This window comes from Gossypium hirsutum, chromosome A13, assembly GCF_007990345.1.
Source record: "Gossypium hirsutum isolate 1008001.06 chromosome A13, Gossypium_hirsutum_v2.1, whole genome shotgun sequence".
NCBI lineage: Eukaryota > Viridiplantae > Streptophyta > Magnoliopsida > Malvales > Malvaceae > Gossypium > Gossypium hirsutum.
In genome coordinates, this window is record NC_053436.1 from 109,318,367 (window position 1) to 109,459,758 (window position 141,392).

Below are 141,392 nucleotides of genomic sequence, written 5' to 3' on the forward strand. Positions count from 1 at the left end.
TTTTCTGTTCTTATTGTGTTTTCAGCCTTTTTCTATCTTAAGGAATCAGCCCAAAAATCCCCAATTTCTAGGGTTTTTCCATACTCTTTTTGGGTGAAATTAGATTGTCAAAATTTGGGGAAAACTATCTTGGTGTTCAATTGGGCAGAATCACAATCTCCTTGAGGGTTTCAAGAACCCTAACACTTATTTCTATTCTCAATTTGATTCTTTGCTGATTTGGGGATTTTATTTCAGATCTGAAAATTCAAAAATCTAATCTTTTAATTTTCTGTTTCGTTTCAGATCTAATTGTTTAGGGTTTTCGTAGGAGTTTCTCGTGACTTGGCAACTCGATCTTGGTCCGCGCGCAACCCCGTATCAATTAGTCTTGTTGGAAATATTAATTATGTATGTTGTGCCTGTGGATTATTGAACCTTTTAACTAATGAGTTATATGCTTTACCTTAGCATACCTGGTATTTGGCTATCACTTGGTTAGGATTCAAATCCCATGATGTTCATAGATTAATGATGTTCAAAGTTGTTTTCTAAAAAAAAAACTATAGAAAAGAAAATGAATTAAAGCTTTCGATTGGTGTAGGCGATGAGAATAGAAAAGACCATGTAACAATGATTTCAACAGCTCAGCGACTTAAATAAAAAATTTTGAATAATTAAATAATATTTTGTAACTTTTTAAAGTTGAATAATCGACACGTAATTTTACTTATAGTTTAATGACTTTGAATGTAATTTAAATTATTTAAAATAAATAGTATTGTTAAATATAAATATCATAAATCTAAAAGGTAAATAGTAAAATTTGAAAATCAATAAACTAGTGTAAAATGTTTTGTAACGCCCCCTACCCGTATTCGTTGCCGGAATAGGGTACGAGGTATTACTGGAGTTTACGAATTAATTTTTAATTTTTTAACTCAATATAATCCCTTTATAGACATCTGACTTTCCCTGCAATTTTAAACTGAAACCACTTCACATCAATCAATCCAATTCAACATATTTTCAAGATAGATTCATGCATTTTTTTAAGATAACTTCATCACATAACGAAACCAAGATTTGTTAGTCATACCAATGGCTGACTTACATTCATTTCACATTAACATTTACTTTATTGGCTTATAAATGTCATTGATTTCCAAAATAAAATTTTTTTATATACCGAAATCTTGAGGTTGATAGTGTGATTTGTCTCTAAACGAATCTAACTTCTGAGCTCTTAACACTACAGAACAGGGGAAAAAGAAACAAGGGAAGCACTTTGTGCTTAGTAAGCTCATGTAACAAGAATTATACTTAACTAATAGTTTCAATATAATGAAATAAACATTTATGTATCCATTTAATGCGTTATTACCCTAACATACACAAACTCAACATTCAAGTTAGTTCAATAATTTTCATGTATCAATAATATATACTATGATTGATATTCCCTTATTATTTTTCTATATTTATTCCGTTAAATTTTTCGAAATTTTTTATGGATTTTCAGAGGTACATTTTTAGTGTGTAATTTTCGGGTTCGTCAATTCATATTCATTTGAGCACATTTTCATTTCAAAGAGCAAACTCCCGCAAACCTCATTCTTACAACGGGATTACTAATTTAGGCTAAATCTCCTGTAATATAAACTCATAGAGTATTGTCGGGTTTACCAGTACAGGCTAAATCCCTTGCAACGACAATTACTCTAATGAGTTTAGATCTAAATTAACAGTCCAGGCTAAATTCAGACTCTAATTTGGATTACTCGTCCGGGTTAAATCCATTTTACACATTCTTCAGGAAGGCTATATTAAGATAGGATCACCCATCCGAGCTAGATCCTTTTTACAATTAATTCCTTTTCAGAGATATATTTTACCGGGATTTCTTCCCCATTTTTATCAAATATATTAATGTTTCATCAATTTTCATATAATGAACATTCAAATCATATTTACATCAATAACATACATTTCAAGTATTTAATAATATAATTCAAATTATACGAACCTACCTCGATACTTGTTTGTATACAAAAATATACTAATCTCGAACTTTTTCCTTTCCTCGATCTAGCTTCGTATTTGAATTTTCTGGATCTAAATAAATAAATTTAATTATCAATTTAATACATTTTATGTTCATATGCAACATTCTTTATAATTCTACTATTATTTATAGTTCATTTAAAGCTGTCTACTTGAGTCATAATAACTAAATTATTTTTATCTTGAGTTACAAAACTTCAAATTAGGATCCGTTAATTTTTCCTGAAACTATAATCACATATCTTCTTACCATAAAAATTTCAGAAATTTCAGAATTTTTTATTTAGCCAATCAGTACAGTTTCTTCTTTAAATTCACCCCTGTCCTGCTGTTTGACCGTTCTAACATTTCTTCCCTAAAAATTAATCATCTCTTCATACAGGATTTGTATGATATTCCCGTTTGTTTCTATTGAAAATAGACTGATTCAGGATTCTAAACATATAATTTTAAGCCCATAATTTTTTTATTTATTTTTTATAATTTTTTAAAGTCAGAACAGGGAAACTTGAATTTACTCTGACATTGTCTCACAAATTTTATTATATCTCATGATTTACAATTCTATTGCTTACATCATTTCTTCTATGAGAAACTAGACTCAATAAGCTTTAATTCTATATTTTGTTCATCTTCTAATTCAATTTCCACAATTTATGGTGATTTTTCAAAGTTAGCCTTCTGTTGCTGTCCAAAACTGTTTTAGTGCAAGATGTTTATTGTCATTTTTTCCCTAAGCTTTTAATAAATGATAATTTCGTCCCTACTAAATTAGTCTCTCAATTGAGCTGATTTTTATTAATTAGCACTTAATTATATCACCTTAGACTACTTTATAACCTTTGGGAATTAGAATTTTAGCACTAGATTTTAATTACAAACATTTTCATAATTAGGTCCTAAAAATCAAATTCTATTGAAATTACCTAATAAAATCATCTCATAAACAAATTAAAGCTTTAATTTCATGCTATTTCATCATAAACTTACAGCACTCAACCATGGTGACTTTCAATTTCATCCATAAAATCAAAAACTAATGAATTTAATAGTAGGCCCTAGTTGTAAAAGTCTTAGAAATACAAAAATTACAAGAAATAGGTAAGGATTAACTTACTTGGTGCAAAAATTATGAAATACCAACTTAAAGAACTCCTCCTATGGTGTTTTGGCCGATGAGAATGAAGAAAAATGAAGAGAAATCAAGATTTTTCCTATTTAGTCCTATCTTTATTTAGTTGATTATGCAATAGTCAAATTTTGTCCTTAAATCATCAATTTTCTAGCTGATTTCATGCCCTTACCGTCCAGCCCAAATAAATTTTGGGTCTAATTGCTTTTTAAATCTTTTCTCATTAGACACATAAGCTATTTAATCATTCTAGCAACTTTTGCACCTTTTGCAATTTAGTTCTTTTCATTTAATTAACTACCCAAACATTAAAATTTCCTAACGAAATTTAAAAAAAAAATAATACCACATCACTAACATTTCATAAATATTTATAAAAAATATTTTCGACTCTCGATACCTTGTTTTTACCCGATTTATTCAATAAATTTTTTTTCTAACTAACCACTAAATCGGTTAAATTTTTTTATCGATATTTTCATACGATTTTCCTATCATATCAATATTCATGCAAAAATATTAAAATAAAATTATCTTTAAATCAGATTTGTGGTTATGAAACCACTGTTTCGATAACCTTGAATTTAGGCCATTACATGTTTAACGGATGATATAATTTTAAAAAAGAAATAAATTTATCAAGTGATAAATATATTTTATTAAAAATATTAGATCACGATAAAACAATTGTTTAAAAGTATATATTTATTTAAAAATTATGTCAAATGATAAAGTTGGATATTTTTTTTTTTGAGTTTAGATAAAAATATAAGAAGAAAAAAACATATTTGTATAATATAATTTATTTTGTAAAAAGTATGATTTTTAATTTTTTTTTAAATTGAATGATAGTATAGATATATTATTGGTTTAATATATTATTCGGTACCCGAGTTTGATACATTTTTTTAATGTGGTACCTATATTATTTTTTTAATTTAATTTAATATATGTGGTACCTATATTATTTTTTTGATTCAATTTAATATATGGATTTAATAAAAATTATATATTTTAATAGTCTAATATAATGATTTTAACTTTTTAGAAAGATATTGTGCTAAATATGAATAAAGATAAGATATGATACGAAATTTATGTTTTTGTAACAATAAACCGGTTATACTTTAATTTCTAATAAAATTACATCCTATATTTTTATAATTATACTCATGGTATCAACGAACCACATATATCACCACACATATATATACACACACAATATTTTTGAGACTCGAGATAAATATTAGATACAAGTATGTGTTTGATATAATGATACTCACCCTTTTAAAAACAAATATTTTTCATATATTCAAAGATACAAATATTTTGAAAAAATAATACGAGTTAAAAGTAACACAGTATATATATACATATATAACAGTAGTAGCTTAACTGAGTTGAGTGAAGTGGCAACAAGTCATCTTTGGCTCAAACTTGCTCTTAATATCTTCATGAAAGACACTTCCACGACCAAAAATGACATATATATATAATCATGTGATGTGCTGCGGTAGTTGCTGGTAAATGTTTATAGGTAGAGGTGGGAATGGAGGTTGACTTTTTTGGAAATGGAGGAATAACATAACACCATGTTTTTTTAATGTTGAGAATAATGAATACATACCAAATAGAATATATATAGTACAAAATACAATCTTCATTTTTTCTCCCTTTTTCTGTTCTCAATTTGACCCTTGTGGAAATTCAAACAACACCAATCCACTCCTTCTAATACAATCGAATCGAGAACTGGTTAAGGTATTTATTCAAAGAAGTGGATTGAACTAGTATGGACCGATTGAATTTGAATCAGATTTTTAAGTTTTGTTAAATGATTTTTTTAATAATTTATTTGATCGAATTGAATGGACCGATTGAAGTAATCAAATCGGTTAAATTGATGAACTGATAATTTGACCAATTCATCATCAGTTCAATTCTAAAAACTTTAGTCATAGCATCCATAGGGTTTAAATGAAAGGTGATTGGGCATTGTGGGAATATAATTTTTTGAGAGGATATGGAGATGAATAGTTACATGCATTGGTCTTTCATATGTTGAGATATGTTGTTCAAAATCAAAAAGAATTAAAAAAGCAAAAAAAGAAAAAGAGTCATGGGTCAAAACCCTATTTTCTTTTTGGGTTGAATTATCTTTTTAATTATCTCTTAATTTGGCAACACACTCTCAAACACTTACCTAATTAAGAAAAAAATCTAACTGATTTGCATGATATTGTGCTTAGTGATGCTTCTTCCATTTGATTAATGAATTGCCCTAATAGAGTGGGGTAGGGTGATTTTGTTAAATCTATCATCATTCCATAGCGGGTATGTTTTACTCCACCACTAATTTTGTTTCATTATTAATGTATGATTTTGATAATCATTATCACTTTCATTACCACTTTCATGATTTTTTTTAATACATTAGTACGTTTTACTGTCTTAATAATTATATATATAAAGATAAAAATGTAATTTTATATAATGAAACGAGATGGGACAAACAATTATTATAATCGTTCTATATCCACCGTCCAAAACAAAATTCAATGAAAAATTCACTCCATTCAAAATGAATCAGATCAAAATCAATATAGCTATTTTGAATTTGTCATCCCTAAATTGTTTGTATCCTAATTAATGTAGTTCCATGTTTTACCATTAGCTGGTACTTCCGTATGATTATGAGCCTTAAGCCGAAAAAGGACTTAATTTTGGACATAAAATGGATCATCAAAAGATTGTTAGATGGGCCTTGAGTATGGTTGCTGAATAAAATTTAACTTATTCATCAATAAGGTCCATTATATTTCTATTAATATATTTATTTATGGTGTCTAGATTTAGTATCTATTAGATTTTGATTCGATTAGCATCGACATTATTATTAGTGTAAGAGGGCATAGATTCAAGTGCGCTGAAACGTATTATCCTTCTATTTAAGGGTTAGGGAGGGGCTATGAGTAGTTATGATAAAAACTTATAATGAAGTTTGTAATCTCTATCACAGTCGCGAAAAGAGTCGTCCCTTCATTGTGGAAGTTCTTCTCATGAAGATACTGAATGACCGAGGCGTAACTTTCGAGGTCATTTACAAATCCCACCCGGGTTACATAATGAACAACCTCAAAGAGTTTTCATGCTTCATTAAATGAATGCATCAAAACCAGATATTCAATAGGACTAGGATGCATAGCTAACTTGATATTCTTGCCAAAAACAGTTAATACATTTTGAAGTTGTTTCATTTGACAATATTCAAAAATCTCGATGGTACATTTATACGAAATGAGATATTTAGGTGTTGGTTTACTTTCCGGCTTAACACATTTATCTGGCTTACTTTCCAAAATGAGATCTTTAGGTGGTGGGTTAGAATATAGAGCAAAATAGAATAGTTTAGTAATAGGAGAAGCAGAGCTACTTGGGGGTTTTAGTGACTTAACACATTTTGTTTGGAATTGAAGTTCAATTGAAAAAAAAATTCAAAATATTTTGTATATAGTAAATGTTAACTTTGCAACAAATTTAGACTTTTTAATATAGTGATTAAATTGATCCATTTAATAATAGAGGCACTAATTTGAAAAAGAAGAAAACTGGCCTGGGCCTTCCCAATGAAAACCTGAAATTGGTCTATTATAACAGCCATAACCAATGGTGGGTTCTAAGAGCCAGTTCTTCATTGCTTTTGAAAAGTGCTGTGGAAAAGTACTTTTGAGAAGTACTTTTGAAAAGTGTTTTAGAAAAATTTAAGTGCTTGATATTACTGTCAAAAAGTACTTTTAAAAAGTAAAATGTCTATTTTAGACATGATATTATAAAGTAACAAATATGTATTTAAATAATGTTCAAATTAGTTAATATTATGATATTTTAGTAAAAATATAAAAAAATAATTTATTATAACTTATTTTTAATATTTTAATATATAATTTTTATTTTTAATTAATACTTTTAACACATTTGTAAAACTCATATTAAATAATCAAGAAAGAGAACATAAAATAATAACATCAAACACAATTTAAGTCAAAAAGTAAAGTTAAAAAAGTAAAATAACAGCCAAAAGTACTTTTTAAGTGAAAAAGCTAAAATTTACTACTTTTTCATCCCTAAAAAAACTAATCCCAAAAGTTAAAAAAATTATGCCAATGATATGTGTGTGATTTCTTGCTTTTAAGAGATTTTTTACAAAAAGTTCATCCAACACACTAAGTCTTCAATAACAACCCAAAGCCAACAAACATTTGTCCTCGGCAGGTAAGAAACCCTAAATCTATGCCCCCAAATGAAATCAAAGAAACACTGAACAACTTTGAACGGGGAGACACTCGGATACTAAACCTTCTTTTTTTTGGGAAGCCATGAAAAGGGTTTTGTTTAGAGGCATTTCACTCACCACTCACAATTTTCTTCACTCTTGTACCAAAACCAGCCAAAACCCAGTTCACTCGTTCACCCCACTCGCCGCTTCAACTCGGTCTCGACTCAGGCTGCACTCATCCGAATCGGATTCTCCCGTTGAAAAGAAGCCTGACCCTGTTACAGAATCTGCTTCAGTAGCGGAAGGCCATGTCGAGGATGTTGCTTTGCCTGTTGTGCATATGAGTGATAAAGGTAAAAAATGGGTTAAAAAAATATTGGATTCGGGCTTCTATTTGGCAATTTGTTTCTTGTGTTTTTTATTTAGATGATGAGAAAGGAAAGTCAAGATGAATGAACAAGTTTGATTTTTATTTTATTGGTTTGTTATGTTCATGTTAGTCTGGTAAAAAGTCTTAAACTGGGTCTGAGGATTTAATCTGTACTTCTCCTTTGCTGGAATTTACTTTTTTTTATTTGGAAATTATTTGTTTGGTTGTTGAGAAAGGAAGGGAAACTAAATCATGATATATATATTTGTTTGGATAATGAGCAAAGCAAGTGATAGTTTGTTTCTTACTTATATTGTTTGACTTTGTTAGTTGTTTGGTGCCAGAGCTGGAAGCCCGAATCAAGAAGTACTCAGAAGGGAATCTAGAGGCAATCCTTCCAGTTCTTCACGCCATTTTGCAGAGAATGTTAGCTGGGAAGCATGACGAGGCAGATGAATTGCGGAGAAAGCTGAAAACCCATGGTTTTTGCAGAAAATAAGTCTCATTTAGAACCTCGGGTAAGATTTTTTAGTTCGAGCTCGATACGAATTTTCAATGTTTTTATATAAAGAATGAGTTCCTGGTAAAAGGTTTGCATTTCTTGTTATTAGTAAAATTCAATTTTCATTTATTTAATCTCCAATTTCATTTGTGATTCGTTTTGATTTTGTTGATTTAAATTTATTAAATATTATTTTCTTCATTTATGTTATTCATCTTTTAATGGAAAATTTTCAATTTTGATTTATTTAATATCCAATTGCAGTTTAGAATGTCATTTGTTTTGGTTTGGTTATTTTAGATTTGTCAAATGTTTTGTATATATTTGGGTACTATTACAAGTTTAGAAATTAAGTGAGTTGATATAATAATTAGGACTCAAACCTACTAACATAAATTTTCAAGTTCGGACCTAACAATCGGGTCTTTGATACATCGACAATTCTACTTTGAATTAAGAAAGCCAATAATTAAAAATTTCAGGAATTCAATCTTTATATAGATTCGAATTTTAAAATTGGATACACAAATAAGAAATTAAATCAGAAGAAGGAAGTATATGATATGATATGACACAAAATTTCTGTTTTTTAAACAATAAATCGGTGAACTTGTGGTCTTTTTTACAATCTCAATCTAGTAGTGTCGAAGAAACAAAGCTTATTATGAGATAGAACCAGCGTTGCCGGAAAATGGCTTTCGTCGATGCCCGATGATCTCTATCAACCCTTTTAAGCCGTGCCCTCACTTCTTCTTCTTCTTCTTCCTTTCCTTCTCGTTCTCGCCTTACAGTTGCTCTCCTCAACAAAACCCCAGTTTTATCCCCGAAGCAACGAAAATCCTGACCCGAACCAAGACATCCGGGTTCGGCTACTTGCCTTTATATTTGAAAGCCTTATGAAGTCTACCTTGATTTATATTCGAAATGTTACTGAATTAATATTTATCCACTATACAGATAGGAAGGAAGCCTTATGAAGTTATGGTGGTAGACAGGTAGTTCGTATACAAGCAAACTGGGAAGCCTGTCCATACTCTCGAAGAAACTGGTGGTGCTAAATGGTTTTTTGTCCTCAGTACATCGAAGATCTTGTATTGGTGTGAAGAAAAAGGGTACATTTCAAAATTCGAGTTTCTTGGCAGGTGGTGCTACCATTGCTGCTGGAAGATTAGTTGTTGACAATGGCGTCCTTAAGGCAGTTTGGCCACACAGTGGACATTACCGTTCGTTAGAAGAAAACTTTAACGAAAGCTTTAACAACTTCATTTCATTTCTAAGGGAGAACAATGTAGATCTTAACAATGTCAAGGTTAAAAAAGGTACTATTCTTTTTGCAAATGAAAAGAATGTGCTGATTATTGTTGCTGATAATGCTTGTTTTTGTTATATTCAAATGACTCTGGTGGATGAGGAAGGAAACTTGGCTGGCAAGCAAAGAAGCAGTAACCATCTTAGATGTAACTCGTCTGAAGATGACTTTAACTTTGAGGCTGAGGAGATGAATGTCAAAGACTAGATCGATCAAATACTATAGTTGATTCATGGGGAACATGAAGCCGAGTCAAGGAGGTTCCACAGCCTTAGCTGAAAACAATGTAGCTTTTGTGCCTAGTTGTAATAAAGATAATTCGAAGGATTCCTCTTTGGTGGATGGTTATGCAATAGAGGAGAAACCGTTAGTTCAGAACTGGATTGGTATGAAAATCATGCAGATAATGAGGTGGAAGACCCTTCCTGATGAATTGATTCTTCAAAGGGTTAACTCTAAAAGAGGATCCACATGCAAGTGGACTACAGGAGCAGCCTAACAGATCCCAGATTGGTTGTACGAAGAAAAACCCTCGAAACTCCAATTCTGTGCTTGGGAGTAACTGAAGAATTGAGAACCTTGAATTCATCTGTGCTCAAGACGAACATTTTGTGAAAGAGAAGCATCCATTCCTAGAGTGCAGTATTATAAAGGAACACTTGCAGCACAAGTACATTCTCTGTTAGTTCATTCTTTGGGGTGAATAGAAAAGATGATATAGGACTTGCTGTATCATTCTTTTAAAAAACCAGATCTCTGTACACATATTTAAAAAAAATCATCTTGTACCATACTCTTCTACAAAATTTGCTTAACTATTTGAATACAATTGGTCAGGCATTGAAATGCAACATTATGGTACATGTAAAAGGAATTCATAAAGAGAACTTTGGGTTGCTTTTTGACATGCTATATAAATTATGTACAGTGTGGGAGCTTACGATAGCCTTTGCAAAGGAACATTGTGATATATCTATAATGGATAAAGGAGCAGCAACAAAAGCTCCACCGTCTGTTCAAATGGTTGTGGAAGCATTAGCCGGAGATTTAGAATGGCGAGACACGAATGATTCTACTAGTGGATTCACAAGATGTGGAGCTTCATCCTGCATGCACATCAGTAATACAGCAATGAATTATCATATTTGTTAACAGAAAAACCTGCCGAACCATAATTTCATGAGAGAGCAAACCTGAGGGCAGTGGCCAACATTGGGGAGGACGACAAAGTCTTCTACGGTATCAAAATCCCCGTAGGCTCTTCCGAGTTCGATGCTTTCCCATGGATCCTTGTCACCCCATGCTATCAAGACAGGACACTGCAAAAAGAGAGAAACAAGCAACATAAACTAACATGGAAACTGAAGGGAAAAGAAGACGGCATACGAGAAATCTGTTTAAGAAACTTACTTCAACCTGCGGAAGTAATTCCTCAGGCAGGGGACCACCTGAGTAGCATATGAACTCAAGAAAAACATCAACAGCGCCAGTTTCAAGTCCTGGATGTAGGATAATCTGAACTAGTTCTTCGGTCACTTGAGAGGTGTCATGGTAACACTGAAATGAAACACCAGAAGCAATCAAGCAAAGATTTATTCATTTCTTACAAAAGTCATCATAGGATACTACCTGACAAAGAATACTTCTAACAGACTCCGGTGTGGCAACGGATCTGAAGAAAAGTTTGCCGACTGCAGTGTTCCTGCCAAGATATCATTACTACCTGAAAAATCGATATGGCTAGTGCAACATTTCTAAACATGAATGGAAAAATAAAAATGGTTCCATATCGTTTTTTTACCTAAGCAAACTCTGAAATGACGCTATGAAAGGTCTTCCAAACCATGGTTGCTTTTTGACATGAAGCATGCGCAGAGAGATATTTAATAGGAATAAACCCCTACAGATCTCCGGCTTTGCGACTGCAGCTTGAAGGCCAACCAGTCCTACATGATGACACCCATTATTATACCGACATAACTTAAGCATCAAGCATAAAATGTATTAAAACACCAACAAGGGAAATTACCTCCAATAGAGTTACAAATAAAGAAAGCTTTGTCTTTAACCACACTGCTACAAAAATCATTCAATTGGGAACCCCAAGTCTCAAATGTATAGAATGAGTCCCCAACTTCACGAGGATTCGGTTTGTCCGAGTATCCATAGCCAATAAGATCAATTGCATATACCCTATGTGATTTTGCTAGAACAGGAATATTTTTCCTCCAATGATTACTGTAGTAAGCAAGACATTAGAAGAACTGACAATTAAGCATAAACACATGGAATCAAGTTATTTAAAGGAAACCTTTGAAACAAGCAATAATTGATGCACATCTGAAACATGCATAAACAAACTGCACATGCATGCAATGGACAATATGAAAATACAAAAAGCAGAACTATATTGAGCAATGTTGCAATTCACAGAAACCAATCACTTGTTTGCTAATGAGAAGAAAAATTCAATTATGCAGACCTGTTTGCTCCAAAACCATGTACTAAAACCAAGGCAGGACCGCTACTTCCAGAACACTGATAGCGAATAGAATAGCCCTTCCAGTTCCATGTACTACAGAAACAATAGATACAATGCAACAACATCAAAAAATTAAAGAAAAATTTAGGGTTTTTTAAATCATAATTTACCATCCTTAGAAGGCAACAGCAAAATTCCCTCTAGAAAGCTAAAAAGTTAAAAACAGCTCAAGTAGAAAGAGAAAGAAAAAAGATACAAAAGAGTACCAAGAATGAATTGAGGCTGAGGGTCGGTGCTATTGGTGTTGGCCTTATGGTGAAGTTGGCCACCCGTGGCGGTGGTGGGGTGATCACTTGAAAGGGAGCATAGAAGGAAGCCATTAGGCCTGAACCAAGAAAGGTTGAGAGTGGGGGTGGGAACATGGGTTCTTGCAATGGAGGAGAATGGGAATTCTGGTTTGGAGAAGGGGAGGGTGAGAGAGTTGAACGTTGCTGCTGCCATTAGCATTTAGCCGAGAGAAACAAGGGGAGTGGGTGTTGGCAGTTGCTTCTGCATTGGGAGGACCCTGAGGACTAGTGGTTAACAAAGGGAAAGGGGGTGTTATTATTAACCAATGTTGGGTGTTGGTCCACGTAGCTGATATGAAATTCTCATATATTAGAATGTGCATGCCATCTGCAATTTTTTTACTTATTTTTATATTAAATTTGTTTAATATATTATTTGATTTTACATTTTAATATGATATTTATTTTTTATTTAATTTGATACACATATTTAATAAAAATTATATATTTTAGTTTAGATCTATATAAATTTAATTTTTTAAATATATTGTTCATGTTTTGTTATAGATAAATAATTATCAAACATATTTTCATGTTTTTATTATTAAAAACATTTTTTTCTATTTATGATATGCACCTTCTATTTTTTAAAATAAGAAACTAAAACTTATTTTTTTAATAACAAAATTTTCAAAAATAAAATAAAATATTAATTTTAAATTAATTTAATCTATTCAACAGTTTAACAAACAAACCTTACTTATTTTTGAATATTGTACTAATTTTTTTGCATGTTAAAAAAACAGTAATCTCTTTTAATCAATAATTATTTTTCTTTGAATGCCAGAATTGAGTAAAACAATTAATTCATAAAATAGAAAATATATATTTGCAAAATTACATTTGTAATTTCATTTAAAAATAAAAATAATTTTATCTAGTTTCCTTTAAAAATATTATTTCATATATCGTCACTAAAGTACAACAAATTGCTAGTTAAAATTACAATTGTCGAGAGAGGTTAAATCTCGAACCTTCAACGAAAGGTATTATTCTACTAAAAGAATTTGTCTCTTTTAAGGAATGCCTCGGTTGATGTAAATGTTGTATATAATATATAGATAATGTATTATATATTATATAAAATATTTTTCAAATAAAATATATACTATTAAAGTTTTATAATATTTATAAAATAGAAAACAATCATGTATATGCATATAATTTATGTTATTATTATTTGAATTATTAATTGGTGTTATTTAGGGGAATAGAAACTCTAATCACCATTTCTTATTTATTTTTATTATTATATAAAATATATAATTTTAATTTTGATAACAATCTAATAAATACATAATAAATAATAGAAATAGATACTGATATAATTAATAAATTTCTAATTTTATTAATGTGATTATTGCTTAAAATATAATTTTTAATTATTTATAAATTTATTTTAATATCTTTAATGATAATTTTAAATTTTTTTAATTATCATCTCATTGTCTCCATTTAAACTCAAACACATGCAACATTAGGTTAAATTATATTTAAGGTAACTAAACTTAGTAAATTTATGTTGTAGTCATTTAGGCCATTTGAATATTTTAAAATTTTAAATAGGAAAGGTAAAATTATATTTTAGCCCTCCTAAAAATGATAAATTTTTATTTAATCCTTTAAAATTTATAAAAATATAGGCCATTTAAATGGTGAAATTGTATTTTTACTATCGTAAAAATTGAAATTAAAACTTGGCCCCCTAATTTCTTTTTGTCTTCGCCCAGGATTGGATTATTCAAAAGTTTTTATTGAAGTTACTAGGTTATTGAGTTTTTTCTTTTTCAAAGTTTGGTTAACGAATTTCAAGCGATGATTCGGCGATCAGTACCCATCAACTAGTAGAAAAACATACATTAGTTTCAAGTCGATTTGATGACTAGTGTGAGTGATCGAATAAGAAATCTGTTTGAATTTTGGTTCATAAATTCATGATGTTTAAAGTTGTTTTTATGAAAATAAAAAGAACTATAGAAAAGAAAATGAATTAGAGCTTTTGATTGGTTTAGACTATAAGAGCATAAAATGTTATACAACAATAATTTTAACGGTCCAATGACTTAAATAAAAATTTCTGAATAGTTGAACGAACATTATAAATTTTTAAAATTGAATAACTAAAACTTTTTTAAATACCATAAATCTAAAAAGTAAATAGTGAAATTTGAAAATAAATAAATAAGTGTAAAATATTTAACCGATGATATAATTTTAAAAAACAAATAAAATAAAATAAATGTGAATTCTATCAAGTGATAAATAGATATTATTAAAAAGATTTTATAAGAGAATTATCTAAATTACTAAACACATTTTAAAAATAAAATTACTAAAAATATTAAATTTTAATTAATTAAAAAAAATTCAAATGGCTAAAAAGACGCGCAATAAATTGATAAAATTAATCAAAAGAAAATAAATAATATAAAATAATGAAAGGTGGCCAATACTGGTCCTTGTCATTTTTAGCGGGAAGATTGTAAAGTGATAAAGCAAAAAAGGAGCAGCTAAAGCTACGGGCCGTTCACGCATCACCTGATCTGTCAAAAATTAATACTTTATTCACTCATAAGTAAATAATTATTAGATTATTTTAAAAATAAATATATTTATTAAAAAATTATGTAAAATGATAAAGTTTAAGTAATTTTTTTTGGATTTTTATTAAGTTTAGATAAAAATATAAAAATATAAAAATATAAAAACATATTTATAATAATATAATTTATTTTGTAAAAAGTATGCTTTTTAATTTTTTTTAAATGAATGATAATATAGATATATTATTGGTTTAATATGTCATTTGATACTTGAGTTTGATATATTTTTTAATGTAATAGTTATGTTATTTTTTTATTCAATTTTGGTACCAAAGATAATGATCTTAACTTTTTAGTGTTTAATTTGAGCTCTAGGATGGATTTAATGAAAGTTAATTACTAATATTATTAGATTTAAATATTTCATGAATTTATTAATAGAATAAATTTAGTTTTAATTATGAGTTTATTTAATTTGTTAAGCACAATCCGATAAATCATGGCTTAATTCAGTTTTTAGAGTTGATTTGTAATCAACTCTAAAAACCGAATTGAACATTAAAAAAAATTAACACATTGGGTCAAAAAAAACATAGGTATCACATTAAAAAAAGATGTTAAATTGAAATACCAAATTTTGCATTAAGCTTATATTATTTGCAATTTATCTATACAATATATTAAATGTCGGATTAAGTTAATTTTACTTATTAATCGAGTTTCAATTAAAAAATTACCAAATATTCTATATTTTATAAAATAATTTTTTATACACCATAGTTTTTTTATTTATATATTTGACATTAATTGTATTTTATAAGAATTAAAGTGTGTGATGAATAAAAAATAGAAGCAAATAAGGACACTGTACTGTAATCATGATGACACGTAAGGATACCAGCTAAGCTAAGCTTCCAAACTTCTTTTATTTTTATTTGGTATTATAACTTATTTGATCCTCTACTTTTTAAAAATATCATTTTAACCCTTTATTTTTTTATTTCTTTAAATATTTAAACTTGTGTTTTTATTAAATCATCCTAAAATAAATGAAAAGTTAACTTTTTTTTAATTTTCCTAATGTTATATATACGTGGATTGTCATGTAAATAACACATTAGCATTTAACAAATTTTTTTAAAATTTAGAACTTCATAAAAATTATAAAAATATTTTTAAAAATTAAAAATTATTTTAAAAATTATAAAATATTAAAAAATGTTTTTTAATAATCTAAATTTTAAAAAATTAATTAAATTCTGAAATGTTATTAACATGATATACCATATTAGCAAAGTTAACAAATATTAAATGTCTCATTCATTTTAAGGTAAATTGATTAAAATACAAATTTAAAGACTAAAAAGAGAAAACAAAAATAAATAAAGGACTAAATGTTTTATTTTTATTTTCATTTTTGTTGTCAACCCTAATTGGCGCGCTCTCTTAAAATCCCTCATTTCTCTCTTTCCCACACTCCTCCTAAAACCCTCTCAGCCACCCCCCCTCTCTCTCTGTCACACACAGCAGCCAAGCAAACGCAGAATACACGCATAAAAAGGGAGAGAGGAATCAATTTAACCATCCTCTTCTTCATCTTCATCTTCATCTTCATCGCTGTTATCGATCATCTTCTTCGCCGCCGCCGTCGCCACCATGGACCAGCAATCTCAGCTCGCTGTCATCTTAGGATCCGACCCGGTCCCATTCGAAACCTTAATCTCTCACTTGATGTCATCTTCCAACGAGCAACGTTCACACGCCGAGGCTTTATTCAATGTTTGCAAGCAATCTGATCCTGATGCTCTCTGCCTCCGCCTTGCTCACCTTCTTCAGGTCTGTGCTCAACCGGATACTCGTGCCATGGCTGCTATTCTCCTTCGTAAGCTGTTGACTCGTGATGATTCCTATATCTGGCCTCGTCTCAACGTTTCCACTCATTCCTCTATCAAATCTGTGCTCTTGAATCAAATCCAAGTCGAAACTGCTCAATCTTTGTCTAAAAAGTTATGCGATACTGTTTCGGAGCTTGCTTCTAGTATTTTGCCGGAGAACGGATGGCCAGAGCTGTTGCCGTTTATGTTTCAATGTGTTTCTTCCGATTCCCCTAGATTACAGGAGTCTGCTTTTTTGATATTTGCGCAGTTGAGTCAGTATATTGGTGATGTGTTGACTCCTTTCATAAAGGATCTGCACACTGTTTTCTTGAAGTGTTTGAGTGGAAATTCTAATGCGGATGTCAAAATCGCGGCCTTGAATGCGGTTATCAATTTTATTCAGTGCTTGACCAGCTCATCTGATCGGGATAGGTTTCAGGATCTTTTACCAGCAATGATGAAGACCTTGACGGAGGCTTTGAATAACGGGAATGAGGCTACGGCTCAGGAGGCGCTAGAGTTGTTGATTGAGTTGGCAGAGATGGAGCCTCGGTTTCTTAGGAGGCAGATTGTTGATGTGGTGGGTTCTATGCTGCAGATTGCGGAGGCAGAATCACTTGAGGAAGGAACTCGTCACTTGGCAATTGAATTTGTAGTTACCTTGGCAGAGGCCAGGGAACGGGCTCCCGGAATGATGAGGAAGCTGCCTCAGTTTATTAGTAGATTATTTGCAATATTGATGAGATTGTTGCTTGATATTGAGGATGACGCAGCGTGGCACACTGCAGAAGTTGAGGATGAGGATGCTGGAGAAACTAGCAATTACGCTGTGGGACAGGAATGTTTGGATCGTCTAGCAATTTCCTTAGGTGGAAATACTATTGTTCCTGTTGCATCTGAGCAATTTTCAACTTATTTAGCTGCTCCTGAGTGGCAAAAGCATCATGCTGCGTTGATTGCCCTTGCACAGATTGCCGAGGGTTGTTCCAAGGTATAGATGTAGCACTTTTAAGCACTAGCACTGTTATTTACGAATGACATTATTGTTATGTCCAACACCGGAAATGGACCAATAAAATTTGCTTCCAACTATGGCTGTAAATGCATGTATTTTCCATTTATTACTTATGGCTGTAAATGCATGTATTTTCCATTTATTACTTGAACAATGAGCTATAATTTGTTTAGTATCTCTTGATTCTGGTGGTTTTAACCATAACTTTTCTTGAGGATTCAGTTCATGTTTTGAAAGGGAAATAAAAAAAAGATCACATTGTGTAGAGTTTGGACATGTTCCCTGTTTTTGTTGAATTTTAATTTGCTGCTGTACTTGCAGGTTATGGTTAAAAATCTGGAACAAGTGGTTTCTATGGTTTTGAACTCCTTTAACCATTCTCATCCCCGTGTGAGGTGGGCAGCTATTAATGCAATCGGGCAATTGTCTACCGACTTGGGTCCTGATTTGCAGAACCAATATCACCAAAGAGTATTGCCTGCCTTAGCAGCGGCTATGGATGACTTCCAAAATCCTAGAGTACAGGTTAGTTACAAATGTATAAAATTTACCTCAGGGCTATAGATTATGCTTTTAACCGTTGCTAACTATTATTCCTCTGCCCTTTACATAGAGATAATGTGTCTACCTGATCTTTCCCTTTCTTTCTGTGTTTGCATGGTATAATTGATACCTCTCTCCCCCCACCCATAAACATCATTTATCCAGCTTGTTTCTGTAATTTCCTCCTTCTAAAGTTGTCAATGCATGCACATGGTGTCTCTATGGTGCATCGCTTGCTTTAGTTAATGCTTAATTAAGTGGATGTCTCCTTATTTGTTTATATAATTTACTTTAGTCATCAATAAAAACTTGCTAAATTTCCAGTTTGGAACATTTCAACTTGTTACTAGCAGATTATTTTCATCACTCTTTAGAATCCATTTATGGTCATTATGCCAAATTTCTAAATGGTCAAAAGATATGTTATGTTATCAAATAATGGCCACAAAGTTGTTAGATTTCGTTGTACAATTCTCTATCTTGCTTCTTCTTGAAAGACAAAAGGGAACTTCTATTTTTGCTAGCATTTATACAGATTAATTTCTAAAATGGTGGATGCATTTGCAAGAGCCTGAGAATGGATTGTGAAGGGAATTAATTGATTGGAGAGTGGATGCTGCATCATGATTTCCTGATTATTTTATGAATTTTCTTGTGGCGGGGGGGGGGTGGGAATCCTTGTTTATGTGTTCATGTGGATATTGAGTTGATGAATGATGCTTAGTTACCTTTTATTGAGGAAACTGAAGTAGCTAGCTTGTGCTCCTTTTTGTATGAACGTTTAACAGTCTTATTATGTTGTAAAGAGTTTTTTCCCTACCTTATTTCATGCTGGTTAGGTATTTGCATGTTCAAGATTTTTCTGTTTATTTTGTATAACAGTTGATTTTGCTATATATAATTGTCTTAACAGGCCCATGCTGCTTCAGCTGTGCTCAACTTCAGTGAGAATTGCACTCCAGAAATTTTAACACCTTACTTAGATGGAATTGTTAGCAAATTGCTTGTACTTTTACAGGTATGAGTTATGACAGTTGGAGTTATAAATATCACATCAAGAATGATGAATCAATTTTATTAAAGGAGTTTTTTGTTTGTTTTTTGGGTTTTTAACATAAGATATAACATGCAGAATGGGAAACAAATGGTGCAAGAAGGGGCCTTGACTGCATTGGCATCAGTTGCTGACTCATCTCAGGTATAGATTTTGCCCTAAAGAAAGCTATATTAATCATGAATTTATATATATTTTTCTAGATGACTCAGTTTGACAGTATGGGGGTTTGCAGGAGCACTTCCAAAAATACTATGATGCGGTTATGCCTTACCTGAAAGCTATCTTGGTGAATGCAACTGACAAATCTAATCGTATGCTTCGTGCCAAATCCATGGAGTGTATTAGTCTTGTTGGAATGGCTGTTGGAAAGGAGAAGTTCAGAGATGATGCTAAGCAGGTTGGTACAAGTGTAAAAGCGCCATTCCTGTGTCAAATTGTTTTCTTTTCCTCTTCTAGTTATTTTCTTATATCTCAGAAGTCATGGATGGTTAAGATATTTGAGTTTAGTGATACCATTAGTTAGGGAGTGTAATGGTGCAATTTGGAGCAAGTATCTGCCTTCCCCCTGTGACTTTTGTAATTTGTAGCATATATTTTTCTTTTTCTTTCATCTCATTACTGTTTAATTTCATTATACTGTAAAATTTATTAATTATATTGATATTTCCACCAAGTGTTTACATCTTGTTTTGTTCTTTCATCAAATATAAGCTTACCTTTTATTGTATCCTTCTTCCTTATTGCAAGGTTATGGAAGTGCTAATGTCATTGCAAGGATCCCAAATGGAAACAGATGACCCGACAACAAGTTACATGCTGCAAGTATGCCCATAGCACAGGAACTGCTTAGACAATATCTTTCACATTTTATTTGTCCTTGCTTATGATTATATGACCTTATTACAGGCATGGGCCAGACTTTGCAAGTGTTTGGGACAAGACTTCCTCCCTTACATGAGTGTTGTCATGCCTCCCCTTCTCCAGTCTGCTCAACTGAAGCCAGATGTGACTATTACATCTGCAGATTCAGATAATGATATCGAGGACTCTGATGATGAAAGGTTATACTTTGTTACTGTTTTAAATAAATTTGCCAGTAACGACATAAATGTCAATACATGCATGTATATTTTTTTTATCCTCATTTGTAGTAAAAAACTCTTTTCTCATGTCTTCTACTTCTCTATATTTTCATTCAAAAACATAAACAATCTTAGAAACACACACCCATGCTTGCATGTGCACAGACACTGCATGTACACGTAAAGAATCCTAGCCTTAGCTGTGTTCATCCATGGATGGTTGGCTGGCTTATAGCAATTTCATTCTGAGCAGTATTATTTGGTACAATTTGTTACTATTTTAGAATTACGCCAATAAGTAACTTGAATGTTGATACATTCATCTGTATCTTGTTTATCCTTCCATCATTTGTATAGGCCAAGGCTCAATCTCCTCTCCTCCCCCTTCTCTTTTCTACTTCTCTCTATGCTACACAAAAATACATACAAAGATGATCTAAGAAATTCCTGCTCATGCTCATGTCTGCAAACACCACATTGACACACAGACTTCTGGCGGGACTGTGTTGGCTTAGAGAAATAGAATGTTATTTTGTAATATGTTTTGTGTTATAGTAAGGTATGTCTGGTATTGTATGTTCAGTATGGAAACCATTACCCTCGGGGATAAAAGAATTGGGATCAAGACTAGCGTCCTGGAGGAAAAGGCAACAGCATGTAACATGCTTTGTTGCTATGCTGATGAGTTGAAGGAAGGATTTTTTCCTTGGATTGATCAGGTGTGTTTCAATTCAATGTATTGGGTTATTATTCTCGACTTTCTAGCAATGTGATACTAGCAAAATGGTGGACATATGGTACAGGTTGCCCCGACTCTAGTTCCTCTTCTTAAATTTTATTTCCACGAAGAAGTTAGAAAAGCTGCTGTTTCAGGTAGAATGGTTATGATATACTGTTTCTCTTTTACTTAAAATGTTTTCCTTTTCAAGTTTGTTAGGCTTCTATTAATTGTCTTGGCCATTTCTTTTATTTTGTTTGTAGCTATGCCAGAGTTATTGCGTTCTGCAAAATTAGCTGTGGAGAAGGGAATGGCTCAAGGGCGTAATGAGACCTATGTAAAGCAATTGTCTGATTACGTTATTCCGGCTCTAGTGGAGGCATTGCATAAGGTTATTGTTGTTTGTTCTTAGGAGTATTCATGTATCGAAACTTGCATTATTGATATGTTGTTTGTCATAGATGAAAACTTAAATTACCACATTCTTGCAGGAACCTGATACGGAAATATGTGCAAGCATGTTAGATGCATTGAATGAATGTGTACAGGTTTGTGCTGTTATTAAATGAAGTTAATTATGAAGTGTCTCTTTTTTTCACTGTTTTCTGTTTGAAATTATTCTGCTTTTGAATGAATTTTATTGAGCAAGAGATGGTTAGAATTTATTTAAATAAATAAAAACAAGGATGGTTACTTGAACTTAATATGGTATTTTAACATTCGCTAATAAGTTGAACTGATTCCTCAATTAAACCTGTCGTGTCTGTTAAAACTAATATTTCCTGGCTGTCTACGAGCTCTTGTTTCTCTCTCCTTTAGTCAATATATGTGACTTAAGTATTTGAGAAAACATTTCAGAGCTCCATTCCTGGCCTTTTTCTTTCATTCATTTTGGTTCACATGTATCAGTACCTTTGATAAGAGATTGTTTATAATATATGAAGTACTAAGTCTTCATGCCCAATGTCTGAGAACTTTTTTTGTACTAACTACTAAGTGTTTAGCCCCAATGTCTGAGAACAATTTTTCTCTTTCAGATCTCTGGTCCTCTGCTAGATGAAAGTCAAGTTAGGTCTATTGTGGATGAGATAAAGCAAGTAATCACAGCTAGTGCTAGCAGAAAAAGTGAGAGAGCTGAAAGAGCCAAAGCTGAAGACTTTGATGCTGAGGAGGGAGAGTTGATTAAAGAGGAAAATGAACAAGAGGAAGAAGTTTTTGACCAAGTACGAAAATAAAAGCCATGATATAAAGCACAAAAATGACAAGCTAATATTTATTTATCTGTTATTATCCTTTTCGGATCCATTAAAGCATCCTTTTCTGCTTCCAGGTGGGTGAAATCTTGGGAACTTTGATCAAAACATTTAAAGCCTCTTTCCTGCCTTTCTTTGATGAGCTATCTTCTTATCTTACTCCTATGTGGGTGAGTTCCAAGAAAGTTGTCTCTTGTTTCCAAAATCAGTTCTTGAGGAACGTCCAGAGTAAAAAAGTTCTTTCCTGAAGTATGCTCATATATTTCTCTATCTTTGTATGTTGTATAATACAGGGCAAAGATAAGACACCTGAAGAAAGAAGAATTGCAATATGTATTTTTGATGATGTTGCCGAACAGTGTCGTGAGGCAGCTTTAAAGTAAGCTGCCTAATTTTCTTATACTTGTTATTATCATAGAAGAATCATTTGATGCAATTGCTTATTGCTGTAATTTGGTTGAACAGATATTATGACACATATCTTCCTTTCATATTGGAGGCTTGCAATGATGAGAACCCAGATGTGCGACAGGTATGTATTTTCTTAGTTCTGGCAACCAAAGTGCTATGGATTGTTGAGACTTGAGATTGAATTAAATATTATGATTTTATGTTCCAGGCTGCAGTATATGGGCTTGGTGTTTGTGCAGAATTTGGTGGACCTGTATTTAAGCCACTTGTTGGAGGTAAACTTTGCTTTATGGTCTATAACGTGGTTATTTCTTGTATAGAATAACATATTTGTGTCTTTTTCCAGAGGCTTTATCAAGGTTAAATGCTGTAATTCGACATCCTAATGCTTCGCAACCTGAAAATGTTATGGCATATGATAATGCTGTTTCTGCTTTGGGAAAAATATGTCTGTTCCACCGAGACAGTATTGATGCAACTCAGGTATGGCAGGCCATAAAATCATCTTTCCAAGTTATTTTTCCCTTTTGATATGAAAGGAAAAATCTGTGGTTTGCATTAAAAAAAAGCACATTTCTGAGCTGTTGTTTGAAGTCCCCAAATGTATCTACCTGTTAAAGCCAGTGCCATGTCTTATGTACAATGGGCCATACTGTTCTCTATGTTTGTGCTTGAAACTATTGCACATTTTAATATTCTAATCAACTCTTAGGGTAGAGGAGAGCCTTGGTGGAATTGAAGAGCACATTTTTTCTCCCCTCTTCATTTTTTGTTAGTGGCTGCAAAAGTAAATTAAAGCGTTTTTTGACATGTTCATGGATGCACAGTGTTACGTATAATATAGTTTTGTGTATACATAGCTGAGCATCAAATTAAGAACCATTGTCTCTAAAAGGTAAGTTGATGGCCTTCTCGATGGTTTTTCCAAGGTTTTCAATAATCCTAACAAACATTTTTCTTTTCTATGTTGTAAAAATGGTCATACCAGTAAATTTTAACTCTTATCAGTTTGGATTTAGTGCTGTTTTCTAAGAGATGTAAATATTTGAACAAGATGAACATCTTCATAGAAAGTTTAAACAATTGAAACATTCTAGTACCACTGGTGCATGATGATGCAGTTTGATATAGTCACTAAACAACTCTCCTTCCTCTCAGATAAATATATGCTTTTCTAATAGACATTACCCTGAATTGGTATATTCCTAGGGCATCCATATCTTATGTTACATTAGATATAATGCTTTATTGTGGATCATTTTATATTGCTGGGGAGTGTTGCTTGTGGATCTTCTCTATGTATTAATACACAGAGATATTTTACAACTTCAGATAGAGTCAGTTCTGTATACACTTCTTTTGATCTGCATTGCATTTTTCACATAAGTAATACTGGTTGCTTATGTCTTAAAAGCTTATTTGATGTTTTATTTTTGTTTTCTTAATGTTTGCTTTGCCTTGCGCACAACCTTTTGTGTTTGGTAGGTTGTTCCTGCATGGTTAAACTGCCTGCCAATAAAAGGTGATCTGATTGAAGCCAAAGTTGTTCATGAACAACTTTGTTCAATGGTTGAGAGGTTAGATCAGCTTTTTTTTAGCTAACCTTGTCTCATTTCAGGTTTTTTTTTTGGCTTCAATATTTTGTTAATGCCCATTATTAACAATGTCTCTAATATGTGTTCAGGTCCGACAATGAAGTTTTGGGTCCCAACCATAATTTCCTTCCTAAGATTGTTTCAGTTTTTGCTGAGGTAAAATTTCAACTTACCTTATCAAACTCTTCTTAACATAAAGGTTAATTCTTATTTGAATTGCTTGTTCTGAACAAACAATTCAAATAAGAATTGTGGCTATCTGTTCTGTTTATGCGGTTTGGTTTTTATGGTGCATTTGATGAAATCTACTGCTGTTGTGTAGGTTTTATGTGGTAAGGATTTAGCCACAGAACAAACCGCAAGTAGGATGGTGAATCTACTGAGGCAACTTCAACAGACTTTACCACCAGCAGCATTGGCTTCAACTTTATCATCTTTGCAGCCGCAACAACAGCTTGCTTTACAATCCATCCTCTCCTCCTAGTTAATATTGGCTCAATACTCATCCGTCTTGTGCATCAATATGCATATATTTATTTTATATACCAAATTCTTTTCACGGAGAAGGTTCCCTTTGTTTTTGCATCATGTTCTTTTTACTCCCTCGGTGATTGAAATGAACTTTCCTCCCCAGATATATAAATTTTATAGAATGTGTATATCATGAAAGTATCTATTTATGGAACAAGAAGCGAGAGTGGTGATTCGTGTGGTTGGTGAGCATATTTTTTGTGTTAAAAAAGTGCATTTAGGTTTGAGAAGTCGATGTTCTTGTAGCAGTTTTGGTCTCATGTGTGTCTCTTCGTTTCAAATTTTACAGAGAATTTGGATTGTAATTCTTTCATTATGCTTGCAATTTGGATCATAAAAAAGAACAATAATATTATGTGTTGTCGGTTTTCTAATATGTTTATATTTGCATTTTCTTTTTGGTCAATTCTCATCAATTAGTCCTTGAATTATTTTTATATTCTAATTTGGTCATTTTAGTATACTTTTTTAAGGAATGTGGTGTGTACGAACTGGTTGTTTACTTTGCTTTTATGTCTACCTTTAGTATTGAAAGATGATTATCACAAATTTCATATAGCAAATAAAATTTAAATCCCAAGATTCTTTGTTTAAAATTTCCAACTTTTTTGTTTTTATAAAAATAGGTTTCTTTGGACATCATATTTATAAAGGCTACTAAGGATTAAACCATACTGAAAAGTTGTCTACGATTACGTAATTGTTGTATTAGATTTACTGTCCTAAATAGTAAATTAATGTTACCCGTCATTCAATTATTTTAATTTTAATCTAACGAAAGAAGATGGAAGTAAACCCAGGGCATTGTCAAGCTACTTGAGATAAATCATTGTTGAATGGAGAACATTTTAAAGGTGAAATTAAACTTATAATCTCAAAAATTGAAGCGAACTTTGAAAATGCTTTGCTTTTATTTATAAAAGAGATTCCATTATAATCCAACCTGCTTGATATTCCCCCTCTATTTTGTTGTTTCTTCCATTTGGATCCTTTTTCAACGCTCCCATTCTCTTTTTAGTGGGAGCCTACTTTCTCCAAGTGTCATGCCTGCCTGCCTTCACCAATCCCTCCTTATCATTTGGTCAACTCAAAACCCTTTGAGATATCAGTCACTAACTATACAACAGATTATGCCCAACATGCTTCCAACAATGTCAAGACACCCTTCCCACAAACTTTCAATATTCCCCTATATAAAAACCCAACCCCCTCACCTCTTTTCTTTCACCCCCCCCTCCCAACAACCTTTTCTTCTTTCCAATGGAACACCAAGTTCAAACCCAACAAAAAGGCAAGTTCAAGGAGAGGAGAAACAAGTTTGTTGGTGTAAGGCAAAGACCATCAGGGAAATGGGTTGCTGAGATCAAAGACACTACACAAAAGATAAGGATGTGGCTTGGTACTTTTGAAACAGCTGAAGAAGCTGCTAGAGCTTATGATGAAGCTGCTTGTCTTCTTAGAGGTTCTAATACAAGAACCAATTTTGCAACTCATGTTCCTACTGATTCTCATCTCTCTTTGAAGATTAGGAACTTACTTAATCATAAGAAGAGCTTGAGGCAAGGGAAGAATAATAATAGTAATAGTACTACCAACTCCAACAAAATCACCATTAAAGCAAGTACTATTGTTGGCAGTAACGACAGTATTAATAGTAGTATCAGTAATGCTGGTACCCATAGTTTTATGTGTAATTCGTTGGTGTTTGATGGTGCGTACAGGCCGGAGTTGAGCGGTTTTGTAGGGGAGCTTGGACCGGATCCGTCACAGTTGGGGCAATCCTGGATGATTCCAACAGGGTTTGATCAGATTCCTTTAAGCCAAGGACTGGAGTTGCCACAAGAAGTTGGTGTTTTGCCTCAAGGGATTGATCAAGAGCTCATGGAATTTGAACGCTTGAAAGTAGAAAGACAGGTATCAGCTACTTTATATGCAATGAATGGGGTTAATGAGTACCTTCAAAGTGCAGCATTTGATCCGAATGATGCTATTTGGGATCTTCCTACACTTTGTCACTTATTCTGTCAAAGTTGATTTCTCTCTTTCTAACTATGAAACTAGAGGCTGTTTCTGTTCCTAGTGTTTAGAAACAACAATTTTCAATGTCTGAAATGAAAACTATTGCTGTTTCAGTTATGTTCCTCACACCATTTTTGCTCTTTCTTCTAACAAGTTCCGGGTTTTTTGCTCCTACTCTTTCTTCTAACAAGTTCCATGTTATACTCAATTCTGATTCTAACAAGTTCCATGGTGAAGTCCTATTAGATGATATCCCTTTATTTATGTTCGAATATTGATCAAACACTTATGTTAAAAATGAGTACTCTAAATAAAATAGGTAAAAATATAATAAAAGCTATGTCAGATTGTGTTTTACTCCATTTATTAAAAAAATTGATAAATTAATCACTATACATTAAATTAAAAAATAAACCAATCCTGCTATTAAAATTTTATTCATTTTTATTGTCAAAAAACTAATCCTTGTACATAAACAAATGTACACATGATATATCACTTGTCATTATTTAATTATTCTATCAATCATGTTAGTTTAAAAAAAAATTACTTTTCAACTTCCATCCAGAGATTAATTTCGACTAAGTTGTCCATTTTTTGAGTGAAAACAAAATATATTTTAACTCTAACTCTTAATAGAATGAAATAAAGTAAAAATGATTTGGCCATTTTTTGCTCCTATAAACTACACCTTTCATAATTAAGAAGGAAAACATTTATAACAAAAAAAGGGTGTGCAACACAGATCTGAATATCACTTCATTGATGGCATAAAAAGGGTCTAGACAGATTATGGGTACAATTTGACAATCTTACAGCAACCATAAATGTTGTTTATGGAACACCTTTCATAAATAGAAGACACATTTATAACAAAAAATGACAAACACAACTATAAATATTACTTCATTGATAGCATAAAAAGCCCTTAGGCAAATGATGGGCACAATTTAACAATCATACAGCACACAGGAAGACAGTGCTACACAAGAGCAAAAGATAGGAATACCCTTACACACAGAGCTGATATTCAAAAGTAAATATTTCAGCATACGAACATCAATAGTCTTCGGCATCCTCTTCGTCCTCTACACCTTCGGCTCCGACTTCTTCATAATCTTTTTCGAGAGCAGCCAGATCCTCACGAGCTTCAGAGAACTCTCCTTCTTCCATGCCCTCACCAACATACCAATGCACGAAAGCTCTCTTTGAGTACATGAGATCGAACTTGTGGTCAATGCGTGCAAACACCTCAGCCACTGCTGTGTTGTTGCTTATCATGCAAACAGCTCGCTGCACCTTAGCGAGATCTCCTCCAGGTACAACAGTTGGAGGCTGATAGTTAATACCACATTTGAAGCCAGTAGGGCACCTACACATCCAATCGAAAAAAAACTTTTCAGAGAAGGCATGAATATATTGGAGACACAATGACATCCTTAAAATACATTGGGCTACTATATTCCTGCATGAGATACTTAGGTATATACTATTATATAAACCAATCCCATATGATAATGATGGCAAGGGCAATTTCCTAGCTAGTGAACTAATGAAGCAGAGTTTTCCATCCTTCCATATGAAATTCTCTTACCAGTCAACGAACTGCACGGTCCTCTTTGTTTTGATGGTAGCAACAGCAGCATTAACATCCTTGGGGACGACATCTCCTCGATACATCAAGCAACATGCCATGTACTTCCCATGCCTAGGGTCACATTTTGCCATCATGCTTGAAGGCTCAAACACAGCATTTGTGATCTCGGGAACCGACAATTGTTCATGGTATGCTTTCTCAGCTGAGATGACAGGTGCATATGAAGAGAGCATGAAATGGATACGGGGGTATGGAACCAAATTGGTTTGGAACTCAGTAACATCCACATTGATAGCTCCATCAAACCTTAAAGAAGTTGTCAAGGATGATATGATTTGAGATATCAAACGGTTCAAGTTAGTGTAAGTTGGCCTCTCAATATCAAGGGAACGACGGCATATGTCATAAATTGCTTCATTATCCAAGAGCACAGCCACATCAGTGTGCTCAAGAAGGGAATGAGTAGACAGAACACTGTTGTAAGGCTCCACAACAGCTGTTGAGACCTGTGAGATTAACAGAGACAAAACCAAAATGAAAATTGCATACCACAAAAAGGTTTCAAAGGCCAAACATGAAGCCTAGTTCTAGCAAACTCAAATGCATATTACCGCAGGCTTTTAAGCTAAAATGGTTACCTGTGGTGAAGGGTAGATGGTGAAACCAAGCTTTGACTTTTTACCATAATCCACCGACAAGCGTTCTAACAACAAAGATCCCAGACCAGAACCAGTTCCACCACCAACAGCATTGAACACAAGAAACCCTTGTAAACCAGTGCAGTTATCAGCTAACTTCCTAACACGGTCAAGGCAAAGATCCACAATTTCCTTCCCAACTGCAAAAAAAGACAAGCATCAATCTTTGTAAGTAACCCAACAAAAAGAAGAACCACAGATGATGTTTATAGTGTACTTGTATAATGGCCTCTGGCAAAGTTATTGGCAGCATCTTCTTTGCCAGAAATAAGCTGTTCAGGGTGGAAAAGTTGTCGGTAAGTCCCAGTCCTAACTTCATCGATCACAGTAGGTTCCAGATCCACAAACACAGCTCTAGGAACATGTTTCCCTGAACCAGTTTCACTAAAGAAAGTGTTGAAAGCATCATTTGCTACACCTACAGAGGTGTCACTGCAACAAAATCACAAACACATTGAAAACCAACTGTTATCCCTTCAGAATCTGTCATGAAAGAACATAAAGTTAGCATCCTTTTGCTTAAAAAAATTGGGTTTTGAAGATAAAAACCTGGGCATCATTCCATCGGGTTGGATTTCATGTTCAAGGCAGTAAAGCTCCCAACATGAGTTACCGACTTGAATACCAGCTTGACCTATATGAATGCTTATGATTTCCCTCATGTTTTGGTGAAAAAAAGGAATGGATTTGATGATCTAAGAGGAAAGGATCTGAGAGACGAATGTTATGGAGAAGACAATACAGAGAGACCCAGTGAGCGCAGGATTTTTTTCAAAGTGGGAGAGAAGATAATATAATAATATATACATACAAAAATAGCATTTAACTAATGGGAATTGATGATATTTTGGCGTCCGACAGCCTTTACGTGGGGCCCATACTTTTGCTTAGCTGGCCACCACTCACCATGACCACGACTCTCTTCAAGTCTTTTAAGTCCAAACTAGGGTTGGTTAAAAATTAAAAATCAAATGTGCAATCCAGTAAAATTTAATTTGATTTAAAATCAGAAGTTTAATATTTGGCAGAACCTTTATCGAATATTTGTTTTTAAAGAAACTAGAGTTTCTTTTAAAATATAATCGAGTTATTTGAGTTTGAGTTTATGTAACGCTCCAATTTTCGCGAATTCTGTGAATATTGACATAAGTTTAATTATGTTAGTGGGCCTTTAGAAGGCCCAAGCTTGAGATAGAACCCGGTAATTTTAGTTAATTTTTGTTCCATAAGAAAAAGTGAGTGAAATTATGAAATAGGACCTATGTGAAAATGTTTAAAAATGCTATAGGCTAATTTGTAGTGGCCAAATAAATAGTAGTGCAAAATAGGAGGATTTGCATATCAAATTCCCCACTTTTAATGTAGTGGCCGGCCAAGGTGATGGATAGTTGATAATGTATGCATTTTAGCATTTTAATAGTTAATGGATGATGGGCATGGTAAGCATTATGGGCATATTTTTATTGGAATTATGGCATGAGTATGGCACAAATATTAGTATATCATTTATGTGTCATAAAATGTTGAGTGATAAGAATAACAAAAGGAAGTAAAGGAAGGTTTTTGTTCATTCTTTGTTCTTCATAGCCGAATTTGAGAGAGAGCAAATAGGGGAGGAAACCCTTGAATATTCGGTCACTAGGAGGGGGAAAAATTGAAGGTAAGTTCTTGGTACTTTGCTTCTATCTTGATGTTCATGAGTTCTTCTTAATTCTACCTTAACTCTTGAAGCATATTTTAGTTTTTGGGTGTGTTGTGAGCATTTGGTCATGAATTAAAATGAAGGAAATGGTTGTTGTTTCATGTTCTTTTGATGAAAAATGGAAGATAGGTGAAGTTGAGCCAAACAAATGATCATGCATGTGCCTTAGATGCTAAAGGGAAAAATCGGCTAACATGTTGTGCTTTAAAATGATGAAATGGAGATTATGCTTAAGTAAAAATCATAGATATGTGATGATTGATTGGTGATATACATGTTTAAATAACATGCATGCAAGATAGGTGTATGAAAGAGTGATTTGGTAATAAATCTGCTTGAGACAGCAGTAGTAACGTGACTTTGAAAAATCACCATAAATTGTGGGAGATGAATTAGAAGTTGAATAAATTATGTAATTAAAGCTTAATGAGTCTAGTTTCAAATGAAATAAACGAGAACATATTTTGAATTCTGTACAATGAGAAATTTGATTTGTAATGAAGAGTGGTCAGATTAGTCAAACAGTGAAACATGGGAAACTTTAAGAAAAATCTGGTATTGATTGGCCATACCAAAAATTCTGAAAATTTTATGGATAGAAGATATATGAGTCTATTTTCAGGGAAAATTAACGGCACTTGATTTGGAGTTTCGTAGCTCCAGTTATAAATGATTTAGTGACTGTTACTCAGGAAGACAGCTTGCAGTGAAATTATGATTATGTGGTAAACATTGACAAAAATTTGTTAATGAGTTGCTTATTGATTTCTTATAAGCTTACTATGATCTGTGGGCGTGGTTGGCCGACTATTGTAAGGGGTTAATACGTAGTTTGTATTTGAATAGTTAGATTAACGTGTTAGTAATCCAATTGTAGGCGGTTCGTGTGTGGATCTCGTCAGCATATCGTCACAAACAGGTGTGTAACTAATACCCTCTTTCTTAGTCTAGATCGGCAAAAGTCGAAAAGCTGAAATGCCAAAAACCGGTATTTTGTAGATTTGCGAGTGTGCGAATGCTCGTGAGGTAAATCGATTAATGTTTTTGGTATGCTGCAATGTTTAGACTGCAAAGTGCATGATTTCTGTGCCCTCGATATTTTGGGGCTTAATGGGCCAAAATTGGAATGATAGGCTAACGGGCCCAATTCAGTAAGAACCCTCGGTAGTGATTCTGTTAGTACGTGAAAGGTAGGAATATGCATGAAAAACCCTAAAATAGATAAATTACTGAAATACCTTTAAAAGTGGAAAATTTACAGTTTTACCCCTAAGAGATAAATTACCGAAATACCCCTAGGGTTAAATTGACCTAAATGCATGTTTGACTGTTGTTATTTACTTCATGCCATGTTGTTATTATCTGATGCATGGGACTGGGATATTGACGGAGGAAGTACTGAAAGTGGCTTGTCCACGTACTGGAGGCTTTGCCTCAATTTACTGTTAACTGAGCAGCAAGGCTGCAATTGTGGAGTGTTGGGCTGGGTGGGTTGAGCTATTCCCCACATGGAGTGTATGGCTGGTACGGGTGGAGTGTAGTGGTTGGTGGGTTGAGTAGTCTCCCCAAATGGGCTTGCATATGTTTACTGATGTTGCATGTATTTTGAAATGGGCCTATGGACCATACTGTTATCTGAATAAGGGGCTAAGGCCCAGTACCACTGTTACCTGAATGGGCTTAGGCCCAATGGGCTTGAGCTGACTTGGGCTTTGAATGGGTTTTCCTTACACACTGAGTTTCCCCAAACTCACCCCTTCTTTAACCTTGCAGGTGAGCCTTGATGTGGGTGACTTGGAGCCGGAGGGGATTCAGAGTGGCCATGGTGAATACTTTTGGGTTTGAAAAAGAGATTGGTTTTCTTAAGTTATTTTTAATTACTATTTAATTTTTGGATTGTAATAAGGCCATTTTAACTTTATTTTCTTCTTTGATTTTTCTGGGATTATATTATTAAAAACAACTTTAAATTGATGGATACTAATTCAAATGGGCTAGACTTAGGGCGTGATTTCAAAACGATACTTATTTTTTTTTTAAAATAACACGACGTCACGAATATTCGATTTACCAAAGATAACCACTCAAAGAAATTTCAACTTGTTATTACCAAGTGTGGCAATGGATGTGGGCATGTCTAGGATTGGATCCAATCGGAGAGCTTGGTACTTAAGCAGCCTTCATGGCTCACCTCCTCTGTTATGGATACCTACCTGGTGCCCAGCTTCTATTCACTTGGTTAGTTTAACAAAAGTCGGCTTTTTAAAACACTAAAAAGGGAACACGGGTTTTTGACTTCAAAGTGGCACGTCGGATTCGGCCTTAACGTCTGGGCCGGGTTTGGGGTGCTACAGTTTAATTAAGTTTTTTGTTAATTTTTATATTTAAGTTTTAACTTGAATTCAACTCGATAATTAATTTTAGAATTAATAACATATATTAAGAAAAATAATGTAATTTAATAATATAAAAACATGAAAAGCTTGAGAAAGCTCTTGAGTAGTTCGATTTAAATATTAAGCTTGAATTCGACATGATCGAAAGCTTGAGCTTGAGTGGCTCGATAATAACCAAATCGAGTTTGATTTTTTGAGTCGAGCTTGAGTAGCTTGCGAGCACCAATGTCTCATTTATATCCCTAGTGTAAGGTTTTTAGAACCAAATTAGGGGTTGAATCGATCGTACCGCCAATTTTTGGTCCGACTAATTTATTCAGTTCAATTGAATAAATTATTAAAAATAAAAATATTAAATATTAAAAAATAGACAAACTGGTTCAATTAGTTTTTTTAGTTTAGTTTTTTATTGATTTATAAAAATATAAAAAAAATCACTTTTTATAATACCATAGAACTTATGAATGTGATTTTGTTAAATTCTCTACTTAGGTGGGATTCGATTAATAGATCTTACTAAATCAAGAGTATTTTTCAAGAGTATTTTTTATAGTAGAGTTATATATTTATTTATTGAAAAAGAAAAAATTCCTTATATTTCATATAGGGTAAACTACACCGAGGACTATTAAATCATTATTAAGTTTACGTTTTATTCATTTAACTTTAAAAAAATTACAAAATTGTCATTAAATTATTCAGAAGTTTTTATTTAAGTCATTGGGCGATAAAGTTTTTTTTAAAGTCCGACTACTGAGCTCCAAGCAGTCAGTATCCATCGGCGATAAAAGATTATACCTTAGATCTAAGTCGATTTGACGTTCAATGTTAGAGATCAGAGAAAAAATTGTTTGGATTTTGACTAGTAGATTCATGACGTTCAAAGTTATTTCATGAAAAAAAATAAACTGCAGAAGAGAAATGGAAGAATAACTCTCAATTTGTGCAAGTGACGCTAACAAAGAAGGTCGATTTAACAATCCAATAACTTAAATGAAAACTTACTAATAATTTAGTGAATGTAGTTCACCTTTTCATATAAAATCTTTCTATTTCATCAATTTAAGAATTGAGCTATCCTTTTAAACTTGAAAGTATGGTTTGAGCTAAAAAAATTATACTGGAAAATGAATTTATACAAGATTAAAGCTACTTCTTTTATTTCAACTGAATATTAGGTAGGATTTTTTTCTTGGAACAACTTAAATTATATATATATTCACAAAATCAAATCAAAATAAAAAGATATAAGGGGGATGAGGCAGGACCAGCCAGGATAGCATGACATTTAGGGTTGTACAATAATGAGCACCCAACATTAGGAAGATGATGTGTTTTTTTGTTTGTCTGTTTGGATAAGAAGTAGCATAGATTTATTCCCGAGTTGATTTATTCGATAAAGTATAAAGATATTTTTTTGAAATTTAAAAAAGTTTGAGTAGAAATATTAAGTTCGTAAAATAAGTTTGATAAAAAAAATTAGGTCTATTTAAAATATGGATAAAGCTTAAGTTGAGTTTTGATTGTTCAAACCTGGTTTAGTTAATTTTTAATATATTCTGTAATTTATAAAATAAAATTAAAATTATTGTAATATATAATATTATAATGTAAACATTAACAAAATTTAAGATGTCTATATATAAAACTTAAATAAATGAAAAAAATACATACATTTATTAAATATTAAATATTAAATATTAAATATAAATAAATACGAGCTGATTTGGGTAAAATTTTATATCTATATTTTAAAATTGGATCAAGTTTGAACAAACATAAAATGTATTAATATTATACTTAAACTCGACCCAACTCATGAATATATGTGTAAATTTTTTCATTGCCAACAATATGATAATTAAGATTTTCTTCTATTTTCATATTTAGAAAATTATATTAAATTTTAGTTTATTAACTTAAATTCCAAACTGATTTTAGGAGATATTCAATCTTGTACTAATACTATTTTATTCTCTTAATCTTATTTGGATTTGGTTTGAGAAGAAAATTAAACTCGTATTTCAATTCAATTCGGGGTTGAGTAGAGAAAATCAGCATAATTATTTTAGAATGGTCTAGATTGAACTTGGTTGGATTAGGTCTACTTTGTACTATGTGTTTTTAATGAATTTAGCTATTCTAATTTAATCATTTTTGGTTCTTTATTTATGTAAATGTATATTTTCAATATGACTTTTTTCTAAATGTGGTAATATGTCATATGACATAATCTCTTAACTAATAATTAATTTTCTTTTTTTTATATATATTCAATACTTAATTATATATAAAACCTATTAACTTAGTTAACATCAAATGTCTAGTTATCATGATTATAGAATAAAAGAGGTTAAGGTCTCTTTCTATTAAAAAATATACTATACTTTCTACATTTAAATTTTAAAAAAAATAATTAGTTTCCCTAAAGAAAAGGTTAGCCATCCATATAGTGAATATTCAAATCCTTGTGATAACAGAAAAGAATGATTCGACATTGTAAAACCAAAAATGGATTAGTGCTAAAAGCAAGGAAATAAATGAATGGATGAGCTTATTCTAAGGGATTAAGATGGAAGTATGGAAGAGGGGATTGTGTGGTATAAAAGGAGAGGTATGCATGCAATTCAAAATCAACTCAAGCTAATCATCTCCCTCTTCCTCTAGAGGGGATAAACAGTATAATAAATTACATTGGAGACATGGTCGGCGGAAGAAAGGGTAAAGAGATGGCTCGATTAACATTAATATCGATGCTATTTCTCTGGGCAGGATCAATGCTTATGGTCCAGGGCGGAGATCCCACCCTTTTTTTTGAATGGAACGTCACCTATGGCACCATTGCTCCTTTGGGAGTGCCAGTAAAGGGTATTCTTATTAACGGGCAATTCCCGGGACCAAATATTAACTCTACCACCAACAACAATATTGTGATCAATGTATTCAATAACCTTGATGAGCCATTCCTTGTAACATGGTAAGCGACTATCAAGAGTATTTTCTTTTTTACATTAATATGATTATGCTAGTGAAGAGTTGAGCTAATTATATGTGGAAATGGGATTTGTTGCAGGAACGGCATTCAGCATAGGAAGAACTCTTGGCAAGATGGTGTTCTGGGAACCAACTGTCCTATCCCCCGTGGGAAGAATTACACATATAAATTCCAGGTGAAGGATCAGATTGGCAGCTACATCTACTATCCCGTGACGGCTATGCATAAGGCGGTTGGTGGTTTCGGTGGCCTCCGTGTTAACAGCCGTCTACTCATCCCTGTTCCCTACGCTGATCCGGCTGATGACTATACTCTCTTAGTGGGAGACTTTTTCAACAAGGGACACACCAGCCTCAAGAAGATTCTTGATAGCGGTCGCAACCTTGGGAGATGTGACGGTGTCCACCTTAATGGGAAAGTTGCGAAAGGTGATGGGAAGGATGAACCTCTGTTTACGATGGAGGCAGGCAAAACGTACAAGTACAGGATTTGCAATACGGGTATCAAGACATCTCTGAACGTCAGGTTCCAAGGCCACACCATGAAATTGGTTGAGATGGAGGGTTCCCACACAATGCAGAATGACTATGACTCCCTTGATGTGCACGTTGGACAGTGCTTCAGTGTGCTTGTTACTGCCAACCAGGAACCAAGGGATTACTATGTGGTGGCCTCTACCCGTTTTACCAAACGTGAGGTTACAGCAACTGGCATCATCCGTTACAAAAATGGCAAGGGAGCTGCCTCATCCGAGTTGCCACCACCACCTGTTGGTTGGGCTTGGTCACTCAATCAATTCCGTACCTTCCGTTGGAACTTGACTTCTAACGCTGCTAGGCCTAATCCTCAGGGCTCCTACAAATATGGTTCTATTAACATTACCCGCACCATCAAGCTTGCCAACACTGCACAAAGAGTAGATGGCAAGCTCCGATATGCTCTTAATGGAGTCTCCTATGTCGAACCAACCACTCCACTAAAACTTGCAGAATACTATGGCGTAGCCGACAAGGTTTTCAAGTATGATACCATTCCCGATGAGCCTCCAAGTGACAACACTAAGGTAACTTTGGCACCTATTGTCCTCAACATGACACATAGAAACTTTGTGGAAATCATCTTCGAGAATCACGAGACCGCCATTCAGTCCTACCACTTGTCTGGCTACTCATTCTTTGCTGTGGGGTAAGTATAGCTTCTAACATAGCCAATACATGTGGTGATTTGCTTGAGTTGAAGTAATAAGTTGTATAATGATTTGTCGCAGCATGGACGTTGGGAAATGGAGCCCCGAGAAGAGGATGAACTACAATCTTCTTGACGCCGTGAGCAGACACACCATACAGGTATTCCCCAACTCCTGGTCAGCAATCCTATTGACATTCGACAACTGCGGGATGTGGAACCTGAGGTCGGAGACATGGGACAGGCATTACCTTGGGCAACAGCTTTATGCTAGTGTTATTTCCCCTAACCGATCCCTCAAGGATGAGTACAACTTACCGGAAGGTGTATTGACTTGCGGCATCGTGCAAGGCATGCCAAGGCCTCCACCTTTCAGCAGTTAATTTAATTAAGCTTATAAATCTGTATCCAATTATAGAATATGGGGAGAGAGAGGGTGAGAAAAGCTGAGTTCTGTATAATATTTAATGAAATAAAAGCTTTTGGATCACTTTATTATTACTAATTTTCGTGTGTTGCCCTCGAATATACACGCATTTAAGTTATTTTCAATATAAAAAACTGATATTTTCAAAATTGTACAATATTTAAAGATGAATGATTTAAAAAAATGGTTTATACTACTAATTATTTTGATATTTTCAAAGTTGAAATAAATAATTAAGTTATATTAACAAAGAAATTTAAAATAAATAATCTATATATATTTTGTTGATATATTCATCAATATAAATAAATCATTCTGCTATGGCGGTTCAACTTTGTGTTTTTTTTTATTCATTTATTTTTGTAAATTTCAAATTTGTCTATTAGATATGTACTACTACTAGATATGTCAAATTGTAAATATTTATTTGTCAAAAAGGCTCTTTAAAAAATGAAAAAAAAATTAATTAAGTCATTGTATGCAATTTGTACCTAATTAAGTCCCTATCATTAATTAAAATAATCAATTAAGCCACATAAAATAAATTGATCAGATAGAGATAGTAATAACTTCTATAGTAATCTATTATTTTTCCTATAAAAATATTTAAAAATTAGAAAAATATTATAAAAAATATAAATACTATTAAATATTAAAAAAATAAGAAAATTGGTATAAACTTAAAAAATTATAAAATTAATAAAACATATTTAAAATATTTAAAATTTTATAAAAACATTAAATTTAAAACTCTATAAAAATAATAAAAATTATAAAAAATATTAGAAGTATTAAATTTGATATAAACTTATAAAAAATGATAAAAAAATAATAAAACTTGATTTGGGTCGGATTAGTCGGTTGGACCGGCTAGATCAAAATTGGCAAGATATCGATCCAGAGAAAGCCATTAGACCGATTGATATTGGAACTGGATGGTTGAACCGATTCTTTATCCTTTTAATATATATATATTTTATTTCTTAATGTTTTATTTAATTGAACTGGACGGATCAGTCGAAATGGTAAATCAATGGCTTAATTTAATTTTTTTTATAATTTTTTTAGAAAAATTATTAGATTAAACCATAAGCTACAATGTCTCATCAACTAATTAGCTTGTCAGTTTATTTTAACCGTCAATGTGATCAATCTCGAACACCGTTAATTATTTTAATTAATGCCAAGAACTTAATTAGTTGCGAATTTAATATAAAAATAGGCTTTTTGACATATAAACCTATTGAAAATAAGATTATTATTATTATTTTTATCTCCCAATAATTACATGGAATATTTGAAATTCAAGCACTCCCTAGATGACTCAGCTTGGAGACTAGCATAACCAATAATCAACATAAAACTAGTCGGATTTAAGGCACTCTTCGCACGAAGATGGACAAATTGTGGATGATTAAGAAATTACCTTAAATTTATACCATTTAAACATGTCATCTTATTTCTCGAATCACAAAGTCTCCTATAACTTAAGCATAAGTCACATAATACTTATAATTTAGTCCCTATTAATCGATTTCAAGCATATACCACTTCTGTATCTTAGCCGCATAACATTTATATTTTAGTTTCTATTTGTAATGGCCCAAATTTGCTGCCCAAATAAACCAAAAAAAAAACATAAATTAAACAAAATTATAACAGTCCCTAAAATACTTTAGTCCAATTACAAAAAACCAGTAGCCCCATAGCCCAAATATAAGGGCCCACTAACTGGAACAGACCCAAACAGCCTTAAATCGATGCTCAGCTTTGGCAAACCCTAGGACAAAAGGGGTCCTCGAGTCGCAGCAACCTCAGCAGCCTCCAGGCACCGTACACTCCTCCTGGCGCCACGCACGCTCCCGTACATACGCCAGCACCACCCCGTACGCCCCGCACCAATTTGCCAGCGCATGTCCTCTGCTCCGTACCTGCGAACAAGACAAACACAGCAACAAACAGAGACAAAAGAGAAAATATTATTTTTCTTTTATTTGTTTTTCTTTCGTTTCGGATATAAAGCCAGAAAATGTTCATTGTAATGAAAAAAGGGGCGCATTTACGCAACAAAAATATACAAACAGATACTATAAAGAGAGATTTTTTTTACGAACACAAGCAATACGAATACTTACAAAAAAAAGCAGAGGTGATTTCTTTTCTTCCTCGAATCCTCTTAGTTTTCCATATATCATTGCGTTTTTGGTTTAGGGGTCATTCACCATTATCGTTTTGAAAATAAAGAGATGAACAAAGGAACGGTGAAAGAGGAGCTTACCTTGCGAAGCTAGCTGTCGTCCCCCCTTTTACTTCGTCGAAATCGAAGTCTGAATGAGGGTTTCAAAGGCGAAAACCCCTCTTTTAGGGCTCGGATGCGCAGACCGTCGCTCGTAGTGACGAATTAGTGCTAAAAGGAGCATTTGGAGGTCGATTGAGCAACGAGAGAGGGGAAGGGGCTAGGGTTCGGCTGAATAACTCAGTCTTCAGCCCTTTTAAAGGGTTAAAAGCGATGCCGTTTCAAGCCCATTACAATGGCTCAAAAACGACGTCGTCGGATGGAGCCTCGATCTGATCCGTTTAGCTGCCCCGACGACCCGCGCGTTTTCGCGAAGAGGGTTTATTTACAGCATCGGTCCCTCCCTGTTGCACCATGTTTCGTTTGGCTCTTATTTATTTTTTTATTTTTATTAATTTAGCTATGTAATTTATACACGTTTGCAAATGGACCCGCGCTTGAATACAGCCTTTTAGGATCTGGTATATTGTCAGTTTTAGTCCCTAGCTGTTTCCGCGCATGGACTATTGGTCCCTCCACTGTTTTTGTTTAGTTTCAATTTTACCTTGTGTGTTTTAGTTTAATTTTAATTAGGTCTTTTATTTTATAACTTTATAATTTCTTTTATTTACTTACTAGTATATTTTCAAGCAGCCATGACAATCTTTTTAGTGTTATAAATTTGTTTTTTTTGTAAGATTATTATCATACTTCGTATATCTTGAATGTTTATTTCTTTAGTGTTATTAGGCATATATATGTTTTACAAAAAATCCTAATGCTTCATACATCCAATGTTTTATTCTAATTATGTATTTTAGCATATACTTTGTCACGATAATACATTTTGTTTATACACACATGTGTTCCATAAAATTATCTTTCCATTTGCCTATATTAGTACATATATTCGGCATATATATATATTTCATTAAATCTACACATTATCGTTCTTTAGGAATTTACATGTGTTCTCTTTGAAATTTGTATATACATATACGCATTAATACCCTTTTTTATTTTAATAGATTTTATTTTAAAACACCTTTCGCTTTGTAATTTACCAAACATTTTCTATATATATATGAAATAATGTTAAGAGCTTTTAATTATAAAATTATTATCGTTATCCATGTTTTTATTTCTTTATATTATATTGCTTTTGTGTTTTATATAGCCTATTATTTAAATATTTTGATATGAGGATAGGTATGCTTTTTTTAAAAACCAATTTAAAATTATATATATGTACTAATTTTAATCTCATTCTTTTATAAGTTTATATGTACATTTTTTTATATAAATCTATTTTGGTTGTCATATTTTTTTGTCCTATCATATATTTTGTTAACTTTTAAATAAATTCATGTTTAAAACATGTTACATGTAATTTGATTCAAATTTTTATTCTATAATATTTGTTCCAAAAAAATCATATAGCTATCTATAGCTTTCATGCAAATATGTCGACTTATGTATGGGCCCATTTATTCGTTATTATTTAAAAATCATTTTATAGTGCATTGGTTGCTAATTGCTATATTATTTTTCATATCTTGTATCGGTTAATCTATATCATATTTTGTTTATTATTGTGGCATACTATCGTATGTTTTGTTTCGCTTGAATGGTTGTTATATTATCATCTTTGTCATTGTATTATTATCCTCCATGCGCTATTGTAATCAGGTTGCGTTTTTTAGGATTAGCTATACCTTTTTTATTTTTAATCGATTGTATCTCATATGCACGTTTACCCCATCCACCGATTTTATTTGATTTTCGAAATGTGGTTTTATAAAATCTAAATTTTATGATTAATTTCGTTCTATTTCAAATCGAATTAATAGGTCTTAAGCTAGCTTTATAATCATTCATTCAAAAGTTCTTAAAAACGAAGACGAGATTCGATGTTTGGCAATTCGCGGAATCGTGCCCTAACGTGTTGGGTTACAATTTCGCGTTTGCTCAAAATAATCGAATATCACTTCGAAATTTCACTCGCGTCTTTTAAAATTCTTCAAAACGAAGACGAGATTCGATACTTAGCAATTCGCGGAATCGTGCCCTAACGTGTTGGGTTGCAATTTTGCGTTTGTCCAAAGTAATCGAGCATCCCTTCAAAATTTCATTCATGTCTTCTAAAAATTATTTAAAACGAAAGCTATATTCGGCGTTTGACAATTCGAGAATCATGCCCTATCGTGCTGGGCTGTGATTTCTCGTTTGTTCAAACGATCGAATATTCTTTTGTATTATCACTCATGTTTTTAAAAAATAAAAAATAAAAAATATAAATACTTAAAAACGACGATGATATTCAATGTTTGGCGATTTGAGAACCGTGCCCTATCGTGCTGGGTTGCGCTTTTTCATTGGTCCGAAACAATTGAAAATCCCTTCGGAATTTCCCTCACATTTTCTAAAATCTTTCAAAATGAAGGCGATGTTCGATGTTTGGCGATTTGAGAATCGAGCCCTATCGTGTTGGGTTGCGCTTTTTCATTTGCCCAAAATAATCGAATATCTCCTCGGAATTTTCACACATATTTTATAAAGTAAGGCAATGGTCAATATTTGGAAATTCGAGGAATCGTACCCTACTGTGCTGGGTTTCGATTTTTTGTTGGACTAAATAATTGAGCATCCTTCGGTAATTCTCAAATTACATACTTTCGGACATCGAAACAAGAAATTTTGACAACTAACTCGGATTACTCAAACGTTATAAAAGGAACCACATTTCAAAAACTTTTAATTTAGACACAAGGACAGTATTTAATCGATTTGGTACCAATTTTGGGCGTAGTGAGGGTGCTAACCCTTCCTCATACGTAACCGACTCCCGAGCCCATTTTCTCACACTTTCGTAGACCATAATCGGTATTTTAGTAAACCGAAAATGTTTTATTAAAATAACCAAATTCTTAGGTGACCCGATCACACCAAAATAAAAGGATCGGTGACGACTCCATATTTCTATTTCCCAAATAGTCGATTTCCTCAATTTTTTTTAAAAAATTTTAAAATATTTAAATAAAAAGGGTGGTTTCGACACTATTAATAGATTTTAGATTCAACGGTGAATACGCAGATTAGTATATTAAATTACCTAATAACCCAACAAAGAATTAGAGTTGGTGATGTGTCCTAATACTCATTACACCGAAATGCTAAAATAGTTCTCATTCTTAACATCATTAAACATAAATTTACATATCTTTAACCCCTTTCGTAATATTTTCATGATCATAATCCACATCACAAATATATACACATATGAATATCATCACAACCATTGCCATCAAAGTCAAATTAAGCTAACATGCCTTTTATGACAACATTCATTAATATTAATTCATTAAACTTAGCTGCTTAATGAGTTAATAACACAAGATTACAAACCAAATTCATTTTTCATCCTTGGATTCTTGACGTCCTGGTCTTGTTTCTTAACTTTGTTCAAATAATTCAATTATTAGTACGAGCTAGTGGCCTATTCAAATACATCAAACTATTCAATTAAACATATGTAATTTTTCAACTTAGTCTTTTTATACCCTAATGTCCGATTTTCGTATATCTCAAAATTTTCCCGCTCGAATCAATTCGACTTTATAACTATACTCTAAGGCCTCAAACTATCTATAAAACACCATTTTTGTTCAAAGTTCTCAACAATCTCATTCAAGCTCCCAAGAACTCATCAATGACTATATTATCTATGTTTAATCAAGTCTTGTTTCTACACATCCCACTTCATTTCTAGCATGTTTTCCACCAAAGTTCAAGCTTAACACTAGATATTCATGGATTCAAGCTTTCATTCTCTAAGTTCTCTAATGCTTAGGCTATGTTCATCAACTATCATATATAAACTAAGATTTTAACAAATTCAAGTGAAAAGTTCACCTTCCTTAGTAATTTGATGGACGACAATGGAAGAGTAACCTAAAGAATTTCTTTCTTTCTTTTGCTTCTCTCACCAATTCAACATATATATATATATAATTAATCTAATTCCTCATTAATCTAATGGCTACAATTGAGCTTAAACAATGGTCAATAGAAATGAATGGCAAGGATCAACCAAGCCACTAACTAAGAATAAATCTTGGTTTAACAGCACTAGAGGTGTACATGGGCCGGGCCGGGGTGGGTTTAGGTCGGGCTCAATTAAAAATTTAGACTCATTTGATAGGTTCGGGCCCGGCCCGGCCCAAAAAATGGGCCTAAAAATTTGCCTAAGCCCTACTTGAATAAAAATGTTAAAACCCGGGCCTGACCCAGCCTGTCCATAGTAATTTTTATATTATTTTTTATATAATTTAAAAAATATATAATACATCAAAAATACTAAAAACATGAAAATAAATATTTCCCAACAAATTGAAAATAAATTTTAAAAATATGTATACTTAAATAACACTAAGATAGATGCAACTTAATAAGCAAATGCCTCTAAAATAATAACAAAATTAACAAATATCTTTAAAATAATAGGCAAAATTAACAATAAGATAAGTTTTATACAATATCCAAACAATAACAACAAAATAGTAGCAACATAATAGTAAAATGGTAGCAAAATAGGGAGAAAACATTAAGAAATAATAATTAAAAAAATATATATTTTTTGTCCTTTAGTGAATTCGGGTAGGGTCAGGCCAAAAATGCCTTACCTGAGGCCCAACCCATTTTTTAAACAGGCCTTATTTTTTTATCCAAGCCCATTTTTCGAGCCTATATTTTTGCTCAAACCCTCTCACATTTCAGACGGGTCTTCGAGCTTGGCTGAGTGGCCCGACCCATGAACAAGTCTAAACAGTACTTAGGTTCTTGGCATAATTACCACTGGCAAATTTGTTTAATTCTTAAATCAATTCTCTTTATTTTATTCACCTTACAATTTAGTCTTTGATCAATAATTACTATTCTTTCAATCTAGTCCTTGTACTTAATAATTTATCTAATTTAATCACTTAATAATTCTAATTTCTAATTTCATGTTCATCTTGTAAATGTCTCGATTTAATATTTTTGGACTAGTTCGGCTTCGAGAATTTAGCCTCAAAATCAAATTTTTTGACCCTAATGAAAATCAGAATGTTATATGCAAAATGCTCGACATCCTGCAAGGTCTCCATAATAGATTTCTTCATATTTGTGTCATTGTTGCTCATGTCTGATCCACCTCTAGTATTCACTTCAACCGTAACAATGGTCATATTTGTTGCCATGAGTGATGTGGAAATTTTTTTAAAAATGTCATTAAGTAATTTGAAATAGACCATGAATAATGTGGTGGAAAGAGTTAATAAAATAATTTCTCCACATTTTGGGTGATCAATATTTAATTTATTATAAAATTTCTCGTAGATGATGTCACAAATGGATTTGTTATGTATGCGTAAACTCTTGAAAAAAAAACTATAATAAAATTTCTCGTAGATGATGTCACATAATTTGTCATAATTTAAGCTTTCATATAAGAAGGTTAGTTTCACATTAATACAATTTCTATTTTTAAAAATTACAATAGTTTATCTATATGTATAATAAAAGAATAAATAAAAAGGTTAAAAAAAAGCACTAAAGTATTTTTCATAGAAGCAACTACTTTCCTAAAGAAAAGGTTAGCCATCCATATAGTGAATATTCAAATCCTTGTGATAACAGAAAAGAATGATTCAACATTGTAAAACTAAAAATGGTTAGTGCTAAAAGGAAGGAAATAAATGAATGGATGAGCTTATTCTAAGGGATTAAGATGGAAGAATGGAAGAGGGGATTGTGTGGTATAAAAGGAGAGGTATGCATGCAATTCAAAATCAACTCAAGCTAATCATCTCCCTCTTCCTCTAGAGGGGATAAACAGTATAATAAATTATATTGGAGGCGTGGTCGGCAAAAAAAAGGGTTAAGAGATGGCTCGATTAACATTAGTATCGGTGCTATTTCTCTGGGCAGGATCAATGCTTATGGTCCAGGGCGGAGATCCCACCCTTTTTTTCGAATGGAACGTCACCTATGGCACCATTGCTCCCTTGGGAGTGCCAGTAAAGGGTATTCTTATTAACGGGCAATTCCCGGGACCAAATATTAACTCTACCACCAACAACAATATTGTGGTCAATGTGTTCAATAACCTTGATGAGCCATTCCTTGTAACATGGTAAGCGACTACCAAGAGTATTTTCTTTTTTACATTAATATGATTATGCTAGTGAAGAGTTGAGCTAATTATATGTGGAAATGGGATTTGTTGCAGGAACGGCGTGCAGCATAGGAAGAACTCTTGGCAAGATGGTGTTCTGGGAACCAACTGTCCTATCCCCCCTGGGAAGAATTACACCTATAAATTCCAGGTGAAGGATCAGATTGGCAGCTACATCTACTATCCGGTGACGGCTATGCATAAGGCGGTTGGTGGTTTCGGTGGCCTCCGTGTTAATAGCCGTCTACTCATCCCTGTTCCCTACGCTGATCCGGCTGATGACTATACTCTCTTAGTGGGAGACTTTTTCAACAAGGGACACACCAGCCTCAAGAAGATTCTTGATAGTGGTCGCAACCTTGGGAGATGTGACGGTGTTCACCTTAATGGGAAAGTTGCAAAAGGTGATAGGAAGGATGAACCTCTGTTTACGATGGAGGCAGGCAAAACGTACAAGTACAGGATTTGCAATACGGGTATCAAGACATCTCTGAACGTCAGGTTCCAAGGCCACACCATGAAATTGGTTGAGATGGAGGGTTCCCACACAATGCAGAATGACTATGACTCCCTTGATGTGCATGTTGGACAGTGCTTCAGTGTGCTTGTTACTGCCAACCAGGAACCAAGGGATTACTATGTGGTGGCCTCTACCCGTTTTACCAGACGTGAGGTTACAGCAACTGGCATCATCCGTTACAAGAATGGTAAGGGAGCTGCCTCATCCGAGTTGCCACCACCACCTGTTGGTTGGGCTTGGTCACTCAATCAATTCCGTACCTTCCGTTGGAACTTGACTTCTAACGCTGCTAGGCCTAACCCTCAGGGCTCCTACAAATATGGTTCCATTAACATTACCCGCACCATCAAGCTTGCCAACACTGCACAAAAAGTAGATGGCAAGCTCCGATATGCTCTTAATGGAGTCTCCTATGTCGAACCAACCACTCCACTAAAACTTGCAGAATACTACGGCGTAGCCGACAAGGTTTTCAAGTATGATACCATTCCCGATGAGCCACAAAGTGACAACACTAAGGTAACTTTGGCACCTATTGTGCTGAACATGACACACAGAAACTTTGTGGAAATAATCTTCGAGAATCACGAGAGCGCCATTCAGTCTTACCACTTGTCTGGCTACTCATTCTTTGCTGTGGGGTAAGTATAGCTTCTAACATAACAAATACATGTGGTGATTTGCTTGAGTTGGAAGTAATAAGTTGTATAATGATTTGTCGCAGCATGGACGTTGGGAAATGGAGCCCCGAGAAGAGGATGAACTACAATCTTCTTGACGCCGTGAGCAGACACACCATACAGGTATTCCCCAACTCCTGGTCAGCAATCCTATTGACATTCGACAACTGCGGGATGTGGAACCTGAGGTCGGAGATATGGGACAGGCATTACCTTGGGCAACAGCTTTATGCTAGTGTTATTTCCCCTAACCGATCCCTCAAGGATGAGTACAACTTGCCGGAAGGTGTATTGACTTGCGGCATCGTGCAAGGCATGCCAAGGCCTCCACCTTTCAGCAGTTAATTTAATTAAGCTTATAAATCTGTATCCAATTATGGTATATGAGGAGAGAGAGGGTGAGAAAAGCTTGAGTTCCAAATGTATTTAATGAAATAAAATGTTTTGGACCATATGTTTATACTCAAATCATGCGCAAGCTTTCAACAATTTCATTGCTGCCATGTTTTAATTCTAATTACTTTGTTCATTATTAAAATCATATAATACCTTAATAAGAAAAACCATCACAAAATAGTATGCATCACGAAAATAATTAATGAATAGACCAACATTCTGTTATCTTCTTCCCTTTTCTATTTTCTGCTTTCTGTTTCGGTTCATAACAGAACCAGGAGACTAAACATCCCTCAGTCCACTCCTGCAAGGTAAGATTCTCCCAAGAAATTTACTACTGCCAAAGAAAGAGCAAACAATTTTGTCAACTGTCTGCACCAACAGATATTTGCTTGTTGGTATTTTGGATGAGAGATGAGTGAAGTTAGCAGTTTCTTGAGCTAGAAGGCTCGATACTTGCTAAACAAACAAAACAGAATTGAGCTTGAAGAACAAGAATAAATGCAAAGAAAGAGAGAACTGAATGAATAATTCTGATGATTTTTCATTAACCTTGAAAGATGGCATAATGCCAATACATATACCAGGCATAAGCTAGTCAAAGGTAAGCAAATTTTCACCTAAACATTACCTACTACCACTTAGTAACTTTGAAACTTATAAAACATAACTTGTACACTTTGTAAAGCTGATTTATCAGCTCAAATGTCAACAAAATTACATTCAGTACATTAACAACTTAGTTCTAATTTAACTAAGTTACAAAACATCAATTGAGGTAACAAAAAAAAATGGAATTGAACAGCAGCATCAACTTCAACTGCAACTGCATGGCTCGGGCTGCTTCTCTGCAACTTGGCTGCATGCAGGCCAACTTCAACAGCTCTGTACAAAGAAGCACTTCATTGAGTAGAATGACTTGCTACAATTTGTTGCTTTTGTAAAACCATATGCCGAGGAAGGCGTTTATGGGTTTTATGTCAATATTCTCAAGTCTGTCAATAAGTCTTGGAGCAAGCTCTTCCACAAAGATTATGTTCGAGGAAGATGGTATAATTTTGGCCCTACACAAATTAGGGAGCTATTGCTTCACTCATGCTTGATAGATGTCAAGCTAGATGAATTTTATGATACAATGGTCAAAACCATCACCAATGGAGTTCATCTTACCTTGCCCCTAAGCAACTGAGCCACAAGCTTCTACTCTAGAGCCCACTTATGCTGGCCTGTTTGCTATTGCAACCAGAAACTGGATTCCTAATAGCCAAACGAATACAGTTACAAAGAAGATGGTTACTCTGCTTAGGAAGATTTGTGATGTGATTCAATTTTCACTTGGGAGAGCTTATTTTTCAGGAAATCATCAAACATACTAATTTTGTTTACCCCATGTTATATCTTTCTTTCCTTTCACTTATTTTTCAGATACTTTATAATCAAAATCCTGAAATTGTATTGGCTACTGAAAAATATGAAAGGAAGCCTATAGAGTTGAAGTATTCATACAAGTGGCTTGAAGGGAAACACCAGGTTGCACTCCCTGAAGCTGTTCCTGATGTTGTGGCTCAGCCTGTTGGAGTTGGCACAAAGGAAGACATTTCATCTCAGCTCTCAGCCTTTGAACAAAAGATCCTCCAACATCTTGATGCTGAGATTGCCTCCCAAGAAAAGGTCATTCAACAACTTCAAGCCAATGTTCGAAGAGTCAAAGCATTGTGGAATGATCTCCTGGCCAAGCTGCTTCAGTTGGGTTTGGAAAATCTCTTGAACTAAAAGGGGGAGTGGTATAAAGGACTTGGCACTACAGGTGACACTACTGCAATTAGTATCATGTTTTTTCTTTTCTTAGTATGATGATTTTTCTGTGCCACAATCACCATAAACTTAGGGCATGAGGGGATGAAATAATTTACCACCATAATATTGGGGTTCCAATTCTCATCAAAGAATTTGCAACCCTCAGTTTCAGAAGCTATTTGCCAAATGAAATTTGTTTTATTTTAATGTTTTTGGGTTATAATTTTGAAGACTCTTAACTTGAATTATGTTTATTTTAATTGATATTTTGTGAACCTTTATCCTATCTATGATATAAATTCCAGTACTTTGGTTATAAAGGCTATTCTCACTACTTATGCATTAATGATTATTTTGTTAGTATTAATTGAAGTATGATGGATTAAGGGTGACCTAAAATGAAAAATTTTCATTTAGGTCCTTTTTTAAATTAATAAAAGTAAAATTACATGTTGGCCCCCTTAAAGATGATGAAAATTTGATTTAATCCTATAAAAAATATAAAGATATTAATTATTAAAATTATAAAATTACACTTTTAATATCGTAAAAAATTACAATTTAATTTTAACCCCCCTAAATCCTTGATTATTTAGGGAGAGCATTTGTTATAGTGAAATTACTAATACCAAACAAATTTTCTATTTAATGTTGATTTTTGTATGATTAATATTTAACCATCATAATTTCAATTCTGATTAAATTTTAAATATTTAACTATATTTTTTAATGTAAAAACTTTGAACCATTATATATATATTGGATTGAAATAGTAGAGATTTTCGATTAATTCGAAAATTTACTTGTATGACAAATAAAATAATAGATTCAACAATTAAAAACATTAATTAACTTTTATTTGTTAATAATTCGTTAATTTATGTAAGTTTTTACATATTTATCTATTTGGATTGTGATTGTATTATTTTTTCCATTATATCGTATTTTAATATTATTGATATTATTTACGAAAAAACTATATTTTAATAAAATAAAATAAATTTCACACACACTGTAAATAGAAAAAAATGAAAGAATTTATTATTGAATGAAGTAATATATTCTGATATTACATCAAGAAAATTAATTTATTGGAAAAGTCAGCATTAGTCACTACAAAGGCCGTTTTATGTGTATTTGAAGCAGAACTGGTTCCAGGTTTATATAAGCTTTAAATTAGGTGTAAGCTGGTGGTGGCCTTGGCATGTTTTCCACAACACCGCAAACTAGTGCACCCTCAGGCATGTTGTATTCGTCCCTGAGTGATTTGTTAGGGGAAAGAACACTAACATAAAGCTGTTGCCCAAGGTAACGCCTGTCCCATATCTCTGACCTGATGTTCCACATTCCACAGTTGTCGAATGACAATAGGATAGCTGCCCAGGACTTGGGGAAAACCTGTATGGTGTGTCTGCTCACGGCATCAAGAAGATTGTAGTTCTTCCTCTTCTCAGGGCTCCATTGCCCAGTCTCGACACTGCAACAAATGATTATAGAATTTAGTTAAACGTAAAGTAATTACTATATACTAGAAGAATTTAAAGACCAAATACTTACGCCACAGCAAAGAAGGCATAGCCACACAAGTGATAAGACTGGATGGCTGTTTCGCGATTCTCGAAGATGATTTCCATAAAGTTTCTGTGTGTCAGGTTGAGGACAACAGGTTCCATGGTTATTTTAGTGATCTCAGCTGGTGGGTCATCAGGAATGGTATCGTACTTGAAAACCTTGTCAGCTACGCCGTAGTATTCTGCAAGTTTTAGTGGAGTGGTTGGTTCGACATAGGAGGCTCCATTAATAGCATATCGAAGCTTGCCATCTACTTTTTGAGCAGTGTTGGCCAGCTTGATGGTACGGGTAATGTTAACGGAACCATATTTGTAGGAGCCCTGAGGGTTAGGCCTAGCAGCGCTGGCAGTCAAGTTCCAACGGAAGGTACGGAATTGATTGAGTGACCAAGCCCAACCAACTGGTGGTGGTGGCAACTTAGGTGAGGGTGCGCCCTTGCCATTGGTGTAACGGATGACACCAGTTGCTGTAACCTCTTGTTTGGTAAAACGGGTAGAGGCCACAACAAAGTAATCCTTTGGTTCTTGGTCGGCTGTAACAAGCACACTGAAGCACTGTCCAACATGAACATCAAGGGATTCATAGTCATTTTGCACTGTGTGGGAACCCTCCATCTCAACCAATTTCATGTTGTGGCCTTGGAACCTGACGTTCAGAGATGTCTTGAGACCCGCATTGCAAATCCTATACTTGTAGGTTTTGCCTGCTTCCATGGTGAAGAGAGGTTCATCGCTACCATCACCTTTAGCAACTTTTCCATTAATGTGGACACCATCACATCTACCAAGGTTACGACCGCTCTCAAGAATTTTCTTGAGGGTGGTGTGTCCCTTGTTGAAAAAATCTCCTGCTATGATAGTATAGTCATCAGCTGGATCAGCATAGGGGACAGGAATGAGTAAACGACTGTTAATACGAAGGCCACCGAAACCGCCAACCGCCTTATGCATACCCGTCACTGGATAATACATGTAGCTGCCAATTTGGTCCTTCACCTGGAATTTATAGGTGTAATTCGTCCCGGGGGGGATAGGACAGTTGGTTCCAAGCACACCATCTTGCCAAGGATTCTTCCTATGCTGTACGCCACTCCTGCAACAGATTTCATTTCCATATATATATATATATGTAATTAAGCTCAACTCTTTACTAATATAATCAAATGGGAAAAAAAGTAATCTGGTTTACCATGTCAAAAGGAATGGCTCATCAAGGTTGTTGAACACATTGACTATAACATTGTTGTTGGTGGTAGAGTTAATATTTGGCCCAGGGAATTGCCCGTTAATAAGAATACCTTTAACGGGAACACCTAAAGGAGATATAGTGCCATAAGTGACCTTCCACTCGAAACTAATGGTGGGATCTCCACCTTGAACCATAAGCAGTGATCCTACCCAGAGGAAAAACACCGCTATTATTGTCAATGGAGCCATTTTATTGGCTTCAAATTCTCTTATATAATTTTATAAATTAAGACTGTTTATCCCCTCTTAGAGGAAGAAGATTTGTTTGAGATGATTTGAGTTGCATGTTGGCTTACCCTTTTATACAACACAACTCCTTCTAATACAATCATTCTTCACCATTCAATTTTTCTCTTGAAATCCTTAAATTGAGCACATCCATTTGTTTCTTTACTTTATTTTAGTACATATTATTTTTAACATTAAGCGATTTGATTTTACTATAATTCTCTTTTGTTCTAATATAATATTTGCACATTCATTGTGTGGATGGCTAATATTTCATGACTAATACATCTTTATCAAATAAGTTTCAAAATACTTAATCCTTACCATAACCATTTATTTAATTACATGGACGATATAAACGTGAATAAAACACAAATAAGAATTTAACATGAAACCAAACTAGCATTAGAAAAAAATCATATATAAGCAGTATTCTAAATTTATAAATATATATTATTTTTATATATTCACATTATGCTCAATTTTTTTTCTATATTTTTAAAATTAAAATTCTAGTTTTATATAGATTTTTATATACATTAATTTATAAATGTACATATCACTATTATTTTTATATATTCACATCATGCTCAAATTCTTTTTTCCATATTTTTAAATGTGAAATTTTGGTTTTCTATTCTTTTATATGTTGGGCACACGAGAAACTTGGGTTTGTGCTCAGTGTTTTGGGTTGAAGCTTGGATAAAAGGGCTTAAAATATTGCATAGAATAAGGGGTTTCACAGAGTGGGAGTTGAAAACAACAATGCTGAGCTTTTTTCTTTACTTGTTGACCAAAATGGAGAGCCAAGTTGTGAAGCCCTTGTAAGACACATCCAAATTCTTTGCAATCACAAATTGAAACTTACATAAATATAGAGGCAGATTGTTAGGGAAAAATGAGCTTTCTTTTTCTCTGCCAAAGTAAATTTTATTTCGTATAAATACCAATGATCAGGCCTTTCAGAGGCACATTGGTTGAGATATCCTTTTATATGCTATAAGTCTCGATTGCTCATTTTCCTTTTCTGTCTCATACCTCCTCTCTCTATCGTTGTGCCCATCAACACACTTTGTTTCCCTACTACGATTGCACAGCTCATTACTACCTTCTGAACGTTCCACAACCATATTTGACACAGTTACCCCTATTTTCATTTTATTGGACTAATGAGCAAAATTTAACACCCTTTATGTTACTTGAAATTTCATCGTCACTTTTATCCGAATGCCTACTAGCCCTCCTGCACCAATGATCATCACAACCTAACAGAGGTCAAACTTCACTAGAGGTAAAGCCACCATCATAGCCAAGGACATTGGACTCACATTATCTAGATTTGCAATTAATTCGTTGACGTCCTCTTCACTTGATGAACGAATCACTTCAACTTCTAACACTTTCAGATCAATATTTCAAGCCAACCACTTTTATTTGGATTTGCAGAACAACACTTACCTTACTCTGTAGTCTCTGATACTTTCACCACTTCCTCATTCTCACCTTGGACAATCTTCATGTCTCTGATCCATCTATTTAACTAAGTTCTTTGTGCTGGTTTCTTTGAGGACACTCTTCTAAGAGTAATTGATGTGCTAAGTGAAGATATTAGGAATTTTTAGCTCCTACACTCTAATATTTTTTGCATTATGGCTAGTTGAGCCTTCCTTTGTATGAAAAAAAAAACCTAGTTTAATCTAATAGTTGAATCTCAAATTTAAAGAGTTGTTATTCACTTTTCAAGCAACCACTAACATATTATGGAAATTAGAGTGACAGAAACAAGGTAGCTGATTCATTGTCCAAACTACAAGTTTCAGAAGATTTTGGAATAAAGTGCTCACTCGACCCCTCAGAGAAATCGATACGTTATTGTTATTAGACAAATTGGGGTCATACCATCCCAATGGTATTTTGATGTAGAACAGTAATGCCTATTTGAATTTCCCTTGTATTTGAACTCTATAATTTTCTTTTATATAATTTAGTCATTGATTTATTTGGATAGGTATTAAAGTAAATTTCGATGATTGGAATTATAATTAGTAAAAGTTCTTTGTGGGATCCATATTTTATACCATTTGTAATGATACATATACTTGTGTGTGTGATATTCGATCAAGTTCAAAGCGCCTTTTGTTTAGAGTAATGGTGTTTCACGAATAACTATATTTAGAACAATTTCTATTTAGTAGAATTGTGTTTATTCACAATAAGTTCTACCAAACAGAACATTGCCATAGAACAACTTTTGTTTGGAACAAATAAGAATAACCATTATTTATGAACAACTCTCGTTCGAGAACATCCATTGTCTTGCATTCGAAGAGATGTTCCGAGGTAAATGTTTCACAAGATGCGGCTTCACCAAAGTAGAAGAAGTGGAAATAACCTCGAAATATGACAGAGTTCTTAGATTGTCTTCACTCTTAGGATTTTTCGGAGAACTTGGCTTGGTAAATTAAATACGGAGGTAGGTAGGAGGTTTCCTCTTAACATTCTCCTATAACATTGAGTGTTTTTCCTTTCTTTCAAAAATATGGTGAACACTTCTTCAATATTCATCATTATCATCACCAAAAAAGTCATTAACCATCCCGTCTTAACAATTATTGCCATTCTAATTGAAAACTAATTTCATTACTCATATTAAATACCTAGTATAAATATGAGCCCATCACATCTATTTGAGTGACTTTTTGGCACTTTGGTATTCTAATTCTCAAAGCTCTCTAAAATTCTTTCTACTTTTTTTTATTGTTTAGCCTCATCATCAACCACAATTCCCTTTCTCTTGCTTATCAAACATCACCTGTCGCTGTAACTAATGTTATAAGATCTGCTCTAGTATTCATCTCTGCCTTTTTTCGATACATTATGTTCACTTATTTGCAAAGCTTGCTCTGAACCCTTTACAATGTTTTAATTTTATCTATATTTAATATAAATTCTCTCATAGGATGTCACAAATGGATATAATGTTATAATCTCTCCAAAAGAATAAAGTTAATTATAAATTTCTTTTCACATTATTTATTCAATATGAACTTTTTATGGTGGTCATAATTTAATTATATATAAAATTTCACTTAATATCAAGTGTCTAGCAATAATGATTATATAATAATGGAGGTTAATGTTACTTGAATACATTTATTTTAAAAATTATCATATTTATATATTTAAATTAAGAAAATAACTATAAAAACTCTCATCAAAGTAACCATTACCCTAAAAAAAATGTTAGCCATCAGCATAGTGGATGTGAAAATCCTTGATGGAAAAGAAGAGAATGATAAAATCAAATTGATTAGTGTTAAAAACAGTATTTGCTAAAAGCCAGGAAATAAATGAATGGATGAGCGTATTCTAAGGGATTAAGATGGAAGCATTGATGAGGGGATTGTGTGGTATAAAAGGAGAGGTATGCATGCAATTCAAAATCAACTCAAGCAAATCATCTTCCTCTTCCTCTAGAAGGGGATAATTAATAAATTACGGTCGGCGAAAAAAAGGGTAGGAGATGGCTCGATTGCTGTTAATATCGATGCTATTTCTCTGGGCAGGATCAATCCTTATGGTTCAGGGTGGAGATCCTACCCTTTTTTTCGAATGGAACGTCACCTATGGCACCATTGCTCCTTTGGGAGTGCCAGTAAAGGGTATTCTTATTAACGGACAATTCCCAGGACCAAATATTAACTCTACCACCAACAACAATATTGTGATCCATGTGTTCAATAACCTTGATGAGCCATTCCTTGTAACATGGTAAGCGACTACCAAGAGTATTTTCTTTTTTACATTAATATGATTATGTGCTAGTGAAGAATTTAGCTAATTATCTGTGGAAATGGGTTTTGTTGCAGGAACGGCATTCAGCATAGGAAGAACTCTTGGCAAGATGGTGTTCTGGGAACCAACTGTCCTATCCCCCCTGGGAAGAATTACACATATAAATTCCAGGTGAAGGATCAGATTGGCAGCTACATCTACTATCCGGTGACGGCTATGCATAAGGCGGTTGGTGGTTTCGGTGGCCTCCGTGTTAACAGCCGTCTACTCATCCCTGTTCCCTACGCTGATCCGGCTGATGACTATACTCTCTTAGTGGGAGACTTTTTCAACAAGGGACACACCAGCCTCAAGAAGATTCTTGATAGTGGTCGCAACCTTGGGAGATGCGACGGTGTCCACCTTAATGGAAAAGTTGCGAAAGGTGATGGGAAGGATGAACCTCTGTTTACGATGGAGGCAGGCAAAACGTACAAGTACAGGATTTGCAATACGGGTATCAAGACATCTCTGAACGTCAGGTTCCAAGGCCACACCATGAAATTGGTTGAGATGGAGGGTTCCCACACAATGCAGAATGACTATGACTCCCTTGATGTGCATGTTGGACAGTGCTTCAGTGTGCTTGTTACTTCCAATCAGGAACCAAGGGATTACTATGTGGTGGCCTCTACCCGTTTTACCAGACGTGAGGTTACAGCAACTGGCATCATCGGTTACAAGAATGGCAAGGGAGCTGCCTCATCCGAGTTGCCACCACCACCTGTTGGTTGGGCTTGGTCACTCAATCAATTCCGTACCTTCCGTTGGAACTTGACTTCTAACGCTGCTAGGCCTAACCCTCAGGGCTCCTACAAATATGGTTCCATTAACATTACCCGTACCATCAGGCTTGCCAACACTGCACAAAGAGTAGATGGCAAGCTCCGATATGCTCTTAATGGAGTCTCCTATGTCGAACCAACCACTCCACTAAAACTTGCAGAATACTATGGCGTAGCCGAAAAGGTTTTCAAGTATGATACCATTCCCGATGAGCCTCCAAGTGACAACACTAAGGTAACTTTGGCACCTATTGTCCTCAACATGACACACAGAAACTTTGTGGAAATCATCTTCGAGAATCACGAGACCGCCATTCAATCCTACCACTTGTCTGGCTACTCATTCTTTGCTGTGGGGTAAGTATAGCTTCTAACATAACCAATACATGTGGTGATTTGCTTGAGTTGAAGTAATAAGTTGTATAATGATTTGTCGCAGCATGGACGTTGGGAAATGGAGCCCCGAGAAGAGGATGAACTACAATCTTCTTGACGCCGTGAGCAGACAGACCATACAGGTATTCCCCAACTCCTGGTCAGCAATCCTATTGACATTCGACAACTGCGGGATGTGGAACCTGAGGTCGGAGATATGGGACAGGCATTACCTTGGGCAACAGCTTTATGCTAGTGTTATTTCCCCTAACCGATCCCTCAAGGATGAGTACAACTTACCGGAAGGTGTATTGACTTGCGGCATCGTGCAAGGCATGCCAAGGCCTCCACCTTTCAGCAGTTAATTTAAATAAGCTTATAAATCTGTATCCAATTCTGGTATAAATACATAATATGGGGAGAGAGAGAGGGTGAGAAAAGCTTGAGTTCCAAATGGATTTAATGAAATAAAATGTTTTGGACCATTTGTTTATATTCAAATCATGCGCAAGCTTTCAACAATTTCATTGCTGCCATGTTTTAATTCTAATTTCTATGTTCATTATTAAAATCATATAATGCGTTAATAATAAAAACCATCATCACGAAAGCAATGAATAAATGAAATAGACGAAGCTTACTAATTTATCAGTAGAAACCATTCCTTGTATAAATATTTCTAAAATATATATTAATATAAACTTATTAATATTGTCTACTGTAAATTCCTTTTATAAAGGGGATGAAGAATGTTACTAATTGAAAAATTGATATTATTTTTACCGCAATCAACAAGTATTTTGGTTTATATTTTCGTCACACATCTTACTTGTCACGGATTTCCTTACTTTTTAACGGAGGACATCCATTTTCGAATGCAACACAAATTTCTTTGGAACTAGTTCTTTTTCATAGTTTAATTTCACTTGCTTTCGAGCTTCAAAATGATGAACATAAATGCATTTTGACTTTTAAAACTAAATTCATGTCGGATAACTTGACTATGAATGATTCTAGCATTTGATATCCTTTTGAGCTTATTAAGTTTATTTTTATTTGAATCGAAATGAATCAATCGCTATTAAAGATATTGTTACCTCACTGATTCAACTTTTGGATTCTTTTAAGTGAGAGAAACTCACCTCACGTTCAAATTGTTACGGCATTCAAAGGAGCAGTGGGTGCACTGGGTAACCAGTTGAAGGGGTAATGATCTCTCTTTTGCACCTGCACCTTTTAGTTATCAATCGAGATAACTTGCATGCATGCAGAAATTATTAGGATAGATATGTTACCAATTTTGTACAAATAGATCTGTATCCATTGATCATGTCTTGCTGTGGTGCACAATGGGGACATGCTATTTAGAGTGATCTGTTGGAACCTGTGGAACAGCCGAAATCAAGAATTCCTTGTTGCTGACTTTGTCAAAAGTAAGGGTATATTAGAGGTGTAACCTCCCTAATTCGGTCTAGAAATTATGGCCGGATATCTAAAGGCTACACTGTCCATCGAAATGGCTAAGGAAAACCGTTCAGTTTTAAAACTTCTACTTTGACTATCTTTTTAGAAAACTTTTGTCTTAATTCCTCAAAAACCATCAAATTATTAAGTCGACTAAATTTAGAGTTCAGGTTATTAAAAGTAGTTTCATTTAAGAAAAACTAATTTGATTTTTGTTTCGTCGATTTGCCTTTCAAGATTCTCTTCCTTGTTACACAGCGGAAATAGTGGAACCATCAAGTTTAATCTAAACCATCTTTCATGCGATTATTAAGCAAATTTTACATTCATGTTCAGTTTTAACCAACTTGCATGCATGTAGAAATTCAAACATAAAAACCCATGCCACGGTCCAAAATTACAGTCCCAAATAGAAAAAAACCATATTAAAACTTGGGTTAAATTTTGAAAAAAAATACTGCATTAAATAAAAATCGAGATGAGACCTCCGAATGTCGTGTCCAATCCTAACATTGAGAGTTATTTGTAAGAAGTAAACTAAAGAAGTGAGCTTGAAAAGCTCAATGTGATTCTAAACATATGTAAACAATGTATATGCGTACAAACAATCAATGAACCATACAACCATCATTATAACAGAACATATAGTAAATCATGGCATCAAAACCCTTAGTATTCCAATATTTTATATATGTCATGCTCATGTGAAGCAGTACAAAAGTCTTATCCATCCATCTGCTACACACGAGTTTCTTAGTAATCGTTATCTGATTCACCAAAACAGTAGGAGTCGTAGCTCAATGTAGATGAACCACCAGTAACAATATGCAATTAAACTACCAATAATTTGCAGACAAGCTACCAGTAAGTTGCGCACAAGCCCAAAACCCAAACCTAATATGATTTAAAATTGAATTAAAAGCCCGAACGTTTAGAAATTCTACTCGTGTAGTCTTCACTAAAACGATCATAAGTTAAGCTCTTGAACTCAAAATCGAGTGATTCAAAATGCGTTTCGAAGCTAAGAGATACATCTTAAAACGCCATGAAGACATCTCAACCCAGAAATGCTAGGATCCCATCCAAAAAGTCATTGTAAGTATGCTGATTTCCCGAGCCTGAAAATTGGTAGTTTTGATGATTGGAATTTAATAAATTTCACCCCATTTGTGCATGTATCAGTATGGCCTCAAACTTCACTAGAAATCTGAGGAATTTAGGTCTGGACTTTTGACAAAAAAATTCACGAAATTAGCACATGAGAAATGTAACACCCCTAACTCATATCCGTCACTGGAATAAAGTTACGAGGCATTACCAATCAATACACAACATTTCACATAATAACACATACATTTATGCATTCATAGTCAAAATCCATTCAACACAATCATATTGTCCCTTATTAGGGCTTACAAGGCCTTAAAACATGCTTTGAGATACTTATAAAATTTTCATGCAATAGGGATCACACGCCCGTGTGAACAGGCCGTGTGCGTCACACTGCTACCAGACATGCCTGTGTCATAAGCCCGTATGCCATAGCTGTGTGAAAACTGGAGGGTATACTGACTTGGGTAACACGGCCAGTCACATGCCCATGCGCCAGCCTATGGCACACGCCTGTGTGTTTAAGCCGTGTAACTCACTGATTTGTTTTAACAAGTTATAATAGGCACATGGTTGAGTCACACACCCCTGTGCTCAACCGTGTGGAACGAAATTAGGCTTGGTTTAAGCCACATTTCTCACCCTCCTCAAGCATACCTAAACCACATCAATTTGCACCTTTCCATACATTCAAAGGCAGCCAAAGCATGCCATTACATACACATATCATGCTATTTATAACCATTTTTTCAACTACTCAAAATCCATAACCAAAAACATACCAAGACAATATGCCAATACCAACCAATTCACCTATCTTCTCTATACATTTTCTCAACATTTTATCATCTATTTCATGCCTCAAAACATACCATTTCATTATCTCAAAATCAAGCCACAACATGTCATCTTCCAAGCAATAATACTCTAACTTACAACTATCCAATAGAGCAACCATATAACCATACCAAACATGCCAAAACATAAGGCAATATATACATCACATATTACTTACCAAACACATGATTCAAGCCAACTTAAATGGCCGTATACACACCAACATTAACATTATTTGCAAGCCAAATCTTATAGCTAATATCAGTGCTCAAAACATAACATCAACTCACTAGCCTATACATGCCATATACCATATTTACTAAGCATCAAAAGTACCAACAAGTAGTCGGTAGTGTGAAGACGGTTCCTGATGATCCCTGAGTCCGAGTTAGCTTCGATAATCTATAAAACAGGGAAAGAACACACAAAGTAAGGTTTAAAAGCTTAGTAAGCCATATACAAATAAATTTACATCATGAATCAACATCATTTCCATCAAATAAGCAAATTATGAATAAGCACATATAGATACACAAACCTTCTCATTGAATACCTATTCAAATTCACATGTAATTCATCAAATACTTCTCTTTTTAATACTCGTATGAATCTCGTACGTACCTGTATCACTTAATTCAATCCCATATTCTTTTTCGTCTTGACTTTGCCCATTAAACCTTTCGAAATTGACAAGGATACTCGAAAATCACATATAGCTCGTACAATGCCATATCCCAGATATGGTCTTACATGTTATCTCATATCGATGCCAATAGCCCAGCTATGGTCTTACACAAAATCACATAACGATGCCAATGTCCCAGACATGGTCTTACACATAATCACAATACAATGCCAATGTCCCAGACATGGTCTTGCATGGAATCTCATCTCGGTAATCCTAATGTCATGACATTTGTATCCTATACTATTCCTAAGGTTCGTACGAGACTTTCGGATATCATAACTCTGTCAATTCTTGTTCGTGTTGCTCGTCCAACATTCATAGCAGTTAATTGAAAAATAAACATATATAATTTAATTTAACGGTATTAATTTGTATATAAACTTACCTCGTAGTCGGAATAGAGGGGCTGGATCGACTATTCAATAACCTTTTATTTTCCTCAATCTAAATTTGATTTATTTCTTTCTTGATCTATATACATTCAAAATTAACTCATTTATTCATCAAATCATTCAATTTAGTCAACTAATACATATTTTGACATTTTTACACTTTAGCCCTTAAAGTTCTACATTTTTATAATTTAATCCTTAATTCACAAATACACAAAATTCATACAATTTCATTACACCCAAGCCTAGCCGAATTTCATATAAGTCCCTAGCACCCAAAACTTTCATTTATTTCATATTTTAACCCCTCAATTTACACTTTTCACAATTTAATCCCATTTAAGCAATTTCATCAAAAATCACTTTACAAAACATTAAAATCTATCAAAAAATATTCATTTTTCATCATCAAACATTCAAAAGCTCAAGCATTTTCAATGGAATTTCACAAAATCATCAACAATTTCAAAAATTAAGGGATGGGCTAGCTAGAACATGAAGTAACGATCACAAAAACGTAAAAATCATAAAAACCGAGCTAAAACATAACAAATCAAGCTTGCAAGTGCCGAATGCTTAAAACCTAGTTTGGCTTCTTTTCTTCCCTAATTTTTGGCTAGAAATGGTGAAGATGATAACAATTTTCATTTTTTTTATTAATGTTAACATTAATAAACAAATACCAAAATTACCTTTAATTAAAAACCATTTAAAACACCCATTTACTGCCCATTTATGTCAAATTCCACTAAAAATGGTTTAATATCATCATAAGGACCTTTCATGTAATAAATCATAGCAATTAGGCACCTTTATCAAATATAATGCAACTTTTGCATTTTACGCGATTTAGTCTTTTTCTCAAATTAAGCTTTTAATCGCTAAAATTATTTCATGAAACTTTCACACATATATAATCACATGCGATAAACACTAAAAATAATATTAAAATAATTTTATGACCTCGAATTTGTGGTTCCAAAACCACTATTTTGATTAAGCTAAAACTAGGTTGTTCCAAAGAAATTTGACTATAGACCCTGTAGTATTCGACCATCATAGGAAAAGAAAGGGAAAAAAGGAAAAAAAAATGAGATCAAATATGATCTAGACAACTTACACTTCCTAATTTTCAGATCCAAGATAATGAATCAACAGAAAATGATTAAACACCACAATATACCAAGACAGGAGACTGTTTTCAGAAACAAAATGAAGGAAAAAGAGAGGAAATAGGTGCGAAAATGGCAGAAAATCAGCAGTAAAGTTCAGCCATAACAAAGAAGTGAAGAGATGAATAAAAATTAAAAGAAAATGAGAGGAGAAGATGATCAAAGGGAGTGCTATGGCCACAAGTGGAGGAGGAAATGAAGAAAAAGACGATACAAAAATGCAAAAATTAGGGTTTTAAGGGTGACAAGACAAGGATGAAGAAGAAAAATTGAAGAATGAGAGGAAGAGAGGAGGGTGAGACGGCAACGAGAAGAGAAAAAAATTATCCAAAAGAGATTGAACAGAAAATAAAATACTATAAATAAAAATTGTACTAGGGGAAAGAATCAAACTCAGGTTTCAATGACAATTTCACTAACACTTCAATTCGTACAAAAAAATATCAATAAAATCGAGGAATGACAAGAGACAAGCAAGAATAAAAAAGATGCTAGTGTTTTGTAACAACCTGGGAGCTCTAAAAAAGAACGGAATATTAAGTATTGTTGCCTACAGCCTCCTGTGGAGGGTTGGATAAAATTAAATATGGATGGGGAAGTTTGCTTAGTTGATGATATGGCTACTACAGAAGGTGTTATGCGTGACCATACTCAAGGTTTCATTTGTAGTCTTGCAACGTTGCTCTACTTTTGGACTTGGAGTTACAGGTGCCTTAAAGGGGCCACCAATGGCCTTGGACAAAGGGCTATAGAAAGGTGATTTTAGAACTTGATAAGTTATTGTTAGTTAACATGTCAAATAGAAAGGTTGAGTGTGCTAATAATTCATTGTTATAGAAAGTGCAAACCTTGCTAGCTAGGGATTGACAGATCGAGGTGTAGCATCTTTATCAGGAAAGGAGCGAAAATGAGACTTGGTGTGCCGTTAGGGTTTATCTGTTGGGTTTCTTACATAGGAAGAAAAACAGAACTAAGTCATCTGGATAAAATATGAACTCTTGTTGAAGCTAGAGCAACAAAGCAATAATTCCGGATAAAATATGAAATAAGTTTGAGATTCAAAGAAATGAGAGTTGCAAGGAAAGCAACCAAAAACAAACAGAAGTAAAAGGGATGAGATGTAATGCTCGCTTACCCAAGACCGTCGCCGGAGTCGAGCACGAGGCATTACTAAACTTATTTGAGCACTTAAACAAATTCGGACAAGCTGTCCAACTGCGTCATAATTGCTTAAAAATTCATATCTCGAGTTCCGTAACTCAAAATCAAATTCCATAAATTTTTTCTTAAACTAGACTCATATATCTATCTACTAATTTTTTTTAGAATTTTTGGTCAGGCCAATTAGTACAGTTTATTAGTTAAAGTCTCCCCTATTTTAGGGTTTGACTGCTCTGACCTATGTGTATTACGAATCAGATATCTCCCTGTACAGAGTTTCAATGACTATGTCGTTTGTTTCTAATAAAACTAGACTCAATAAGGAATCTGTACATATAAAGCATGACTTCTAATTATCTTTTTACAATTTATGGTGAATTTCAAAAGTCAGAACAGGGGATCCAGAAATCGCTCTGGCCCTGTTTCACAAAAATTTAAACTTCTCATAAAATATAACTCATATACCTGTTTTGTTCCATCCATATGAAAATAGACTCATAATTCTTCAATTCTATATTTAATTCATCATCTAATTGTATCTCTACTATTTTTAATGGTTTTTCAAACTCACATCACTGCTGCTGTCTGAATCTATTTTATGGTAAATTTTGTCTATTTCATGGTTTCCATGGATTAGCTAGCAATTTAGCATACATAACACCAAATATGATCATGATTAGCCATTCCAATGGCTAATCATTACCAAGCATTTCCATACCACTCAATATCCATATCATAAGACCATATATACAAAATGATTATAATGCTATACATGCCATACTCAAAATATACAAGCCATTATGCCAAGATGGTATACGGATAGTGTGAGTGGGCCTCCGACCGTTCCTGATTTCTGAGCTGGCTTGTCAAAACTACAATGAATGAAAATGAGGGAGTAAGCATAAATGCTTAGTAAGTCCATATGAAATTAATAAGCAATTACCAACATGCTTTTAAGATAAAACACCACAATTGTACAATTATACATACTCAGCTTAAACTGTTTTATCGAGATACATTTACTAAATAATTTATTTCTGGAGCTACGAAACTCCAAATTAAGTTCCGTTAATTTTCCTTGAAACTAGATTCATATGCCTTTCTCTCATAAAATTTTTAGAATTTTTGGTTTAGCCATTTAGTACAGTTTATTCATTAAAGTTTCCCCTGTTTCGCTGTCCTACAGTTCTGATCTCTCTTCACTAAAAATTATTTATCTCATAATTCGGGACTTGGATGATGTTCCCGTCTATCCCTCTTGAAAATAGACTCGATAAGGATTTTAAATAAATAAATTAAAACTCATAATTATTTTTGTACAATTTCTAATGATTTTCTAAAATTAAAACAGGGGATCTCGAAGTCATTCAAACTCTATCTCACAACAATTTAAATATCTTATAACATAAAATCCAATTGCATGCACCGTTTCCTCTATATAAAACTAGACTCATCAGGCTTTAATCTCATATTTTATTCAGCCCTTAACTCAATTTTCACAATTTATGGTAAATTTCAAAAGATACACTACTGCAGCAACCTAAAACTGTCAAGGCCATATTTATTCATTCACCACTACTATTCACTAAATCCATACAATATCATTTCATCCATCATGGTAAGAACACATAATTATGCTTCATAAGCATAGATCCATAATCTCAATGTCATCAAGTATCAAGAACTTATTCCAAATCGTGTCATTTTCATAGTATTCACCAATTCTTAATCTTTTCGGGACATTTTACATTTTCGTTCATAATCAAATTAGGGAACGATTACGGAATTGAATACCTCATTATCACAATGCCATAGTAAAACTATGGTCTTACACATAGTCACATATCACATACCAAGGCCATAGCCCAGCCATGGTCTTACACGGATCACATATCACACTGATGCCATATCCCAGATATGGTCTTATACAATAGCACATATCACACCGATGCCATATCCCGGATATGGTCTTATACGGAAGCACATATCATATTTCTCCGAAGCCATAGCCCAGCTATGGTCTTATACGGAAATCACATTTCACATGCTGCCATGGTCCAACCATGGTCTTTTCCGTCAATTCGTCTTAGCCACTGAATGAAAGTACTCAAGTCCGTTGTTCCATTTAATTTGTACTTTTATTCAAATATCATTTTACAATTATCGCAGTTTAATGACATTTTATATGCAATAATATACTATATCATTCATGAAATTTTCATTTCAAAACATTAAATTACACATTGTATTATTAAAAATCATATGAACTTACCTCGATATAAAATATTAGCAATCGAGCCTATTCCTCGTAAACTTTATTTTTCCCTCGATCATGACTTGAATCTCGTTTCTCTTGATCTATAATATAAATTATTTCTACTCATTAACATTTATTTGATTTCTATTTCACTTCACAATTTATGCTGTTCAAATTTCAAAATTGTACTTCTACCCCAAAATTTACAGTTTTTACAATTTAGTCCCTGCTCAATTCACCCATCAATTGAACTAAATTTTTTTCTCAATTAACACTTTTATTTTATCATTATAAACTAATTAAAAACCTTTGATATTCTGAATTTCAACACCAACATCTAATTCACAACTTTTTCACAATTAGGTCCTAAATACCATTTTCTATCAAAATGACTTAATAAAACAACCTTAATATGAAATTAGAATTTAAATTTCATAATAATTCATCATATACTGCCCTTACCCAGCCAGGGTAACTTCCAATTTCACCCACCAAATCAAAAACTAATGAATTAGATGATTGGACCTAATTGTAAAAGTCACAAAAACATAAAAATTACTAAGAAATAGTAAAAATTGAACTTACATGGTGCAAAAATATGAAAAACCAGCATAGGAGACCTGCTACAGCGTTTCTGGCTGAGAAAGATGAAGAAATGTCTAGATTTTTCAATTACATCATTATTTAATTACTAACTTTTATCCTATTTCCAATTTTGCCCCTTGTTCACATTGTTTTCTTGCTTATTTCATACCCAAACCGTCCAGCCATTAACCTTTGGGTCTAATTGCTCTTTAAATCCATATTTTTAAATACTTAAGCTATTCAATCACATCTCACAATTTTGCACTTAGTTTAATTTAGTCCTTTTCACCTAATTAACTACCGAAATCTTAAAATTTCTTGACGAAACTTTAATACTAACTTATTTACACTCCATAAATATTTTTAAAAATATTTATGGCTCGAATTATGCATTCGAGGTCTTGATACCTCGTTTTAGACCCAATTTACTTATTAAATTCTTTTCTCTCTTTTTTTTAACACAAAATTCACTAATTCAAAATTCTTCTAAATTCACACTTGACTCATACTTATTAATTTATTAAATTTTCAAACATACTTGTCGGATTTAGTGATCTCAAATCACTGTTCCGATATCACTGAAATTTGGGCAATTACATGAGAAAACTGAAAGAACAATAATTAGTTATTCTCATTACCTTAATTTCATCAAATCTATGATGTACATATATAAAACTACAACAATATTTTTAACTTGTAGAAGTGAACAAACATTAAATACATCCTAATGATAACCTAGGACCTGTCTAAAACTGGAAAGTACTTGACCAACTTTATCCAGTCAAAAAGTTTTCTGTCAAATCATATACAGGTCGTCTATTACAAAAACATACTTCATCCGGATAACATACGTACATTTGTAGTTGCTGTATTTCATCCAGATAACATACAGACTACTGCTTGTTGCCACATTTAACACTCCTCATTGGCTACAAAGTAGCAGACTCAAATTTGCTTCTTTAAATACTTGAACCTGGTGGCAGCTAACGACTTGGTCAAAATATCTGCCAATTGGACTTCTCAGCAGCAATGGACCAAGTTGATCTCCTTTGACAACTCTGCCTCCCTCAAAAAATGGTATTTGATCTTGAAATGTAACGGCCCAAATTTCAGTGATATCGGAACAGTGATTTGAAATCACTAAATCCGACATGTGAGCTTAGATATTAGTAAGTAAATGTTAAGTGTGGTTTTAGAATTAATTTTGAATTAGTGAAATTATGTAGTATAGGAAGTTGTAGATAAAACAGAATAAAAACGAGGTATCGAAACCTCGAATTCATAAACCGAGCCATAAATATTTTTAGAAATATTTATGGAGTGTAAATAAGTTAGTATTAAAGTTTCGTCAAGAAATTTTAAGGTTTCGGTAGTTAATTAGGTGAAAAGGACTAAATTGAACTAAGTGTAAAATTGTGAGATGTGATTAAATAGCTCTAGTAATAATTAAAGGAGAACTAAATAGGCAATTAGACACCTATTATTGGGCTGGACGGCATGTGTGTGCAGGAAAATTAAAAATCAAGTGTGAACAAGGGGCAAAATTGGAAATAGGGTAATAATTTAATTGTAAAATATGATATATTAGGTAAAATCTAGAGTTTTCTTCATTTTTCTTCATCTTCATCAGCTAAAAACACCATTAGAGAGCTTTTAAGAAGCTGGTTTTTGTATTCTACAGCATGTAAGTTCAACTTTTGATTATATCTTGTAATTTTGTGTTTTTGAGACTTTTACAACTAGGTCCATATGTTTAATTCATTAGTTTTTGATTATATGGATAATTTTGAAAGTTTCCATGAACAAGTGCTGAAATTTTATGATGATTTATCATGGAATTGAGGTTTTAATTTTATTATATGATGATTTTATAAAGAGATTTTTATAGAAATCATTATTTAGGACCTAATTGTGAAAGTTCTGAAATTAGGGTTTTGTGATGAAACTTTGAATGTCAAAGGCTGTGAAATAGTTTATAATGTTTAAATAAAGTGTTTTTTGAGAATAATTAGTTCAATTGATGAATAAATTAAGCAGGGACTAAATTGTAAAAATTTGAAAAGTTTGGGGTAATAGTGTGATTTCAAAAATTTAAGGGCATAAATTGTGAAATAGAATAGAATTGTAATGGATGCTAATGAAGGAATTATTTTATAATTATAGATCAAAAAAACGAAGTGAATCGTGGAAAGGAGAAAATTCAAGAATAGTTCTTGAATTTCTATGACTTTTGCAAATTAGCCTAGGTAAGTTCATATGGCAAAATTTAATGTTTTGTTATGAAGATATTATGATTTTTAAGTATATTATTGTAGATGAATACTATCAATTTGTAATAAGTATGAAATAATAGTTAAATAAAAGTACACATTAGTTGGAACAATGGATTTGAGTGCTTTCATTTTGTGACCATGGTGAATTGACGGAAAGATGTGATAAATGCGCCCGTTTAAGACCAAAGATGGGCTATGGCATCGGTGCAATGTGATATGTGTTCCCGTATAAGACCATAGCTGGGCTATGGCATCGGTGTGACATGATGATGTGATTCCGTATAAGACCATATTTGGGATATGGCATTGGCATGTGATGTGATCCGTGTAAGACCATAGCAGGACTATGGATTCGGTGTGTGATATGTGACAATGTGCAAGTCCATAGTTTCCTATGGCAATGTGATAATGAAGCACTCAATTCCATTAGTGTTCCATAATTTGTCAATGGAAATAAATGAGAAAAAGGGGCCCAAGGAAGTTAAATTTGTAAATAGGAATATGAAAATTATTCAAAGGAGCTTAATAACGGATTTGTGATTTACAGGGTAAAGTAGTTAAATTAAAAGATATATGATTGTGTACAATGTTCGGTAAGATTTGTGTTTTTATGCCTATGAGCTTACTAAGCTTCAATAAGCTTACTTGTGTGTGTTTGATATTTTTTTTATGTAGATTGAATTAAAGTGAAGTTGGTAGATTGGATCAACACAACAAGGCACACTATCCAAATCAATTCCGGTAGTTTTGTTTTATGTTTAAATATTTATATGGCATAGAGTTTAAATGAATTGAAGTAAATATGTTATAAACTAGTTAACAATATTTTGTACTAAAACAGTTTTTGGTTAGTAGCAGTAGTTTGACTTTGAAAATTCACCATAAATTATGAAAATCTAATTAGAGGTTGAATAAAATATTAAATTAAATCTTATTAAGTCTAGTTTCTTATAAAATAAATTATGTAAGAAATTGAATTGTAAATCGTGAGATATAATAACTTTTGTGAGATAAGGTCAGAGTGATTTCGAGCTCTCCTATTCTGATTTGTAAAAATCATTAAAAATTTTACAAAAATAATTAGGAGTCATACTGTATATGTTTGGATTCCTTATTGGGTCCATTTTTAAGAGAAATAAACAGCATGGTTATTTGAATTCTGTACAAGGAGAAATTTGGTTCATAGTTCACAGGGCTCAGAGTAGCCGAACCCTGAAATATGGGAGATTTTAACTAATAAACTGTACTAATTGGCCCAACCAAAAATTCTATAAAAAAATTAGTAAGTAGATATATGAGTCCAGATTCGGAGAAAATTTACATATTTGGATTTCGAGTTTCGTAACTTGAGATATGATTTTTTTAGCAACTATGACGCAATTAGACAGCTTGTCTGGAAAGTATGATATAAATTGTCTGAATTTGGTTAAGAGCTCAAATAAGTGTAGTAGTACCTTGTGCTTGACTCCGGCGACGGTCTCGGGTAAGGGGAGTTACATGAAATGCTTAGTTTTTCCATGAAACACAGGGTTCTTGGCAATTGCAACAGCTGACTGATTGTCAACTTTGATTTCTGTTGCTTTAGCTTGACGAGCATTCAAGTCCTCCAATAGCTTTCTAAGCCAAATTGCTTGATTAACAGCCCCAGCAGCTGCAATATACTCTGCTTCAGCTGTTGATTGAGCAACAGTTTGTTGCTTCTTTGAGCTCCAGCTAAAAACTCCTAATCCTAGAGTGAAGAAGTATCCCGATGTACTCTTCATATCATCAACCGAGCCAGCCCAATCACTGTCTGAATAACCTACCAGCTTCAGTTCTTTAGCTCTCTCAAACTTCACACCATGGCCTAAGGTGCCTTTGACATACCTTAGGACTCTTTTAGCAGTTTTAAAATGTGCAACATTGCAGCAGTGCATGAATCTCAATAGAAGACTAACAACATACAAGATGTCTGGCCTTGTTGCTGTCAAGTAGAGTAGGCAACCAACCAAACTCCTATACTCCTTTTCATCTATTCGATCATGCTCATTGATGCTTGAGAGTTTCTCTCCTAATGCAACAGGAGTGCTAACAGGCTTGCACTTTGACATGCTGAATTTACTTAAAACTTTCTGTGCAAATGCTTGCTGGCTTATGAAAATGCCATGCTCATTCTAATTAACTTCCATACCAAGGAAGTAGGTCATCAAACCTAAATCAGTCATCTCGAGCACATCTAACATTTGTTTCTTGAAATCTTCAATCAGCTCACCCTTACAACCAATAACTAATAAGTTATCCACATAAAGTGAGACTATCAACAAGGTTTCTTTCTCAGCCTTCTTCACATAGAGTGTAGGCTCACTTATGCTCTTCTCAAACCCAAGCTTCGACAGGTATGCATCAATCCTATCATACCAGCCCCTTGGAGCCTGTTTTAGGCCATACAATGCCTTTTTGAGCTTGTAAACCTTGTCTTCCTCACCAGGGACCTTGAAACCCTCAGACTGTTCTATGATGATTTCTTTCTTGAGAAATCCATTCAGAAATGCTGACTTTACATCCAATTGATGCACTTTCCACTGTTTTTGAGCAGCTAAGGCAAACAATAACCTTATGGTGTCTAACCTTGCAACAGGTGCAAAGGTTTCAAAATAATCAACACATTGCTGCTGATTATACCTCTTCACAACTAGTCTGGCTTTATGCTTGTTCAGAGATCCATCTGCATTGTTCTTGGTTTTGAACACCCATTTGACACCTATAATCTTCCTGTTTACCGGTCTATTAACCAGCTCTCATGTGTTATTTTTATGAATCATATTCATTTCAACTTCCATAGCCTTCTTCCAGCATTCTTCTTTAGCAGCCTATTCAAATTTTGAAGGTTCAACTATTGCAACATTACATCTTTGATAGATGTCTGCAATAGTCATTGTCCCTCTCATAGGTGCTTCATTAAAATTATCATCAACTGGCCCTTTTTCAGCTAACTCCAAACTGCTGTCCTGCTGATCTTCATCAGTCAACCTTGCATCAGCATCATTCCAGCTCCATAGTCTACCTTCATCAAACCTCACATCCCTACTTACTAATATTTTCTTTGTTGAGGGATCATACACCCAGTAGCCCTTATTAGTGTTTCTGTTGCCAATAAATATTCCTGGAGCAGCCATTCTCTCGAGCTTGGTTCTCCTCTCAACTGGAATAAGGGCATAGCAAATACAGCCAAACACTGTTAGGTGTGAAATAGAAGGTTTGATTCCATGCCAGGCTTCAAAAGGAGTCTTTTCCTTGACAGCAACGGTTGGCAACTTGTTGAGTAGGTACACTAAGGTATTGACAGCCTCAACCCAAAACTTGTTTGGCAGCTTGTTCTCAAACAGCAAACATCTAGCCATGTCAAGTACTGTTCGATTCTTCCTCTCACATACTCCATTTTGCTGAGGAGTATAGATTGTTGTTAGCTGATAATGAATCTCAGCTTGTTCACACAACTTTTGGAACCTTTCAAACAGATACTCAGTGCCATTATTTGTTCTCAAAGCCTTAATCTTGCAACCAGACTGATTTTCAGCCAATGCCTTAAATTTGTTGAAGGCTTCAAACACTTCAGATTTCTGCTTCAAGAAATAAACTCAGCAAAACCTGGTTAGATCATCTATAAACAGCACAAAGTACTTACTGTCAATTGAAGAAGAGGTCTCCATTGGTCCACAGATATCAGAATGGACAAACTCAAGTCTTTCTCAAGCCCTCCATGCCACATTAGCAGGAAAAGGCAACCTGGTTTACTTACCAAGCTGGCAAACCTTACAGACAGTGTCTTTGGCTTCAACTTTTGACATGTCTTCAACCAAGTTCAACTTATGCAACTGATCAAGTGACTTGTAATTCACATGTCCAAATTTCTTGTGCCATAGAGTAGCATCATCAACAAAGCTGGTGTAAGCCTTCTTCTCAAGTCCATTGACATTAAGCATAAAACACCTATCTATCATTGCTACTATGGCCAACTCCTGACCATAAGAGTCTTCAACAATACATGAGCCATTCTTAAAAGCGAGTGAGTAACCTTTTTCTACAAGCTGACCAACACTAAGTAGATTCTGATCTATGTCAGGCACAAAAAGTACATCAGAAATCACTTTGTTACCTGACTTTGTGTTGATCACCACATTGCCTTTGCCTTTGGCTTCAATCAGGTTCCCATTGCCAATCCTAATCTTTGAGGCAAAACTTCTGTCGAACTCTTTGAACAACCTTTCATCAGCTGCCATGTGGTGTGTGTAGCCACTATCCACTAGCCAGTCACAACTGACCTTGCTCGAGGTTGCAAAACAGGAGGCTGTAAAAACATGCTCCTCCTGAGTTTGAAGATCCTCAGTAGCCTTGGCTTGCATTTGTTGCTAAGCTTGTGCCTTCACTTTATTTTTGCACACCCTCTCAATATGTCCCAGCTGTTTACAGCTCCTGCACTGAACATCTGGTCTGTACCAGTAGTTCTTCTCCAAGTGTAAAGTCTTCTTGCAGTGAATGCATGGTGGAAATCTATTCGTCCCTACATCTCTCCTTGATTTCTCCCTTCTATCGACCCAAGGTTTCTTCCCCTTTTGACTAGAACCTGAGCCTTCCTTGGCCTTTGTTTGGAAAGCTCCTTCAAGATGCTCTTCTTGCCTGTTGGCCCTCTCAGACAGTGAGATGGTTGATAAATCCCTCGAGTCCTCTAATGAATAAATCTTTGACTCAAACTTCTCTGGGAGAGTTGTAATGACATTTTCAACAACTCTCCTCTCACAGAAATTATCACCAAGGAGCCTAATGTTGTTGACTATGGCCATTATTCTGTCAGAGTACTGCTTAATGGTCTCTGACTCTCTCATCTTCAGATTCTCAAAATCCCTTCTAAGGTTGATCAGCTATTGTTGTCTTGTTTTGTCTGACCCCATAAACTCCTCATTTTGTGACAGCCCTAATTTGACCCCAGTCGGAAAGTGGTTTCGGGACCATAAAATCGAGTCATAAAAATAATTAGATGTTATATTCTGTGCTTATTATATGTGAAGGTGCATGTGTGAAAATTTCATGCTTTAATACTGTCATTTGTGAGTGAAATTATTAAATAGGACTTATGTGAAAATTTGTGAAAATAAGATAGGTTATTTTTGTAGTGGCCAAATAATTAATGGTGTAAATAAGTGGATTTGCATGTCAAATTTCCCACTTTAGTTGTAGTGGCCGGCTATGATAATGATGATAAGCAAAATATGTATTATATAATAATATGATAATGGTAATGACTTAATTTATGAAATAAAAATTAAGTAAAATAAGAAAAGATAATAGAAAAACAAAAGAAAAAAAATGTTTGTTTCATCTTCTTCCTTAATAGCCGAACCTTAAAGAAGAAAAGGGGAAATAGCATTCGGTCACTTTGAGCTTGAATTAAGCTCAAGAGCATAGAAGGGCAAATTCGGATAAGGGAAAAGAGAAAGTAGTTGAATAGCCGATCCGAGACTGTTTGAAAATATTCGAGGTAAGTTTTAAGTAGTTAAATATATATAATATTCAAAAATGACATGACAGACTATGAGAATTAAGTGTTACTTATCATATATGTACATGGCCGAATGGCAATTTGTATTGGAAGTAAAAGGTGATATGTTTTCATGATCAAATGATAGTGTTAGATGAAAATGAGTAAGATTTTACGTGTAAACTATTATGTATTTAAATGTTAGTGATGAAATGAGATAAAAGTGAATGAAATGTAGGATGATATATTGAATGATGTTTGTACCTAAATTGGTGTGATTGTGTTATATAAAACTTGTTGATTTGAATATTGTGCAGTACAATTCGGGCCTTTGAGCCTAGCAGGCTATAATGCCGGTGAGATATTATCCGGGCCTTTGGGCCTAGCAGGCTATAATGCCGGTGAGATAATATTCGGGCCTTTGAGTCTAGCAGGCTATAATGCCAGTGAGATATTATTCGGGCCTCGAGCCTAGCAGGCGAAATGCCGGTGAATGAATTCGGGTTTTTAAACCTAACAGGCTGAATGCCGGTGATTTGATAAAAGTCTAAAACTAAGATACCTCGTGTTAGAACGACGAATGAATACATTCAATACGTTAAGTTGGCTAGGTACGTATTATGTATTTATATGTGAGTATGATTTAAATTAAATCATAAGAGTATAATTTGATACATATGTGAATACATGATATATTTATATCTATGATTATGATACATTCGGTCAAGTGTGAATGTATGTGAAAATGTTCGATTTATTTATGCCATATGAATTCAGATTAAGTGTAATTAGAATGCTAAGTGTGCATTATATGCTTGTGTATATTCGGCCAATGGTAATAAATATATAGGAAATGACCTTTTGAGAAATTGGATAATTGACGTATAATTGAGTTTGTCTGTTGTATTGCTTAAAACTTACTAAGCTTATGAAAGCTTACTCCTTTTGTTATATTTCTCTGTTTTATAGATTGTTGATCCCAGTTACCTGCTCAGAGAGGGGATTGTCAGCAACTCGTCACACTATCTGTCTTTTTGGTACTGCTATATTTTAGAACTAGTATGGCATGTATAGAATAGACTTAAGTGAATGATATTTTGAAATGTTGATGTATATAAGCCATGCGAAAATGGAATCTTTTGAATGTTTGTATAAAGTTTTTTTGAATGCATATAAAAGTTAATGTTCTAATATCAATGTGATTGTACAAATGTGGTATTTTGGGTTGGTAACACTTCATAACCCATTCCGGCGACGGATACGGGTTATAGAGGTGTTACACCTTTAGCTTCTCTTATGCTTGCTTTGGTGAATCACAAGCCATTATTCTTGTGAAGATCACATCAGAGACCCCATTTTACAAGCAGGCCATTGCTTTATACTTCTTGGCACACTCTTCAATGTGTTACCTCATCTAAGCAATGGTTGGATTGGCCCTCAATGGAGGTGGTTTAGCATCATTCTCGATCACACTCCACAAATCATGTGCTTGAAGGTATGTCTTCATCTTAACTACCCAAATGTGGTAGTTTTCTCCAGCAAACACATGTGGTGGTGGTGGTGTGAAACTCATCTTTGCAGCAAACAAACAGACTAACAAAAAACAGCTTCTGCTTCTTTTCTCTCAAACACAACCAAGGTCTTCAAAGACTTACGCTCTTCATACCATTTGTTGGATTTTTCACATAGAAAGAAAAATAGAACTAAGTCATCCGGATAAAATATGAAGCTCTTGTTAAAGCTAGATCAACAAAGTAATAATTCCGGATAAAATATGAAATAAGTTTGAGATTCAAAGAAATGAGAGTTGCAAGGAAAGCAACCAAAAACAAATAGAAGTAAAAGGGATGAGAAAACTGAGAAAACAATAATTGGCTATTCTCATTACCTTAATTTCATCAAATGTATGATGTACATATATAAAACTACAACAATATTTTTAACTTGTAGAAGTGAACAAACATTAAATACATCCTAATTATAACCTAGGACCTGTCTAAAACTGGAAAGTACTTGACCAACTTTATCCAGTCAAAAAGTTTTCTGTCAAATCATAAACAGGTCGTCTGTTACAAAAACGTACTTCATCCGGATAACATACGTACATTTGTAGTTGCTGTATTTCATCCGGGTAACATACATACTACTGTTTTTGCCACCTTTAACATTATCTTTTATAATTAACTACCCTTTTGATACAATTTTGAGGCTCTTCGATGATGATATCAATGAGTTAAGCCATAGACGGGTTATTTATATGTAATCAATTTTTAGTTCCTACAAATAAAAAATTTACACTATCCATAACTAAAATCATTGGGATGATTTCCTGATTAGGGAGGTTACACCTCTAATATACCCTTACTTTTGACAATGTCAGCAACAAAGAGTTCCTGATTTTAACTGTTCCATAGGTTCCAATAGATCACTCTAAATAGCATGACCCCACTGGGCACCACCGCAAGAGATGATCAATGGATACAGATCTATTTGTACAAAATTGGTAACATATCTATCCTAATAATTTCTGCATGCATGCAAGTTATCTTGATTAGGCCCGTTACAGATTAGGCCCGTTAATGTGTAAATATTATATACTAAAAGAGAATCATGGTAAAATCAAATCGGTTAATGATAAAAATAGTATATACTAAAAGAAAGTAAAGAAACAAATAGATGTACGTAATTTAAGGATTTCAAGAGAAATATTGAATGGTGAAGAATGATTGTATTAGAAGGAGTTGTGTTGTATAAAAGGTAAGCCAACATGCAACTCAAATCATCTCAAACAAATCTTCTTCCTCTAAGAGGGGATAAACAGTCTTAATTTATAAAATTATATAAGAGAATTTGAAGCCAATAAAATGGCTCCATCGACGATAATAGCGGTGTTTTTCCTCTGGGTAGGATCACTGCTTATGGTTCAAGGTGGAGATCCCACCATTAGTTTCGAGTGGAAGGTCACTTATGGCACTATATCTCCTTTAGGTGTTCCCGTTAAAGGTATTCTTATTAACGGGCAATTCCCTGGGCCAAATATTAACTCTACCACCAACAACAATGTTATAGTCAATGTGTTCAACAACCTTGATGAGCCATTCCTTTTGACATGGTAAACAAGAGTACTTTTTTTCCCATTTGATTATATTAGTAAAGAGTTGAGCTTAATTACATATATATATATGGAAATGAAATTTGTTGCAGGAGTGGCGTGCAGCATAGGAAGAATCCTTGGCAAGATGGTGTGCTTGGAACCAACTGTCCTATCCCCCCCGGGACGAATTACACCTATAAATTCCAGGTGAAGGACCAAATTGGCAGCTACATGTATTATCCAGTGACGGGTATGCATAAGGCGGTTGGCGGTTTCGGTGGCCTTCGTATTAACAGTCGTTTACTCATTCCTGTCCCCTATGCTGATCCAGCTGATGACTATACTATCATAGCAGGAGATTTTTTCAACAAGGGACACACCACCCTCAAGAAAATTCTTGAGAGCGGTCGTAACCTTGGTAGATGTGATGGTGTCCACATTAATGGAAAAGTTGCTAAAGGTGATGGTAGCGATGAACCTCTCTTCACCATGGAAGCAGGCAAAACCTACAAGTATAGGATTTGCAATGCGGGTCTCAAGACATCTCTGAACGTCAGGTTCCAAGGCCACAACATGAAATTGGTTGAGATGGAGGGTTCCCACACAGTGCAAAATGACTATGAATCCCTTGATGTTCATGTTGGACAGTGCTTCAGTGTGCTTGTTACAGCCGACCAAGAACCAAAGGATTACTTTGTTGTGGCCTCTACCCGTTTTACCAAACAAGAGGTTACAGCAACTGGTGTCATCCGTTACACCAATGGCAAGGGCGCACCCTCACCTAAGTTGCCACCACCACCAGTTGGTTGGGCTTGGTCACTCAATCAATTCCGTACCTTCCGTTGGAACTTGACTGCCAGCGCTGCTAGGCCTAACCCTCAGGGCTCCTACAAGTATGGTTCCGTTAACATTACCCGTACCATCAAGCTGGCCAACACTGCTCAAAAAGTAGATGGCAAGCTTCGATATGCTATTAATGGAGCCTCCTATGTCGAACCAACCACTCCACTAAAACTTGCAGAATACTACGGCGTAGCTGACAAGGTTTTCAAGTACGATACCATTCCTGATGACCCACCAGCTGAGATCACTAAAATAACCATGGAACCTATTGTCCTCAACCTGACACACAGAAACTTTATGGAAATCATCTTCGAGAATCGCGAAACAGCCATCCAGTCTTATCACTTGTGTGGCTATGCCTTCTTTGCTGTGGCGTAAGTATTTGGTCTTTAAATTCTTCTAGTATATAGTCATTACTTTCCGTTTAACTAAATTCTATAATCATTTGTTGCAGTGTCGAGACTGGGCAATGGAGCCCTGAGAAGAGGAAGAACTACAATCTTCTTGATGCCGTGAGCAGACACACCATACAGGTTTTCCCCAAGTCCTGGGCAGCTATCCTATTGTCATTCGACAACTGTGGAATGTGGAACATCAGGTCAGAGATATGGGACAGGCGTTACCTTGGGCAACAGCTTTATGTTAGTGTTCTTTCCCCTAACAAATCACTCAGGGACGAATACAACATGCCTGAGGGTGCACTAGTTTGCGGTGTTGTGGAAAACATGCCAAGGCCACCACCAGCTTACACCTAATTTAAAGCTTATATAAACCTGGAACCAGTTCCGCTTCAAATACACATAAAACGGCCTTTGTAGTGACTAATGCTGACTTTTCCAATAAATTAATTTTCTTGATTCAATAATAAATTCTTTCATTTTTTTCTATTTACAGTGTGTGTGAAATATATTTTATTTTTTTAAAATATAATTTTTTTCGTAAATAATATCAATAATATTAAAATAGCAAAAAAAAACAATACAATCACAATCCAAATAGATGAATATGTAAAAATTTACATAAATTAACGAATTATTAACAAATAAAAGTTAATTAATATTTTTAACTGTTGAATTTATTATTTTACTTGTGATGCAAGTAAAATTTCGAATTAATCTAAATACCATGATTCGAAATTTTTACATTAAAAAATATAGTTAAGTATTTAAAATTTAATCCGAATTGAAATTATGATGGTTAAATATTAATACACAAAAACCACCATTAAATAGAAAATTTGCTTGGTATTGGCAATTTAGAAATAAAAATAATAAATCCCTTCTCTCTAAACAATGGTGGCTATACGTCAATATCTAAGTATGGGATAAACAATGAAGTATGAATTCCCTATTGTGCCAAGAAGAATATGTCTAGTACTTCATGAGAAAACCAGCAATCCATTGGTAATGAAGGGTGTCGTTGCAATTAATTCTAGTTTGATAAATGGGTGTCTGACAAACCCTTGAAATCTTTGTTACCAACAATCTTTAGGCTGGTTAGGATCAAATTGAAAAGTAGAGAGAGTAAAAATGATCAAATTAAAGAACATGAATTAAATCCACAACTTATAGTAAAAGATTAATAGTATAATTTAACCAAATAAATTTAGTTGTTATTGTTTTTATTATAATTGAAATTTCAATTGACCAATTCGAAAGGTATCAGAATTAAAATTGACCAAATTAGAGTGTAAAGACTAAAGCTATAGCTTACATGTATAATATAGGAATGAATAGCATAATTTGACAATTTTATTTTTCGATTTAAAAAGCAAAAGTATTAATATGACCTTATAAATATATATTAGCTATTATATAATTTGACTTTTATATACTTAGCCAAAATAATTAGGTACATACAATTGAGTGACATCAATTTGAGAGTGAAAAGGTTAAAATTGGTAAAATTAGAAAGAAAAAGTGAAAAAAAAAAAAGTAAAAACAAAACGTGAGTATGGTTTTCATTGCCATATTTATAAAATTAGCCCTAATGTTTATCTAGTTTGTCACTTTAATTTTAATATTTTAGTTATTTTGAATTTTAATCAGATTTTTTTTTAAGATTAAAAAAAAGTTAGTTGAACGATTAAAATTTTAAGCAACTCGCACACAAAAAATTCATAAAAATAATTTTAAATTTTTTTAACAGACCATATTTTTAAAATTATTTAAGTCAACAATAAATTACACATAAATTACTATGAAGGTTGCCATTTTATTGATTTTAAATTTTAACAATTTAATTAATTTTCCATTAAAAAAAGTAATTTGATTAATTTATAAAAGTTAGGAACTAAAATGATCCAAAATAAGAATTAAGTCTAAAGTGACAAAATAGATAAGCATTCGGAATTTTTTTTTTTTTGAGTAAAAAAGGTTGGTAGTTTTCTAATTAATTGAATCAAATGAGGTAGAAAATAATATATGGCGGTGGAATAGGACATACTTTCGGGCTTGTGGTTGTCCCTCAAAATAGGTAATAAAGAAAATGAAACATTAGGAAGTTAGAATTTGATGGTCAAAAAATGGAGAAAATGGAGGAAATCTCGGGTTAGCCATTTCACCCATTGCAGTATAAAAATGGTGAAGATGGACAAAGGTAAAAACAGTGTGGAAGCATCTTCTTCCGCTCATATAAGTAGTGAATAATAAGGAAAGGGTTTTCAATAGTTGTAGAAAGAGAGCCCTAGCAGTCATTTAAACTTATAAACAGAGAGAGATGGCAGCCGAGGTGATCTTGAAGCTCACAATATGCTTCCTAGCATTAATGGTTGGTGTCCAAGGTGGAGACCCTTACTTATTCTTCACATGGAACGTCACCTACGGCACCATCTCTCCATTGGGAGTTCCTCAACAAGGAATACTCATTAACGGTCAATTCCCAGGACCCGAAATTAATGCCACCAGCAATAATAATATCGTGGTCAATGTGTTCAATAACCTTGATGAGCCATTCCTTTTAACATGGAGCGGTGTTCAACATAGGAAAAATTCATGGCAGGACGGTGTACTTGGAACAAATTGTCCTATTGCACCTGGTACTAACTTTACGTACCAATTCCAAGTAAAAGACCAAATTGGTAGCTATATTTATTATCCATCCACAGCTTTACATAGGGCAGCCGGTGGTTTTGGTGGTCTTAGGGTTCATAGTCGTTTACTTATCCCTGTCCCATATCCTGATCCTGCTGATGAATACACAGTTCTTACTGGTGATTGGTATGCTAAAAGCCATAAAATTTTGAGGGGTTTTTTAGATAGTGGTCGTCCTTTAGGAAGACCAGATGGTATACTTCTTAATGGTAAAGCTGGTAAAGTTGGGGTTAAACAAGAACCACTTTTCACCATGGAACCAGGCAAGACATATAAGTATAGAGTCTGTAATGTTGGGCTTAAAGCTTCACTTAATTTTAGAATCCAAGGTCATAAGTTGAAGCTTGTTGAAATGGAAGGTTCACATACTGTTCAAAACTTGTATGAGTCCTTGGATGTACATATAGGGCAATGCTTTTCGATCCTTGTTGCAGCTGATCAAGACCCAAAAGATTATTACATGGTAGCATCCACTCGGTTCCTTAAAGAAGTACAAACGACCACAGCTATCATTAGGTACAAAAATGGCAAAGGTGAAGCTTCAACGGAGCTTCCACCTGCACCTATTGGTTGGGCTTGGTCATTGAACCAGTTTCGTACTTTCCGATGGAATCTTACCGCTAGTGCTGCTAGGCCAAACCCACAAGGATCTTACCGTTATGGTGCTATTAACATCACGCGTACAATCAGGCTAGTAAACAGTGTTAGCAGAGCTAATGGTAAGCTTCGTTATGGCTTTAATGGTGTCTCACATACCGACCCAAATACCCCATTAAAATTAGCTGAATATTTCAACCTTGCTGATAAAGTCTTCAAATACAATGTAATTAAAGATGAACCAGAAAAGACCACAACCCTCACCATACAACCAAATGTACTCAACATGACATTTCGTAACTTCGTTGAAATCATATTCGAGAACCATGAAAAAAGCCTTCAATCGTTCCATATTGACGGGTATTCCTTCTTTGCGGTCGCCGTTGAGCCGGGAACATGGAGCCCTGAGAAGAGAGAGAACTATAATCTGCTCGACGCAGTGAGTAGGCATACGGTGCAAGTGTTCCCTAAATCATGGGCTGCTATACTTTTGACGTTTGATAATGCAGGCATGTGGAATATCAGGTCGGAGATATGGGAGAGAACATATTTAGGGGAACAGCTTTACGTTAGTGTTCTGTCACCAGAAAAATCACTAAGGGACGAGTACAACATCCCTGAGAACACGCCGCTGTGTGGCATCGTCTCCGGGTTGCCCAAGCCTTCACCTTATACTATCTAAAGTGGCCATGAATATGAATGCAATGTAATGTATATATGGTTGATGAACTCCCATATATTAATTTGACTGCGAGGGCCTCTTATAAATTATGTAATTATTGCACGTATATATATAACAATCCTTTCCCATATTTATACTAGACTTTTTTATTTCTACATTTTAATTTGTTTCCTTACATTTACATTATACTTTGTTTTCCATAGACAAAAATTAAGCATTTTAACAAATTTTTAAATTGTCGAATGAGTATTAACTCGATTAGTATCAGTATTCTTATCAGTGTAGGAGGTCGTGGATTCGAATACGCTAAAGTGCATTATTCTCTTATTTAAGAGTTGGAGAGAGACTATGGTTAATTATAAATATTATATAAAAAACGAATATATATATGATAAAAATCTATAACGAGAATAATATTATGAAAATAAATTTTTAAATAAAAACGAAATAGGATAGAATTAAAGTTTATATATAAGGAACTCTTAATGAATTTACTTTTAAAAATAAAATTAATTGAATAATTTAAAAAAAATAACCAATAAAATCTCAAATCACTAGATGATGTGATATTAACTGGATTTCTTTTGGCGAAAGTATTTTCCAAGTTCTTTTTCCATTTTTCGGCTTTAGTCTTAAATGGTTAATAATACCCCTAAATAAAGTAAGCATCAAATTTGTTTCTCATTCCTCACATTAAAATTAAAATTTCTCCCCACATTGTTGAATTTCAATTTTGAGGCTTGTAATTCAACAATTAAGATATTAATTTTGTTTGGAGTGGGATTTACTGGTTAAATTGTGTATATATATTTGGATTTTTTTTTAATTGATTAAATAGTTTATTTATTTTCAATATTTAGAGAAATAAATCAATTTTGAAAAGTATGTGCGAAAGCATGTCCAGCTGGACGAGCTTGCATGCCAACTGTGCAGAAAGCTGGACAAGCTAGACAAGCTTTCTTGGTAATTGTGCGGAAAACTCGCACAGCAAGACAAATTTTCCTACCAACTGTACAGAAAGCGCACCCATTGGATTTGCTTTTCATACTCTCTGTCAAAATCGACCTATTCCCCTAAATCTTAACGAAAATGGCTTATTTGACTAATTAAAGAAAAATAACAGCATAAGGCTAATTTAGCCTGATTTAAGCTTAATTTTATATTTTAATAAAGAATAAAGGAGAAAAAAATAGAGGAAAAAAAATCAGTTTTACTATTATTTAAGTATTTGATTAAGTGTCAAGAGTCAAAAAAAAAAAGGATTGAACTAAATTTTAAACAAATTAATAAATATTTTTATAGAATATTTTTATCTTTTATATTTTTATACAAATTAAACTATATATTAGATCCATTTTAACCGTAACAGTTTAAGTTAGAATTGAAATTTTAAATTTTCAAAAGTATAGAAACTAAAAATATCAAATTGGTTTTATTAATAAAATACTTTTGCATAAAAAAATATCAAATTGGAAATTTTAAATTTACGATTTATGCATAATACGATATTAATACTCTTAATGAATTTTATTACCATAGTTTGGACCATGATTAAAATTTAAAAATTTACCTAATTAAAGTATAATAACTAAAAATGATTTAAGAATAATACATTTTGGAAATTTGAAATCAAATTTTCACCAAATCAAGCTTTGCTTCGGTTGGAATATTTTGTACGTGAGAGAAAAGAAGCGTTAATGAATAGGTTGACAATATCGCATTTGAGCTAAATCTATGTACAATTTCAATATTATACCCAACTTTATATTATAATCTGATATATTCATTTTTTGAGTAAATTATAGTAACTATCCTTAAATTTTATTTAAGATTACGTTTCAGTTATTCAACTTTTAAAAGTTACATAATAGTCACTAACGTTATCAAATTATTACATTTCTAACACTTTTCCGCTAACATCTATTAAAAGTATGACGTGGCCCGATAAATGAAAAGTTTAGTAACAATTTTGGTCCCTGAATTATATCAAATAAATTCATTGTCTTGTCGATGATGCCACCAACCTCCGAGCTGGTTGCTTCAGTCTTATCATGATAACGCATTATAATAGTGTTTACAAAAATGGACTCTGAGATGATGCTAAAGATAGACCATCGCTGATGCAATGAGACTCTTAATAATGGTTTATTAGTTGACCTACATATATCGTCAAGTTAGTTTAATTATAGTGAAATTAAGATATAATTTTTAACGGTTTAATTAAAATATGATTTGATTAAAATGATGCATCTTTGATTTACTTTTGAAATCTTTTAAAGTTAGCTCCTCTTTTGACATTTGTAGTATATGTCAGGTCTTACTATATTTTCTTCAAAATAATAATACTAATTTGTGATTTGAATAGTAAATATTAAAAAATAAGGACGGAATAATTTGACCTAATTAAATTAGTGGGAATATTTCTCCTGAATTCAGAGATTTTATCAAATTATCCAAAGCACAAATGGAACATTAACCATCTTTAAACAATGCAATAAAAAACACTCTTACCAAAATGCAGCAAAAAGAAGAAAGAATTCTTTCCCATTCCTTGATCTAAAAATCATACATAGCAAAATGATTTAGTGACTCACAGTTCAATTGTACTAGATAGATTATTTCGGCCGAATTAAGTTTAATCTCTATGAGTAACATGGGATCTAGAAAATGCAGCATCAGTTCAAAAATCCTTATCAAATAATATCAAATATAACAAGAGAGGTCCACACACAGTGTATCAGACAGGTATCCCCAATTCAGATATTTTCCTTATCCTTCTGTCAAGTGAAACCCTTTGCTGCCTCAAAAGTGATGCCATTGAAGCAACCTACTATGGATGTCAAATTGGTAAATTTCTGATCAGGGATTAAGGGGTTTTTTTTTAAAACTGGCAAAGGAGCACTGAAAAGATAAAAAAAAAGAAATGCAGGACTTGCCTCTGCTCGTAGTTTCAATGCCTCCCTTCCAGGGATTTCTCGCAGTCCGTCCATCAAATCTATAAGGAACATTGAAGAAATTGTTAAGGTACAACAGCGTCCCGTAAAATTTAAAACCACCCCAACTTGTCTCAACTTGGACCAGACCCACCTCAGCTCGGGTTTGGGCAATGAAACCCTATCCCTCCCCGTTGGAGGTTGGACATGCCCAAACTAGCATGATAGACTAACCATATAGCCAAAGATTGCAGCATGTCTTAATCTAATTAAACAAAAGAAGGAAGTCCCAACTAGACAAATTGTGAAGAACCTAAAACAAACTCAAAACAAAACCAAAAAGTACAACATTGAAAGTAATAACAAGTAGACAAAATGTTTGGCGGAAAAAAAATCAAAATAAGGCAGAAAGCTTAGTTGCTCGGTAAAGAAGAAATAAGAGCAAAAGGGCGTCGAGAAGTCTCTAGACTGTGTAAAAGGCTGCTGAAAAGAAACCCTACTCGGAAGTGTATATAAATAATAAGGATATGGAATAGTACAATATGAAGACATTCTAGTAAATATGCCCAGGGCAGAGTTGGATTTGCATAAACCGGACTCTGCTCTGACCCAAGTTCTATTTTAGAAAAAACCTTGTCCTACCCTGCCTTGATATTCTTTACAAAAACAATATAAAACAGCAAGGTGGCTTGGAAATGGTTAGCCACAGGTTAATTTTCCAACATTATACGTCGATACCAATCTCATCTTCAGATTGATACACATACCTTTTCTAAAACCAACATGCTTGACAACAGCCAATCTAAGTTCTACTGTTGGTTTAAGAGTTATATGGTCTAAACGACATTATAGGAGAGTGGACACCATAGCTGCATGCTAGAATAATTTTATGCAAAATTTAAGTTTCTAAACATCCTATTACAAACAACCCTTCTTTACTGTACTAAGAAGAGAGTAAAAGAGAGCCCAGGGACAAACGAGATGGTTGAAAGCACCAGATTCATCAAATATAAATAATGACAAACTAATATGGGAAGCCAAAGTCAGTCAAGCTTCCCAAGGGACCCAAGATGCCAACAACTGTTTACCAAAAGAGAACAAACTATATATATAAAGAAAATATGAGCTTTAAGCATACCTACAGCTTCAGCCTCAACCTTGTAAACTGATTTAGCAAGACGGTGAATCTGACCTCCAGAATTCCTACACAAACAATGTGGAACAGTTAAACAAGAAAATTAATGAGAACTTAGAAGCATAACATTTAAGAAATTCATACTACTTACATGAGCTCTTTCTGGCCACGTTTCATATCCTTTTCTGCAAGAGCTGCCCTTTCAAGCAGCTTACTGCTCTCCTTTTTCATCAAATCAACAGATAGGCTTAACACTTTTACATTCTTCTCAGCCCTAGAAAATTTTGCCTGTAGGAAAGTTTAGCAGAAAGGAAATGTATACAAGAGCTTAGAGTCGAACTTTATACTAAGACACATAATATCTAGAACCTGAGGTTTTTGCTTTGGCTTAGTAAAGAATTCAAAATGACAGGTCATGCAGCATATATAGTGCAAGCAAACATTCAACTTATAGTTCCACTAAGTGGAGGAAGCTTCAACCAAATTAACAGGGTAGCTACCTCCTCACTTTGAAATCGACCCAACGTATTACGGAATAGAAACCTTCTTGGGCCTGCAACAAATACTCTGACATCAGTTTGTTTTAAATTTAAAAGCCAAACCAAATAGAAAGTTGTGCACAGAAGTCAAATGAATGAATATGAAGACTCATCAAATACTTTCATTTCATAACCCGTGCAATAGATCTAAAGAAGGGAACCCAGAGGCCAAAAGGAGGACGTAACTCGAACAAAATTGATGCAACCTAGACTTATAATCCGAGGAGTACATATCATCACTGTATATGAAAAATCTTAAATCTTTGGCCAAACTTAATAAAGCTTTATTTAAAGGGAGGAAAAAAGCCTGCTAACAAGATGGGAAGAAGGTGGAAGCCCATCATTCAAAATTGCCAAAGAAGACTCCTGATCAGGCCTGCTAACAACAACATAAACAATGCCAACGACTTCATTCCCCCGGCCCCCAATCAATTCCCCCAGAAATACACATTTATTGCACTTCGCATTTGAGTTTCTTATACCTTATTTAATTTAATAATTTCCTACAAGTAAAGGATCCAGATTTAAAAGCTTCTAAATGAAGAAGCATCTAGAGGGCGGACTTTTGATACAGTCAAAGAGAATCACATAGCTCCAAGGACAGGATTTGTTATTCAAATCAGTCAGCCACCACATGGTCTCATTGACATAGTTAAACATTATAGCTATGTTCACAAGAGAATGATGGTGTTGCTTCACTAGCATTGCTTCTAAGGATAACACTAATTAGTTTTACCCATTTGATCACAACAAAAAATTTACACCATGAAACAAAGAAAGTAGAATAACAAACCAAATCCTTTTAACTTAGAACCAAAAAACTCAACAAATTTCTAAAGGACTCAGTTGTTTCCACCAAAACAAAATCTTCTTCAAATACTGTTTTTCCTTTTCTTTGGTTTACAAAATCAGATAAGAATCAAGTGTTGCAGGCAATCATCGAAATGAGAAATGAAAATCAGGAAAGAACAAACCTCGCATGAGACAGAGAGCAGCAGTCAAAGTAATCCCAACAGCTGCACCTGGGTTTTCCTTCGCAATCATCACCCCCTCTTTTTTTTATAATTAAAAACAAAGAACAGTTACAAACTATTCAGTTATTAAAATCACAACCATCAATTAAATGAAAAAAAATGATTAGAAAACCTTTAAGTTTGCTGAAAAAAGCATCTTCATAGGATTTATAGTAAGAGGATGCTTGTGGTAGAGAATCCTACAAAACCCAGAAATTTATAATCAATTCTTTTAATTTCTCATTAATTACATTATATGCTTTAATAAAATCATTGTTATATAATAAGGAAAAAAAAAAGAAACCTGGAAAGTGCGTAGATGGGTAGAGGAGTTATGGAAAAGGGATTGAGCAGAGCGAATCGCTAAGTCTTTAGAATCTATAAGGTTTTCGATTGTCGGCAATTCCTCCACCCATGGCTTTGTTGAAGAATTAGCAGCGGGGATGGTGGCGGTGGCGGCCTCACGACCTTCTTCTTCTCCGCTCATTTGCCGATGCCGATCACTCGTTTCTATTGTTTTTCTTTCTTTCTTTCCGCTTTACCCTTCGATTTTCTTTTCTGAACTTTGCGTTAAATAATGTTATGCTTAAATAATAAATATGGTTACTATAAATAATGGCATTGAAATTCGGTTTAAAAATTACAAAAATATTAATTTTTCACTATTTAAATGTTTGGTTTAACTTAGAGATATTCATAAATTAGGCCACGCTTAAGGATAATATTTAACATATTTTATATTAGTTTAAGTTCGGCTTAATTTAAAATATGAGTTAAAAATTTTCTTCAATTTTATCTATGGTTATAAATAGCGAATCTAAATTCGTTTTAAACTCGCTCATATTATTTTTTCCCAAAATTTTGTTAAAATATATTTATAGTATTTATTTAATATTTTTTATATATTAAAATCTTATATATAATTATCTTAATATCTTTTAACATTTACATTTGTTGAGGGGAATCCGTTCTATTATTAGAAGAAATCTTTAGAGTATCGTTTTTTGATCAATCGATCTAGATCTCGAACATTAGAGGTATTGTACTCAAGATGTCTATGCTTGATTTTACCCTCGAAGCTTTGTCTTCCGACTTCGAGGAGAGTCCAAAGGGGATCATGAAGCTTATCGGAAGCATTTAGGGTCCACCAAAGAAATACTTTGTCATTTTGACTTTGGTGAATTTCAAACCCAAGCCTTTAAAGGGTTTTAAAGGGCAAGAATACTCCCACTTGGTTAGCCAAAAAAGTGATTTTCAATCGTAAAATCTATTGAGATTGGTCTACCATTAAAGTATACAAAAACAAGTTGAAAAGAGAATATTTATAAGCAATCATTTGCAACATTAAGCCTACCAATCATCTCAATTAATACAATTAATTCTATGGCTTGTTCAGCCTCGTAAGACAAGATATAACATTTATAACTTCTTATCTTTTACTAAGTCTATGATAGACCATTTCGCTCTACCTTTTACAATGGCTAAGATAGAACTACTTTAGTTTTCAAGTATATATCAACCAAAATCTCCTTGGTTTTTAAGGCTAAACTGAAAATCCTGTCTTTTTCAAAGATAATTTGGTGTAAACTAGAAAGACCTCTCTCCAAAGTAAACTCTCTCAAATACAAATAGACAGTTGGATAAAGAAATGAAACTAAACTTAGCAAGTGTTTATGTACAAAGTGTGAAAATGAGAAGAATAAAAGAAAGAACCTTCAAATATAAGCTCTTGATCTTTGAAGCTTCTTCTCTTGTGTTTATTGAAGTGTTCTTGGACTCTATTTATAACCTCTCTTTGATTTCTAACAGTTTGGAGTAGTGAGAGGGAAAAACTGGTCATCTAAAGCAATTAATTTACGTATGAAAGTCCTCTTGTAACATGAGGTATTGATACTCTTGAGAAAAGTAAACGACAGAGACAAAGGAGTAATGATACCATGAAGTTAGGTATAGATCCTTTGCGCTAAATATTAATATATCAAGAACAAGTATCGATACTTTACTCTTCTAAATTATAATGTGGCTACTGACTTACCAAGGTAACTATACCAATACTTATTGTACCAAAATATATAAAATGACTTGAAATGACTTTAAAAACATTTTCAAAGGCATTTCGTTAACTCGAGATTATAAGACATGATTGAAATCAATAACAAGTATTCTTGAGTTTATTTTGGATTTGAGAATATTTTCAAAGATATTTCTTTTTATTTCTAACATAAATAATTTAAGGAAAAAAGTAGAAAATTAGTCTTAAATATTATTATATCAAAAGCTTTATAAATTAAAGCTAACAATTAAGAATTAAAAAAATTTACGCGGATTAAAAAGTTCAATTAATACTAATTCGGTTTGATTAACAGTTAAAAGATTAAAAAATCGATTAATTCGATTAATACTAGATCAGTTCAGTTAACCATTTGATCACCCTTAACTATAAGTGAAATGAAAATCAAGTAAAATGTTGATTGTAAACATAATCGTACATGCTAATGCATAATTAAAATTGGTATACTCATATTACCTCTCACCATACCACATGCTTACGTCAAAACGTAAATTCTAACAAAGCTCATTATTGTAGTTTCGCCAAAAGTTTAGTCTCAGCCTTACACATCACATAAGGTGAGTTCGTGTAATCTCCAGAAGTTATATAGGAAAGAGCTCCTACCAACATCTATCAATTCATCACCTTTCTAATCGGAGTGAGTATTCGATAGTGTCATGTTGAATTGAGTCAAAAAATTTCGAATTAGTCGAGTTGACAAATCTTAATTTAGCAACCGAACTCAATTGATTTTTTTTTTAAATCGAATCAAATACAGTTAAGTCAAGTTAAGTTATATTCAATGTTGCGTTTACATGGACCGATTATTTAACTAGTAGACGAAGTACAAGATTATTTAACTACATAAACAATTTAATGATTTTGTTTTTTAACTTAATGAGTAAACATTTATCAAAATAACATAGTTTTGTCTTTTAACTTAATGGTTTTGATTTTTAACTTTAGAAAAGGTAAACATTTATTAGAACGACGTAGTTTTGCCTTTTCTTATTTGGATTTTTGGATAATTAGAATTGTGCAATTCATATTCGAGTTAAACCAAAAAACTTAATTTTTCATCCGAGTTGATCCGAATAATTTGATTAACTTAAATAATTCGAACTATTTAATTCAAAATTTAAATTTTTTATCAAGTTTTTCGAATCAAATCAAATTTTACTCACCTTTACTTTCTAACCCTAACAATATTCTATCTAGTCACTTTAGAATGACTCTAACAATGCTCTCAGCTGACAATCATCACTCTACCCCTACACATGAGGAATACAATGCTTGATGATTGGGACACATGCTCAGTTGACCTCTCTCTACAAATACCTCGTCTCAATACCAAAACAAAAAGACTGGAAATATATAAAAGAGATCTGAAGAGAACTATTAGTCATTACCCTGTAAAAAAACTCCATACTAAATGATTCTCTACATCGCCTATCGTGTGAACCACTACTATAATACACCCAAAACTTTATTTAACTTTATATAACAAAAATATTTCCAAGAATTTGATTTTATTTTAAAAATTAATAAATTAAATTTAAAATAACATTAATTTCACCAAGAATTCTCAAATTATCGCTAAATGAGTTTTAAATTTTAGAATATTCTAAATAAAGTATTATAAGATTAATATTATATTAATCAAATTCTTCTATTAAATTAACCATCAATTTAAGCATAAATGTTAGATTGGACTTAATGTAAAGTATATCTAAAATTAATGGATCAAATTATAAACACGTGTATATTGATCGCATGCATGACTAGAATCTAATGTGTTAAAAATAGTTTCATTAAATTTTAGAAAGATTATTTTTTTTAGACATGTCTAATTCAGGTTATCCATGTAGGTGGGCACATATGTGTTTATAATTTGATCGATGTGTTTTAAATATGCTCCACGACAGACTTGAGCTAGCACTTGACATCCAAGTTAGGCTAACAGAAAGGCCTAATTAATACAATATTGATATTTCTTTTGACCAAAACAATACTAATACTTTAAAAACTAAATTTTGTTATAAAAATAATAATAATGAGATCAAATAACAAGAGATATAGGAGAACAAATAAGAAGTATTGTTTTTATTGATCAATAAGGATATTTATAATGTTTTTCTAAAGTATATATTTATAAACATAAAAAGTATAAATAATATAGCTTTACTTCTAATAAACATCAGAGTCCTGCCAATTAAGTTCTAGCTCGATTGGCATGGGTATTGTTGCCAATGTAGGAGAACATAGGTACAAGTGCATCGAAGCATATTATTCTCCCATTTATGGGTTAAGGTGGGGCTATGGGTTTTGTCAAAAAGAACAGATATGATTAGAGCATGTAATAAGATTGATAAAAAAAATTAAATCCTAATAATAAACATCAGAGTCATAATGTATATCAAAACTCTCAATTTAATGAACATCCATTTTTATAATAATAAAATATTTATAACAAATTAAAATTTTAAGAGTATAATGTGTTTCAATGCACTCGAACTCATATCTTCTTGTATTGACAACAATATTTATGTCAATCAAGATAAAACTCAATTATAGATTGATATTTGAGTCAAGCCCAATTATCCAAATTTAAAATATTATAAATCAGTAGCCATCCAAATCCAAAACAACCTTAAACATTTCAAGACTTAAATTGACCTTTTTAGTTAGTTAAATAATGTAAGTTAGAAAGTTGACAAAAATAGAAAAAAAATCTGAGGAGGAAAAGAGAGAATGGAGTTGGATTGTCCTATAATGAGGAAGAAGAAAAATGTAAATCTTTAGCCATTTCCTTCTCTTTTCTTCAACAACAAAAAAAAAAAATTAACCCAAGATTCTTCTTCTTCTTCTTCTCATCTTTTTTGTTTCTTTCATGTTCTAATTCATAGCCACCAACAATCTTTAAGAAAAATAAAGGTAATAGGTAAAAAAAAATTGGGATTATGTTTCTCTATATGAAACCTTGTTATTTTGTGTTATTTATCATTGGGTCAAATTTTTCTCATGTAAAATGAAATTTTGATCAAAGACCAGAAAAAAAGGTGGGGGTGGGGTTAAAGAAATTCTTTGTTGTTTTCGAGCCCTTTTTCATGGATTTGAGGTTGTTGTTAAGCTGTTTGTAGATTATGAGTCCTTTAGTTTTCTTTTTTAAGAAGAGCTCCTTAACAAGCTTTTCTATTGCTATTCTTATTCTCTTGTTGCAAATTATGTATTCATTTTTAAGGTTTTGGTGTTATTTTGAATCATTGTTTTCAATTTTTGATAAATTTAAAAAAGTATACTTGAAGGGATTCAGAACATGGATTTACTTATAAAAGGGTATGAATTTAGGAGTTGCTTTCTTCTTGCGGTATCAATCACATTGTTCTAGATGTTTTTGTTGTAGATTGATTTTTTGAGGGGAAACTAACTCCTTTTAAAAAAGTTTTTAAGGTGTCATCCGTTTGAAGCCTACAAACCCTTTAATAGATTGTTATTGTCCACATGTCAAATCGAAATTTTATCTCATGACTCTATTAACAGCTTGAGTATCTCATCAATGGCACGTAAGCATCAATCCACATGGTAGGGTTTAAACTCTTGTATGATGTATGACATCTAAGGGCAAGGGCTCAAACCCTACCAAGTGTGTAATGCTCACATCCACGTGAGCATTCATGTCCAATGAGGCATTTTTATTCTATGAACTCGCATTCCAAAGTAATCTCTTTAGGCACTGAAGCTCTTGTCAAAGTTGGAAGACAAAACTCTAATTTAACTTAATGAAATACTAACTCATTGAAGGATTTGTTGGCTCTGGACAAATAACACTTCAAAGACTATTTCGAAACGAGTCAACCTCTCCTCAACAGCTTCCATTTTAGTTCTACAAATCAGACTTCTTAATGTTATTTGTTGTTTGTTTATGACAGAATCCCTAAAGGAACAGAAAAGGAAAGGTGAGGAAGGAGGATAAAAGGCCATAAAAGAATGGAGGAAGCTATGGCAGAAAATTACTGGTGTTACCAATGCTCTCAAGTGGTGACCCCTATTATGGGAATTGAGATTAAATGCCCATTTTGTCAAGGTGGGTTTATTGAACAAATGAGCAGTGGTACAAGAGGCAGTGAAGACATGGATTCTGATATGGGATCAGACCGAGCACTATCTTTGTGGGCACCAATCTTGTTAGGTATGATTGGTAATCCCCGTCTTCGTAGAAGATTTGATCGTATTGACTTTGAAGAAGAGAATAATGAGAATGACAATGATAATGGTGAAGGTCGCCATGAAGGAAATACTGATTTGGACCAAGAGCTCGAATCCATCATTAGAAGGAGGAGGAGAAGCTCTGCTACAATTTTGCAATTGCTTCAAGGTATTAGAGATGGAATGGCATCCGAAGTGGAGAATGCTGCGAATGATAGAGATCAGGGTATGGGTACGAGCAGGGATCGGGATAGGGAAAGAGAGCGTGTTATTTTGATCAATCCTTTCAATCAGACTATCATCGTCCAAGGTCCTTACGATTCCAGTCAGAGTGGTCTGAGCCAAAACTCGAACCATACAAGGTCTTTAGGCGACTATTTCATGAGTCCTGGACTCGACTTATTGTTGCAACATCTGGCAGAGAATGAATCGAACAGATACGGAACTCCACCAACGCAAAAAGAGGCAATCGAAGCTTTGCCCACCGTGAAAATTGAGGAGATGCTGCAATGTTCTGTGTGCTTGGATGATCTCAAGACCGGTAACGTGGCAAAGGAAATGCCATGTAAACATAAGTTCCATGGCGAGTGTATACTGCCATGGTTGGAGCTCCATAGTTCTTGTCCGGTTTGTAGATATCAAATGCCCACAGACGAATCAAAACTGGATTCCGAGAGACCAAGGGCTAATACCAATCGAAGAGAAAGCGGAAACAATGTGCGCGGTAGCAGCGAAGAGGGCGAAAGAGATGGGAGAAACGGGAGCGGGAGAAGGTTCTCAATCCCGTGGCCATTCAATGGTTTGTTCTCGTCAGGATCTCAATCTAGTGGAGCCAATTCTTCCGATACTTCATCGTCGTCTCAATCCACAACTACTTCACAAAGAGATGAGAAAAATTGACATTTCCAATAAATAATTGGGTAGTATTAGCATAGCATCCTCCTCCTCATCAGTCTTCGCTATGCTGCCTAAATATTTTCTGCCTTTGCTTTTTATGTAGATAGTAATTTTTCATTGAATTTGAATCTTGGGGGAAAACACATATACATTTGTGCTTTTGTTTTTAATTTCTCTATTGTTGAAGATCCTTGGCCTTGGAAGAGTTTCCCATATTGATTCTTACCTACTCTTGGATCCTCATATATGTAATTTCTTTCTTTTTTTATTTATCTATATTCATTTGATAAAAGTTAAATTATAAATGGTGAATGTTTCGATTGGTTTTACATTAACCAAATTCAGCACCATGATCCATGGATAAGATCGAGGACGTATGTTTTATCTATACTACATGTCTATATCGATAATCAAATTAAGGGAGGAGATAGGCGAAGGGTGGAGAGCCATTAGGAGGAAGAGAGAGAGAATGTTTTTTGGGTACCCCTCTATGATAAGGCAAAGAAGTTTTTATATAAGAAACTTGGGAGTAACTCATGGAGGAGTCTCACAAGTGAGTGAATCATCTCATCGACCCCAAGTGAAGGAGACAATGAGATCTTGTAGAGTCACGATGTGATGTTATAAGGTGATTTTCGTAATAAGTGATTGTTGTCATGTCGTAATAAGGTGTACCCCTTAGTGAAAGTACCTTGTGAACAAAGGTGTGCGTGGAGGTAATACAACATTATATTTAACAATTTGATAAATTGAGTTGTTGCTATGAATTTCAATTATGTGAAATTAACAAAAAATTATTAGTTTTATAAAGTAACAAATATTATGCCATATCTTGAAAAATTAACAAAAACTCATTACTTTAAAATTTGATCCATGTAATGATGTGATACTCTAATATTATGTCGTGTCATTGTTTAAAAAATTAATTTTTTTATAAAATATTTTAGGTGATGGTGTGGCACAATCTCAAAATACCGCATTATAACATGAATCAAAACTGGAAAAAAAATTATCAAATTCAAATACTAATATGTACTAAAAAATCAAAAATCAATCCGTGTATGTCATATCAAAGAGTAAATTAATTTTTTTATTAAAATTTTTATCAATTTTTACTATTAAAATCTAATCTTCAACATAAAATATATGTTTAATTATTCAATCAACCACGTCAATTTTTAATAAAAAAAATCAAATGCATTATATTCATAAAAAGCACGGTTTACGTAAAATAAAATAAAAAGTCTTCAAAAAATTCTCCCAAAAAAAATTCATGAATAAACTCAAATTTTAATTTCACTTTCACTTAGCAGTCAAGATCTTGATTACAGATGCAGTCCCGATTCGATGCAGAGCAACCACTGAATCCCCTTCTTTACACAATCCCATCGACTTTGCATGCTTTATAGCAAACCCTAAAGCTTCCTCCGTCGTTTCTTCATGTGATGCTCTCGCTGACCCAGCATACAACACCGGGATCAACCCACGAAATATTAAGCTATGCCTCGCCGGCCTTTCATCGCTACACGACCAATCAAAAGAATCCGTCATTATCTCCGGTACAACCACCGATAAAATGGGTTTTCCTGGTCTGTACTTAGCCACCAGCTTCGCCGTGCTCCCTCCCCTCGTTAACACCAATATAAGAGCTGCACTTGCTGAATTCGCCGTCCTAACAGCCGTGGCAGCCAAGCTTTCCAATGGACTCATTGGTACCGGGGAGTGTTTCATAATCCTTTTGAAGACATCTTCGTAATCGAGTGTGCTTTCGGCTTCAACGCATATTTTGGCCATTGTTTGAACAGCTAGTTCAGGATAAGCCCCGGCAGCGGTTTCGCCACTTAACATGACGCAGTCGGTGCCATCGAGGACTGCGTTAGCGACGTCGGTGGCCTCCGCCCTGGTTGGGCGGGGAGACTTGATCATGGATTCCAACATTTGGGTGGCGGTGACGACGGGTTTGCCTTGGATGTTACACTTGTAAACCATGACTTTTTGGGCTAGAAATATCTTTTCGATTGGAATCTCCATTCCAAGGTCACCTCGTGCCACCATGAATGCATCTGAATTTGCAAGGATGTCATCAAAATTTGCCACCCCTTCTTGATTTTCAACCTACCACATAATTTTCCACAAATTGCCATCATTGAAATAGGGTTAACTCCACCAAAATATCACCAAACTATCACATACATTTTAAATTATCTTTAATCCCGAAAATGTTTTAATCGAGTCTTCAAACTATTAATATTATAATAATTAAGTTCTTCTATGAGTCTAATCGTCAATCCATATATTAAATATTAGTGTGCAATATCAAATCAATTACCACTTCATAGTTAGTATGCTTTATAATCTTAAAAATTATTACCATCTTGTAGATATTGAGTACATCTATTTTCACCCCATTTTATCTCACCTCAATTTCATTTTTCCTAGTTATTTTTAATATTTAAAAAAAACAAATATTTAAACATAATTCTTTAAAAATATGACATTTTTCTCTTTTTAATAATATATAAAAATAAAATAATAATTTCATATAATAAAAAGAGATAGAGTAAGACAAACAATTATTATGATCGCTTTATACTCACAATAAAAAAAATCGGCCACATCCACTTTTTTAGGAAAATAAATGCTACAACATATTAGATGGAAATCTATTTGGTGGTTTTAGTTTTCCGTCCCTACCGTCTTTACTTTTTTTAATCATCCTTAGCACCTACAGTATGGATTTGACATTTAAAAAATCAATAAAATTTATGATGATTATTTCTTTCTTTTAGCACATCAATACAAGTTATCAAGTACACGCATATTTATAATTTAATTAACACTTCACATTAAATTTGAATTAATATTTAAGTTCAAGTTAATGGTTAAGCTAATTTTATCAATCTAATTGATTCAATATTAATATGTTAAAGACTCGTAACATTTTGAAGTTTAAGAATTAATTTAAAATTTAGACCATAACTTGAGAACTTCTAATGCAATTAACCCCATTTTACTATTAGATGATTACTTCCATAATTAAACTTGTTTATGAGTTGGACTACGTTCAAGTTCAAAGGCTCACTCAAAATTTGAGAAGATTCGAGCAAAAATATTAGGCTCTAAAAATAGGCTTAGGTAAAAAATTAGGCTCATACGAAATATAAATCAAGCTCAGGCTTGGACATCCAAGACCCAAGCCCAAGTCGGCCCTTTAGTTAAGTTGTAATGTTTTATATTATATAATTTATAACACAAAAAATTTAATCTATAATAGTATATAATACCACTGCAATGTAAATATTAAAAAATATTAAGATCACTATATATAATTTTTTTATAAATAAAAAAATTAGATTATTAAATATTAAATTAAAAAAATTTTAATTTTTTTAAAAAAAATAATATTACCAAGCTTAAATGAACTTAATTATCTATTTATAAATATAAATAAATTTGAATAAAATTTTAAACCATATTTCGAACCGAACGAAACTTCCACAAGCTAAAAATATGTTAATATAAATCAACACTACTATTCATAATACTTTCTAAAAACTCAGGCAAAAGCAAATGAGACTATTCGTTACATGGTTCCTAACTGAGTGCAAGTAAAATAGCATCTATATATTTATGCATGGCATGGCATGCATGCATGTACGTATAGGTATATATGTATGTATGAAATTCTTCAAACATGCATACCTTGGACATGAGAAGAATGTTCTTAGAATGCTCTCCGAGCACCTTACGAACCTCAACCAAATCCGAGCCTTTTCGAACAAATGAAAGAGCAATCATATCGATTTTGTTAGGAACCCCCCATTGCAATATATCTTCCTTATCTTTATCCGTCAATGTAGGGAGGTCGACGACCACGCCGGGAAGGTTAACGTTCTTCCTCTCGCCGAGAACGGCAGAGTTCTCGCACCGGCAGTGAACCAAACCCTTTTCAAGGTCGCAAGATAAGACGGTAAACGAGATTGTGCCATCTGCACAAAGGATAACCATCCCAAGTTTTACATCCTCGGCCAGCTTTTTGTAGCTCATGCTTATTAGTTTCTCGTCACCCTTTATGCCGTAGTCTGTGGTAATGGTGATTTCTTCACCCTGTTTCAGCTGAACTTTTCCATCTTTGAGGAAACCTGTTCGAATCTCAGGACCCTGGAATTTTATTTTATTTTTTAACGTAAGAATAAACAGCTAGGGTTCGTCAGCTAATCAGCTTTTCCATGTGGTAATTCCGATTAAAATAAATAATTTTCACTTTAGATAAGATTCGTCTTATTCATGTCCGCAATATATCTACTAATTCAATGATGTTAAGTTCATGTATAACATTGTAATTGGATTAAAATTTATGTACCATTTAATATTTAACCCATTAATAAAAAAGAAAAGAGAGAGAAAAAAAAGGTTGTTATCGGAAAAAAGTACCTTGGTATCGAGCATGACGGCGCAAAAGATTCCGGTATTGATCATTGCTGCCCGGAGATTATCAAGAGTTTCCTGATGATAATCATGAGATCCGTGAGAGAAATTGAAACGAGCGACGCTTAAACCGGCTTTCAACAGCTTCTCGATCATAGGGACGGATCTACAGGAAGGACCGAGAGTACATACGATCTTCGTCTTCGGCTTACTCTCCATTACAGCTGATCCAATAGCAACATCATTATTCATTTTTTATTTTTTTTATTTTTATTTTGTTCTTCTCCTTTATTTTGAAATTTTTTTAGAATTAATTAATTATTTAAATATATATAATACTAATAATAATAAAAGCAAGTATTTGTAAGAGGAAAAGGGAAACTAAGTGAGACCCCGTTTTTCCCTCTGAATTTCCCAGGTGTATAACTACGTAGTAGAATGTAGAACAAATCAAATGCATTTGAATTTTCCCTTTTAGAAAGGCAGTTAATACTTTATATGAATCAACTAAAAAAATTAAATTGCTCAAAACAAAAGAAATATAGGGGCTAATTGTATAATTTAACATAAAATTTTCGTTTGAAATGATGATTTAACGTATCATGTCCACTTACCTTTATACCATTAATATAAGTGACTAAAATGTAACTTGAGACAAATAAAAGTGACTATTTTAATAATTTACCCTTCTTTTTTATTTTTTTTACAATTAAATTTCAATTATAATCTCTCTATCCTTTAATTTTGACATAATTAAATACCTAAACTTTTATAATGCAATTATTTAATCTAAATACTTTATTTTAATTCAAATGCTACCGTGAATTTAAGAATTGTTAACACAGTTGAAATTCTCTATTAAATTTAGGTCCATTATAAAAAAAAATTCCTTATTACATAGATACCAAGTGAGTTTTTCTAAAACAATAATAAAATTTTATACTAATAAATTTAACAAAATAATTTTAACAGTGTTAACAAATGAATCTGAATTTTAAATCCAAAAAGTTAGAATGACTAAATTCTTGAAAATAAATTTCAAATATAAAAAAACATATTATAATTTTTAAATTTTACTTTATAATTTAATCAAAAATAAATAATTAACTCAACTCAAAGCATACTAATTTTTGTATTAAAAAAAGATAAAATAAATTTTAAAAATTAAAATGCAATTTCTACTATATAAGCCAAAACACCTAGACCTACCTATGTCCAGAGATTCAGTTATTTGTCATATTGCTATGTGCTTATTCTATCCACTAATTATTATAGTATTAAGGGTTAATTAACATTATAATTTTTTATAAAAATTAGGGTAAATATCATAACTTTGATTCAATATGTAATTATACAAATAAAATTTTGATTTTAATTCAGATATATACATAAAATTTTATTTTGATTCAATTGTATACATTTAAAAAAATCAATATATCAATTTGTTTTTATATAAGTATTATATTAAATGATATTATTTTGATGATATTAATTATTTTTGAAAATTAAATCAAAACAAAATCTCATGTACTCTAAAAATCACCAAATTATAACGGTGCTTTCAATTAGATTCCACATATTTTTTAAATTTTTTGAATCATACATAATAATTCAATTCAATTCTGCAGGCATAGAGTAAACCGATGCTTATTTTCTAGATACCCGTCATTGTTTCTTCTCCAAGAAAAGAAGTTCATGACCCATGGACCTTCTACGTCCATGCGGCATTGCTCTATCAGGCTTTCGCCCATTGCAAAAAATTCCCCACTACTGCCTCCTATAGGAGTCTAGGCCGTGTCTCAGTCCCAATGTGGCTGATCATTCTCTCGGGTTCTCAGTTTTTCCATACTACTTTTGAGTTTTGAATTTTTAAATTTATTTTGACAAAATGACTAGTAACTATTATCATCTCTCTTACTTTATAAATATAAATTATATTTATAATTGTCCTTTGAAGATATTCAAATAAGTAAATGACAGTACCTATTATTAATATTACCAAAATCAGTAAAACAGAACCTCAATTCATCCATCCATGTATTTGCAATCTGAATGAAACATTCTCTGCTATGATAAAAAAATAATAATAATAACAAATACAAGGTACAATGTTGGTCGTCTAATACAATGCTTCAAATTCATTTTACTCTACCAGCTCAAAAAGTCCACATTCCATATTTCCTCAACATCTTATACCTGAACCGGACTGTCAAAATTACTATCAAGGCTCCTCAAAGTTCATCATGTTCCCGAGGTTGTTCTTTGTTCATCAAATCTAGTTTATGTTGCAACTCCTAACACAATTAACATTTACAAACCTTTAAAAAGCAGTTCTAGTAAGTATTACATCACTAAATTCGTTATCGGGAACAGCCGATTACCTTTAGCTTATCTTCCAGACAAACAGCTGGGGTGGACAGTATCGCTACGTATCTGCCATGACAAACTAAGTGTTAGGAGGAACATGCGTGCGTGCATGCATGCATGCATGGATAACACATACACGCACAGAGAGAGAATCTTACTCGCATCGGCTGGGTTCGTCAACATCAGTGATCTCATTCTTCAAACCACATCTCAACTTCACCTGAAAGGATGAATAATATGTATAGAAGAACAAAAGTCTACAACGAAATGCGGAAAACAAAACCATTTCGAAATTGAACAGCCCACTCATTCAAGGAAAAACACTATTGGAGATGAGTTCCTTCGTTAACAACAAACCAGAACACGAAACCACATAACACAACCGTACCTTCATACTTCTATCAGGGCCATTCCAGCAATTTTCTCCATTAGAAAATACCATCATCCTGTAGGATTCCTCGAATTGGTCCCAATTCCTAGTAGACAACTCATGAATATGAAAATTATAAATATTCAGTTTGAAGAGACATCACATGAAAAGGCTTTTAAAAAATTCCTACATGACATCATCCATGCACGCAACAAAAAACATGTTACTACACAATCATATATAATCCTATGTTACTCAAGTTCAGAGGTGAATGTTGAGTACGTGTCCGATACACGTAAATTCATTTGTTTTCATTTTCCATATATCCGAAAGGGTTGGGCTTCCATTCCCATGTGTGCCATGCATGTTGGACATGGATACTGCAAGGCATATACAATAAACACGGATGAACAACAGTTTTAACTGCCCAGGAATCTGATGAAGCATATGAACAAATAGAACACAAATGCTCCAAATAATGATTCAATTCTAACGATTTCCGTTGGCAAGAATAAAATATTTGTTGATATTAAATTTGAGAAAGATTTCAAGTAGTATATCCTATCCCCTTTATCACCCAAACGACACCAGAAGTTTCTATTGTACATAAAGGACAAGAATCCAATCAATGAGAGAGCATAATAACTGCAATACACCTACCCCAAACTGGTTGATGTGTAGCCCTCCTCTTGAGAAGCTTGTTTGTATGGACACACTTTGTAAACGTACCTGAAGCCAGAAGTCTAGGTTGTTAAAGGCGAAACAAATGGAAATATTAGGCAATCTATATTTCAGAGCAAGTGATAACAAAACAAAACTACTACAATGAGAAGTCCGTAACTTATTCTGGTTGGTCTCAAAACAATGACCATAGAATGCATAGAACTCCTTCTCTGGTCCTGTAGTATTAAAACCCGAGTTCAGTTTATAGAAGCCAAAGCAACCCAATAAATTTTCACTGCTTAGACATTGAAACAATGCATTACATACCAAAATCGTGTTTTAGCTTTTCTTTCAATTTTGATATCCTTGATTGTATTTTAGATAACTTGGTACCGGAATCAACATATTTCTTGCGTACAGTAGCAGCCTCTGAGAAAAGACAAAACAGCTTTCTCATTCCATATGCTCACTTAAATTTTTAGTAAATAACAGTAGGAGTTCAGTATATACCTGTTAGGTTTACAGGAGTTTGAAATAAATTAAAAGCCTTTAGAATGTTCCTAGCTTTTTGTTGTATCTTCTCCAACCAAGAGGAGTTATATGAGGATGTTGTATCTAGCAACATAAATAATAGTAAGATTAGGGGCTGAACTAGCCAGGTTCATCATCATAGTTGTATCCATAAAAGAATTGCACACCTGACAAGTCAGGTTCATCATCATAGTTGTATGAAGACATATCATCATGACTCTCCTCTTCATAACTTTCATCCTGTTCATCATCTATTTCATAATCATATTTTTCATTATCATCTTTTCCAGTGTCTACAACAGTATCAGTAGCATGGTGATCATATTGCTCATCATGTGTGTTCTTAGGTGTCTCTTCATGGCTGTCATCAGCATGATCTTTATTACCACCTTGATTCTTAGTACTTTCCCCAGTCCAACGGGAAGCAACAATGCGACCTAACTCTTCCCTCGACATTCCCTCAGAAATATCAGATGACACTTCATTCTCCTGCAATTATTTAGACAAATAAAGCTGAAATACCTTAGAAACTTGTCAAACCTATCAATGCCAAAAGTTGAGAGAAACTATTTGTGCTGTTTCTTGTTCAGAAAAATATACCCCAACTGGGGTAGAATGTACTCAAGTAAAAGCCCCCAAAAAATCTGTACTTCACACATTGAAGTACTCCCTGACATGGAAAATAGTTATTGCATAAATTCAAATGTGGATCTATCAATTTATTGGCAAGTCAACAAATAAAACCAAAAGATTATTGCCAAATCAGGAGAGACAAAAGAGGTGGGACAAAGTCTTTTATTTAAAACCTTACTTCATGATTTGATCTTTCTTTCTCCTTTCTACGACATTTTTGAGCCCTTAAATCTCTTGCTCCTAATACATTTTTTGATCTATTTTAATCGGAGTAACCATGATCCAGGGGTTAGATTAGCTATTCTATCAAACTTTTCCAGCAACATGCTTCAACTTATTTCCAAAAAGCAAATTGAGGGGGCTAATCCCCTTAGTCCAGTTTGATAATCACTATAGCATAGTATCACAGAAGTTTCTTATAAACAAGGAAATATGATGAGTAGAGAAACTTACTTTCTTGTCTACATCAGGTGATATTTTGCTTCCAGCATCATCAGCAATTTCAGTTGCAACAGAAGAAACATCGTCGGTTGTTGGTGAAGCAGACTCGTGCGTATTTTCCGAGGCATGCTACATAACAAAGTTCAAACATGTCATGGTGTAACATAGAATAGAACTATGGTAGACAAGCATTTGGGGTTCTATAAGGAGGACATAGGCCATTTGGGGTGATAATGACAAAGACGATAAAAAAACACAACCAGAAGAAGCAAAATGTACAATGGAAAGACACCTAAAGAGACAATTATAAACAACCAGGCTGACCTCCTTTGAAGAAGAATCCTCCACGTTACCAATTATATCATCATGTGTGCTTTCTGTGGGTTGGTTTTCAGTGCTAGCTTCTTCCTCAACCTTTTCATGTTCCACCTCCCCTTCCTTGTCGGCTTTCCCTTTTTCCTTTAAATCTTCCTCTGCTTCTCTTTTTCCTTTTTCTTCCATCTCTTTCTGCAACCTTACTTTCTCCTCTTCTTTCTCTATCAGTTCCTTATGTTCTGCAAAAATAAAGTAAACAAATCATGTAGCAATAAGCTCAATATTAACAGGTATAATATCAACAAAATGGACCCTTAGGTCCATGTAAATGAATAGTAAATCATAATGAAGAAAGAAAATCTTCGAATCTCTTGTTTTTCAATGCATGAGCACCATATTTGATAAGATAAAGAACAAAGAAGGAAATAAAAATCACACATAAAGAATGGATTAATGTATTTTGAACACCTACTCAAGTACTAAAGGAATTGGTCATAAAATGGAAGGGCAAAGAGAATAAAAGGTAGTCAAGAGATTCTTCTTCTTCTTCTTCTTCTTTTTTTTTTTTTGTATGTTTAATAAATTCATTGGTTGGTTTATGAAACAAAATGGGCACACTTTTTGCTTTTCCACCTATTTAATGACCCGTGATTGATGACTAGATTCAAACCCAAGATCTCAAAATATTCCAATAGGAAGCATTAACTAATTCACATTAGATTAGATTACGGCATCATGACAAGTACTTTTAAGTCATAAAAATACCCACAAGTTATATGAAAGTAGAACATTGGTACACTCACAATGACAACAAGATGAACAATTGAACATCAAGGAATCTTCATGGAAAAGTGTTTACCTTTTAGCTCTCGAACACGAACTTTCAATACCTTCTCCTCGTTTTTAAGTAATGTTAGTTCAGCTTCTTTTTTAGCTATGGCTACTTTAGCCTTTTCAACTTCCAGCTTTCGTAATGCAGCCCCTTCCTTATACGTAGCTATTTTCTTGATCAACCTATCTCTAGCCACTTTACCAGCCTCCCAACACATATTGGGACACTTCACTTGACCATCATACTCATCGCTCCCATCACAACAATCTTGAGTATTTAAAACCAATGAAAAGCAATTCAACATAAAAATAGAATATGAAGATTATCAACTAGACTTTACTTACAGAACACACTTACCACAAATACCATCATTCACTCTTGAAGAAAACAAGAATTGGGGAATGTGTCCAGCGTTTTTACAGTAAAACTTTGCAGTGGGACAAGCGGATGTACCTAATAACAACCAAATGAGAGTTAAATAACGAAACGCCCCCTCCCCCCCCCCAATACCATAAATACCCATTAAATCAATAAGGAAAACCCAAACCAGGCTCGTCGGTGCCATCAAGGCAATCACAGAAATCATCATTGAACTGGGATTTGGAGAATTTCTTGGATCCATCTTTGCAGCTAATAGTATCGGATGATGACTTATAGTAATTCTCATCTGGGTATCATTCGTAACAGCTATTGTTAACTCGGAAAGGAAAAATGGTAAGTGTAAAATTGATTAAAAAGAAAGAGCACCTTGAGGAGAAATTCCGAGAAAATGGTGTTTGGAAGAAGATGATGATGGGAGAAATGAACCAATGAAGAAGAGAATGAAGATGGAATATACTCTCATCTTCTGATAATCTGAATAGAATCAATAAAAAACCTAACCAGAATCACTCTCAGAGATGCAGAGACACATACAAAAAGCAAGCCTGCACAACTGGGTCTGGCAGAGACGAGCGAGGCCAGTCAGAGCGAAGTAGTGCGTTTGTTTTCAGGACTTGCAATTAAACGACGTGCCGTTTTCATTACACGAACTAACGACGTCGTTTCATGATAGTCGGCTTTTCCTTCTTCCCCTCTTAGTATTTAACCTTTATTTTTTTTAACTAAATTCGAGTATAATTTTTTAAAAAGAATTAGATCGTTGTTTAATATAAATATTAATTAAAATATTATTTTTTAACAATGTTATTGTGATAATTATATAATAAATAATTTTAAAATTATAAAAATATTTGAAATTAAAAAAAAACATAAAATATATATAGATTGTTATGTTTAAGTAATAGAACGAAGTATGTGTGGATTTAGGTTAAAAAATAATAATTTAATTCTTTTTAAAATATTGATGGTTAAATTTGACTATTTTTAAAAATTGAAGGTCAAATTTAACTAAAAAATAACTAAATTAATAAATATATATATATAAACATTGAGAACTAAGTTTGATATTACGCCAAAAAACAATAATTTTACACTTTTTTTTAATTTTAATACCATTAATACTTTTTAATTTTATTGGAATTATATTGTCATTTTTTTAATTACATGTAAGGTTTTCAAAATCGAATAGGTGGTTGAACTAGTCAAGCTATTGGTTCGACAATGTTGGTCTAATCAATACGTCCAATTCAATTAAATAAATTATTAAAAATTTATAAAAATAAAAAATATTAAAAAACTGATTCAACTGGTTTTTCTGTTTAATTTGTGCTAGTTCCTAGGAAACCAGTTGAGTGCCCTTCTCTGGACCAATACCCAGTTGGTTCTCGGTTTGGTCCAGTTCAAAATATCTTGACTACTTGGCTATCTAGCAAGTTCTTTTTTATTTCAAAATGTTACACTAGCAAATTTAACTAAGAAAATTTTAATAGCGATAATAGTTGCACCTGAATTTTGAAATATATAAAGAAAGAGGACTAAATTTCAAAATTTTAAAAAGTATAGGGACTTATGACATATTTTAACCTATTGATTTTGAGAGTCAAAAGTAACAATGATATTGGACTGCCCTTCGAAGACTGGAAGCCCAAGTTTTAAGCCCCATTTCATATATTTTCTAATGGGCTTCATCCGTTATCACATGTGATTTCTTTTGATGGGTTTATTTTTTAGGCTTAATTTATGATCTAGCCCTTAAAATATAACCATTTTTTTACTTTAGTACCTGATTCTTTTTGTTCCAATTTGATACTTAGAGTATCAATTTCTTCCATTTTTGGTCCATTTTGTAATGTTAAAAAATTGCTAGGTAACCTTGGCCAATGAAGCATCAAGTGACATGTATTGGCCAATAAAAAAATATCACATAGCAATCAGGTTTATTTAAAATAAAAATATTAAATTTAAATTAAAAATAGGAAAATATAATATTAAATATTAAAAATCATTTTTTACTTTGATCGACTATTGACTGATGTTGACCTGTATTGACTGGTCATTGATCGGCCACATGGCGCTATTAGAACACACTAGGTTTCCCTTTTTTTTAGTATTATATATGTTATATTGATTAAAATGTAAAAAGAATAATACATAATATATAAAAAAGTTTAAAATAATTTTTTTATAAAATTCTAAAATATATAATTATAAGTTTTAAAAATTCAAAACAATATATAAAATTTGAATGATGTTATAAAAATTTAAAAAATATTTTTAAATCTTTTTTAAAATTTATTTTACAGTTTTTATTTTTTTATATTTTTTTACATTTTTTGTAATAATATTATTAATTTCAAACAATTTATTTTTAATTTTTTTTGTAAATTTTATTTTTATAATTTATATTCTTTTTTCTAGATTTTATATATATATTTCTAAATTTTTATATATTTATTTCCATTTTTATATTTTTTAATTTGTATATACTTTTAATAAAAGAAAACATTTGTTTTTTTTACATAAAGAGGCACATGGCACTTTGTGATTGGTTATAATAATTTTTTTTAATATCTATAAAAAATGGAATAAAAAAATATAACGGTGACATACTTTAGATACCAACTTGAGAATTCTAGTATACGTCAGATACTAAATTGGGACAAAAAATTTAATACTTTAGGAACGAAATCGTGAATTAAGCTATTTTTTATTATATCAACTGTGATTTTTATTTTTGTATTTTTAATTTAGCAAACATAATTAAAAGATTGAGACATAAAATAACGAATTCGAGTTTAAAAGTCCCAACACAATATAAAGTATAATGAGTTGCAAATCAAAATGTATCTCTAACAAGATTCACATTCGATGCAACTTAAATCTAAAATAATAGTTTTAGAGAAAAACTACATAAGCATCTATACACAATGAGAATCAAACTTTAACAGTAACAATCTTAGAGCTTCGATTTTTTTTCAATATTGTCAATGCTTCATTCGTGGAATTCAGATAATTTTTAAATTGAATTAACTGTTCAACTAGTTGAATCAATTAAGCCGAAACTAAATTATTTAATTAGGGGAATCACATCTAAGACTTTATACAAATTTCTAGGGTTGCTTGGGTAAGAAAGAATCATTGAAAATTCCTAAATCCTTACAACCTAAGCCCTTGTCTATTTTCACTATAGCTAAATCATCCCAAATCTTCTAATAAATTCTCTTCCTCACCCCTTTTTTTTCTATCTCCACAACCTAACCATCAAAATGTTCAATTCCAAACACAGTTTTCTTAGGGTGAGTTTGGATGGGCGGTGCGTTTACCTGCGGTTAGTGTAAAAACAGCAGTGGCGGTGAGATTGGATACTGTAGCGATACTGTAGTGTGAGACAAAAAGTAAGCTAAATGCACCGCACCGCCGCCCCAAACCCACCCTTAGGCAATTTGTAAAATGACCTACTATATGTGTGTGTTTTACTAACAATAGTTTTAGGCTTAATAAAAAAATTTTAAAAAATCGAAAATCAACTCAAATCGAAATATTTGAATGATTTTTGGAATATATATTAAAAGATTGCAATTATCCAAATTGAACTAAATTCTATATTTATTGTTAAGATAATCAAAATAACTTAATAGATTTACTTTTAAAAAAAACTATATAATAGTTATTAATTTTTTTATTTACTTGAATTTTTTTATTATTTATGAAAAAATATTGAAATTTTATCAAATAATATTTAAAAACTATAAAATAAGTCCCAAAACCCAAAAGTAGTATAAAAACATGGAAAACCAAACTATCATAAACGGTTCATAAATAATTTTTGTTTTTGAATAATTCTATTATAGGTTCTGATCATATATGTTCTTTTTGATACAATGATTAGAACTATTCATACTCACTTCTCAACCCATAAATAGGAGGATAATGCGCTTCTACACCTTTGAACTAAATTCTTCCTGCATTGATAACAATACCCACAGGGGTGAAGCCAAAAAATTTTTTTAGGGGGGCCGGATGAAATTTTAATTTTTTATAATTTATATTTTTATAATTTTTAAAAGATTAAATTGAATTTTTATAATTTTAAGGGGGTCAAAGTGCAATTTTACATTTACTAATTTAAAATTTTTAAAAAATTTTAAGGGTCTAAAATGAAATTTTTTATTTTAAGGGGGCCGGGGCCCATGCCAACCCACTGGCTACGCCACTGAATACCCATACTGATCGAACAAGTGATACCTTCTATGAGTATAATTTCAAATTTTATGACCAATAATTTTTTATCATGATAATTTCAATTTCACAATTTTAATAAAATAACATATATTTTAATTTCAATATAAATAATTTGATTTACTAAAATTCCTTTTAATAAAACAGAAAAGGGACTTCAACTTGAGATGGGGCATTGCAATAATTTGAGTGAGTAATGGGGCAGTTGGCATTCAAAGTGCACAGCTGCCTCTTTATGGGATAGGCACATTATGATATTATCTCTTTTTCTTTTTTGTTAAAATGGGAAATTTTTAGTTGAATGTTGTAAAAATAAACAAAAATTTTATTTTAAATTTCAAACTTATCTTTCAATATTTTTTAGGGATACTTCGATAATTATGAGATATCGAAGTTCGTGAGATATAAATTACTTATGAAATTTGTGACTCTAGTAATTAAGAGAAGTACTGATAAAGTACAATATTAAACTCTCGACACCTATAAATTCTTATTGATGGAATGTTCACCACAGTAATCTAGAAAATATATATTATTCATGCTATTCAAACTAGCACTTTGGAAAGTAACAAAATTAACAAATGACAATTTGAAGAGTAAATAAAATCTATTTGAATTTAAATAAATATGCAGAGTAATTTGAAAACAGTAACATAAATTAATAGCAATTAATTGAAGAGTCAGAATAATTATTTCCTCATAATATACAATTATTGGTTGCGATGCAGTGGCAATGCGACGGTTTACTAATCCAAAATCGATAGGTTATAGGCTTCTCTCAAAATCACTATGTTCGATCCTATAATTAATTTAACATATATATGTGTCAAATTAATGTCAAGAATACAATTGCAAGCACCATTCCTATAGGATTATGCACGGTAACAATATATGTCTATATCATTACACATTTAAAATCGAAGAAATTAAACATGCATCACTCAAGTGTGATATTTATATCCCAAAAGGGACTAGGTTAACTCCCTTTCCTATTTTAATTTTTGTCCTCTTGAGAGTGTCTGGGCCTTTACATTTTCGCATAGCTTATTATTATTATTTTTTCTATTTTTGGTCATTATCAACATTTGATTTAGAGATGGGTTAAGCCCAAAAGTTAATGTGACGTTCTTTTAAGTGTGAGCTTCCCAATTTGTTCACGCCAGGCTCAATACTACAACATTTGGGCTTAAGATGCCTAAATTCAACATATTTTTTCTCCACTTTTTCAAAGTTCTATCAAACACCTTTAAGAATAAATTTTCATATTTTCAGTGTCTAATTTAAAAAGAATATATTATTAAAATAAAACTTTAAAAGTTAACTACTTAACATCAATGTGGCTAAAACAATTACAAAAATACTCTGAATCACTCTTAACTTAATTGAAATATAAGCTTAAAAATATTAAAATAACTCTATACCTTAGAGTTATAAGCTAGAAAAGTATGAACACTAACCACAACATTCGTATCTATGACCATGTTTGCAGAAGTAAACAACTATTTAATTCATTGGTTTAATATTGTGTTTCCCTGCAAAGTGGCCTATACAACTAAAAAAATTCACAATAGATACAAATGCATGGCTTGTTGTTTCGAAATAGTATTCATCCTATTATCCAAAGCTTCCAATCTTAAGTCTATTCGCTCAACCATTGCATTAGTTAAAGGTGCCAATTTGACAAGTTTCTTCAACCAAGTGAATTTCTCCTTTACCATTTCATTCATTCTGCTCATTGATCAACCGAACACCTAATAATTAATGACAAAACAACAATAGCTTGTTATTACTATCTTTCGTCATTAAAACGATTTTTTTAGCGTCATAGTTGCTCTCTTGAATGGAAAATGAAATGTATGTGTGCCTCCATCTTTCCAATAAGGTACCAAGCAACTCCAACATCATATAAAATTTAACTTTTTTAGATGTTGTTAATAAACCAACGCTTGTTAAGTGGTCTTCCATATATTAATCCGTCTCGAAGAATCTAATATTATGTTGAGCATAAATAGTTCTATATTTTAAATCTGATTTTTTTCCATAGTAATAGATTATAATTACTACAAAATTCAATAAATAACACAATTTTAAAAATCGAGTGAGTAATCTTATCGAATTTACTGCACGGTAAGTTATATGTTTTTCTTGAAGCCTTAAAGAAACCATTTTTATAGAAAGAGAATGTCGAAAATTTAGAGCTTTTTTACCATGTAATAAAGGTTTAATTAGGGTGTTTTTGAAAGGATTTCCAATGAAAGCAAAAGAAAATGAGGTGGGGGTATTTATAGGAATGAATCTTATAACACTCATAGTTGTCAAGGTCTGATCATAATATTATTATGGTATTTATTGCCTATAATTTCTAACCAGCTTCTTGTAATACAAAAACCTCCACAACCATTAGTCTTTAGGGGAAAGGATTGTATGAAACAGAGACTCCACGTCATCTGTATCCCTTTCCAATAGTTTTATGCCACATCAGTACTCTTATCCTGAATTTTAGGATTTTATCCTGAAAAAAATCAAATCCAGGATAAAATCCTGAAATTCAGGATAAAAATCCTGAAATTCAGGATAAAAATACTGATGTGGCATAAAACTATTGAAAAGGAATACAGATGACGTGGCGTCACTGTTTCATATAATCCTTTCTCTAGTGTTTAGATCCCTGAATCCTACTTTATCGGTACTCTTCTTGCCAACTAAAGGTACAAACAAGTAAAAATTTTATACATCGCAAACCTTGATAAAAAAAACTTTCAAAACTTACATATTTGAAGAAAGAAAACTTATTTTTACAAAATTTTAATAAAAAATCCTAAGTCAACTAGACTTGAGCACAGATGGCAAAGGTATAAGCCCCGGCTTTTAAGTATTCAGGTTCAATATTCACCGTACACAATTATATCAGTAAGTTTTCGAGTTCTATCATATATATATATAAGTTTTAGTACAATTTATTGATATTAATTTAAATGGTACCAATTCTTAATCCTTTATGTAGCGATATTAAGTACTACTTTATAATTATTCCAACATTTTTTTTACGTATTTGCATTTAATTTATAATACTTAAAAAAGTTTCCTAAAATTGGATTCTTGTGGCTAATGATTTAAGAATAAATTCGATTCTCAAAGTGATTAGACAGCAAATTTCTAGCACACTCAAATATCAAAATTCCCAACTACTAAATCTATAATATTCTCTCTTTCAATATGTAAAAAAAAAAAAATTAAACACGTCATCATGTAAATAGAAAAAAAAATTTAATATTTTTATCAATTGAATTTTAACTTAATTAATATGTTTATTATTGTTGATATAAAATGACGTAATTTTATTTACATTAAAATGTATTATGTTCTTATATATATATATTGGGGAGAAATATAAATAATTTTAGACATTAAATAAAAAACGTTCTTTAAAAGTAAATGTTAATAAAAAATTAGATTAAAAGGTAAAAAGGTGAAAACATTAATCATTAAAAGAAAAAATAAATTAATGGAGAGTAGTTGTTATGACCTTGCAGTGGAGATTTCGATTAGATCCCAAGTGTCTCATTGAATTCTATTTGTTAAGTTATCTTCTTCCATGTGCTACCAACTTCTATACATCACTTTTATAATTGTGGGAAAATGAAATTTTTGGTTCACAAGTTTAAAGTTACAAAAATTACAAAATTTTGAGTGAAAAGTTACAAAATGATCATTCAACTATTAGTAATTTTCTTTTTTCGGTCACCAAACTCTGAAAAGTTACAAAATAGTCACTCAATTATTCAATTTTATCTTTTTTAATCACCCAACTATTTTAGATTTTTAGGTGTTTCCATTTTTATGTTAACTAGCTGGTGATAAAAAAAGACAAAACTAAATAATTAAATAACTATTTTATAAATTTTCGCAAAAGAAATTATAATTAAGTTACTTCTACCCTAATTTATCCTAAAATTAACTATCAATCAAATGTGTCAACTTCACAACAAAAATACAAGTGCATGTCCCACAAGTGTCGAGTTGAAAAATCTTTAGTGCTGACACATGTGATAGGCTATTAGCCAAGTTTCACTTTAGATTTATTTCAATTTTGAGTAAATTCATCCATTTTAAAAAAAATAAAAATCATTTAATATTTATTAATTTTGAAATTGAGTATTTAAATATAAATAATTATAACATTAATGTTTTACATTAATTTTACATAATTTTAGTCAATATAATAATAATTTTAACTTTTAAAATTTAATATTCCGTAAATATATTTGAAGCTAATTTAAATTTTATAAAAATTTTCAAATAATTTTTTTTAGTATCATGATCAGATTGACAGAAAATGTAACATTAAGAATTTTTATTTAAATTACTTTTGTTGATAGCACGTTTTCTTCGTTTGCTAATAGTACAGGGTCAAATTTCTAGGGTTTTTGGGGCTGCTTGAGATTCATAAATCTAGATTTGGGGCAAAATTTAAACTAAACACGAATATTCAATACTATTAACCATCAATGTCGATTGAGTCTTATTTTAATTAGGTCTTATTTCGATTGGTATAGACATTGTTACCAACACAAGAAGACGTGAGTTCAAGTGCGTTAAAGCGCATTATTCTCCTATTTATGGTTTGAAGAGAGACTATAGATAGATCTAGCCATTATGTCAAAAGTAAAAACAAATATGATCAGAATAGAAGATTATTAAAAAAAATATACTATCAACCATCAATAATATTAATAAATAATTTAAATATAAAATTAATTTTATAAAGAAAATTAAATATAATTGGAATCAAACAGCCACTATGATTGGTCCAGCTTTCTTTTTCTTAGTGTGGTAAACACGGTTAACCAAATTATTAAGCAACTAGACTGAAAAATCCACACGCTCTAAAATATATGGTTAATATATTATTTGGCACTTGAATTTTATTTCAATATTCAATTTGGTGCTTATTTTTTTCTCAATTTAGTAGTTGAGAAGTTTATTCCTCCCAATTAAGTACCCATGCTTATTTTACTTGAACACATATGTCAAATATCAACTGTACTAGATGATGCATATTGGTTTAGTGATCAAATTGAACATTGAAGCCACATGCAAATATTGAACCGAGACAAAAAAAAAACTTAAAAACCAAATTGAATATTAAAACTAAATTCAGGTACCAAATAATATAATAAACCCTTGAATATGAACAAACACAAAATTTCTTTAGTTTGTCCCTTCTCTCGTTCCCTCGTTCTTTTTCTTCTCATTCCCGCGTGGAAAATTCATGTAAACGAATGAAATGTCCTTTGATTTTTAAGAGAAAGACAAATTATTTATTCTAAGCATTATTCATTAATTGTTGAAACAAACAAATATGTAAAACATAAGTAATTAAAAATATTCTTTTAGCTCAATTAATATGGGTATTGTTAGAAAGACGTGATTTTGAGTATGCTGAAACATATTATCATTTTATTTATAATTTAAGAGGAACTATAGATAATTTTAAATATTGTTTAAAAAAGAATAAATATAATTATTAATAGAGATAATTGTAATTTTAACCCTTAATAATAAAATTTTTAATTTAAATATTTTTAGCTCTGATTAATTATGAAAATATATTTGTATTCCTTTAAAAAAACTATATGTCATTTTAGGAAATGAAAAGTACAAAATTTTTTATCTTACCCACTTAATATGATTTTTGACTTTGTCCTTGTTTAATCGCTAGCAATATCATGAAATAGTTTAATACTTGTGTTTTTTTTATGTCATATAAGTATACAAGTTTGACCTCAATGTTCAATTTAGGACATGAGTTTTTTTTTGTCCTAATTAAGCACTTATTTTTTATTTACTAAATTTCAAGGTATTTTAAATCGAATTGATGGTCGAATTGGTTAGGTCACCGGTTCATTGGTCCAATTAATTCAATTAAATAAATTATTATAAAATTAATACAAAATTTTGAAAATATAAAAAAAATCAGTTCAAACGATTCGTATCGATTTTAAAATCAACTGGTTTAGTACTCTTCTACTGACCGATATCCCATTCAGTTCTCGATCCAACTGGTCTAACGGGCTATTTGATTTAGTTCAAGCAACCTTGCTAGAAATAATGTGTGAAACATTCATTAACTTACTTGTTCTAGATACCCAATTAAATATTGAAACCAAAAATTAGGTACCAAATTAGAATAAAAAATAATTTAAGTACTAAATAAAATATTTGAAAGAAAACACAGCTGGCAGTTAAGTAATTAAAGAATCCCCAAAACGGTATTTCATTACAGTTTCAGTCACTCCAAACAAACCAAAACAAAGTATAAAGCAAAAAGCATTTAAAAATCTCTACTCTGAAATTCAAAATCCAAATTTTTCTACAAATCTCATTTTCCTTAATTTCCTCGGTGACTATATTTTGTATGTCCTTAAATATAGATAAAAGTACTCCCACCTTCACTCCCCAAAAAAAATACAAAAAAGAAGATTCTGGAAAAAAGAATTATGAATTCGCCGACGACGGCAAGGGATTCATCGTCGCCGACACGGATCGTGGCTCGTTCTTCGATGACGGACTGGATAAGAGCTTGTGGCTTGTCGGGATTAGCCGGTATGAAGATCGATAAAGAAGAACTCAGACGAAGGCTTTCGATGCCTCAGTATCTACGCCTTGCTATGTTAGATTCCATCAAGAAAAAAGACGTCGACGGTGGCGATGAACATTTCCGTTCGCGTTCTTCCGACTACGATGCTACTGTTCCTCAATCTCCTATCGTTGTTTTTATTAACTCTCGCAGCGGCGGTCGCCATGGTCCGGTCCTTAAAGAGCGTCTCCAGCAGTTAATCAGCGAAGAGCAGGTAACTTTTGTTCTTTTATTATTTATTTTTTTATAATTTCCTTTAAATTTTTAGAGACTTTATTTGTATGCATGTTAGTTAAAGAATTTCTAGTTTTGTAAATGTAGGTGTTCGACCTCCTCGATGTGAAACCTCATGAATTTGTAAGGTATGGATTGGCTTGCCTTGAGAAGTGGGGTAACAATGGAGATATCTGTGCGAAAGAGACACGACGGAACATTAGAGTTGTAGTATGTTTCTACCAACGTACAACTTGTTTTACCCTGTACTCTGTGTCTGTGCGTCAGTTACAGTTCAGTTATTATTAAGTTTTAAAAGTAATTTTTTAAGTATTAAATTTAAAAAAATAATTTTCTTTTCTTTTCTTTTCTTTTGATGGATAAAGTACTTGATTTTTACTTTTATGCAGAACCTTTGTGTTAAAATTGGTGTTTTACTTGTATATTATTCATTGGTTAGATGTTAATAAAACATCGCAAGCTGATGTTATACCACTCTGTATGACTGTGCAGGTTGCTGGAGGTGATGGTACAGTTGGTTGGGTTCTTGGATGTCTCGGAGAACTTCATCAAAAAGGTCGAGATCCGGTTCCTCCAGTAGCTGTGATTCCACTTGGTACTGGCAATGACTTGTCTAGAAGTTATGGTTGGGTAAGATACTTTAAAATTTTTAAGTTTTGATGTTGTTTGCTTGTTTGTTTCTCTCTCTTTGTTGACTAGTGCCCTGAATGTTACTGCAGGGAGGTTCATTTCCTTTTGCTTGGAAATCGGCAATTAAAAGAACTTTGCACCAAGCTACTACTGGTCCAATTTGTCGTTTAGATAGGTAAGCATACATTTATCACATGATATTGATTAGTACTCTGTTTTGCTGTTGCGTACTGATGGTCTTTAGTTGATTGCATTCTATTTATAAGTTTGATTATCCACTGTTAAGGACTTTGGTGTATACATCAGTTTCTTATAATTGAAAATGAGTTAGCATAAGAAATTATTGTTATATACATATATATATATCTTAGTTTGTTGTTATACCTCTGATTGCTTCTTTGATGGATCAGTTGGCATGTTGTACTGCAAATGCCTGGTGGAGAAGTTATTGATCCTCCCCATTCTTTGAAAGCTACTGAAGATTGTCATTTTGATCAGGTAGCAACCTCTATGCTTTAAACCCTCTGTTTTACTTGCATGGCTATATTACCAAGGATTGACGTGAAGTTGAGTCCTTTGGATAGTATTTAAGTTGTCTGTTTTGAGTTTGTAGACTTTGGCTGTTAAGCTACTTAATTTGGTATTATTGAGTTCACCAAATATCATTTGTGGGCTGTTAAGCTACTTAATATGGTATTATTGAGTTCACCAAATATCATTTGTGGATAACATCATATAATTATGTAAGGACGTTTTATCTGTCTATTTTTGCCTGTTAGTAAACTTATACAGACAAGTTTTTTTAAAGAAAAATGTACCTTTTAGGTCATAGATCAGTTTATGCTTTAATGATTTGATCCAATATATTGCACATTATCAAATGAACTATGACATCATATAACTAAAACCTCTTCCTTCTAAATCCTAGTGCCCTGGTTTACTATCTGTTACTTACACTTGAAAATTAGTGTTTTTTTTTTTTTCTCTTGGTTGTGATTTTATGATGTGGAATTTCAAATTCAAATGAAAAATTCTTATCTGTGACTGCAGACTTTGGAGATTGATGGGGGCATTCCTGACAAAGTGAACTGCTATGAAGGAGTATTCTATAATTACTTTAGCATAGGTATAGTATACTGGTTTAACTTATACATCCTGGTTGGTTTAACTTCATGCATGTGTAAATTCACTTGTTGAGCAGCTCTACCATCATGTAGAAGCTTGATAATCTTAAATTTGGTAAGTTAGCTGCTAATTTATTTTAGGAGAAACTGAATAGGGTTTCAGCTTTTTAACCAAATCCTTAATAGATTCCATGGATGACTGAGCTTTTATAATGATTCCCTCTCATCTATTCTATAGAAAAAAAAGTCAGATTTTTTTTGGGGGGGCCATATGACTCTTAAGACGTAGGACAACTCATTAAATCCTTGCTTATGATGTTTTGTTCTCATTATTGTTTTGCATTCAGGAATGGATGCGCAAGTTGCTTATGGATTCCATCATTTACGTAATGAGAAACCTTACCTTGCGCAAGGTCCTATTACAAATAAGGTATTAGGTCTTCTTTTTATTTTACTTATTGGCCGTAAGATGAAGATTGTTTTGTTGTAATCCCTCAGCGCTATACCGTCTATCAAATGTATATATTTGATTTTTAAAGTTGCTTAATGGTAATAAGGCCATCTGCCAAACGTACAGGGATATCATCTATAGATTATATGTCCAGATGATATTAGTGACTACCACGTTTTTTTGCTTATTAAAATCTCAATTTTATTATTTTTGTGACTAAATATTGCATTCCAGTCTTGTAATACCTATATTTTAAATATTTTCTGCTCATAATACTTTGACATGAGATGAGGAGGACTCATGAAAAGATATAGAAGTAAAATGAATCTACATGAAACTGGTAGGGAAGTCTTGTACGTTTCTTATGTGGGAACATTTCTTGTTGTCCCATTTTTCACTTTCTGCTTTCCTTGTAATAAAAGAGATCTGGAGTTCTTCTGTAGAAGTATCCAATATTAGTGAATATGCTGGGATGTTTAGACTTAAACTTTCTGTTCTGATTTATCTTATAAACAACTTAATTGTAATTTTGGTTTATGCAGTATCTTTTATTGTTTCTCCCGCTATTTTTGGCAGGATTTGCCCAAAAGATAATGCTAGTTTTGCGAAAGTTAAATTAAATTACAGTGTGCAGCTTAGTATTTTCTGGTCTATGATTTGCTTTGAGAAAACTAATATTGAATTTTGTGGCAGATTATCTACTCCAGTTACAGTTGCACTCAGGGCTGGTTTCTCACACCTTGTGTGAGTGATCCAAGTTTAAGGTTAGATATTATTTATGATAGTTGTTTAGCTTGCATCTTAAACCTATTATGGACATTGGATTTTCTAAATAACAATATTTTGTGTCTGTGTCTAGTAAGCATGTGGTTAGGTTTGACTTTTGCTTAAACGGTATAGGCCTTGGTGCCAAGATAAACCGCAAGAAAAGACTGCTTTAAATTTATGGTTATTACATAGGCAGTCAGTTTTGGCAACAGGGGGCCGGGTCAGGTGATTGAACCAGTGACCCAATAGGTCTGGTTCATATCTAAGAGCTGTGAAACCAATGAATCAGTAGGAAAGTGGATCAGTAAAGGACTGGATTTAAGCTGATAAAAAAAATTTTTTTGGATTTTTTTATAAAAACTAATTTTGCAAGTGATAAGATGAACTTTTAACTTCTAAATCCCATTAAATAAAATACTTGTTTTCATTAACTAATTACTAGTTAAATACTTATCTAATATTAAAATCATATATTTAACTTTTAATTGAATAATTTGGTTCAATTGGTTGGACCAGCTGAATCAGTCCATAGGTCACACCGGATTGACATCTGATTTGGTTTTTATTCATTGTAGACAGTGTGGCCCAGGCAGTGGTCTTGGTGCTGAGGCCAAGGCTGAATTTGCTTTACCAATCAGAAGTCTTTATGCATGCATTGATTTGAAAGACAAGGGTTGACAATTGACATGCCTCTGTTAGGCATCAAGTATTCTTCTATAATTTTAAAGTCTAAGTTGACTTGACAATATTAGTATGTTTAGAAAAAAATGGTATTTAGCATTATATCATCTCAGCACCTTGCTTTTCGCAGGCAAATGCCTTTTTGCTCTTGTGCTGTAGAAATCATAAAAGTTCTAGTTTCTGGAGGGTGTCTCCTTCAGCCACATTGTGTTGTGCCTTTATTTTTTTAAAATTAATAAAACAATCATTTTAATTAAAATGCACATTCTTTGAAATGCTTGTTCTATTTCATCGACAAGTTCTTATTTGATACCTATTTTCTTTTGTGGAGAATAAATATTCCATGAAGCCTATGGAGAAAGTGTCTCTCTTTCTTGTTAATCGTATTTTTAGTGAACAACCTTTCTTTTCGAGGTGAATATGTTCAAAATATATTTCTAAATGCAGGGGACTCAAGAATATTTTAAGGATATATATTAAAAAGGCCAGGTGCTCGGAATGGGAGCAAATTCCCGTCCCTAGAAGGTACATCTCAAACTATTTACCTCTACCTTGTGATACATGGGCATCTTATTTGTTCTAGGATCTTTTTTTTTTTTTTGGCAGTCATTGTTGTTATCTTATCTATTAGCTTTCATCATTCTTATTTAACCTTTTAATGTTCACTAGATATCTTTACATCTGTAGTATTTCTTTCTATTGAACCTTTTGCTTGATGAGTTATATTACTAAAGTAGTAAATTTGCATGACAAGCATTTTCTCATGGTATGGCGAATGATTTAATCACCCTCTAATTTTATATTACTTTGTTTTAGTGTGAGGGCAATTGTTGCTTTAAATCTTCATAATTACGGAAGTGGGCGAAATCCATGGGGTAAGCTAAAACCAGAGTATTTGGAAAAGGTATGATGCATTTCAAGTTAATGTTCATTCATTTACAGAAATAGGACTCTCTTTCTGTTCATGTATCGAACTGTTTGCTTGTACTTGATGTTTGAATTGGGATTGCAAAAAGCTGAGGAATATATTTTGTTTGGGCTTTGTACCGGGCCTAAAATATTTTCTGCTTGATTTTGCAATTGAAAACCATTTTAGTTTGGTTCACTTCCATGATCGGAGCTTTGAACCTACTTAAGAAATGAAATTTTTTTGGCCAATGGTCTTTTCCAGCGTGTCAGTTTAACCAAATGGTATTTGCACACGTATAATTGACACTGAAAATGTCAACTATCATGTCTAACATGATCCAGATATCAGGAATAAACTCTATCAAGGGTCAAAATCTATGAAAACAAGGCAATTTGTGATCATTTGATGCATAGGTCTTTGAAATATTGTCTTGATTCTGATGGTTCTTAGTCAGCATTATTTTTACTGAAAATGCATGTTTCTATATGATCACTACATAATGTTTATTCAAGTTAAAACTTGGTCACAAGGAATTGCATGTTTTGTGGAATATATATTTAGATTTCAACATTCTGAAAGTATGGAAACTTAAATGCTTTATTATGGCCCAAGCTTATGGTGTAAGATCAATGTCTGGTTACGACAGAGAGTTGGAAGTTACTCGGTCTTTATGTGGAAATACTAAGCTTGTTGGTACTGTGTCTTTACGTGTAAATATTAAGCTTGTTGACAGCCTTGATTGAAATCCATGTTTGTATTCATTTTTCTTTTATTTATTTTTCAGAGAGGCTTTGTGGAGGCCCATGCCGATGATGGTCTCCTAGAAATTTTTGGTTTAAAGCAAGGGTGGCATGCATCATTCGTAATGGTTGAACTCATATCTGCAAAACACATTGCACAGGTACTGGAACTTGTTTAATTTCTAGCCTAACAAATCAACTGGTGTAAAAATTGTCCTTGGTAGTTAGCCAAAGAGAAAGAAAATAGAAACTATGATCCAGACCTTTCGAAAGTTGCTCTACTGTGCACCAGTTCTTGTATGGATAGTTGTCGCTGCAATCTTCTGAAAATTTGGTATGTTTGACAAGTTTTACGGATTGCTTTGCAGGCTTCATCGATTAGACTGGAGATACGGGGCGGAGAGTGGAAAGATGTATTTATGCAGATGGATGGGGAACCATGGAAACAGCCCATGAGCTCGGATCATTCGACATTTCTCGAAATTAAGAGGGTGCCTTATCAGTCTCTAATGATCAATAGAGAATGATATCGGCATAAAGCCGGGATCGAGGTAAAGCATGGTCTGTCATCCCCCAAAAGGGCTTGTAGATTATATTTGTTTTCCCCCATTGCCTAGAACATGGGGCACTGAGAAGAGACAAATCTGTTGTACCAAAATTCATTTGCAGAGTCAATTCCATAGTGTATTTTATATATTTATTAATTATTTCAAGTAGTGTATCCTTTTGACATTTGTTTTTGTTTAAAACCTTAGCCAAATTCTTGGGCATATATGTATGAGTAGTGTTGTGCATCTGAGATCAGGGTACTTGGCCCAGATAGCTCTGTGCAGTTTTGTGAACACCATGGTTGTCGGAATTACCCGGTACATAGGTCCGGAGAAAGTGATTGGATTGATTGATTCGTTTTTTTTTTAAACAATAATCATGAAAAAAAAATTCAGGTGAGAAAAGCTTTGTTTTCATAATTGGACCGGCTGATTGGTCAGCTTGGGGATTGAATCGAGAATTGGTTGGAGATTTAGTGTGAAATAAGAGGTTGGATAGATTGAATTAATATTTTTATCTTTTATTAATTTATTTAATTAAATTAGATGAATCGATGATATTGAAAATCAATCATCTAACTTTTCAAAAACGCAGAAGAAAAGAGTTCCGATAATAATTTAGCAGACTGGACCATTTGCTGAAAAACCCTTGGTCGGTGTTGCTTCTAAAATTTCACGAAGTTGGGTGGCCTCATGTATTCTAACTTTTTAGACTAGAAAATGAAAATTCAATTGATTGGGAATACTACATATCCAATAATTGAGAACAGTGTTCATCCTCATTCATAGGTACACTATTCAACGTGCATTCCACGTGCTCCTTTAAGTTAGTACAAATTCATGGTTACTTGCATACGGGTCTCACTCATTCTTTATATTATTTTTATCAATTTTATTATAGGTTTTATATATATATTTTTTGCGTAAATCCTAAAACTACACATAGCCTCTCTTCAATCAATAAATAGGAAGATAATATATTTCAGCATACTCGAATCCACGTTCTCCTGCATTGACAACAATATACATATCAATCGAATTAAGACTCAATTCTATATATATATAATATATATATCCATGATTTTGTTTTGGCAAATTTTGCTATTTATATCAATATTTAAGGTTACAAAAATATCTTATAGTTTAGTTAAAATTTTTGGTATACTTTAATTCTTTACGAGTGCAGAATAAAATTTTCGCTTTGTTTTTCTAACATTTTATAATTGTGATATATCCTAAAGACATGACAACGCTTTTAAAGAAAATGTTTGTCACACTTTAAAATCTTTAAGTTATCTTTTTCTTACATAAATTCAACTAAAAAACACATTGCTTATTTTGTTCTCTCTTTAATCAATAGAAGTAACAATAGAGCATTAGAACATAAACTCTAAAACTAATCAATCTACTTTCATCCCATCTAAATAAAATTAAATCAATATAAATGGATAAATAATTAAAATATAATTGAACAGAACTCACACCCGATAATTATGCATGATAAAAATTCAAAGCCTCATCCCATAAAGGGTTCTAATTTAGTTGTTAAAAAGTGAATTTTCTTTTCATTTTTTTAAATATTTTTCATATCTATTTTACGGTTCATGTTTAAGATTTATAGTTACACCTCCGAACAATATCACCTCCAATATTTGAACTAGTATTTTTTCCTTAAGAGTACAATATATTTTGTCACTTATAATAATTCGAATACACCAAATAATATAAGACAAGGTATGCTTCAGATCTTTCGAAAAAAAAAATTAAATCCACACAATTTTTAAACATTTCTTATTGTATTAAAACCATATTTCAAAATTTTTAATACAAGAAATATCTTTTTTTTCCTTCTATTTTTTTTGGGTATGATTATGGGTTTTTATTTATCTTTACAATAGACAATGAAACATCATGAATAATAAAACAAATTATTTTTAGGGTTTTCTTCTAAAAATGTCAACCATCGTTATCACCTTTTTAGGGTTTTCTTTATATTATAGTAATTAATAATTGAAACCTAATCAGATCTTTTTGGAAAACATCATCATTTTTCCACCATTATCCATTTCTCTGCTCTCTCCTTTTTTGCAATTAAGTTAATACATTATTATCAAACAAGTAGTGGTTGAACAATTGCTGATTAATTGTTGTCCTTTTCCTCAAGGAACAGCTTAATCTTTTTTCGAAGTACACATACGGAATTCAATTATTTTCCTTCAATTCTGAATTATTTTCATTTTTTCTTAAATAATCTCATTATATATTCTAATTACATCTACTATTTTTGACATAATGTCTAGAACTACCCACAGTCTCTCCCCAACCCATTAATAGGAGGGTAATGTGCTTCAACGCACTGGACCCACATCCTCCTACGTTTGCAAAAATGTCTATGCCAATCGAACTAAGACTCAGTCAATAATTCTGAAGCGCATTATCCTCCTATTTAAGGGTTAAAAATGAACTATGAGTAGTTCTAGGTATTGTATAAAAAAATAGATATGTTAAGAATCTATAATTAGATTAATGTTAAAAAAATTTCTCCTTTTACATATCTTTTCTTCGACATGCTAAGATTAATAAGGGTTTTTGTTGGATAATATGGTTTGGGATTTTGGAAATTTTTAGTTCTTAGATTCATGTCTCAACCTATGTAAAAGTATGGATTCTTTTCCTATTTATTCCGATTAGTTAACTAGTTAGTAAAGATGAATTCAAAAATTCTTTTAGGAGGGCCAAAATTGAATTATAATTTTTTGAGATATCAAATATAAATTTTAACTTATTATTTTATCATGTTTGAAGGAACTAAATAGATTTTTTTTTGCAGGTCAAAACACAATTTTTTTCATATATTAATTTATAATTTGATTATTTATAGAGAAGTTAGAATTGTAATTTTTCAATTAAGGGCTCAACCTGCCCCCTTGTATTCGCCCCTATATTCGCCCCTATTAGTTAGTTTGATTTAATTGTTGAGTTAATTATTCAATTCAATACTTATAATGAATATTTTTAATATTTGTAATAATTGTTGAGTTAAAAATTAATGTATCATTAATAGATTTTTTTAAATAAAAAATAAAAAAGTAACACACAAAACACATTATATTTTTTATAAAATTAAAAAAGTCTATTTACCAAGCAATAATATATATTCATATACTGATATTTTTTTTATCAATCTCATTATAAATTTTGATATTTTTTTTACATAAAGCTTAGAACTACTAATAACTCTTTCCTGACCCATAAATAGGAATATAATGTGTTTCATAGTACTCAAACTCATATTTTTTTCCATTAATAATAATATCTATACTAATCGACTTAAGATTTAATAAATTCATATAGTGATTTTCGAGTATTAGCGGTGATGAGACGAATTTTGGCTCACAACTTTCCAATGAAATTTGTTGCTATAAATGATTTCATTTCTTTCACGGCAAATATAGCTAATTCAATAATTGTGTGTACTTTAAAGAAGTGATTGATTTGAGATGTACGTGTGTGTAAGGATGAAATTGAAAAAGATTAAAAAGTTGTCCTTGCTCTTTCTCCGCTTTTCTCTCTTTTTTCATTCTGCATAACAACAACCGATCACTTATGGTCATAGCATATCATATTATGCATTTACAATCGACAATAGATAATACCTTATATGAGGAGGTCTTATTTTTTATTTAAACAATTTTTTTAAGATAATATTTTTGTCTAAATTTTTTATTTTTTGAATAGGTATTTAAGCTGAGTCGAATAGTCCGACCCGTGGATAAATCTGTTTATGCTACTACATATTTAATACTCTCGATTCTTGTATATATTTGAATGAATTTAAATAAAATTAGATATTAAATAATATAAATCAAGTCAAATTTAAATCGTATTATGTTGGGATTTAAATTTGTTTTATTTTAAAATATTGTGTTGCATGGAAATTAAACCCAACCTATATGCAATTTCTTTCTATTGAAGAAATGGATGAAGGAGGGGGAGAGAGAGTGATTGGGGGATGGATCCATCAAACCCACCTAACAACTTTAATAAGGTGTTAGGTTACTAGGTGGTGTCAAGTTCTCTCTTGGTTTTTCCTTTTCATCTAATTGAGAGGTGGTGGTGGTCATGCACATTAGTTTTGTTTTTCAGTTTTCATTATCTCTGGGTCTTAATCAATCTGCTCTACAATTAATTCTAACTGTTTTTATTTTTAGGAGTACTGGAGTTTGATTTAAATCTTTTTAATTTGATTCGGTAATTATCAACTTGAGCTTGAGCTCGAGATATCGATAAAATTGAATTCAAGCAGCTAGTGAGTTTGAGCTTAATTCATATATTTGAATTACTAAATTATGTTATTGCTCTTAATATATGTTATTAACCTTAAATTTAATTGTCGAACCGAGCTTGAGTTTGAGTATAAAAATTGGTAAATGAGCTTAATCAAGCTCGAGCCAAGCTTGAGCTTAAAAACATATGTTCAATCGAGCTTGAGCCAAGTATTGAGCTTCAAATTTCGAGTTGAGCTCGAGCATAGTAGTATTTGGGCTCAGCTCAGCCCAATTACATCCCTATATGTAAATGACCTTTTTAGTCCTTTAAATACTTCACCGGTCATTCTTTTGCAAAAACAGTTTAGGTTAAAATATGACATAGGTCCTTTTACTCTTTGTAAATTTAAAATTTAGTTGCTATACTTTTATTTCTAGGAATTAAAAAACAGTTCCAACCCCTTATTCTGAATCGATACTCCGAACAGTTCCCAATCCAATCGATTTGATCAGCTAGGCTAATTCACTTCTAAAAACAATAGCTAGAACTAATTCAAGTGTTTTTCTCTTACAACATGTAATCACTTTTTTTTAATATATTTTATATCTGTTTCACCAATCATATTCAGGGTTCACAATTTATAACTACTCCTCTCAACAATATTATCTCTAAAGTTGAAACCTACATGTAATATAGTGAACTTTTTGACCCTTTAAGTAATTACTTCATTCATTCTTAAGCAAAACAAATTATTCTACTATTTTACCGATTGAGTCTTAACTCAGTTGGTATTGACATCATTGCCAGTGCAAAAGGACGTGAGTTTGAGCGTGCCGAAGCGTGTTTATCCTCCTATTTAAGGATTGAGATGAATTATGGATAATTATAAACATTCTATCAACTTAAAAACTTCCCAAAACTTTCAAAATTGAATTAAATTTGAAAAAAAATATATATTCTATTTTTTTTAAGTGGGACTATTGTTAGTATCCCTCTTTTTAGGGGCTTCCCAGGTGGCCCCCTAACTTTATGTTGTATTAATTAATTAACTAATTAATATCATTATACCCTCACTATCTTTTTCCTTTCTTTTACTTAGCTTAATGTGTTTCTTTTCTTGTTAATATATATCCTATTTTTCACTTTATAGCTTCCATATCAAATTTATGTCTTTGTTCCCATTTTTTATTTCCCTTAATTATTTGTTTTTAACTTTATGTGTAACACATGCTCAAACATGGTTTTAAAACAAATACATGATTCTTTTAAAATGTATAGGGGAATCAATTTTTTCGAGATAAGTTTTATTTTTAAAGTGTCAGTCTTTTTGGCAGTTAACTCGAATTTTAATAATTGAAGGTATTGTTCTCGTGTAGGGATTTTGTCTTCGACCTCTTTGAAGAGTCGTGTACGGTTTATGGAGTGGGACACCTTGATCGATGAAGATTGATACTTGCAAAACTCAGGATAGGTGTTAGTATTGAGTGTGTGAATAATTACAGAGGTACCTAGGCGCATTGTAACTCGAACCACCAATGTAGCTTATGTGGTACTAGGTTTACATTTAAGGTGCATATAAGACCAAGGTTGGTGGTACGAGTTACTACTAGCCCAAATATCTCCGTAATCATTCATATGCTCAATATTAACACCTATCTCGAGTATTCTATTTGAGGCACCCGCTTCATGAATCGTACACAACTTTCTGTGAAAGCTGGAGAGAAAATATTTTAATATATCTTTCATACATTTCATGTCCCATGGGAGGATCTCTTTCTTCATTAATTCATGCACATTAAGGGTGCATAATTAATTATTTTATGTAATCTATTGGGGAAATAAAAGAGGTGACCTTAGATTCCCACGTTATCCCACTCAAACAACATAAAATTACCTCAACCCCTAGATTCTCTTTCTATTCACATTAGTTTGAGAATTTAGTCATTTTTGTAATTTGATTCGTGAAATTCATTAAGGTCAGATGATGTTGATACATTGAGATTATATCACATCATCATTTAAAAATTTTAAATATTTATATAATTTTTAGATGATTATGTAGCACAATCTTAAAATAACATATCATCAAACCTTAGTGGGATCCAAACTTACAAACCAAATTAAGAAAAAAATTATCAAAATTTAAGATTAATATACAAATTTAAAATCTAATTATCGATACATAAAATTTAATTTTAATAATAACACCTGGTCACATACAACCCTAAGAATTAAGTGTCACTCATTCCACTCAAACTAAAGCTTATCCAAATAATGCTGTCTTCTACCATATGTATTAATTAATTAATAATCATAATTATGGAATAATTATGATTAAAGAATATAATTAGAGCACCAAAGCAATCATGGCTCCTTTCTAAATGAAGGTGGTGGCAATCCCACTTAAGTTATATTTTAATTACTAACAAGGTTCCATCTCTTAAACAAGTTCCATCCTTAATCCACATTATACAAATTCCATTACGTACAGCATCAAATAAATTAGTGCCTGCTAACGTAAGGGAATCAAAGTCGTACGTTTATGTCTAAGGAACTAAGATAATCTTAATTTATAACATCAATCAAATCAATTTATAGTATTAATGGCCATATATCTACGCTCTTGCCAATGTGCATGCTTTCGTTACGATGTATAATTGGATTCTTTTTATCAGCATCTATCTATTTAATAGGCATGTAAAATATGGAAGATTAGTTATTGAATTCGTTCCGGTAGACACATTGAGGTTTGTTATCCCTGTTATGCCTTCTAGTATTAAACAATGTCTCATCTTATCGATTGAGGTTTAGTTCGGTTGGAATATTCGTTATTTTCAGCACATTTATCTTCCTATATAAAAGTTAGAAAAGGAATATGACTAAATCTAGGCATTGTATATAAAAAAAACAATGTCTTATCTCATTCTTTTTATCTTGTTGCCATTTAAGCTTAGGCGAAAGATCGAAGGTTCTAAAGTTGAATTGTGAAAATTATGTTTAAATTTTTAATGTATATTTATTCTGATTTAAGTCTAATCATAAGTGAACTCTATACCGATATTTGCAAATTTTAGAAGATGGTCTAACTCTAGTGTGAAATTATTTGAAAAAATTCTATCCATATTTGAAGTGAAATCGTGTATACAAAATATTGGATAATATAAAAAAAATTAAGTAGGAGCAGAATATGATTCATGGACAGTTCTATACTCAAATTGATGATATCATAACAATTAAAATGACCCAAAAATAAAATAAAATAAAACACATAAACTAAATTATATATATTCCAACTTTAGGAGACTAATTGTCAACCTAGATGCCAAATTTCCCATTTAAAATAAGACGCAAAAAAATTAATTTTAAAATTAAAAGTAAATTAAAGCTTTTTTATCCTATTGGCAGAAAAGGAGATAGGGTCACTTAAATATGTTCATTGCTCATGAGTGGGATTTGGTATGGATTTATTCCTTACGTCTTGTCATTATTTCCTCTAACCTATCTTTAAAGATAATAAGCAATATTAGTGGAATAATTAACAAATATGGAATAAAAAATAAAGGTGATCGTCGATTGAGTCTTAACTCAATTACCATGTGCATTGTTACTAATATAAGAGGACGTGAGTTTGAGTGCGCTGAAATACATTATCTTCCAATTTATAGGTTGAGGTAGGGTGATTGAAAAAGATGATAATAAGAGTTAGTATTTAAGTAGAGATTATGCCACATGTTTTTTTTTTGTTAACTTTCATTACACTTTAATATGAGTAAAAGTATAGTAAAGGTTCCTATACTAAAAGTTAGATAACATTTTGCCCCTTCGACAAAAAAAATAAATGGACAAGTTAGTTCCTATATAACAAATTGCTGTTAAAAAGTTCATCCATTTGTACTGTTAAAAACTTGAACGGTAAACGTGACATATCTCGTATAAGAACTAATTTGAATGGTAATACATCAAACCTAAATTTCATTTATGACGTATAGAATAATTGAATGTATATTAGTGGATTAATTTTTCTATATCCATGATACTTTTTCCTCCTAACACGATATATATAAATTTTATAAATTTTAAATTTTTCATTTTTCAATAAATTATATGTATATATATTTATGTAATCTTATTTTGGGTAATTTACATTCTAAATGAATTATATATACAATCATATTTAATTTTTTTTGTATTTTTATAAATTATAATATGTTAATAATTAATATTAAATAAATTTTGAATAATTATGTTTTATATATTTTAATTAAATTTTTATACACATGTACATTAAAAATGTGTGAAAAGTGATTATCTGATTATGTTACCAAATTTATGTCGAACAACGGAATATGAAACAAAACTCCACGTGTCATTTAGTGATGGAAGCTGACAACTTAAGTGGGTCCCACATCACCATTTGAAGAGACAACTATCTGGTGGGACCCTTCACCCTTATCCTAACCTTTTTAAGTTTTTTTTTTTAAATATGATTCTGAATTTTAAATTTTTAAAAAAAGTAAATCTTAAATTTACGAAGCTATAATTCGATAATAAATAAAAAAAAAGGAAAAAAGAAAGCAAAAGTGTGAAGCCTTTATTTGATTTGTTATTTCTTCTTCAATTTTATCATATTTCCTTTGAATTATTATTTAGCAAATATGGAAAAAAAATAAAATGGAATTCGCTTAAAATTTTAAATTTAAACTTAAATCCAGCTAAATTGTGCATATATGTTGGGGTTTTTTTTGTTAATTGGTCAAATAGATCATTTTTTCAAGATTTAGGGAAATAGACCGATTTTGGAGAAAGTATGAAAGCGAGTCTAACCAGACAAACTTTTGTTGACTTGTCAAGAAAGCACGCACAGCTGAAAACGTTTTCTGAAAATTCCAAAGGAAACTTGTCCAGTTGGGTGCACTTTCCCTGACATGTCAGTAAAAGCTCGTCTAGCTGGACGTACTTTCCTACCAAATGTGCAGAAAGCTCACCCAACTAGATGTGTTTTCTTTGGAACTGTGCGGAAAGCTCGCCCAGTTGGTGGGCGAGCTTTTCCTGCCAACTGTGTAGAAAGCGCGCTTTTCATATTCTCTCTCCAAAATTGACCTATTTCCCTAAATATTAAAAAAAAACGATTTATTTGATAATTTTTTTTTAAAAAAAAGCATCATATATAACTAATTTAACCTTTAAATCCATTCAAATTAAAATCAACTTGAATATATGTATTTCATCTTTAATTATAAGGAAAAAAGTAACAAGTACAAATAAATTTGAGTCTTAATTTTATTATTAAACCAATACATCATTCACATATAATGCATTATTAAATATCCTTGTAATTAATTTCATTCCATGTTTTTAAAATTAATTAAAACCTACAAAATGTTCATTAATGATAATCATAAAATACAAAATAACCTCATTTTGGACTATCAATTTTGTTTTCCATTAAAAAATTGTACTAACTTAAAAAATACAGAAAATGAAGGGAAAAAAACTAATTTGTTATATAATTATAGTAAAATATATAATAATTTAATTCGAGATTTGATCCGAGATCTAACCCAACATATTCGTCGTTTAAGTAATCTCAGGCACTTCATTTAAAAAAGGGGACTCTCACTCTATTTCTTGGACGAGAAGACCATCCCCTCCATCTTAACCTCCATCTTGACTTCTATTAGTACCGTGTATAAAAAAATTCAGTATAAAATAACATTCACTCTGTTTGTACAATTAAATTAAAAAAGCTCAATTGACCAACTCTATATTTTAATAGATTAACTGATTAGTTTCAGTCTTAATTAACTGAACCTATAAATAAATTTAATTAAATGTAATGTTTAATAAAAGATGTCCACAAAAGGCATACATTTCAAATAAAAGTGCATGCACCATACAATTTCAATCAACCATTGGCTTATATCCATTGAATTTGAGTATTTAAAGTTAAAGTTGTAAGTCCAATCATAATAATTTTACAATGGGTTGTTTATTCGTGCTTATTATCTTTTTTCTTAAAAAATTTATTGATTTTCTATTGAATCTTAGCTCAATTAGTATTAGTATTGGTGCCAGTGCAGGAGAACATGAGTGTAACTGTGCTGAAGCACATTTATCCTCTTATTTAAGAGTTGGGATGAATCATGATTAGTTCTAAGCATTGTATCAACTTAAAAACTTCCAACAATTGAATTAAATTTTTTTTTAAAAGTATTGGTAAACATTTAAATTATTTATATTTTTACTTATAACATATAACTTTGTCAAAAAGAAAAAAAGGAAAGAAATTTTGTTGTGGGATTGGACTCTTTCAAGTATAATTTTTTGAAGTGTTCTTTGGGAATCAACGAGTCTTTTAACAGTGGAGATATTGTGCTTGGGGTGTCTATATTCGATTTAACCTCGGATTTTGTTTCTCAACTTCGCGAAGAGCACTTGATGAGTTCATGGAGTGAAAAAAGTGGCAACATTCCTACCACCAAAGCTAAAAGCTCACATTTCCTTAGTAGGCAAGGCATGATCTACTCCGTGAACCTGTCATGGGCTATCTACAAAGTCAAGAGACAAAATTTGGAAATAAACCGAACACGGATACTCCGAGCAAAATATTTCCACCTATGAAAAGTCCATTAACTATCAATGTACCATACCTCAAAAAATTCTCCAAATAAAAAATCTAAATTCCTCTCAATAACCTCACTTACAATTAATTTTGAAAAGAATTTGGTTACTCAATTCATTCATTAATTGTCATAAATTTTAACTCAAAAAAGGATAAAAATTGTTGAGCTAAAATTGGTCCAATAATTTCAACTAATTTTTGGCATTATTTGTTGTTGTTTTTTTTTATTTTTTATTTATAACATGATGCTTCAAATGTACATTACTTTTAAGCTTTGATCATTATAATTATATTTTCAACAATTTATCATCTTGCAAATCAAATAAATATTTTCTTTGTCTTTTATATTTTTAGAGTTAATTATTAATTAATTGTTCATGCTCAATCCATTACCAAATCTATGTATTGTTATATGAGTAAAAGAAATAAAAAAATACATTGCTTATCTTCATACTATCTAAATTTGGCAACTCATTAGGTTTTACATGCATATATAGGCATTATTCAAATTTTCAAGTTTATTTATTTTATTTTTTTTGAAGAGATAAAGAATAAAGTTATTTGGTGATTGAATTTGATAGAAGACTTGAAAATAAATCTTTTAAAGTTTAAGTACATTTTGCCGATTGAGTCTTACTTCGATTGGTATGAGTATTATTGTAAATACAAAATGACGTGGCTTCGAGTGGACTAAAGTGCATTACCCTCCTATTTATGAGTTGTAGAGGGGCTATGGGGAGTTCTAGATATTGTGTCAAAAAGAGCAGATATAATCAGAACTTACAATGAGATTGTTCAAAAGGAATTATACTTACAAATTTAAGAAAAACTTAGACATAACCCACTATGGAGCAAAAAATCCATATATATAGCGATGGAGAAAATGAAAATTTTCACTATATAATTTTAATTTTTAGTATAACACGAATTAGTATAATAATAAAATTACATTTTGACTTTTTTGAAAAATTATTCATTTTTATCACTCTAAAACAATCTTCTAACTTGACCCGTACATATAACGAAATTTAAACAAAATCAATACATAATTTACATAAAATAAAACTTGAATCCAAATACTTAAACTCTCATCTCTCAAATTTATCAATCATACCAAATTCCCATTATCTACTCGTACATATATTGGATTATGAAATTTCATAACATCGCCAATTGTTAACCAAAATCGAAAATAACATAATTTTTTTTAACAATCTTATTATAGGTTCTGATTATATTTTTTTTTACACAATACTTAAAACTATTCATAGCCTCTCTCGAACCCATAAATAGAAGGATAATGCATTTAAACGCATTCGAACTCATGTCCTCTTGCATTTACAACAATATTCATATTAATCGAACTAAAATTCAATCCGCAAAAGATAGAATAATTACATTATCATTAACAATTTAATATTATATAACCATGAATGTAACAATCGTGAAGAAGACCCTCACTTATAATTTTTCAAAGTGCAATCCACGTATGACTAAGAAGAAGGACCATGGTTTACGTGTTTTAAATTTTACTTTATAATAAAAAGTGTCTAAAATTATATTTATATTATTTTTAATATTTTTAATTGAGCTATTATCATAAATCAAAGAATCTAAGACTTTAAAGGTTTATGTTCGAGTTTCATCATTTTATGAGTGTTATATGTGACTCCTCTCTTAAATTATTTCGAATTTAAATCTCACTATATGTAGGCTCTAGTCATATTTATTCTAATTTAAATATTTTCTAATTTTTAATCATATACTCTATATTGAGTTGATTATAATTATAGTTGATTGAACAATTAGTCTTTTAAGCTTTGAAACATTTCTCACTTTGGGATTTAAAATTTTTTTTGTCCACATTAATTTCGGCTCTCCCGTGTTCTCAATTTAATCCTTAAATTTAGATATCGTTAAGATATGGTGATGTGGCGCTTTAATATTGTATCACATCATCTAAAAATTTTTATTTTAAAATTTTATATAAATTTTAAATGATGATGTGGTACCATTTTATAGTCTACCATTATTAAATCTTAACGAAATTTGATAATTAAAAAAAATTGTGAAAAAAAATTACATAAATTAATTTATATTTAAATAAAAGAAAAGAAAATTCATTGAACTTTTTAAAGCTGATTTGTTTCTTCTAGTAAGTGCGTTTCCCCATACACTGTTTCGTTTAGAAATTCTCAAAGAACTCCTGAGTGGCCCCCACTTTGTGGGTCCCTACAAATTTAGTACAAAAATGACGCCATATTTCTCATTAATTTTCTTCTTTTTTTTTTCTTTTATAAATACCTTCACATACTCCAAGCATTAACTCAAAGCTCACCAAAAAAAAAAAAACAACTCAGCTTTCTTTTTTTATTTTCAAGCAAAAATGGAAGCAAGAGAGCCACATAATACGACGGCAAGGACACATTCAGGCGTAAACAGTGAACTCCACACGTCTCCCTGGCATTCGCCGGTGCCGTACTTGTTCGGCGGGTTAGCTGCCATGTTGGGTCTTATAGCGTTTGCGCTTCTCGTCCTTGCATGTTCTTATTGGAAACTATTGGGTTACAACGAGAACGACGGTGAAGGGGGAACGGAGAGAGACTTAGAAGCCGGAGAAGGTAAAGGTGAAGCTGGTCGGCCGGCTATGGAACCAAAGGTTCTTGTTATAATGGCGGGAGAAAAAAAGCCGACGTTCTTGGCCACCCCAATTGGTTCTAACGGGTCGTATTATTTCGGTGACAATAGTGAAAAGCGATGTTGCTGTAGTGATCAAAAGGGAGAGGAAGGCAAGCAAGATGAGAAAGAGGTCTGCCGTGGTGGTGATGGTGGTGGTGACGGTGGAGCTGAAACTACGGTGACCCAACAATCTTCAAGTGATGATCATTGATTTTGTAAAAGAAAAAATTGAAGAAAAAAAGAAAAGAAAATTTAGGATGATATAAGGTCAGATATTGAGTATTTCAAGGTGGGGGTTCTTTTGAAGGATGGGTGGTGGTGGTTGTGTTGTCGGTCTGTATATTTAGCTTTTTATTTTTCAGCTTGCAATTGCATGCTCCATTGATGTTAGCTTTAGCTTTTTCAGTTTTCCTTTTGTTTTTTTCTGTTTTTTTTGGGCTCTTCCTCTTCCATTTTTTTTGTTATGTCAGCTTTTCACTATGTTTTACAGTTCATGGTAGAGGTTCGTAATGATCTTTTTTTTTAACATTATCATCTCTATTAATTTTTCTTTTTTAAAGTATAATATATCTTATCATTCGACTCAATATTAATCTCTTTTTTATTTTCTAATAATTTCGATAAATGTAAATTTTAATGAGATTGAATGTAAGCAAGAATTCACTTTCTTCCTTGAATTCGATGTTCGATGTTCGTTATAAGGGTGAATTCAGAAAATTTTTCTCAAGTTTTACTGAAGTGCTGGAATTAAATTATATATTTTTGTGAGAGTTAAAATTCAATTCTACAATTTTTATAGCTTATATCTTTATAAACTTTAAAAGATTAAATCAAAATTTTATCATCTTTAAGAGGCTCAAGTGTAATTTTACATTTTACAAAATTAAAATCTTGTAAAGCTTAAAGGGGCAAAAGTGAAAATTTACATTTTAAGGGGACTAGGGCCCTTGCTAGACCCCTAGCACAGCCCTTGGTTCAGCAATCATATTAAATTTCGAATTCAGTTGAATCAAACCTTAAATTGAAGCAAAGCTTTCTCAACATTATTTCTCTATCTATAAGATTCGAATGGTATTGAGTTCCTTATCATTCGACTCGATAAACAGAACAAGAATCACATTAAGATTTGATTAAATTACAAGTTTCGTTTATTCATATTTTAAACAGAAATAAAATTATTTTATTATTATTTTCTTAATTCACAAAACTCGAGCTTAAAAGATCTGATTTAAGAAATATTAAATTCTTTGAAATTTTGGGAAAGTTTTCTCACATTTAGAAGATTTTTAGATCCTCAAAAGTAACATAATTTGGTATATCATAACATGGAAGAGAAAAGTAATTACTATTTATGTTGAATGGCCATATTTTGTGTTTATTAGAAAAAGTAGTCAAAAACATTTTGTTCCAGTGCAAATCAAACTCTTGGTGCAATCGCAAATAAACTTTTGATTAATATTAAATCTTGGGTTGAATTTATCATTTATATCGGTATTTTATATTTTTTTATTTATTTTAACGATTTAATCATAAATTTATTAATATAATTATATATTTTATGCATGAAAATTTTCGATTCAATCTCATATCTCCATTATATCATTAAAATAATTATATATATTATTATTTATTAAACGATTGAAAGTTTTTTACATAAAAAAATAATTTAAAAAAATTAATTCATGTAAAATTACTTTAGTTTTACCCTGATATATGTATATAAATATTTATTGATTAAACTTTAATTAAATTAACACCGTTACCTATTGCAACAAAGAAGAAATCCTTTTTAAAAGTTAAAAGAAAATTATGAATATAAATATATTAATATTTATATTTTTGGTTCATATTAAAATTAAAAAATTCCTTTAAAAAGTGATAAAAAGACAATAAATATAAAATCTTAACTGTCGTACAATAGTTCTTTGCTTGTGAAATAATTTAGTCTACTTTTTCCTTACCACTTTCGTCATTATAATTTTCTTTTTTTCTTTTTTTCCTTTTTGAGTTAACACAAATATTTTAATTTTAAGTAATCATTTATCAAAATAGTGATTTTAAATTCCATAAGAAAATACAAATATATATATATAAACATTTCACAATCTAATTAGAGTGGATCGTGTACCGTGCTAAGTTTTGGCTGGGCCAAATTAAAATTTTAGGTTCGTTTTTTAGTCTTAGCCCAAAAAATGAGCTTAAAATTTTGCCTAAGTCTAATCTAAATAAAAATGCTAAAATCTAAGCTCGGTCTGGTTTGCCTGTATTAAATTTTTTTATATAAAAATAAATTTAAAAAATATAATAAATCCAAAACATTAAAATAAATGTTTCCCGATAATTGAAAAAAAAATTAAAAAATTATACTTAAAAACACTAAGACAAGTGCAACTTAGCAAACAAATACCTCTAAAATAGTAGTAAAATTAATAATAAAATAAGAGTTATACAATATCTAAATAATAACCATATAATAGCGAAATGATATCAAAACAATGAAAAAATAGTGAAAAAACAGTAAAAAACAACAACAGTTTTTGATTTCATAAATTCGGGTCGGGCTAAAAAAAGCTTACTTGAGGCTCGCCTCATTTAGAAAACGAGCCTTACTTTTTGCCCAAACCCATTTTTCGGGTCTATATTTTTACCCAAACCCTCTCACTTTTCTAGCGAGCCTTCGAGTAGGGTTGAATGACTCAACCCATGATTAGGTCTAAATCTAATAGCCGTACAAATTATGATTGTCTTATTTATTTATTTATATAATAAATGTAATGTACATGATGGAAGTATAAACTCAATTAGAATACATTATTCCAAGGTTCCTTACAACTTGGTAAATGAGGTTTTGGTTCGTTAGTTAAAGTGGATGTCTTCCAATTTTATTATAAATAATTACGATGTGTGGGTTTTTATTCTATGCATATGTTATTTACGAGTTTTATCTTCTTCTTTTTTAGTTCAATTCTTGTTTAATTTCCGTCCTTTGTGCTTTACATTAATTTAATTTTACATTGTAGTTAGTTTAACATATATTTGTATTGTACTTGTGAATGTACTGTATTTATATTAGTCAAACTCTCCCCCTCCAAAAAAAAAAAAAACTAAGACAAAAATATGCATAAACAATGATATTCTTTTGAGGAAAATATTGGTCAGTGGAGATAAAAATAAATTTATAAAGAAGTAAAGATTATCCAAGCTTTGAACCCATGATTAGATATCAATTTAAGACTTGATAATACAAATCTTTTACCGCTACATGAATAGTTTAGTTGTCTCAATTTACCTGTTAGTCAAATTATGTTTTTAATCATTATACTCTACATA

General features: G+C 32.4%; 18 protein-coding genes and 1 long non-coding RNA gene across 24 annotated transcripts; 11 read left to right on the forward strand and 8 right to left on the reverse strand.

The window, feature by feature from the left end:
- Positions 1–7,356: 7,356 nt before the first annotated feature.
- Positions 7,357–10,544, forward strand: LOC107940297 (uncharacterized). 3 transcript variants are annotated; one of them, XM_016873731.2, is made up of 3 exons: positions 7,357–7,804; positions 8,166–8,339; positions 9,319–10,544. In XM_016873731.2, exons 1-2 carry the CDS (start codon positions 7,552–7,554, stop codon positions 8,318–8,320), a joined length of 408 nt encoding a protein of 135 aa, XP_016729220.1. In that variant the 5' UTR covers positions 7,357–7,551; the 3' UTR covers positions 8,321–8,339; positions 9,319–10,544. The 3 variants fall into 3 exon arrangements, with proteins under 3 accessions (XP_016729220.1, XP_016729219.1, XP_040941726.1); XM_016873730.2 differs by having other exon boundaries at positions 9,281–10,483; XM_041085792.1 differs by lacking the exon at positions 9,319–10,544 and adding an exon at positions 8,963–9,274.
- On the reverse strand, positions 10,400–12,701 carry LOC107940298 (dihydrolipoyllysine-residue acetyltransferase component of acetoin cleaving system). Its single transcript, XM_041084839.1, has 8 exons — positions 12,371–12,701; positions 12,115–12,207; positions 11,662–11,870; positions 11,434–11,578; positions 11,262–11,334; positions 11,043–11,189; positions 10,826–10,951; positions 10,400–10,738 (listed from the first exon to the last, which is right to left on the reverse strand). The coding sequence occupies exons 1-8, from the start codon at positions 12,619–12,621 to the stop codon at positions 10,649–10,651; spliced, it is 1,134 nt and encodes a 377-aa protein (XP_040940773.1). The 5' UTR covers positions 12,622–12,701; the 3' UTR covers positions 10,400–10,648.
- A 3,743-nt stretch (positions 12,702–16,444) lies between these two features.
- LOC107944248 (importin-5) lies at positions 16,445–25,462 on the forward strand. Its single transcript, XM_016878066.2, has 20 exons — positions 16,445–17,872; positions 18,218–18,421; positions 19,353–19,457; positions 19,572–19,637; positions 19,729–19,893; positions 20,244–20,318; positions 20,403–20,557; positions 21,162–21,297; positions 21,382–21,451; positions 21,560–21,687; positions 21,788–21,844; positions 22,334–22,519; positions 22,627–22,719; positions 22,843–22,928; positions 23,015–23,081; positions 23,169–23,235; positions 23,307–23,443; positions 24,446–24,537; positions 24,645–24,711; positions 24,878–25,462. The coding sequence occupies exons 1-20, from the start codon at positions 16,661–16,663 to the stop codon at positions 25,037–25,039; spliced, it is 3,330 nt and encodes a 1,109-aa protein (XP_016733555.2). The 5' UTR covers positions 16,445–16,660; the 3' UTR covers positions 25,040–25,462.
- A 134-nt stretch (positions 25,463–25,596) lies between these two features.
- LOC107944249 (ethylene-responsive transcription factor ERN1) lies at positions 25,597–27,222 on the forward strand. Its single transcript, XM_016878067.2, has one exon. It carries the CDS (start codon positions 26,347–26,349, stop codon positions 27,118–27,120), a length of 774 nt encoding a protein of 257 aa, XP_016733556.1. The 5' UTR covers positions 25,597–26,346; the 3' UTR covers positions 27,121–27,222.
- A 763-nt stretch (positions 27,223–27,985) lies between these two features.
- LOC107944250 (tubulin alpha-5 chain) lies at positions 27,986–30,220 on the reverse strand. The gene is made up of 5 exons (XM_016878068.2): positions 29,950–30,220; positions 29,618–29,832; positions 29,341–29,540; positions 28,700–29,208; positions 27,986–28,477 (listed from the first exon to the last, which is right to left on the reverse strand). Exons 1-5 carry the CDS (start codon positions 30,060–30,062, stop codon positions 28,165–28,167), a joined length of 1,350 nt encoding a protein of 449 aa, XP_016733557.1. The 5' UTR covers positions 30,063–30,220; the 3' UTR covers positions 27,986–28,164.
- Positions 30,221–36,102: 5,882 nt separating this feature from the next.
- On the forward strand, positions 36,103–38,183 carry LOC121212625 (L-ascorbate oxidase homolog). The gene is made up of 3 exons (XM_041085793.1): positions 36,103–36,475; positions 36,572–37,678; positions 37,761–38,183. The coding sequence occupies exons 1-3, from the start codon at positions 36,201–36,203 to the stop codon at positions 38,059–38,061; spliced, it is 1,683 nt and encodes a 560-aa protein (XP_040941727.1). The 5' UTR covers positions 36,103–36,200; the 3' UTR covers positions 38,062–38,183.
- A 1,543-nt stretch (positions 38,184–39,726) lies between these two features.
- LOC121212626 (uncharacterized) lies at positions 39,727–41,067 on the reverse strand. The gene is made up of 2 exons (XR_005907907.1): positions 40,384–41,067; positions 39,727–40,036 (listed from the first exon to the last, which is right to left on the reverse strand). It is a non-coding gene; the product is annotated as an uncharacterized lncRNA (long non-coding RNA).
- A 5,049-nt stretch (positions 41,068–46,116) lies between these two features.
- On the forward strand, positions 46,117–48,265 carry LOC121212627 (L-ascorbate oxidase homolog). Its single transcript, XM_041085794.1, has 3 exons — positions 46,117–46,555; positions 46,652–47,758; positions 47,842–48,265. The coding sequence occupies exons 1-3, from the start codon at positions 46,308–46,310 to the stop codon at positions 48,140–48,142; spliced, it is 1,656 nt and encodes a 551-aa protein (XP_040941728.1). The 5' UTR covers positions 46,117–46,307; the 3' UTR covers positions 48,143–48,265.
- A 2,744-nt stretch (positions 48,266–51,009) lies between these two features.
- On the reverse strand, positions 51,010–53,076 carry LOC121212628 (L-ascorbate oxidase homolog). The gene is made up of 3 exons (XM_041085795.1): positions 52,751–53,076; positions 51,548–52,654; positions 51,010–51,467 (listed from the first exon to the last, which is right to left on the reverse strand). Exons 1-3 carry the CDS (start codon positions 52,996–52,998, stop codon positions 51,167–51,169), a joined length of 1,656 nt encoding a protein of 551 aa, XP_040941729.1. The 5' UTR covers positions 52,999–53,076; the 3' UTR covers positions 51,010–51,166.
- A 3,402-nt stretch (positions 53,077–56,478) lies between these two features.
- On the forward strand, positions 56,479–58,516 carry LOC121212629 (L-ascorbate oxidase homolog). The gene is made up of 3 exons (XM_041085796.1): positions 56,479–56,808; positions 56,907–58,013; positions 58,096–58,516. Exons 1-3 carry the CDS (start codon positions 56,561–56,563, stop codon positions 58,394–58,396), a joined length of 1,656 nt encoding a protein of 551 aa, XP_040941730.1. The 5' UTR covers positions 56,479–56,560; the 3' UTR covers positions 58,397–58,516.
- A 12,947-nt stretch (positions 58,517–71,463) lies between these two features.
- LOC107942802 (secreted RxLR effector protein 161-like) lies at positions 71,464–72,060 on the reverse strand. Its single transcript, XM_016876521.1, has one exon. It carries the CDS (start codon positions 72,058–72,060, stop codon positions 71,464–71,466), a length of 597 nt encoding a protein of 198 aa, XP_016732010.1.
- Positions 72,061–78,284: 6,224 nt separating this feature from the next.
- Positions 78,285–80,309, forward strand: LOC107942800 (L-ascorbate oxidase homolog). Its single transcript, XM_016876519.2, has 3 exons — positions 78,285–78,597; positions 78,690–79,796; positions 79,877–80,309. The coding sequence occupies exons 1-3, from the start codon at positions 78,350–78,352 to the stop codon at positions 80,175–80,177; spliced, it is 1,656 nt and encodes a 551-aa protein (XP_016732008.2). The 5' UTR covers positions 78,285–78,349; the 3' UTR covers positions 80,178–80,309.
- Positions 80,310–82,022: 1,713 nt separating this feature from the next.
- On the forward strand, positions 82,023–83,923 carry LOC107942799 (L-ascorbate oxidase homolog). The gene has a single exon (XM_016876518.2). It carries the CDS (start codon positions 82,141–82,143, stop codon positions 83,791–83,793), a length of 1,653 nt encoding a protein of 550 aa, XP_016732007.1. The 5' UTR covers positions 82,023–82,140; the 3' UTR covers positions 83,794–83,923.
- A 2,386-nt stretch (positions 83,924–86,309) lies between these two features.
- Positions 86,310–90,023, reverse strand: LOC107942808 (RGS1-HXK1-interacting protein 1). Of its 3 annotated transcripts, none has more exons than XM_016876526.2 (8): positions 89,718–90,023; positions 89,547–89,613; positions 89,375–89,452; positions 88,362–88,414; positions 88,013–88,149; positions 87,865–87,929; positions 86,730–86,788; positions 86,310–86,620 (listed from the first exon to the last, which is right to left on the reverse strand). In XM_016876526.2, exons 1-8 carry the CDS (start codon positions 89,898–89,900, stop codon positions 86,531–86,533), a joined length of 732 nt encoding a protein of 243 aa, XP_016732015.1. In that variant the 5' UTR covers positions 89,901–90,023; the 3' UTR covers positions 86,310–86,530. The 3 variants fall into 3 exon arrangements, with proteins under 3 accessions (XP_016732015.1, XP_016732017.1, XP_016732016.1); XM_016876528.2 differs by having other exon boundaries at positions 86,310–86,623; XM_016876527.2 differs by having other exon boundaries at positions 86,310–86,648.
- Positions 90,024–94,185: 4,162 nt separating this feature from the next.
- LOC107942804 (E3 ubiquitin-protein ligase SIRP1) lies at positions 94,186–96,851 on the forward strand. Its single transcript, XM_041085797.1, has 2 exons — positions 94,186–94,397; positions 95,393–96,851. Exon 2 carries the CDS (start codon positions 95,451–95,453, stop codon positions 96,567–96,569), a length of 1,119 nt encoding a protein of 372 aa, XP_040941731.1. The 5' UTR covers positions 94,186–94,397; positions 95,393–95,450; the 3' UTR covers positions 96,570–96,851.
- Positions 96,852–97,771: 920 nt separating this feature from the next.
- LOC107942803 (pyruvate kinase, cytosolic isozyme) lies at positions 97,772–101,315 on the reverse strand. The gene is made up of 3 exons (XM_041085798.1): positions 101,001–101,315; positions 100,269–100,727; positions 97,772–98,681 (listed from the first exon to the last, which is right to left on the reverse strand). Exons 1-3 carry the CDS (start codon positions 101,244–101,246, stop codon positions 97,869–97,871), a joined length of 1,518 nt encoding a protein of 505 aa, XP_040941732.1. The 5' UTR covers positions 101,247–101,315; the 3' UTR covers positions 97,772–97,868.
- Positions 101,316–103,043: 1,728 nt separating this feature from the next.
- On the reverse strand, positions 103,044–108,131 carry LOC107942806 (glucosidase 2 subunit beta). 2 transcript variants are annotated; one of them, XM_016876524.2, is made up of 15 exons: positions 107,894–108,131; positions 107,694–107,813; positions 107,504–107,599; positions 107,174–107,413; positions 106,324–106,553; positions 106,012–106,128; positions 105,093–105,414; positions 104,905–105,009; positions 104,722–104,823; positions 104,573–104,630; positions 104,392–104,460; positions 103,750–103,837; positions 103,520–103,581; positions 103,376–103,427; positions 103,044–103,288 (listed from the first exon to the last, which is right to left on the reverse strand). In XM_016876524.2, the coding sequence occupies exons 1-15, from the start codon at positions 107,988–107,990 to the stop codon at positions 103,226–103,228; spliced, it is 1,821 nt and encodes a 606-aa protein (XP_016732013.1). In that variant the 5' UTR covers positions 107,991–108,131; the 3' UTR covers positions 103,044–103,225. The 2 variants fall into 2 exon arrangements, 1 of the variants encoding a protein (XP_016732013.1); XR_005907908.1 differs by lacking the exons at positions 103,044–103,288; positions 103,376–103,427 and having other exon boundaries at positions 103,523–103,581; positions 103,750–104,111.
- A 9,919-nt stretch (positions 108,132–118,050) lies between these two features.
- On the forward strand, positions 118,051–124,676 carry LOC121212631 (diacylglycerol kinase 7). Its single transcript, XM_041085800.1, has 12 exons — positions 118,051–118,620; positions 118,728–118,850; positions 119,133–119,270; positions 119,360–119,445; positions 119,681–119,768; positions 120,321–120,396; positions 120,742–120,824; positions 121,539–121,609; positions 122,742–122,819; positions 123,111–123,198; positions 123,989–124,105; positions 124,313–124,676. Exons 1-12 carry the CDS (start codon positions 118,267–118,269, stop codon positions 124,469–124,471), a joined length of 1,461 nt encoding a protein of 486 aa, XP_040941734.1. The 5' UTR covers positions 118,051–118,266; the 3' UTR covers positions 124,472–124,676.
- A 13,021-nt stretch (positions 124,677–137,697) lies between these two features.
- Positions 137,698–138,588, forward strand: LOC121212632 (protein GLUTAMINE DUMPER 2). The gene has a single exon (XM_041085801.1). It carries the CDS (start codon positions 137,770–137,772, stop codon positions 138,271–138,273), a length of 504 nt encoding a protein of 167 aa, XP_040941735.1. The 5' UTR covers positions 137,698–137,769; the 3' UTR covers positions 138,274–138,588.
- Positions 138,589–141,392: the final 2,804 nt, after the last annotated feature.

What these genes read in the sequence shown, in the direction of transcription:
- LOC107940297 (XM_016873731.2), top strand. Translation starts at nt 7,552, where the DNA reads ATGAAAAGGGTTTTGTTTAGAGGCATTTCACTCACCACTCACAATTTT. An exon ending in TGTGCATATGAGTGATAAAG is followed by an intron (nt 7,805 to 8,165) that starts GTAAAAAATGGG and finishes GTTTGGTGCCAG; the next exon opens with AGCTGGAAGCCCGAATCAAG.
- LOC107940298 (XM_041084839.1), bottom strand. Translation starts at nt 12,621, where the DNA reads ATGCTAATGGCAGCAGCAACGTTCAACTCTCTCACCCTCCCCTTCTCC. An exon ending in CATGGTTTTGGAGCAAACAG is followed by an intron (nt 11,871 to 12,114) that starts GTCTGCATAATT and finishes TGCTTACTACAG; the next exon opens with TAATCATTGGAGGAAAAATA. An exon ending in TATTTGTAACTCTATTGGAG is followed by an intron (nt 11,579 to 11,661) that starts GTAATTTCCCTT and finishes GTCATCATGTAG; the next exon opens with GACTGGTTGGCCTTCAAGCT.
- LOC107944248 (XM_016878066.2), top strand. Translation starts at nt 16,661, where the DNA reads ATGGACCAGCAATCTCAGCTCGCTGTCATCTTAGGATCCGACCCGGTC. An exon ending in TTGCCGAGGGTTGTTCCAAG is followed by an intron (nt 17,873 to 18,217) that starts GTATAGATGTAG and finishes CTGTACTTGCAG; the next exon opens with GTTATGGTTAAAAATCTGGA. An exon ending in ACAGTATTGATGCAACTCAG is followed by an intron (nt 23,444 to 24,445) that starts GTATGGCAGGCC and finishes TGTGTTTGGTAG; the next exon opens with GTTGTTCCTGCATGGTTAAA.
- LOC107944249 (XM_016878067.2), top strand. Translation starts at nt 26,347, where the DNA reads ATGGAACACCAAGTTCAAACCCAACAAAAAGGCAAGTTCAAGGAGAGG.
- LOC107944250 (XM_016878068.2), bottom strand. Translation starts at nt 30,062, where the DNA reads ATGAGGGAAATCATAAGCATTCATATAGGTCAAGCTGGTATTCAAGTC. An exon ending in CCCGATGGAATGATGCCCAG is followed by an intron (nt 29,833 to 29,949) that starts GTTTTTATCTTC and finishes ATTTTGTTGCAG; the next exon opens with TGACACCTCTGTAGGTGTAG. An exon ending in TGCCAGAGGCCATTATACAA is followed by an intron (nt 29,541 to 29,617) that starts GTACACTATAAA and finishes CTTTTTTTGCAG; the next exon opens with TTGGGAAGGAAATTGTGGAT.
- LOC121212625 (XM_041085793.1), top strand. Translation starts at nt 36,201, where the DNA reads ATGGTCGGCGGAAGAAAGGGTAAAGAGATGGCTCGATTAACATTAATA. An exon ending in GAGCCATTCCTTGTAACATG is followed by an intron (nt 36,476 to 36,571) that starts GTAAGCGACTAT and finishes GATTTGTTGCAG; the next exon opens with GAACGGCATTCAGCATAGGA. An exon ending in TACTCATTCTTTGCTGTGGG is followed by an intron (nt 37,679 to 37,760) that starts GTAAGTATAGCT and finishes GATTTGTCGCAG; the next exon opens with CATGGACGTTGGGAAATGGA.
- LOC121212627 (XM_041085794.1), top strand. Translation starts at nt 46,308, where the DNA reads ATGGCTCGATTAACATTAGTATCGGTGCTATTTCTCTGGGCAGGATCA. An exon ending in GAGCCATTCCTTGTAACATG is followed by an intron (nt 46,556 to 46,651) that starts GTAAGCGACTAC and finishes GATTTGTTGCAG; the next exon opens with GAACGGCGTGCAGCATAGGA. An exon ending in TACTCATTCTTTGCTGTGGG is followed by an intron (nt 47,759 to 47,841) that starts GTAAGTATAGCT and finishes GATTTGTCGCAG; the next exon opens with CATGGACGTTGGGAAATGGA.
- LOC121212628 (XM_041085795.1), bottom strand. Translation starts at nt 52,998, where the DNA reads ATGGCTCCATTGACAATAATAGCGGTGTTTTTCCTCTGGGTAGGATCA. An exon ending in GAGCCATTCCTTTTGACATG is followed by an intron (nt 52,655 to 52,750) that starts GTAAACCAGATT and finishes AATCTGTTGCAG; the next exon opens with GAGTGGCGTACAGCATAGGA. An exon ending in TATGCCTTCTTTGCTGTGGC is followed by an intron (nt 51,468 to 51,547) that starts GTAAGTATTTGG and finishes CATTTGTTGCAG; the next exon opens with TGTCGAGACTGGGCAATGGA.
- LOC121212629 (XM_041085796.1), top strand. Translation starts at nt 56,561, where the DNA reads ATGGCTCGATTGCTGTTAATATCGATGCTATTTCTCTGGGCAGGATCA. An exon ending in GAGCCATTCCTTGTAACATG is followed by an intron (nt 56,809 to 56,906) that starts GTAAGCGACTAC and finishes GTTTTGTTGCAG; the next exon opens with GAACGGCATTCAGCATAGGA. An exon ending in TACTCATTCTTTGCTGTGGG is followed by an intron (nt 58,014 to 58,095) that starts GTAAGTATAGCT and finishes GATTTGTCGCAG; the next exon opens with CATGGACGTTGGGAAATGGA.
- LOC107942802 (XM_016876521.1), bottom strand. Translation starts at nt 72,060, where the DNA reads ATGTCAAAGTGCAAGCCTGTTAGCACTCCTGTTGCATTAGGAGAGAAA.
- LOC107942800 (XM_016876519.2), top strand. Translation starts at nt 78,350, where the DNA reads ATGGCTCCATCGACGATAATAGCGGTGTTTTTCCTCTGGGTAGGATCA. An exon ending in GAGCCATTCCTTTTGACATG is followed by an intron (nt 78,598 to 78,689) that starts GTAAACAAGAGT and finishes AATTTGTTGCAG; the next exon opens with GAGTGGCGTGCAGCATAGGA. An exon ending in TATGCCTTCTTTGCTGTGGC is followed by an intron (nt 79,797 to 79,876) that starts GTAAGTATTTGG and finishes CATTTGTTGCAG; the next exon opens with TGTCGAGACTGGGCAATGGA.
- LOC107942799 (XM_016876518.2), top strand. Translation starts at nt 82,141, where the DNA reads ATGGCAGCCGAGGTGATCTTGAAGCTCACAATATGCTTCCTAGCATTA.
- LOC107942808 (XM_016876526.2), bottom strand. Translation starts at nt 89,900, where the DNA reads ATGAGCGGAGAAGAAGAAGGTCGTGAGGCCGCCACCGCCACCATCCCC. An exon ending in TTTTTTCAGCAAACTTAAAG is followed by an intron (nt 89,453 to 89,546) that starts GTTTTCTAATCA and finishes TATAAAAAAAAG; the next exon opens with AGGGGGTGATGATTGCGAAG. An exon ending in TGCTCTCTGTCTCATGCGAG is followed by an intron (nt 88,415 to 89,374) that starts GTTTGTTCTTTC and finishes TATTTGTTGCAG; the next exon opens with GCCCAAGAAGGTTTCTATTC.
- LOC107942804 (XM_041085797.1), top strand. Translation starts at nt 95,451, where the DNA reads ATGGAGGAAGCTATGGCAGAAAATTACTGGTGTTACCAATGCTCTCAA.
- LOC107942803 (XM_041085798.1), bottom strand. Translation starts at nt 101,246, where the DNA reads ATGAATAATGATGTTGCTATTGGATCAGCTGTAATGGAGAGTAAGCCG. An exon ending in CCGTCATGCTCGATACCAAG is followed by an intron (nt 100,728 to 101,000) that starts GTACTTTTTTCC and finishes ATAAAATTCCAG; the next exon opens with GGTCCTGAGATTCGAACAGG. An exon ending in ACATTCTTCTCATGTCCAAG is followed by an intron (nt 98,682 to 100,268) that starts GTATGCATGTTT and finishes ATTATGTGGTAG; the next exon opens with GTTGAAAATCAAGAAGGGGT.
- LOC107942806 (XM_016876524.2), bottom strand. Translation starts at nt 107,990, where the DNA reads ATGAGAGTATATTCCATCTTCATTCTCTTCTTCATTGGTTCATTTCTC. An exon ending in GCCCTGATAGAAGTATGAAG is followed by an intron (nt 103,582 to 103,749) that starts GTACGGTTGTGT and finishes TCATCCTTTCAG; the next exon opens with GTGAAGTTGAGATGTGGTTT. An exon ending in GACGAACCCAGCCGATGCGA is followed by an intron (nt 103,428 to 103,519) that starts GTAAGATTCTCT and finishes TTGTCATGGCAG; the next exon opens with ATACGTAGCGATACTGTCCA.
- LOC121212631 (XM_041085800.1), top strand. Translation starts at nt 118,267, where the DNA reads ATGAATTCGCCGACGACGGCAAGGGATTCATCGTCGCCGACACGGATC. An exon ending in GTGAGTGATCCAAGTTTAAG is followed by an intron (nt 121,610 to 122,741) that starts GTTAGATATTAT and finishes TTCTAAATGCAG; the next exon opens with GGGACTCAAGAATATTTTAA. An exon ending in CTGCAAAACACATTGCACAG is followed by an intron (nt 124,106 to 124,312) that starts GTACTGGAACTT and finishes ATTGCTTTGCAG; the next exon opens with GCTTCATCGATTAGACTGGA.
- LOC121212632 (XM_041085801.1), top strand. Translation starts at nt 137,770, where the DNA reads ATGGAAGCAAGAGAGCCACATAATACGACGGCAAGGACACATTCAGGC.